A 144,179-nucleotide genomic window follows, 5' to 3' on the forward strand; every position below is an offset into this window, starting at 1 on the left:
TCCTTTTTCTGTTGGTTCACCCTCCAAGTGGCTGCAATGTCTGGTGCGTTGCGGTCGGTGCACTGCGCTGATCTGAAGCCAGGAGCCAGGTGCTTCCACCTGGTCTCCCATGCGGGTGCAGGGGCTCAAGGACCTGGGACATCCTCCACTGCCTTCCCGGGCCACAGCAGAGAGCTGGACTGGAAGAGGAGCAATCGGGACAGAATCCAGCACCCCAACTAGGAATAGAACCCGGGGTGCCGGTGCAGTGGGCGGAGGATTAGCCTAGTGTGCCGCGGTGCTGGCCTAATTATATGAATTTAAAGTTAGGAGATCAGGTGTTTGGTCTTGCAGTAAAGACGACCATATTCTATATAGGAGCATTTGGGTTCAATCCCTCTTTTGGCTCTTGAGTCCAACTTCCTGCTAATGCAGGAGGCAGAACTGATGGCTCAAGTAGTTGGTTTCCTGCCAATCACATGAGAGATCTGGATTCAGTTCTCAGCTTGTGACTTCAATCTGTCCCAGCACTGGCCACTGTCTGTTGCTGGCATTTGGGACGTGAACCAGCGGATGGGAGATCTCTCTGTCTTCCCACCCCCACCCCCTCTATTTTTCTCTCCATCTCTCTTTTTCTCTAAAATAATTTTTTAAATATAAAACTAAAGAATAAAATATCATTCATAAAGTGTTAATTATACCAGAAATTCTTCAGGAAAGAAACTGGAAGATGAAATTGTGTCAGCTCCTCCTATCACAGGAAAGATCTACGGAAGGAGAGCTTCGGCCATCAGCTTTCATAATACACTTAGATAGGTGACAGAATCATCTCCATGTTGAGACAGATGAAGTACGCTGTGGTGCCGTAAGTTTAATAACACCTCTGTTCCTTAGCATATGGATACTTGTGGGGTCATGATAAAATCACATATGTGTGTCGGTAAGTTTAGATGCCAGACATTAGATCATGACAATTCATCATAGGATAATTCCACTCCCTGAGGATGTACACTTATGAACTAGTGAATCTTGTCCAAGAATGCTATTCTTTAAAAAAAAAAAATAAATAAAGGGGGATTTATTTCTTTATTTGACAGAAAGAGAGAGAGTGTGTGGGAGAGATAATTTTCCATCTACCGGACTACTTCCCACATGGCCCCAACAGACAGGCCTGGGCCAGGCCAAAGCCAGAGGCCATGAGCTTCTTCTGGGTCCCCCACATTAATGGCAGGAGCTCAAGCACTTTGTTCATCCTCCGCTTTTCCTAAGCCATTATCAGGGAGCTGGATCAGAAGTGGAACATAGAGGATCCATATGGGGTGCCAGAGTCTCAGGAGGCTGCTTTACCGTTAGGCCACAATGCCAGTCCCCAACAGTTATTTATTCTCATTTGTTTTTTTCCAATGATTTTTTCAGTAAAATGTTCTTGACCTTAATTCTTTCCTTACATCTTTTAGCAGGTATATATCACTCCAACTACCGTGCTTTATTTCCTGAGTATTAGTCTCCTAGTAATTTATCTACTGTATCTCATGTCTGGTGGAAGTAGGTGGGGGCTCGGTGCCATCTTCCAAAGGTCAATATTTTTGTCCTTGGAAAAGACATTGTCCTGTCTCATTCACTGACATGTGTCACACATGGCCCTCCCAAGAGAGGTACTGTATTACTGTTCGGCTCATCTGGGGCTTTACCGCATTACAAAAATGTGCAGATCATAACATACAGAATCATCTGAGAAGAAATAAAATGCGGAGGCATCAGGAGCCTGTTGCTAAATAAGAATCTCTCCTTAAGTCCAGACTGGAGGGAAAGAAAAAGGGGACAGAGTGACAGAGGCTGACAGGCAACACTGACGACAGTCATGAATATGAAATCTGTATATTATTTTAAGACATTGTAATGGGGATTGTTATTAATAAAGCCAACTAATAAAAAAGATATGCTAGATTAAGAAATAATTAAAATGAAACACTTCAACAACAAATTTGAATTGCAAATTTGATCCATTTTAGATGATGTGTCAAGAGAGAAAATATACAGTTTAAATAACAATGAAAAGAATAAACTTGTTCAAAAGACACATTAATAAAAATCAAGAAAATAATGCACCATAATCCAGACTGACTAAAAATGTGATTTCCTCACCTTTGGCATGCAGTAATGTACAACTTAAGCAACTAGTCTTCCCATCAGTACTGATCGCTCCTGAACATTTAAAGAGACATACCTCTTTTTGCAGAAAGCCCTAAGAAGTCATGTCCAGTTACAGGGAAGTTGTCCATTTTAGTTGCTCATTATGTATCCAAAACATCTGTCTAGTGCCACTGAAGATAATGCTATCGATGGTATCTCCATCTTCTGCCTCCCATGCGGTCATCTGCAGATCACCCATTCACTCTCAGTAACCAGAGCGTGTGCAGCTCATGCCATCCAACCCTACTCCCATCCCCACTCTTAGTGACTTAAACTTGTCACGTGATAAGCCTTCCAAAACCATCATCTCTCCACTTCTTTACTTCCTCGCCTCTACCAACATCTGGAGAACCTCAATGTAATTCTTTGTTCCCTGAGAAACATTTTTACACCATCAGAAATCTATTTTCCTCAGAAATCCAGGTGGAAAGCATCCCATTCTTTTTATCCTAATTTCTTGTAGTTTCATCCTACTAAGCTGTAGACTTTATTTTTATGATCCATTCCTTTCTGTTTTCACTCTCCTTTGTTTGCTATCTTAGATTTGATAGTTTATCTTTATTATTGTATTTAAACACTTCCAACTTCTTTTCTTTACCTTTGCCATACTTGTCTGGCCAAGTCGCAACACCGGATGAATTCAAATGTGTATGTGTGTGTAACCATATATATATGATTATACACATAATATATATCATATGTATATATATATGTTATATATATAAAATCTTTACCTAGAATCTGCATAAATGACTTCAATTAGAAATAGCAATATACCCATTCTGAGAGTCCTCTCTTAAATTCATGAAGTCACGTTTCTAATAGGTAAGCAACATTGCCTAAAAAGTAACTCTTTGCGTACTCCATAAATATATATTTTTCTAGGATTTAACTATTTCAGAAATTTGTTGTCATCAAATCCCTTCTTATATGGTTCTTTTTTTAAATTCATTAAACTCCTTGTAGTGCTTTCCATTGTAATCTTTATTTTCTGACATTTCTGTCCGTTTTCAACTTCGTCATCTTTGTATCTACGATTCTCTCAAAAATACAACGATCATGCCCAGTGCTATCCACAGTTGGAGCCTTCTTATTTCCTGGCTCTCAATTCAAACATTATCTCCTCAGAAGCCCTTGTCTGATAAACCAAAGAACTCTACTACTCTCTATGTCTGTAGCCTGCTGATTCCTTCACAGCACCAGTCAGATATAATTACCTCCAGTTTGTCCTGTTTTCCTACTCCTCTACTTCTGGAAGTTAAATTCCTCAGATGCAAGACAATTGCTTCATTTGAATTCTGCTGAGTCCTCAGTGCCTAGTGTGAAGTCTGGGAAAGAGCATGCTCACAAAACATTTTTTCATTAAGAACTGAATGCATATTGTATTTTTATTACTTCCTATATATTGAGCTGGTGACAGTATATGGTTTCCAAAATCTCCTTTTGGATTCCAATTCCCTTTTTAATCCCTCAATGACAGGTTGTGAATTGTATCATGGTATTAGGCAGCTAGTAGAATCAGCGGGTCATTGGGCGTGTCTATTTGAGCTACTTCTGCCATTTGTTAGGAAAGAATTGCAGTTACTGGGCTAGTTTTGATGCTTTCAACAGGTGACTGCATCTTTGAGTATATTTCAGTTGCTCAAACACCACTACTCACCTCAATAGAAATATGATGTACACATAATACTGAGGATACACATCCGAAACCATTATAGCTCAAAAAAAAAAAAAAAAAGAAGTCAAAAAATTTTGTGAGTTGTATGTTAGTATCCATAGGAATTTCACACATTAAAAAATGTTAATAATAATCCTCAAAACTTGGTGTAAATTTATATCTCGGTCAAAATATTTTAGTTGCATAAATCCACTCTACTTTCTTCTTCATCTCTCATGTAAGATATGTAGTCAAAAAGTAAATAGTTTCACATTTAGGTCATACAAGTGTATGATATTTTCAAATATGTTTTTTAATTTTTTATGATGATAAGCTTACAATTGCAATTCATTTAGACTACTACAATTTGCATAAAATGATATTTGTGAGTACAATGTATTTTGCCACAATCCTTTGGTAGCCATAGATACTGACTAAATTTTCAGGTGGAATTTAAAGAACTATGATTGTGATAATATGAGGACATATCACTTGTTTATATTTTGCTGGGTAAGAACAGCACAGATATGAACTTGATCCATTATTTATTTCTCTCTTATTTCCAAAGGAGCCTTCTTTTTTTATTATAAACACTTTTATTTAGTAAATATAATTTTCCAAAGTACAGTTTATGGATTATAATGGCTTCCCCCCCCATAACTTCCTTCCCACACACACCCCTCCCATCTCCCGCTCCCTCTCTCATTCCATTCACATCAAGATTCATTTTCAATTATCTTTATATACAGAAGATCGATTTACTATATATTAAGTAAAGATTTCATCAGTTTGCACCACACAGAACATAAAGTACAAAATACTGTTTGAGTACTAGATATAGCATTAATTCACATTGGACAACACATTAAGGACAGAGATCCCACATGAGGAGTAAGTACACAGTGACTCCTATTGTTGACTTAACAATCTGACACTCTTGTTTATGGCGTCAGAAATCTTCCTAGGCTCTAGTCATGAGTTTCCAAGGCTATGGAAGCCTCTTGAGTTCGCTGACTTCGATCTTATTTAGACAAGGTCATAGTCAAAGTGGAAGTTTTTTCCTCCCTTCAGAGAAAGGTACCTCCTCCTTCCTCCTTTGATGGCCCATTCTTTCTACTGGGATCTCACTCACAGAGATCTTTCATTTAGGTGTTTGCTTGTTTGTTTGTTTGTTTTGCCAGAGTGTTTTGACTTTCCATACCTAAAATACTCTCATGGGATTCTTCTGATAGAGATCAATTGATTCATTCTCCCAGAGCAACTTCCTCCTGCTGATGACTTTGGAATCTCTAGTCTTGGGATTCAAACTTTTAGCCCCAAAAAGACTAAAATGGTTGCTTTCTCAACTAATTGCTTTATAAAAAACTATTAAAGTTTCAATTAAATAACAAAGCAAAGCATTATGGATATACCTCCTAATAAAATTATTTACCTTAGAGATTGCAAACTCAAATCTGTGCTTGGGCCAAACAAATTAAAACAATGAGGAAAAGTTCCAAAATAGGCAAAATTTTTATGGAAATCAGATGATACAGCTGCTACTCAATTTCAACTAGTTGTTACTGTCATAGTAAATAACTCTGACATTAACACATCCTAAGATATTTTGTAAAAGAAAGTTGAAGTACTGTTAAGTAATTGTGTGTTTGTTTAATTTCAATACACTATTTGATAAAAAAAATTCTGCAAGTCATACCCACCATTAGTTTGTCAGCTGATTATGTCAGTATCATTTGTTAGTGTCTAAATAATAAACTTTAAAAGATCATTTAAAATTTTATCTGATTCACAAAATTCAATTTACATAGAACTGCTCCGTGTAGTGATGTGCACACTGAAGCAATGTTTTGCATAGATAGTTAGCATGCACTGTGAGAACTACAGAAGCAGTTACATAAATGTACAGGACTTAAAAGAGACAGATTTATACACATAATGTTTAGCTTTCAGTAGTTTATACTACTGTTTCCTTTCTTGCTTTTATTATGATGGATTGAAAAGAGTATAAAAGCAAGGTGGGTTACACTAAGAAGAAGGAAAGGAAGTTGTTAAGTTGGGAAATATGAGAAAAAGAAAATCCTAAGGGAACGCGGACTAATCCAGACACAGAGAAAAATTCTAGAAAGAATAATGAGATCAAAACGCTAAATAAGAAATTCCCTAGAAATGGAGACACAGAAAATTGCCCAGTGGATGGCCACTATGTAAGAGGTGAGCAGTGTGGAAGGATATCTAGCCTGATGGTTATTCTCCACCTTCCAGAGAGTTCTCCCTATGCACTTTATCTGAGAAACACAGCCAAACAGCACACAGAGACAATCTTGCTGCGCAATAAAGAAGGACATCTGGGACTTCCCAAAACATGCGTGGGATAGTGTATCTGTTTACTTTAAACATTTCAGAAGTCTGTAAAGTAGGAAATAAAACAGGAAAAACTAGGAATATGGAACTAAAAGAGACAGGGGGTTATACAAAATTAAAATGTGGACTGTGAACAATTGTAGTGCCTATTACAAATTAGGGTGTATTTGACCATAAGTAGTTAAAATAGGTTTCTCAAAGGATATCCTATGGAGTGTAACTAACTGAAGAATATTTGACTAATGGTGCTTAAGGACTGTCTCTTGAGAGTGTTTGAGTATGCTTGGGTTTATATAGATATTTGAGTAAATGCAAATGGTAATGTTGTGATGTGGGTCAAGCAATGAAGAACAATTGAAAATGGCAATGCTGGGATTTTCATATTCTTCTAGTAATTATAATAGATTTGTAATTGAATCTTCTACCTATAGTCAAAATCACCCATGTAGTATAAGCTTATATTTTGTTTTTAAGAATTAAAAAAGGAGTAGCACAGGGACAATAAATACACATAAGGCAAAAATCTATCAATATTTTATGGTTATTCATGTAAGTAAAAATGAATAAATTTTTAAAAGTGTTTGTAAAACTAGACATTATGTCCAAAAAATGAAAGAACAGAAAATTTGTTTATTAATATGCTTCTTGCTTTTTTCTGATCATTTATTCATAGGTAAAAGACAAGCACTGTATTGTAAGATCATCAACAAGAACTTTGATCTGTGTGTTTGTATAGTTAATTTTATAACATACTAAGCCATGGTATTCAGCTTTGTGGTCAAACAGTCTGAATGTTGCTGTGAAGTCATTTTTAAAAGGAATATAACTTAGGGCCAGTGCTGTGACATAGAGGTAAAGCCTCTGGCTGTAGTGCCAGCATCCCATATGGGCACCGGTTTCAGTCCCAGCTGCTCCATTTCTGATCCAGCTCTCTGCTATGGCCTGGGAAAGGAGTAGAAAATGGCCCAAGTCCTTTGGTCGCTGCACCCACATGGGAGAACTGTAAGAAGCTCGTGGCTCCTGGCTTCAGATCAGTGCAGCTCCAGCAGTTGCAGCCATCTCTCTCTCTCTCTCTCTCTCTCTCTCTCTCTCTCTCTGTCTCTTTGTAACTCTGCCATTCAAATAAATAAATAAATCTTAAAAAAAAAAAAAGGAATATAACTTTTAAGTTGTAAAGCCAAGAGTAAATTAAATTAACTTCCATAAAGTGGTGGGGGCTAATTCAATTAGTTGAAGACCTTTCTGATAACAGAATGACCCCTATAAGGAAGAGAGAATTCTCTAGACTGTCTTCAGACTCAAACTGTCATATCTATTTTTCCATGGAGCTCCAGCATGCTAGCCTATCTTGCAGACTTAAACTCCATGTTCATGAGTAGACAGATTCAAAATTGCTGAGATCAGTTTTTCCTAACTTGATTAATAGATTCAGTGCAAGCCCAATCTAAACCTAACAAGTTAATTTGTGGAGAACAAGGAATGTGTTCAAAAGTTCATTTGAAGACGTGAAAGACCCACAATAGCCAATGTAATGCTGAAGGAGAAGAACAAAGTTTGGAACCACTTCAAGCCTTAATAATACTTAATTATACAGTGTATTATTGTTGAAAGAACAAACAGATCAATGAAATAGAATAGATAGCCGAGAGAGAGAAACCCACACAAATATATTCAATTGATCTCTGACAAAGGAGCAAAGGCAATATAATGGAGAAAAGATTGTCTTTTCAAAAGATGGTACTGTAATAACTGGATAGCATATGAAATATATATATTAATGTATATTAATCTAGACATAGACTTTATTCCTTTTTTAAAAAATTAACTCAAAATAAATCATAAGTCTAAGTATAAAACACAAAACAATAAAATATCTGGAAGATAACATACAAAAAATGTAGATGACCTTGGGATTGGATTTTTGAGAGTTGTTTATTTATTTATTTGAAAAGCAGAGAGAGAGAGAAAGAGAGGGGGAGAGGGAGATAATCTTCCATCCATTGGTTCACTCCCCAAATGGCTGCAATGGCTGGGGCTGGTTCAGGCTGAAGCCAGGAGCAAGGAACTTCTTTCAGGTCTCACACGTGGGTGCAGGGGCCCAAGGACCTGTGCCATCCTCTGCTGCCCTCCCAGGCACATTAGTAGGGAGTTGGATCGGATTGAATTTTAAACACAACACCAAAGGGACAACCAAGGGTCAGCACTGTGCCGCAACTGATTGAGGTGCTGCCTGGAATGCTGGCATCCCATCTTGGAGTGCTGGTTAGAGTCCCTGCTGCTCTACTTCTGATCTAGCTCCTAGTTGCCCAGGAAAGCAGCGGTAGCTGAGCCAAGCAAGTACTTGGGAGGCTGCCACTCATATGGGAGACTCAGATGGATGACCAAGCTCCCCACTATGGCCATTTAGGGAATGAATCATTAGATGGAAGATCTCTCTCTCTCTCTCTCTCTCTCTCTCTCTGTCAATCTCCCTCTCTCTCAAATAAAATAAAATAATACATATTGTTAAAAAAGTCACAGGCAATGAAATGAATAATTGCTAAGAACTTCATTAAAATTAAAACTTCTGTGACAGAAACTATCAAGAGAATGAGAAAATTTCCATAGACTAGAAGCGAATATTTTATAAGTCATATACCACATAGGGTTGTTATCCAAACTATACCAAGAATTCTCAATACTCAAGAGTAAGGAAATGAACTATTGACTTAAAAAATCTGAGCAAGACACCTGGACAGTTACCTCATCAAAGAAAATAAGCAGGTGAAAGACGCTCGATATCCTATGTCATTAAGGAAGTGAAATTAAAACAACAGTGAGATGCTACTACACACATACTAGAATGGCTGAGGTCCCAAACACTGTCACCAACAAATTCTAGAAAGGATATGGAGCAAATAAAACTTTTCATTCATTGCTGGTGGGAATGCAAAGTGCACACCACTTTAAAAAACAGTTTGGAGGTTTCCTATAAAACTGAACATACTCTTAACATGAAATTCACAAATCTGGTTTCTTGCTAAGTATCCAAAAACTGTTGAAAGCTTTATGTCCACTCCAAATCCTGTACAAAGATGTATACAGCAGCCTTATCTGTAATTACCAAAAATTGGAATCAACAAAGCTATCCCTTCAGTTAGTCAAAAGATAGATAAACTATCATATGTTCACACAATGGGATATTATTCAATGATAAAAAGAAATGAACTTCAGATCATGAAAAAACAAAGAGGAATCTTTTTGAAGCTGTGAAAATAATCATAAAGCATAATACCAAGTCAAAGAAGTCAACATGAAAAGCCTGTATACTGTATTATTCATTTACATAGCATTTTGGAAAAGGTAAACTATGGAAATGGTAAAAAGAACTGGAGAAGGGGCTGTGGGAAATAGCCATGAATAGATGGGGTACAGAGAATTTGGGGGGCAGTGGAATTACTTTGTGTGACACTATAATTGTGGATACATGACATTATTCATTTGTCAAAACCAGCAGAATGTATAGCATCAAGATGGAATCATAATATAAAACCATGAACTGAAATAATTAAATGTCAGTATAGGTTCATTGGTTATATAAAAAATAACTGTATCACTTGGATGAGTTGAAAATGAGGGAGGCTATGGGTGTGCGAAGAAGACAAGGTATATGCAAATTTTATTTTATGCTCACTTTTGCTGCAAATCTAGACTACTATAAAAATAATCCATTAAAAACATGATGGCTTGTTTAAATCTCCACTATGAGAATGCAAGATTCTATACATTTCTTGCCAACTGAATTTGAGGGGACAGCCTGCAATTAAAGCACAAATTTATATTATGTTAAATGATAAAACAGCATTTTAAAACCAGCTGCCATTACTTGCATTATTTATTCATAGAGTAATATGTAATTGCAGACTTGTGCTGAATAAAGACAAATCACTTTCGTTTATGGAAGAGCTTGCAATCTAAAGATAGAGTGGAAATTTAGGAACAACTTTATTTGCTCAAGATCATCAAAATCAGCATTGCAATGGAATGAGGTGATTCAAAAGATACGTTTTGGTGAAAAAGACTTCTTACCCAATAGTTAGAGCTCTTACAATTAATTACATATTGAAGAGAACTGCCTGTCTTCCCTTTGACCTACGTGTTGTTTTTCATGCGTATTTTTAATTGGCCAATTCTGATGGATGCATTTTTCATGAATCTAATAATACCAAAGAAAGTACATTATAAATTACACTCCAAACATTATTTTAATATGGGCTGTGAATTCCCTTGGTTCTCATTAAACCATCATCAATCATTCAGAATTGTTCACCTTAATACAAAAGTTTCTATACTTAAGTAATTCAACAGAAACAGCAGCACGACACAATTGGATAATTCAGGCTTTCTCTTTTAGACATTTAAATTTGGTTTATGTATTTCCATTAACAGTTCCTGAAGTGATTTTCTTGTGCTGTTGGGTTTGTTTTGGTCAGCTTGGCCCAGGTCAGTAGCTTCCCCTAATGTAATGGAAATAGTAATATGTGACCTAAACGAACTTTCCTCTTGAAGATTTTCTCGTGATTTCCCTTTAGAGAAGCCAATTCCAAACTGTGGAGCGAGTCAATGACCTGATCACACTGAACACTTACAAACCAACACTTTCCCTCCCACTGCCTGTTATACCAGCACCAAACAGCTGCATGGCTCCCCAGCTCTGTCTTATTCTTCTCTGAGGTCGCCCATACTCTTTCTTTAGCTTGCTTTGTTCTATGCTCCCTGTGTCTGGCTTATACTCCTTGACTTGGAAAACCCCAGCCTTAGTGAAGCCCCTACCAGAGCGCTCACCTTTTCAGCTCTTCAAGATCTAAACCCCCCTTTTGCTTCTGTCCTGGAGCCTATCCAGACTCCTGGTATATATTTAAAATGAATCTTCTAGTTCATGCTGCCATATTGCAAATTCTTTATTAGATACGTTGTCCTCTGAGCGAGTGAGCATCACGTCTGGCTAGAAGCTATTTTCTATTCATTTCTGTGTTCCCATTCCCTCGCATGTTGCCTGGCCCATACTAGTTGCTCAAACAATATTGAACGGATTTAATTTACTGAGGCATATTGCTCCATCAGTGTCAGAGTGATATCTTAACATTCAAAGTGTATTTGTTTACTGCTTAGAAACCCAACTCTAAAGGATTTAGCGTCATAACCACCCATCAGCCCTCTTCCCCTTTCCAGTTCCCTTTTAACTTAAATAAGAAGCTTCTGCTGGTGCAGAAGTCAGTGTAATAGAAATGCACTAATGCAAGCAGGATTTGACTAGACATCAATAAACTCGAAAGGCTCCCAGTGGGCCACTTGCAGTGTCAATATAGGCTCATAATTACTTGCTCCTTGGAGCATTTTAGACTCAACCCTTGGGTTCGCTCTGCTGCAAAGAAAAAGCTGCAAAGCTCAGAGGTTCTTAACTTCTTAAATCCTAGGCAAAGAAGAGCAAGCAACCGGCGAGGACCTCGGATTCTATTAGGCAAAGGCGTGGGCTGTTGTTGTCACGTTAAATCGTCATTGAAAACTCAGCCCTGCTGGCCGAGAACCGGTGGCGGCCTCGCCATCCCTGGCGCCGGGCCAAGAGTGAACCACTGGTCGAGCCTCCGTTCAACCGGAAAGAACAGGAACCCAGTCTGAGAGAGACTCTACAGGGCACGGGGGCCGTGACCGGCGCGTACCGATGGGGAAAATCCTGGCTTAAAGGCGTCGCGTCACACTAGGGGCCCTCCAGCCACGCAGCAAGGGGCAGAACCCGGGGGGTGCACCATCAGAGCTGCAGGGTCTCTCCAGGCTGGCCAAAGTGGGGTGCGGTCGCACTCAAAGACTCCGAAAGTGCTCCCGGCCACACAGCAAAGTAAGGGAGACAGCCAGGGTGAAAAGCACATGGATGGGACATTGAAAGAGAGACATTCCTGCCCTCTCTCCCTCCTCCTGGCGCTGTGCTGGGGCCCGGGGGTACTCGAGCTTAAAAGAGAAGCCCGTGACTGACTTCTATCAGAACCTGCATCTCCGCAGTGAAGTTTAACCGCGAGTGGAGTTCCCTTGACTTCTGCGTGAGGAGTTTCCAAATGGTAAGTAGAGGAATTCAAACACTCGCCAAGATCCCAACGGCACCTCTGTCTTCCCTGGTTTGGCGCTGGCTGTGGGGCCCGGCTGTCAGCCACCACGCACTCCGAGGGAGCGTTGATCTCATCCGCCTCGTGTGGTCCTGTACTTTCCGGACCAAGGCGAGCACGGAATCACGCGCTCGCTCCGTCGCCTGGCTCCCCGCCCCTTTGCGCTCCACCTGAGGGGTGGGCGTGGGTTGCGGGGGGACATTTACACTCCCACGTGTTCTGCACATCCTCTCTAAAGAAGTCACTCCCTGGCAACTCCCCAGGCGGACTCTCCCAGGGCTCCGTCCCAGGCATTCCTCCCGCGGGACTGGTTTCTAATCCGTGCCCAGTTGAGCCGCCCTCTCCGCGCGGATGCTCACAGTCTAGCCCAGCGCTCCCCGGATCCAGAGCGCCGAGGCTTTGCCGTCCCAGGAGAGCGCGTGTGCTTTTGTGCGTGTGTCTGTGTGGCTGTCCGGGGCGGGGGAGCTGTGTGTGTGTGCGTACGGGTGTGTGCGCCCGTGTGTCCGGGTGTGCGCGGGTGCGCGCGCGCGCAGGGCTCGGAGCTTCCTCTCCCGGCACAGCGCACCCAGCGCCCGCGACGCTACTCTCCTAGCAGCCGCCAGCAACGCGAGGCAACAGCAGCCTCCGCCCCCTCCGCCCTGTGATTGGTCGGTTCTGCTCATCATTTCCCTGCTAGCAAGAGGGAAGGGCCAGTGACGCCCCCAGCCCAGCTGCAGAAGCGGCCGCCACCTCCGATGCACAAGGTGTCTCTTCTGAAAAGCAACCTGAGCCCCAGGGAGGCGGCGCGGAGAGACCCGGGCAGGGCTGGCGCGCTCAGCGCGGGAGGGCGCCGCGCAGCGCTCCAGGACCCGGGCCGCTCGGCCTCCGAGGACCCGAGCGACCTGATCCCGGGATCCCGCTCCACGCTCCTCTCGCCTTTTACGGATCTCCCCCCGCACCCCACGACTCTCCCGCAAAACGGAGCCTGAATATCAGGAGAAACTGCGGGAGCTGGTGCACCCAGGACTTTCCCGGACACCCAAGATGCGCTCCATTAGGAAGAGGTGGACGATCTGCACGATAAGTCTGCTCTTGATCTTTTATAAGACAAAAGAAATAGCAAGAACTGAGGAGCACCAGGAGACGCAACTCGTTGGGTAAATGCAAAGCTTCATTTTAGGATATGACCAAAAAGAAAAAAAAAAAAAGTCAAGCGGGGAGTGAAATGGGGTGTAGACCGTAGAGCGATGGCTGGGGTCGCGTGTGTGTTCCTTTGAGCTTGCGTGTGCTTGGTGCCCTGCGTTAAATAACAAAAGGCTGCTGCCTAGGGGCTGTGCGTTCCCGGAGCGTGTTCAACTTGCCCTGTGCGGGGCGATGACACTTGTGCCTGCGCGGGGGCCCGCTCGCACGCGAAGGAGAAGTCGTTGCAGAAGTGTCAACAAAGACCGTGCGCCCTTGTCCTTGTAATCGGTGCCGTGTTCTCTGCACGGGCTCCGGATCGCTCTGGGTTAGGTAGGAGAGAAGGGCGGGTTTCCTAAAAGGCTCAAGTTGAAGCCCAGATGCAGGAAACGGGTCCTTTCTGTTTCTCTACTTTTAAAAATATTAATCATAACAACAATAAGCCTGGGTGTAGGTTTGCTTCTTGTCATCTGGTTTAGAAACTCCAGTAGCAGCCAGCATACTTCCTTGTTTGTTCTTGCATAGCTAAAACGCACGGTCCCAGTGTGTGAAAGAAACTGGGTTCTGTGGCTTCGCATGGACTGGTGTATTTCTGCGATTTCTTCAGTTGGTTGAGATGAGTTTAGAATCTTCCCCCGCCCCACTGGGTTCTCTAAATATCGCACTTCCTTCCTTCCTCCCCCCGGCCTCCGCGCCTGCCTTTGAAGTGCACTCAGGAGGTGGTGCCGTTTGGCATCGCTCTGGCACAGCTTGGAAGCCTTTTCTAAGGATGGGTACCTGGATGTCAACTCTGGGCAAACTCGCCTTTCGGAAGCCCTCCCGGGTCCGGGGGATGCCCGCCCGGGGCTCCTGTGTCTCTGACATGTATGAAAGCGGGAGAGGAGCCCCTGCCATTGTGTGTGTCGGGGCGAGTGGGTGTGCATGCGCGCGCGAGGGCGAGCGCGCGCGGCGCGGGACCCCCACACACGCGAACTCCTCAACTTGGCACACCCGGTTTCTGGTCCTGCTGTTCCTGCCTCCGTCTTAAGCCTGAAAGGGAGCCCGACGTGGGTCGGTCCATCCAGGAGGGACTGCCCTTCAGTGGAAACCTAGGACGGCTGTAGTAGTCAGGCAGAGAATGAGAACACGCGAATACGGAACGGGCTGAATGCTCGTTAGGCATCAGCTCTGCATGGTGTATTCGGGGGTGGGGGGACCCCAACTCTAGGAGGAGGTTTATGCAGGAGTAGGAGCTGTGGAGACCCAGTCCGGCCCAGTTGTCAGAAGAGCGTGGTTTGGGCGTGGATGTGAGCGTCCGCGGTGGACCTGGGCTTGCCAGGCAGACAAAGGGGTCTTGGGGAAGGTACTGAACGCGCGCGTGGGAGCTCCGGTGAGAGGCGGAGGCTGGGGCGTGAGGGTCGAGGCTCTTTGTTCCCTTCCGAGCTGCTGGGCTCCGAGGATGAAGACAAAGCGGCCGGGCTTCCCCAAGACTCTGAGGGTTCGGGCCCGGGGCTCGGGACCCTGGACAGCAGGAGTGGGCGGGACGAGTGGGGAGGTGGGGGGCGCCGGTGCTGCCGCGGGGTCCCCTTCCGTGGCTCCCTGACGCGTCCTCCGCGTGGGAAAGGTCAGAGCCGGGACAGGCTGTGTTTCACGGTCAGTTCTCCATGACCCTTCCTGGAGACCGCGGGCGGGTGGGCGCGGCCCCGGGCGCCGAGGAAGAGGAGGGGCGGGCAGGGGCGCGCCGCTGCGGGGCCAGCCCCCTGGAGGCCGTCGCCCGCACCCTTTTCTAGCCGAGCTGCGAGGTCTTCCTTCCCAGCTCATCTGAGAAGGCGTGGGGCAGGAGCTTGAGTTCACCGAACAGGAAGAGAGGTGCGCACCAGGCCTGTCCTCGCTTCCAGGAGAGCCAGGGCCAGGCTGGGAGAATGAGGGAGGGGACAGGGAAAGCCTTCGTAGCAGGAATCAGGCCCCCGCTTCGTTGCTTTTTTTTTTTTTTTTTTTAAATCACTTTCCCTGCTCAGCGGGCAAGCCAGCTGCTCCTGCTTAATTAAAGCCCGTAATTGGCAGTCCCGCGGGGGCGAGGCGGCGAGCTGGCCGCAGGCGTTGCTCTGGGACCTGAGCCCCAGAGCGTCCCGGGCTCCGTTGTCGCCACGGGGCTCCTCCTGAGCCCGCCGAGGTGGCGCTGCCGCGAGCCGTGCACACCCGGCGAGTGGCCCTGAGAGCTCTTTGCGTTTCCCCAGGATGAAACGTTCGTCTCGTGACCTCAGCCCACTATTTAATCGAGTCATCCCACTATTTAATCATCCCCTGGACTCCATCCCCCCCCCCCCCACCAGCCGCGTGACGAGGCTAGGTCGGAGATGAATTTAAGCTGACTGGAGGCTTGGCTTTGGGGCCCAGGCCAACACGGTGTTTAAAAGTGAGGTTAACAGAGGCAGCCTCTGGCCTTTGGGGGGCACTGCGTGCCTTGCGGGTGGGCAGCAGTTCGAATGAAGACCTTTCCTAGGCTAATCTACCATGCCCCCAGATTCATATTTAACTTTCCTGCTAGTTATTACAGTATAGACAGTGGGTTCCTTTATCAATTCGACCCATGCCCTCCCTTGTCTGGAGGTCCCTGCTAGAGTTAGTGTAGCTTTACGTTTCTTGGGGGTGGTCCTGAGCACTCTTCCCATCCACGTGGACAGTGCGCAAAGCGAGAGCCCCCGCAGGAAATTTCCCAGGGGGTATCGCATTCCTGTTTGTCCAGAGGAATATTAACAGCACGTTTTGTTTTACAACAAGGAGTTGCTCCAGAATCAGTGAAGAAATAATTATTGAGTACCTAAAGTAGATATTCCTTCCACAAAAACTATTAATTGCCTATGATGATGACTTAATGAACAGTTATTTCAAAGGGTATTCAGATAATTAAGTGATCCATTCTTGCCTTTTTATTTTTTAATGGATCTCACACTTGGCTTATGATTTATCTGGGTCTATATGCTCTTTGAGGCTTAACTGGAAATGTGTTTTAAGGTTTCCATAGACAAAATGTATGAATTATGCTCATTTAATGTAATGGAAGTTAAATAAAGTATAACATATATTTTAATGACGTGCAAATATTTGCTTTATTATCTCTTAAAATTTGCTACACATTTTTTTTTCCTGGTTATCCACAAATTAGATTTCAACTTACTTTTCTTACCATCTATAGATATCCTTTTTAATTTGACTTTATGTTGTCTTTTTAAATAATCCACAGTACAGATTCTCCACATAGGATAAAGTTGGCAGTGAAAATGAACATTCATACGTAGTGTATGACTGCTGCCAACAAAGTTAGGTCTGACTTATTCTATGGTAAAACACACCCCTGTAGATCAAGAATTCCGGAATTTGGCATTTAGTTCACGTTACATTTGCAGTTCTTCCAGAAGTTCTGAGCAGTGAGTTAAGGTTGAATTTTAGTTATTTGTCACTTAGGTAATGAAAAGATATGAAAGTCTCCTACTTTTGTTCAGGTTTAGATTGACAGTAGCTTCTTTCTTTCAAATAATTTGAATTCTTGTATAAAGGAGGAAGGTTGGGGCTGGCGCTGTGGTTTGGTAGGCAAAGCACTTGCCTGTGCACTGTCTTCCCCTATGGGTACTGATTCATGTCTCGGCTCCTCGTTTTCTGATCCAGCTCTCTGCTATGGCCTGGGAAAGCAGTAGAAGATGGCCCAAGTGGTTGGGCCCCTGCACCGGCATAGGAGACCCAAAAGAAGCTCCTGGGTCCTGGCCTTGGATCGGCCCAGATCCTGCCATTGTGGCCACTTGGGGAGTGAACCAGCAGATGGAAGACCTTTCTCTCTGTCTCTCCCTCTCTGTCTGTAACTCTACCCCTCAAATAAATAAATAAAACATCTTAAAAAACAAAGGGGGTAAGGTTAACATAGTCAAATTGAAACACATTCGTTTGAAAAGCAAGACCAAGAAGTTTCAGAGAAGTTCAATGTAGGACTGCAGATCAACCTTCAGGAAGTGAAATTAATGAATTCGTTATTCCTACAGAGCTAGTAGTATAAATTGTACCACAGCCTGGAAACTCCCATATCAAGGAGAAAAATATTTGTGGATACTAGGAGTATAATTAATATTTATTTTCTACCTCTGGTATCACATAGATGATCCACTTAGTGGATATTTTTACTTCCGTGTAATGAGGAATGCTTTATAGTATATTGCTTTATGTTGCTTTATGTTTATGTATGCTTTGTTATTTTCCCTCTAAAAACACTTAGTGAATTTCCTTGTAGCCAGCCCTGTGCAAGAAGTGTTTTTGTTGCAGCTGTTCAGAAGTCACAAGCTATCTGCAATGAGAAATCAGCAGGGGGTGGGAATATCCTTCATGCCTCGCATTCATGGGAAGGAAAAGTATTTCTAAGTCAGAATGCCACCAAGGCCACATACAAAAAAATCTCTGGGGACTCAGTGAACTCTATACAAGTAAATTTGTTCCACAGCCTCACATTACATTAAGCCTAGCCTTTTCCCACATGAATTCATGAATTCCATTGACTATCAGAATAGTAGTATGATGAGAAATAGGTACTTCCATTTCAAGTTCTCTTCAATGATAAAAGTCCGAAATTTGGCCCATCATTAGTTCAGTGCAACCAATTCAAAGAACAGAGTACCATGGTCATTATATATATATATATATATATATATATATATATATATATATAAACTAATTTAGGGGCTAGCATGACTAAGTGGGTTAAGCTGTGGGCCAAAGTGCAGGCATCCCATATGGGCACTGCTTTGAGTTCTGGCTGTTCCACTTTTGATCCAGCTCCCTGCGAAGGCGCCTGGGAAAGCAGTGGAAGAAGGCTTATGTCCTTGGGCCCCTGCACATGTGTGGGACACCCACATGAAGTTCCAGGCTCTTATCTTCAGCCTGTCCCACTTCAGGCCTTTGCAGACATTTATGAAGTGAACCAGTAAATGAAAGCTCTCTCTCTCTCTCTCTTTCTCTTACTCTGCCTATCAAATAAATAAATAAATCTTACAAAAACTAGTCAATTTTAAAGGACTTTTTAGAACTTCTTGGGAAGTGTCAAAGGATTCCCTGCAACTGTGTGCATCATAGCAAGTCACTCTATGTAAAATGTATGCGCATGTCAATAAAGGAAGCTTCCACAGATCTTAAAATATGCAAGTCATTGTATACTTTTACTTCTCCTCTGGAAGTTTATTGGTGGCAGAAATAATTTGTAATCACAGCAGTCTGAGGTTAGAAAGCAGTGATATTGACAAAGCAACTCCTAGTAGAGTGAAGGTTACAAAGATCCCTACATCCTCCCACAGATATAGGGATAGTTTGTGCCTGTACTCTTGAGAGCATATCTGCCATATATAACTACATGTAAATGAAAATGTGGATAAGTGCAGAAGTTAACCTTCAAGTTTTCAGTTCCATGTGGTTATTATCATCAGATGTATAGTATCAGAATTGACCTCTGGGCCACTGAGAGATCAAAAGGAATAGCCTGTGTTTCCTTACATCCTTAATGATCTTTATGAAATGATTATTATTAGCCATGCATAAGTATTCAAATGTATAATTTTTATCAGTAGGACAGTTCAAAATATTAATTTTATGAAGTTCTAAATTTCACAGGGAGCAGTTACATGTGATCCTTTGAGCTGCTTCAAATTTAAACTGCATATTTAAGAGACTGCAAACTGAAATACCAAACTATAAACCTCCAATTGCAGAATTTATTCAACAGCTGTTACACAAACCATGTTTCCATTGATAGTAGGAGAGGATTGCCCACATAATAAACACAGATTTAGACTTCTCAGTGGAGCACATAGTCATGTTACTTTTTAACTATGCTTTTAAGAGTTTATGATTTAAAACATGAGATGTAAAGAATGAGAAGGACATTCTGAGAGGGCTATGGCTTTTGTTGTTGTGTCCTAAGTGGCTTTTCTATTCTCTCAATCTGGGTTTATATTCATAAAATGCAAAGACAACTGTTTATTGAATCAGTTATTGGTTCATCTATAAACTGTTTCAGCAATCAATGTCCTAATGGCATAAATGATATCACAAGTATATCTCACCATCATCGTTATCACTTGCAACACTGCTACCGCCATTCCTCATGATACAAAGTTGATTGGAGTTGGTAGTTGATCATTTCTTATGCAGAGGAGAATACTAATTCTAATGCCTACTGAATGAATATTCTCCCTGCTACAATCTCTTTTCTCCCCACCAACAACTGTCAGGAAATTGTCTCATTGTTGCGATGTTTTGAGACCAACATTGTTTTTAAAATTAGCACTTGAATAGTGCTTTGCAGATTACTTTCCGGTGCAGACTCCTACTTCATCCTCAAGAATTCACTGGATGTTAGTTAGTGTGAATTCAATTTTCAAGGTAGAGTATGGCCATTGTGGACTTGAAGGAGAATATTCTTTGAGAAAGGCTAGCAAGCCATAGAATCATCAACACACCTAGATCACCTGAAACCCCAAAGTGATATTACTCCAAACAAAAGCTCTTTCTTTTGTGTATGTGTATTCCTTCTAAAAATTACATTAATCTTGGGAGTCAGTTATAGAGACACAGGATAATTGACCAGACATTTAACCTGCTTGTCTAAACAAGAGTTAGTGGGAGCTAATGGGGAACAAATATTTAATTAGAAGTTCTATTTTCCCTTATGTATCACAGAAGTTATTTCTTTATCAAAAAAGGAGTAGTAGAGATGTCTGCCTGATAAAGTAGTAGAGATGTCTGCCTGATTAAGTTGTTACTTAATCCTTGTAACACTTTTCATCATGCTTATATCTTTCCTTCTAACATGGAGAAAATTTGTCTATAATTTTCACTAGTAATGTAAATCAAATTATGTGTTCTGCTACATAGAAAAAACTCTTCTTACTTTCACAAAGCTGACATTTTTGTTTTGTTTCAGAGATGGAGAATTGTGTTTGAGCCGATCACTTGTCAATAGTTCTGATAAAATCATTCGAAAGTCTGGTTCGTCCATCTTCCAACACTCTGTAGAAGGTTGGAAAATCAATTCCTCTTTGGTTGTGGAGATAAGGTGAGTTTCTTTAATAAGTCATAACAAACTTTGCCTCATGTACCCAGATAAGTTGAGCTTGACAACTTGATTTATAGTTTAAATAGGAATGAATACTTTATTGAAGGAGCGAACCAGCTCTATTTGATATTGTTCACTGAAGAATATGAAAGTGTAAAAACTGAATGTTTGAATGTACTGTCTTCAAATTAATGGAAGGCAGTATCCATTAAAGTACTAATATTTAATATATTTTATTCAATTACCCAGGATAGACATGTATTTTGTATTTTATATTTTTTTCTATATTGTCTTCATTTGACTTCTCAAATAGATGAAAACAGAAGCTGTTCAACACTTATTTTGCTGACCGTTATATTTTTTAAAAATTTTTTTTGACAGGCAGAGTGGACAGTGAGAGAGAGAGACAGAGAGAAAGGTCTTCCTTTTGCCATTGGTTCACCCTCCAATGGCCGCTGTGGCTGGCGCGCTGCTGCCGGCGCACCACGCTGATCCGAAGGCAGGAGCCAGGTGCTTCTCCTGGTCTCCCATGGGGTGCAGAGCCCAAGCACTTGGGCCATCCTCCACTGCACTCCCGGGCCATAGCAGAGAGCTGGCCTGGAAGAGGGGCAACTGGGACAGAATCTGGCGCCCCTACCGGGACTAGAACCCGGTGTGCCGGCGCTGCTAGGCGGAGGATTAGCCTGTTGAGCCATGGCGCCGGCCTGACTGTTATAAATAATTTTGACTACACCTATGAATGAGCTTATATAAAATATAGTGGTAAAAATAAGACAATAAGTTTTATAAAATACTACATTATTTTTATAAGACTAGTTATCTTAACTGAAACAAATTCTCTTGAAATCAAATTCAATATCTACATATATCCATGATGTCATTTTCTTTTATTATAGTCCTGATATTAATAAGAAAAATAGGGTCATGATTCCCTAATTATAGAGAAAGCAAACAAATTATTTTTCTCTATGGTGTCATTGCATTACTGTGTTGACAGCTATGCTTAAGTCAGAATGTGTTAGCAGATCAGAACTCTATAAAAGTTCTAAATCAGAGCTCTAGTATTTGCAACATCCTAACTATTTCATGACTGAGTATTATTAACACATGGATTTTGTAAAGGTAGCTTAGTGATAAAGAGATTTTAGGAGCTGATCAGTTTGCCTGTGCATTCACTTCTTGAGTCATACCTACACATGATGCAAGTTATAAGCAACTTGAAGGAAGATTGTTACCCTCATCTTTAGAATATATGCAACAGTTCATAGTACACATTGCAGCAAAGACACTCACTGTGTATCGAAATTTACTTGAAAAAAAAAAACCTGGAAATTAGAAAGAGAAGAATGTTAAAGAAATGCAAGAATGGTTAGACTACAAAGGGCTGGAAGTAATTAGAGAGGGAAACAGGAATAAAACCATGGGGTATGTTTGGTAAATTTTAGGTTAGTATGAGTTTTGTGTATGAGGGGCCTTACAAAATTCATGGAAAGTGTGCATTGTGAAAATACTGTGCATAGATTTTAAAACATCGTAACATCAATATAAACTTATCTTTTAATTCCACTTTCCACGAACTTTTTGAAACCCTCTGTATTCACTGGCCTAGTACAAAAATGAGTAGATGTGGAGAGTGTGATGAGAGAGTTTGCAAATCGGTGCTTTCTGGATGGAATACGACCTGCAAGCAAGATTTATTTAATCTGGATAGCTTTTTAAAAAGCCAACATTGAAAATCAGGAGATTCATTATAAAGACACAGATTTTCAGACACTCTTGAGAAAGGGGCATATTTGGCAACTCTGGACCTGTGTTCTTCCTGAGAGCTGGGTGGTTGAAGCTGGAACTGCCCTGCTCTTTGCAGTTTGATGTGTCCACACCTGCAGCTTCTCTCTTTCATGAGACCTGCCTAGTGAATTCCTCTCAGAATCATCCCCACATCCCCACGTTTGAATTTAGGAATGCTGTGAGAGATGAGATAATCATGGGAAAGCAGTATGGGATGTGGGATGATACGCAATATAAACATAGATATAGTTTTGTTTAGAACACAGTAGGGAATCCTATTGTTTTGGAGATATATTTGAAAGAGAGAAATATAGGTAATTAAAATGGAAAGATCTTATCTCTGTGTAGGTCTGCAAAGAAAACTTTCAAATTAAGCGATTTAACAAGAAGGAAGCCATTAGCTTAGGCTATACAGATTAGATAATGGAAAGTAATGGAAGAAAGTAAAGTAAAATAAAAGTGGTTTAAATAATGTATCTAGCCATGATAAAATGTCATAAAAATGAATATCTAATAAATAAATTAAGTAATTGACACTCATTTAATTATTTTATCTGGCCAAGCCTTACCAATGTCTACATAAAAATATGAATACTATAGATGTGTGTGAGGCTGCAGATACACCATTTGCCATTACTGATTTTTAAGCTAAGAATGTTAAACATAAATTTATTATTATTATTTTACAAATTAATGAGGTTTACATTCATATTTTAGAGAATGATCTGTTTTCAATTATAACAACTGATCAAGCAAGTGACATATTAGTACCATATATTTCTATATAGTTTTCCTTAACAGATAAAGATATAAATAATAAAGAAAAAGCAAATATTGAATAATACATACAAAGTTGTCATTTCCCTGGAAGGAAAGCATAATTCATAAAACAATAACTGTAGAATATACAAATGGTTCATAAAAAATTATAATTGCCTATAGCAGCAATGACTAATGAGTGTTAATCAGTTTGACATTTTTCATTAAATAATTTAGAATAAGACAATGATTGTTGGCTAGCTTTTGCAAATATGTTTTTTAATGTTGTACTAGAAACTAATTATGTTATATTTTATATTATTACTTTTCTTTTTTCTTTCTCACCTTTATAGCATTTAAAAAGGCTATCACTCTGAGTCTGTGAGTGGGGGTGTGTATATTTTACATATGTTCCACTTTGAACAAATTGATTAAGACATTATAACTAATCAGTTTTGATTGCATTTGATGGAAGCTTACTTATAAATCTTTCTCATTTTAAAAGTTACTTTTGACTTTTAATGCTCATTTTATATTTCTAATAAAATTTCATTTATTTACATTAAAATGTGTAATAGTCACTGAATATACTTTTTTACTTAGATTTATATACAAAATTTTCTCTTATTCCCTGTGCTACTTTCATAAGCACATCAAGAGGTGTTTCATATATATTCAACAAATAACTATTTATCTGGGAATATATAAAAGAGATGATTCCATTGAAACTTGAAGATTCATGCATTCTACAGATCACTTCATAATTGAAGTAATTAGTTTGACTGAAAGAGTTACTTTTATTGGTAGTAGTTTGTTCTTTATTATTGTATGATAAGAAATAAAACATTTAATGAACTAGAATGTGAATAAATCTGGGAACATTGTACTAAGAGATTATTTGGTCAAAATACTTTTTTGCATATATAGGTCATTTTTTTCTATCTTTTTTTACCTTATCCTTTATGTGTTGGGTAGAAACCTAAAGAAGAAAAAGTGCCAAATGTGGATTTATAGAAGTATATTTGCTTAGCTGCTCCTCAGGAAAGCTTAATCACATCATAATTAATCAGAAAAAAATATTTTCAACTCTTAGTATGATGCTGTATCAACATTCAGAAATATTTAAGACTTGCTGTGCAACAAAACATAATTGAAGATCTGTAAATGCTTACTAGTCAAAAAGAATTTGCTATCACATCCAGAGATTTAATTTAGCCAAAGGCCCACATACAATTATTACGCCATCTTCTACTTTGATCAATAAGTGACCAATAGGACCAATACTGAGTCACAAAAAATGATAGTAGCAGTGAAGATTCAAACCCATCGTGTCTTACTGTGAAATCAGTCTTAATGTGAAAAAGCTTTCTTGGAAATTTATATTTTAATCCTAAATGCCACACCATTAAAAAGAATCTTTATGGAGTATGTGAGATGTTTATTGCTCTAAAATAACAAAATTCATCTGATACTACCAAATTCTGGGTAATATACCAAGGGCAGTCTGAGGTGTACATCAAGCTAAAAGCACCTCTCTGTAAGTATTTTGGGATAATTTAGCTTTTCTGTTCAGTTGTGATTGTTCAGGATTTTGTCTTTGATGCTAGAACAGCTTGCCTGTAATATCTGGGATCCTAAGTTCAGGAATCCTAAACAAGACAAAGGTTGAGTTCTTTTAGAGTTTTGAGGCCAGTTGCATTGTAGAAATAATCTTTTGAAGTAAAGAATTGTGTATTCTCCTTGCTTTTTGTAGACACAGGAAACACTAAGCAGTTATGTGTGTGTGTGTGTGTGTGTGTGAACTGTGTTGGTACAAACTGAATTGATTCAGAGATTTTTGGAGATGGAGGGGTCTGGAGTCATTGTCTATGCTTTGCAAAATCTTATTTCTGATATGTTTCCCAACCAAATTTTCATCTCCACCTGTGATGCATCCCAACTATAAGATTTGTCACGGCCGGCGCCGTGGCTCACTAGGCTAATCCTCTGACTGCGGTGCCGGTACTCTGGGTTCTAGTCCCTGTTGGGGCGCTGGTTCTGTCCGGTTGCTCCTCTTCCAGTCCAGCTCTCTGCTGTGGCCCGGGAAGGCAGTGGAGGATGGCCCAAGTGCTTGGGCCCTGCACCCACATGGGAGACTAAGAGGAAGCCCCTGGCTCCTGGCTTTGGATCGGTGCAGTGCGCTGGCCATTGGCAGCCATTTGGGGGGTGAACCAATGGAAGGAAGACCTTTCTGTCTTTCTCTCTCTCTCGCTGTCTAACTCTGCCTGTCAATGCAGTTAACAATGTCATTTAGATCAAATTTAAGCTTCTACAGAACATGTACTGTTGTTGACAGGAAACCTACAGTGAAGAGTGGCATCTGGTGATAGGTCAGCTATATTTAACATGTCACAAGTGAAAACACTACTTAGTAAATAAAAGCTCCAGAACACAGCAGCTGCTATTTCAGGTGATGGGTGATGCTGAAAGAGAAGTTCTAGTAGAAAATTCAGTTGAAAAGTTTCCATGTAGAATCTATTCCTGTCAGTTTAACAGTCGAAACCAACCTTTCAGTTTAAGACGGTGTTGCCTAACAAAACAAGTGTTTTATGACTAAGATTTTTAGTTTCACTGAAAGCGAAACATTTTCAGATTCTTCCAGCTATCTTCAACGTTAAGACAGTTGGTGAATTTATGTGTTTGCTTATGTAACAGTTTCAAAAGTTGCATTATTTTCACAATATGACAGTTAAAAGACTTATGAGGAATCTTTTTCGTTGTTGTTGTTCATTTAAGTCACACAGAAAGTACAAATCCCTGATTTGAATATCTAGTAATAACTTGACTACATGTTAGGAACACTCATACTGTGACAAGCCACCATTGAACATGAGCTTTGACACTTCATGCTTTTTTTTATAAAGCTCAAATGTTCAATTGGATTTTCTAAAACCTTTTTTGATTTCTGAAATAATTTTGCGTAACCTATTAAAATTAAATTTGTATCAATTATCTTCTAAGCAAAAGCAGATCTATTCTCTTCATGGACTTACTGTGTTGTTAAGCAAAAGGGTTTTTAATGCTTCAAATGACATTTTGCTAATTATATTTAAGTACTAGTTTTCTGTTTCCTTTCTGTAACCCCATATTTATAGTCTGAATGATGACAAGGCTTAGCAAATCCTTAAAACTTTTTATAGTTGATTACATCTATATTATTAAAAATGTCTTCAGCTAGTTAAGGAGAGAAAAATATAAATTTACTGTTTCCAAAAGTATTAAGCACTCAGGTTGCAGTATTATTCAATCATGGTGATTATTTCCAGTCTTTCTTACATCTTACACCAAGAATCTTATCACATGTAACTTTCTTTTGTTTTCTTTTTCTTTTTTTTTTTTTTTGACAAGCAGAGTGGACAGTGAAAGAGAGGAGAGAGAGAGAGACAGAAATAAAGGTCTTCCTTCCTTTGGTTCACCCCCCAGTGGCCACTGCGGCCCGTGCACCGCGCTGATCTGAAGCCAGGAGCCAGGTGCTTCTCCTGGTCTCCCATGTGGGTGCAGGGCTCAAGGACTTGGGCCATCCTCCACTGCACTCCTGGGCCATAGCAGAGAGCTGGCCTGGAACAGAATCCGGCGCCCCGACCGGGACTAGAACCCAGGGTGGTGGCGCCGCAGGCGGAGGATTAGCCTAGTGAGCTACAGTGGCGCTGGCACAGATAACTTTCCATGCAAAGATTTAAACTCTAACATAGAAATTAAAGTTTGGATCAATATGAGAAAAAGAACAAACATATTGGAGTCATTCAAGATTTCCTCTTTTTCCTCATTTTTTAAATCTAGGTATTTTTGATTTATTGGAAAGGTAGCAAGACAGAGACAGAGACAGAGAGAGAGAGGAAGAGAGTGAGAGAGAGAGAGAGAGAGAGTCTTTTATCCACTGGTTCACTTCCCAAAGCCTGTGCCTAAACCGGTTGGGCTGAAGCCAAAAACCTAAAACTTAATGATAGTTCCCTTTGGACGACAGAGATCCAAGAGCCTCTGCAATGCAGGCACTGCATTATGGGATGTAGGTGCAGGCACTGCATTATGGGATGTAGGTGTCTTAAGCGACATCTTACCCAGTGCACCAAATGCCTGGTACCCCTTCTCAGTGTTAAATAGAAAATTTTACACCAACAATTGTTCAGGGTTTTGTCTTAGAAACCGTTTACCTTTTTATATGTAGATTAGTTTACATGTGGTATTTTTTTTCTTGTTTTAAAATGCACTTCTACTACTTTGAAATTTCCTTTAAAAATAAACTACTGCTGAGCCTAGAAGACACATTATGATTTTTTATTCTCAATTATTTATCTTGTGAAACACTATTTTTTTCCAAGAATTAGACAAAATATCTTTCAAAACAGCTCAAATCTTGGATTCCCTTTTTATTCCCCTTGAAATGAATGAAATAAAAATTTTCGATGTTATTCTGGAATTTGAAAGACATATGTTAAAACGTTTTTTGCTGCTAAATTTTTCTAATGCAACAAAAACATTTCTGTGGAAAAGGCCCTCTTGCTGATGGTTGACAAACATATGAAGTCTTAACTACTTTGCCTTCCTGAAAGGTATTCTCCCTTTCGAATTTCCAGGCTACAGCGTTGTTTTTCAAAGTTGAGCTGTTAATCTACTCATTGGAAGTTGCAAACATGCTACTACTTGTGAGTGTACGTCTTCAAACACATCTATAGCAACCTGTTTAAATTAGGTTCAAAGGAAAAGGATAATACCATCTAGTCTGATGACTTAACCACATCCGCCAAGTCTTTGTTTAAGAAGCCAGCTTTGTCCTTTTTCACAGGAAATGAAAATTTTTTGTTGAACTACAGGTCTCAGGTATTACTTGAGTTTCCTCCGAGAAATAAATAATAATTAATGAATTTGCACAAATATTTCTGTGCATTATCTCTTTTGGTGCTAGTTGTTAACCTTTCTGAAGAACCGCTATATGCTGGACATAATGAAAAGCCTTCTTGACTTCTGCTATTTATAAACCCTTTATTTGCTGAGTTTATTTTATATAATCTGTACTTTGTCAAGATAAACTCTTACTACATTTGATGGTATTTGTACCAATTTTTGTGATTTCCTTTGTAGTGATTTTTTTTCTTAAATGATAATAATTTATCATTTTTAACCCCTGACTTGGCAAAAATATACAACAAAGCTTGACAAAACTGCATTTGTACCAATAATGATACACAGAAGCATATCTTTCTTATTTTTTCTTTTTTAATTTTAGCTTCCATATGTAAGGGAGAAGATGTGGTATTTGTCTTTCTATACAAATTCCACTCTTTATGAACCTGCTATTCAGAATACATTAAAAATAAATTCAATAAATACATAATTTTCCACTGAACTGACAAGTGTTGCTCTTGTGGATAAAATCTGCCGAAAGTTTTCAATCACTTGGTTTTCTAATTAGATCACACATTATGCTGGAGCCAATTAAAGCAAGCTCAAATAAAGCAAACAAAAGGAAAGACATGAGTTACTTTCCATCTCTCCTTCATATTTCTGTATGATAAGTGGGTTGTTAAACAAGTCTCTGGTCAAGTTATGAGAAGAGAACATGGTTTGTCTTAAGTAATAAAATTTTTGCAATTGTGATGTAGCTTCAATGAAAATAGCACTAGAGGAAAAATGTATCTTTCCTATCTCAAATGTTAGGATAATGAATTGTTTTGTCCAGTTTGAAAATACAGGCTTACGATGAGAGCACATAAGGAAATAGTAACCAACTTCTCACTCAGGTGTAGAGCTTTCTCATGTTACTTCTCCCTGGTATATGTTTGGTAGCCCAAGGATTAAAAAAAATGATTCCAGATTTTGGAAGGCTAGATTCATAATTTCTTTGGCACTAAAATTCTGTCAAATACATACTTGGCTGCAGGGCTATTTCCTTGTAGTTACTTTGAAGTATAAAAATAATCTCAGTCAAAGATTTCTTCTGAACAGAATTCTTAGGTCTTCTGACTTCCCTCTAATCACTTTGGCCTATCCTTCCCTTCTTTACATTCAGTGCCATCTACCTTTATGTGGAAAATCACTATCCCTCGTGGTTTTGGAATGGCTCTGATTTATGGTCACAACTCTTGCTAATTGGGTACAGAAGCATTTGTGAGGTCCCAGTCGGTAGACTTTCCCCTACAGTTTTGATTGCAGGTCACCCTTTCATCTCAGTTTGCAGCTTGGCTATTTCATGCTTGATTTCTCCTCTTTTAGTGCCTTGATAAAAGGAAAAGCAAACATATCCAGCATAGACTTCTTAAGCAATTCTCCAAGAGCAATAGATTTATTAGATGTAAGTCACAATGTCCAAATTATCATAGACAACAGCTTTATCAAGTGCATTGCTATATCACACTAAGGGTCACCAGCTTCCTGGTCAGCTTTGTCTGTTTTCTTACCTACCATCATCTAACTACTAAGTCTAAGTATGTTTATATAACATCTCGCATCTATTATTAATTTATATATTGGATGTGGGACAGGCTAAGCTTACAGAAAAGGAGAACTTACAATACTATGGCCAAACAATTGGTTGTTATTTTCTCTCTCATATAGTTGTGTATATGATACACTCATATCCCATTAGATTAAACTTAGTCTTATGACCAAAGCCAACTTTGCTTGAGTTTGAAAACTTGGAAATATTCTAGTTGAGCATCTGTGTGACCAAGTAGAAGTTAGAAGTTTCAAATACTGAAACAAAGAAGGGAACAAAGCACAAATCTCTGCCATACACAATTCAAGATTCTATTTATGCAAATTTTCCTCCAATACACATATCTCACACCCTGGATGCTTGAGCTTGGAAGACTGTTCATATGCATTTAATGGTATAGCTTTAGTTCTTTTCTTAAAAAAAAACATATAATTTGTGTAAATATCTATCTATGGGACAGTTATACTCTTTCAATAGAGATAACTATATAATTCAAAACAATTCCAATTATTCATCTTCCTGGTTCATGAGACAACATTAAGCAAAATAACTATAGACCTTTGACTGAAGGTAGTAGAATAGATAATGATGTAGATTCAGGTCATTGAAACTGTATTTGACAAACCAATTTTTCTATAGTATAGTTTGATAAACTAGTTTTTTTTTCACTCCATAAACAGGTGTATGTACTATATCTATTTTCCAAGTCATTGAGAAATTCTGCAAATGACTTTTAAATCTATTTTATTTCCTGTGGTGTCTGTTTAACTGACATTTTAAGGTTATGAGTTCACCAATTGCTATTTTATCATGTGACATTGTAAATGAAATCACCAATTCCTGAATATGCTGCCATTAATATAAAACTTTGCTTGTATTTCAAATATAGGAAGAACATTCTTCGTTTCTTAGATGCAGAGCGAGATGTCTCGGTGGTCAAGAGCAGTTTTAAGCCTGGTGATGTCATACATTATGTGCTCGACAGACGCCGGACACTAAATATTTCTCATGATCTGCATAGCCTCCTGCCTGAAGTTTCACCAATGAAAAATCGCAGGTTTAAGACCTGTGCAGTTGTTGGAAATTCTGGCATTCTACTAGATAGTGAGTGTGGAAAAGAGATTGACAGTCACAATTTTGTAATAAGGTGAGTGTTTGTCTGTTTTCAGAGGTTGTAAGTTCTTCACATATGTTTTACATAGGAATAGAAAACTGGCCAAAGTGCTTAAATTTAGTATTACCATTAGGTATTATTGAGATCTCAAACAAATATTTACTTACGATATCCTTTTCTTTGTAGTGTCCAAATTAACATTTACTCTGAAATAAAATTTAAAATTATTGTGTCATTGAAACGAAAGTAACTTTATTATAGGAAAAACTCACACCAGATTTGTCCAGAAAGCAAATGACAACTGTACAAAATTTAATACACAGGAAAAATATTTTTCTGAATATTTTATCATCACACTTATTGGTTTTGAGTGACTTCATTGGTTATAAAGATTATGAGTATTACTATGCAGTAATATAATAGATGTAAGTTAATTTTACTTTCTTATTGGTAGTAGCAGATTCTTAAAAAAGTTTATCTTTGAGATCCTGGACCAGATTGCCTTCATTATGCTTTCAATGTGGTATTTTTTATGTTAGTATATGTTAATGATTGAGTTTTCCCTCGTAAGAAAGTAGACCCTTTTGTTTTTAATTGTCTACCTCTCTTATTCTGAGACTAGAGACATTTGAGGAATGATGTATTTGGCTAACACATCAGCTGAGAAAAACTCAACAGTACAAATGGGTCATTGATCACATGATAGACATTAGCAGTTTTAAATTCACAATTCTTATATCTGTGCAGTTTTTTTGGCTTGCCTTAGTTCCTTAGAAAACTGCTGAATGGATGAACCATGTATATTGAAATATGAAATGGTATGTTTAAGGAGAAAAATATGTTAAGTTGACATTTTGACAAATACCAGAACTCCTTTGAAAATATAGTCTGTGAACATATTTGAGAAAAAAATCTTTTTGAAATAAAGCCTTGGAAATAAAGATAATACTGGCTGGCATTGTGGTCCAGTGAGTCAGACACCACTTGTGACTTCAGCACCCCGTATTTGGTGCTGATTCAAGTCCCTGCTACTCCAAGTCTGAAGCAGATTTCAGCTGATGCACCTTGAAAGTCGAAGGAAGATGGCCCAAGTACTTAGACCCTTGCCACCTAGGACCCAAACACAGTATCTGGCTCCTGGCTTCCTGCTGTAGTGGCCATTTGGAGAGTGAATCAGTGGACAGAAAATCTCTCTCTCTCTTTCTCATGACACTGTGCCTTTCAAATAAATAGATCTTGCAAAAAGATAACTAATTATTTATGCATTAATCATAAATAGGCAACTGCTTTATTCATACTAAAATAACAGCCATGAAAAAAATCCCACTCTTGGGGCCAGCACAGTGGCTCACTTGGTTAATCCTTTGCCTTGCAGTGCCAGTGTCCCATATGGGCGCCGGGTTCTAGTCCCAGTTGCTCCTTTTCCAGTCCAGCTCTCTGCTGAGGCTCGGGAGGGCAGTGGAGGGTGGCCCAGGTGCTTGGGCCCTGCACCTGCATGGGAGACCAGGAGAAAGCATCTGACTTCTGGCTTTGAATCGGTGTAGCACTGGCCGTGGCGGCCATTTGGGGAGTGAACCAACGGAAGGAAGACCTTTCGCTCTGTCTCTCTCTCACTGTCTGTAACTTTACCTGTCAAATAAATAAATAAAATCTTTAAAAAAAAATCCCATTCTTATAAGGTGGAAACAATACATAATAGCTAATATAACTGCAGATATTTTACCTTGCTATCTTTCCTTTTCTCTGTTGGGTGCAGAAAGGTTGACCTGAAACCAGAAGATTCTTTTAAAACATGAACTCTTAGAGAAAAACACTACCAGTCACATAGATCTTTTCAGAAAATTATATACAAAGAAAATATATTTGGTGAAGGAATTGAATTGGAAGTGTAAGAAATGAGCTTCAGACATTGTGTGAAGGTTGACTGTGAAGAAAATATAAGGATTCTAGAATTTCTGAAGTGACTATAAAACAAAAAAGAAATTGTTGCAATATAAAAAATTTACATTTTTATTTATTTAATTTATTTGAGAGCAGAGAAATAGAGAGAAAGAGTCTTTCATTTTTTGCTTTACTCCCGCCTGCAACAGACCAAAGCCATGGGCCAGAACTCCATCAGGACATTCTATATGGGTAGAAGGACCCAAGTACAAGAGCTATCACATGCTGCACCCCAGGGTGCATGCGCACTTCTAGTAATATGGAATCTAGAGCAAAGCTGGGACTTGAAATCAGATACTCAGATATGCAATGCAGATATCCCATATGTCATCTTAATTGCTCTGCCAACACTCACGAAAATGATTTTTCTGTGTGATTAATACTAGAGGAAAGCAAGATCCAAACATGACCAACTTCTTGTCCCTGTACCGCTTAGATAGGCATTGAAGCCCAGGTAAGCAGATAGATATGTCCCAACCTCCAACTCTGAAATGAAGGCTACCTTTACATGTGGGTAGTGAGGGTGGTCTCATGGCAGAAGTCCCCCAGCTTGACATCCATTCTTTGACACTACTCTCTGCTTCAGCTTTATGGCTCCAATTTATGTTGATTTCTCCTCATTATTTCAGTTCGCAAATTGCTGGCTTATCTCACATGGCATTTTGTCTCCACAAAGTGGATTCTATATTCTTTCTAATAATGAGTAATGGCCATGCTAACTTTACATGGCAGCCTTGAAAATCATGGCACACATGAAAATCATCTTCATTTTCATTTGTCCTGCCTGCAATTCCTGGAAACTATTTATCCTGAACTATAACTCATGCCCCTGAATCTGGCTTTGGGCAGCCTCTAATCCACCAGTGAATAAAATTCTGATTCCTTGAAGTCTTACTGTTCATGTTTCTTATTCTAAAATTAAAGACTATTTTCTCATTCACTGGCCAAGCAGGAGCAATAGGCCACCCAGTAGCATCACCCTTAAAGTTCTGCTATGGACTGTTTCACATTTAGAACACTACTAAGCTATTTTCTTGCTCCTACAGCAAAATACAAAGGATCTAGGGACTTTGTTTCCCTTCTTTCATTGCCTTAGGCAGCTAATGGGATGCTTTCTTTCTAGACTTAAAACCCTGTAGTCTACCTTATATAAATTAAACTCACTCCAATCTTGAAATATTCTTTGATCATTGCTATAGTAACCCTATTCCTACTGGATCTTTAATCTACCTTACTGCCAGGTGTCAGGTGAATTTGAAATGCCTATTGGTGGTTCCTGGGTCACTATTGTCTACCAACTCAATTCTGATATTCCAGCAATTGGAGCAATGCGGCTGCTCCAATTCATAAGTGGGAGACTCACTGAGTCTACAATTATATTTCAGCTTCACATTTTGTATGTACAGGGAGATCTTTACCTTCTTTCAGACATTATGAATGTATACTTCATGAGTGTGTGCATGTGTGTGTGTGTGTGTGTATATATATATATATATATATATATATAGAGAGAGAGAGAGAGAGAGAGAGAGAATCTTCCATCTGCTGGTTCACTCCCCAAATGATCCCAAAGGCCAGAGCTGGGCCAGTCTGAAGCCAGGAACCAGGAGCTTCTTCTAGGTCTCCCATGTGCGTACACAGGCCCAAGTACTTGGGCCATCATCCACTGCTTTCCCAGGCATATTAGCAGGAAGCTGGATTGGAAGTGGAGCAGGAAGGACTAGAACTGTTGCCCATATGGGATGCCAGAGTTGCAGGCGGTGGCAATACCCACCACACCACAATTCTGGCCCCAAAGTTTAATTTTTTTAAGAACTAAGTATTGGCCGATCCCAAAAGTTTGCACTTTGTATATGGACTCACCAAGAAGTATAAAAAAGCACAAACAGCCTAATGAAGACTTGAAAGTTATTATAGTAATAATTTTTATTTTCTTTTATACTGCTTTCCAAAATTGGAATTTGGAATGTTTTAAAATAAAATATGTGCTAGAGAGATATAGACCAGGATTTTCTGATTTTTTTAAAGAAAAAAATCCAATTTTTCCAAAAAATTTAGAGAGTACACTTTTCTTAAAATATATTTTTATCTATTTTGAAAGTCAGAGTTACAGAAATGGAGGGAGAGACACAAAGAGAAAGTGAGAAGTGAGATCTGCCATCTGCTGGTTCAACAGCCAGATGGCTGCAATGGCTAAGGCTGGGCCAGACAGAAGCCAGGAGCTAGGAACTTCATCTGGATCTCCCACATTGGTGTCAGGGGCTCACACACTTGGGCCATGCCCCACTGCTTTTCTAGGCCACTATTAAGGAGCTGGATCTGAAGTGGAGTAGCCAGGACACAAACAGGTACCCATATGGGATCTCAGATTTGCAGGTGAAGGCTTTACCTGCTGTATCACAACGTTGGCTCCAAAGAGCATCCACTATTTAAAAACAATCTGAACAGAACACAACCATGTTTGCTGTTTAATAGCTGGTTAGGGAATCCATTCTTTGAGTTTCACTTCACCGCTTTTAATATGGATTTGTAAGATTATCACTTAATGAAATCTGCAACATTCCATGTGTGTCATTATTGGAAGCTTTTATAAATACATATGAACTGAAAAATCTAATCTCTTAATGTCAGTAGCAAAGAAGAAGATATAGTCCCTTGGTTGCTATTCGATAGCTGATGGTTGTGATAAGGTTCAATTAGCACTTAACAGCCATCATTCCAAATGGAAAAAATGAGTAAAAGTTATTCATGTGAATAAAAACTTTGCCACTTCCAAATAAAGACTATTATTTCTTGCCAAGGGGTATGTAGCTCCATTTCCTTCATTTTATTAATTAGGACACTCCTAAAAGCATAACATCCTTCAAACTAGTGAGCCAAAAAATTCACTGCTGTGTCTGGCAATATTAATGATGAACCAAATTTTCCCAGTGCCCAAACTCATTGTGAGTTAGATCATTTTGAAAGGTTCATTAATAGACATGTAGATCTCTGAAATCAAGGAGCTATGTCAGGCATAATGAGGAGTCAGGAATAAAATAGAAACCAATGTCATCCATTTTTCCTTGAAGACAAAAGTAAGTTGATTTCACCTCAAAAATATTGAGTTGTTACTGTTGATAAGTGGGATGTTTTAAGAATGAAGCACATGATACAGAGATAAAATCCTGAGCTAGCAATAATTTTAATAATAGGAAATACTTCTCCAAAGTCCCCCAAGTATTCAACCTGTTTAAAAGTTTTTTTGTATTAACTTTCCCCATAGTATTATATTTGTTTTCTATTTTGAAGGACATATTGTGCTACCGCTTAACAATTTTATGCTAGTAACAATTCTTTAAAAAAATCAAAATTCTCATCTGATTTAGGAACATCAATGATTATAGACATGAGGTCTTCAGTGGCATGGTCTTGGATCAGACATCTATCATTCTTCACAACTCTTGTCCTTCTCGTTGATCATCATTTATGTGTCAAATACATTATCCTTCCAAGAATGTATAGACTTTTGTTACTACACATGTGTTTCCTCCACCATGGGAAGTTCAGAAAGATATGTGCCTTAAAATTCAGTCAAAACCTCATTCTTTCTTGAAAAAGATTACTATCCGTATCAAACTAGTTAAAATTATTACATAACTTTGGTCACATTTTTTGAATAGTTCCAATTTCTCATCTTCCTGGAGATGTATTGTGTGTGTATCTACATGGCTGTGGATATGATTGATTGGTCGGTTTTGCCTACAACCAGAGTTTCCAGTTCATTGATTTGTGTTGAGGGAGAGATCAGTTATGCCTGATCTACTTGACGTGGTTACTAGTTAGTGCACTGACCCTCAAGCACCACACACCCAGGTCTTCTGTTAAGCTGACCTCTAACTTTATGAAGCAAAGAATTAGTTTGAAATAAAATCTTTGTTCAGCATTAACGCTCCACCTGGACCTTTATTTTTATCTGAGAAAGCTTTGAAGAAATAAAATGTTCTCCTTAATGAGAATAGGAATCTCTTCCTCCAAACAGTTGTCCTGTTGGGGAAAGACTCAATGGCATATAAATGGTATTACTTTCCCTATAGTGCAGTTTTAGAAAATGTTACTTTTCATGTCTCACATAAAATATTTTAAGATAAGGCTGGGAAACATTCTCATGTGGACTTTTGCACATCCAGACACACACATTGTCATGTATTTCCTTCCCTATAGATGATACTATGTTGTATCCATGGCTGTTTGCTTCATTAATTAGTCTATTACCCTACACACTAGACTCATTGATATATTGTGCAAAAGGGGACGCGAACCAATATCATTACATGATGTTTAAAGTTAAACAAGATAAATGCAATAAAACATATGAAAGTATTACTTTGGGTCTCCAATGTCTAAATATTGAACTGATTTCCAAAATGTAGACTATATATATACCTAAATACAGTGGCAGAAAAGTAAACAAAAGACAGAATTATTTCTTATTAGAAATGTCTAAAACTAGGCCGGCGCTGTAGCTTAACAGGCTAATCCTCCGCCTTGCGGCGCCGGCACACCGGGTTTTAGTCCCGGTCGGGGCGCCAGATTCTATCCCGGTTGCTCCTCTTCCAGGCCAGCTCTCTGCTATGGCCCGGGAAGGCAGAGGAGGATGGCCCAAGGCCTTGGGCCCTGCACCCGCATGGGAAACCAGGAGAGGCGCCTGGCTCCTGGCTTTGGATCAGCGAGATGCGCCGGCCGCAGCGGCCATTGGGGCGTGAACCAACGGCAAAAAGGAAGACCTTTCTCTCTGTCTCTCTCTCTCACTATCCACTCTGCCTGTCAAAAAAAAATGTCTAAAACTATTATTTAAATAGTGTTGCAGCATTGTGATTGACATTTACTATAGGTGCCCCCAGAATACCCAGTACATGGTTCCTCAATTAGTAGTTACTGTTTCTGAAAACAAAGCTTGGCTCACGTGGAAATGCAAGTACAGTCAGTCATGACTCAAGTTGAAAAGATCTCACTTCTTGGGTTGCAAATCTTTCTGGTAAGGAAGGTTCATAAAGGATGAGAATGTTTTTGTGATGTCATATGGCACGCCAAGGGAGCACAATTTTGATTAATTTAAATACCATCACCCCCCTGCTTAAGAAGAAAATCGAATGAAGAGATATGGGAAGTCTTATTTCAATATGATTTCTTAGGTCTGTTTCTTCAACAATTGATAGGAATTTTGGATAATCAGGATGGGCTACCTAGAAACTGTCCAAAACCAATTTTCCTCTGTGAGTTTCCTCATCTGTGAGGGGAGGCACAGGGTATAATCTGTACAAAGGAATCATTTCTTGTCAGTATTCTCTTTTCTCTCCTGAGTATAACCTCTCCTTTTCTTCAAATGACGTCTATGTCTCTGGTCCTGTTACTTAGAGGCAGGTATAATTTTAATCCTATGTTTATTAAGAAATAAAAAAATCTCCAAATAATTAGCTAACTACTATACACTTTATATATCATCAGCAATGATGTGTACATACAGAAAGCAGGAAAAGAATATGCTATTTTAAAATTTTAAAATATTAAAAATATAGTTTTATACGAGTACTTACAGCATCAGTATATTTAGGGGAATCCAGAAATGACTGCATAAAATTTGCCTGCTTCACAAGTTTCATATTAACTAAGATTCTACCTACTGAAGCACATTAGTTTCATGTTAGGCTTATATTTATTTAAAAAGAAAATAAAAAGATATTGTATTCATTTAAAAAGAAAATTAAAAGATAAACACAATGTTATCAAATATGCAAGTAATTTCTTACATTATTATAATCATACAATAACCATTATGAATGCCAACCTTTGACCAGTCATAAGCAGTGTCTACTTACCATAAGTATTGTCTTCATTCTCCTTCTTAAAGGAGAACTGCCCTGTATGGGTCAGGGATAAACCTTGAACAAAGAACTTTTGAAAACACATGACGGATTTAAAATATTTGTCTACGGATAGCTCTATCATTTTAAATAATGCAGAAGGATTTATAAAATGTTTGCAAAAGAAAATAAGCTGTGCTTTCCAGAGCTGAGTGAAGTTCAGAATTGTACTTGAAGCCTTTGAGATATTCCAGGATAACTCTAGATTGCTTTCTCATCTTTAGATGTCACACACAATACATTTGAAGACGATACCAGTGATAATTTTTAATTATTAGTTTAGAAACACAAACTAACAGCTTCATGTACATCAACAAGAACACAGAAACTATTTTTATAATTTATAAAATCAGACCACTAAGAGATTCATTTGCCTTAACAATATTCCACTGAGTCTAAAAGATGGAAATTTCCACTATGCTGTGTTGTGAAGTAGTTAGAATTTTAGATTTTCTATACAATTTATGGTTCATCTGCATAACACAATTTCTAACCAAATTTAACCCTTTTTACTGCTACATAAAAAATACAAATGATAACACCATGATAACATAAATAAATTAACAAAAACTGGTAGAATTGAAGAAATTGTCAGAGTGAGCTATTTTCTCAATTTTATATTGAATGCTACAAATATGCAATGATACTTCAAAAAGTTCATGGAAAATTGAATTAAAGATAAGTTTATTTACTGCAACACATTTGTGAAATCCATGCAGTGTTTTTTGTATGACACAATTTGATTACTTCCTCTCCTCTGAACAAATACCCATTGATAAGAGATAGTTATAGATAACTAATTGATTGATAGTTAGATGGATGGATTGGTAGAAAAATAGATGAAAGAGAGAAAAGAGCAAAGAAGAAAAGAGAGGAAGAGCGAAGGAAGGAAGGAAAGAAAGGAGAGAGGAAAGAAAGGAAGGGAGGGAGGGAGAAAGGGACAGAGGGAGGCAAAGAACAGAGATTATCAAGGCTGTGCCATACACGAAAGCCATCACTCAGTATTGAGTCCCTGAGTCTAATCAGAGTTCATTGTAAGTTACACTGGGTGGAATTTTTAGCCTTCTATGTTTTGGCTTTCTAACTCTAGACAGATAATTGTATGCCCTCTTTCCTTCTACCTACACTGTTAGAATTTATCACGTCACAGAGACTGGAGTGATAGAATCACCCCTACAAAATCCTTAACAGTTTACTCCACCGTGTATGTTTGCTTATCTAATTACGTGCTGTGAAGTTTTACCAACTTAGAGTTTGAATGACAGCTTATATCATTTATAGATCACCGTAAGTAGAGGAAGATATGTTTTGCAAGCTACCTTCATGCAATTTGTTGAATTCTTTCTTAGGTTAGCTTCTCAGTTTGTGTAGTTATTATAAATGTTTACATCTTATATTAGAGTGTAATTACTTAGCAGTGAAAATAGTTCTGAATTTTTCAAAACAAACTTTAAATTGCTTTTAAATTTTTATGCAGTTATTTTTCAAGTTATTTGGATAATTTATTCTAATGCCTGTATCGTCTATATTCACAACTTTTACAAGTTTAACAATAATAGTTTTCAAATGGAAACAAAAATAGTCATATACTTTTTAATATTGTTACTGAGAGATAACAAGACAACAAATCCTCATTCTCAGGCCAGCGCCGTGGCTCAATAGGCTAATCCTCCGCCTGCGGCGCTGGCACCCCAGGTTCTAGTCCTGGCCGGGGCGCTGGATTCTGTCCCGGTTGCTCCTCTTGCAGTCCAGCTCTCTGCTGTGGCCCGGGAGTGCAGTGGAGGAAGGCCCAAGTCCCTGGGCCCTGCACCTGCATGGAAGACCAGGAGAAGCACCTGGCTCCTGGCTTCGGATCAGCGCGGTGCACTGATTTTGGGTGTGAACCAATGGCAAAGGAAGACCTTTCTCTCTATCTCTCTCTCACACTGTCCACTCTGCCTGTCAAAAAAATAAAACCTCATTCTCTATCATCTGTTCTCTTCTTCCTTACATTTTGGGGAAAAGTAATGATGAAGTCCTCCCTTCTCTGGGCTTCTGGAGTACTGTAGGAAAAGTAGCATTTCACTGATAGTTTTCTACAATATGGAAATATTTTCTGGCCCAGAAAAAAGCAAGTCTGGTTCTGCATTGGACTGTGTTTGACATTATGTCGTGGACTCTAATGAAGGAGTAATTAATAACTGTAACTGTTAACTGATATTCTTGGGCCATCAAATGCCACTGATCACCTTGCTTAACCAGCCTAGAAACAGCAAGTCTGTTGTGAGTGGTTCAGGAGTTCTTAACTAAATGCTACAAAATACTTTAATTTGTCAATTCTGGATAATTAGGTGGATGTTCTAATTTAATTGTATTTATTTACTCTTTTCTTTCTACTTCCCTTTTTTTTTCCCTTCTGTCTTTGTATCTTTCCTCTAGCCCAAAGTCCTTTTTTCTCTTTACTCCTTTTTTCATTTATTAGCCAGCATCTTCAGACCATGCACCTCAGAGTTAGAGAGGGACACGCGCACACACACACACACAAACAGAGAGAGAGAGAGAGAGAGAGAGAGAGAGAGAGAGAAAGAAAGAGAGAATTCTTCCATTTGCTGCTTCACTCCCCACTCCCCAGATGGCCACAATGGCCAGGGCAGGGCCAGTCTGAAGCCAGGAGCCAGGAGCTTCATCCGTGTCTCCCATGTGTGTGGCAGGGCCCGAACATTTGGGCCATCTTCTGTTGTTTTTTCCGGGCCATTATCAGGGAGCTGGATCTTAAGTGGAGCAGCGGGGAAGCAAACCCCTGCCCATGTGTGATGCCAGAGTTGCAGGCAGTGGCTTTACCTGCTACTCCACAACCCTGGCGTTCCCTGTGATTCTTATGTGCAAATATTTTGGAGGTGTTCCTGCCTAGACAATGTGTTCAGGCAAGCAGGAGTTCTCCACCGATCTGAGTTATTTAGCTTGTGTCTTTAGGGCACAGCAACAAGATGGTTACATTGAGGTGTATAGCATTTATTTATTAACTAAGCTACTTAGATAATTAATGTAGAATTAAAAAAAAACTGGTTCACATTCACATATTTATTATTTTAGATTTTATACAATATTGAATTCCAAAATTAATAAACCAAAGGGGTCACATATAAAGAAAATTATTTAAACTCTTAGAAAATACTACAGAAGTGTGAGGAGTAGAATGATGAAATATTCTGGAGACTGGAAACTAGAAAATGTGAGTTTCTAACAATTAGTAGTGTTATCCTATCCACTAAGGTTAATGATACCAGGCCTATCCTTCCCAGAGTATTTTTCTAACTTAACAGATGGGAATATATAATCAATAGATATATAGTCAATAACATCATATCTGTAAAGTTAAATTAACAATGACTGATACTGAAGTACATCTTGCTCACATTAATTGCTCTAGGTAAACATTATGTTTAGCACAGTGTTTCCTAAGATCCATGGGTAAAAGGGACTAAAAATGCAAATTCTCATTGTCTAGTGTAAACAAAAAGACAAACTTTTCCCAAGTTTATCAAATATGTATAATATGAACACAGATTAACTGTATCTGACACTAACACATTAGTCAATGTGATATGCAAACATATAGAAACACTGTTCAAACACAAGATCTCCAAAGTCTGAGCTGTTGAAATTAGATATAAATGTAGTGAAGATACATACATCCTTGGCAAACCAAAGTAATATGATAAAGATATATTACTTTATGATGATGATTCTTCCTAAGAGAAGGGATGATATATTTCAAAAAAGAAAAAGATGGAAGAATTGACTTCCCTTGACTGGTACAATAAGTTTTTTATAACTCAATCAATTTGGGGGTCTCCATTGGCAGATAATTTATGACAAACTTTACATCACATCATACTTTTTTTTAAAAGATTTGTTTTTTTCATTTACTTGAGAGGCAGAGTTACAGAGAGAGGGACAAAGAGAAGGAGAGGTCGTGCATCCACTGATGCACTCCCAAATGTTCGCAACAGCTGGAACTGGACTGATCTGAAGCCAGGGGACAGGAACTTCATTTTGGTCTCCCACAGGGGCTCAAGCACCCAGGCCATCTTCCACTGTTTTCCTAGGCCATCAGCAGGGAGCTGGATTGGAAGTGGAGCAGCCGGGACTTGAACTGGGGCCCACATGGGATGCTGCCACTGCAGGCGGATACTTAACCAGCAGGCCACAGTAGAAGATACACTGAACTTAGATGATGAAGGGCCATCATCTAGGGAGGTGTGTGTTATGCTGTATTTGTCCAAATGGGCCCTTAGACATGGCTGATGTGCTGGTTTATTTGATTATCCTTCTTTGGATTTTGTGGTAGTTCTTGTTATAAACAAAAGAGGAATACACTAAGAGATAAAAACATGAGCATATTCACAAATGGAAGACTATGATAATGACTAAATACAAGATACAAAAGAGCAGAAGCTCTCAATAAGGAAGATAATCATACAGGCAACAATGATGACAGTCGAGCCATAGAAGAGAGTGGAATGTATGATTCATCTTTTTATTTTCTTTTTCCTTTATTTATTTATTTATTTTGAAATATTTTTTCATTTATTTGAAAGTCAGTTACAGAGAAAGAGGGAGAGACAGAGAAAGAGAGATATCTTCCATCTGCTGCTTCACTCCCCAGGGGGCCACAATGACCAGGACTGAGCCAGGCCAAAGTCAGGAGCCAGGAGCTTCATCCAGGTCTCCTAAGTGGACAGTAGAGGCTCAAACATCTCAGCCAACATCTGCTGCTCTTCCCAGGCCATCCGCAAGGAGCTGGACTGGCAGTGGAGCAGCTGGGACGTGTACCAGTGCCTATATCCAATGCCAGAGTCAGAGGTGGAGGCCTAACCCACTTTACCACTAGGCTGGCCCCAATATGAATCATCTTAATGAAAAATACTGTAGAGATCATTGTGCCCTGACATGAAATGAGCTTTATAATACACATGGCTGATCAAGTTTCTCCACAGGTTTTCAAAATGTGGCATTGGTTATTGGTTTATAATATTCATTATTTTTCAACTACCAAATCTTCTATAAGTGGAAATAAGTCCAAAGAATGAACTCTGAGTGGAATAACTTTTCAGTACCTATTGTTTCAAGTTATACATGTCACAGCTCCAACCTTTCTTGTAATTTTCTTTCATTACTTCATTTGCTAATTTACAAGAAAATGGGGAAAAATTTAAAAGAGCAAGTCTCTACCTTTTAGGTTGTCACAGACTGGTGAAATAGCTAAACCAATGGGCTAACAATGTTTTATTTTGAGGTACTCAGACCTAAACACTGGTGATGTGGCAGAGACATAAGCTGGACAGTTACGAATGATTTCCTGAGAGAGCAAGCACTTGAGTTGTGAGGACTGAGAACATAAATATAAAAATGAGAGTCAAGAAAGTTCCATCTGGAGCAGTGATGTGCAAAGGGACCTGGACAAGGGACTAAGTGATTCCTCTAGATTCATGGGAATGAGCAATTAGTTTCCACATAGTGGGCCAGAAGCAGGCTTAGATCAATGGAAACAAGTAAGGCTGGAGAGAGAGAGAAGCCAAGAGACAGGTAATCCAAGGTATCCCGGGGTCCATTGTGCCTAACCAAGAAGGCTGAACCTAATTTTCCAAGTAGTCTGGGGAACAATTAAGTAAAGGAATGACATGATCAAATTAGCATTTCAAGATTTTGAGGTAACATGTGAATTGGGATAGGGGTGTAAAAAGGTCAAATATCCCTTATCTGAAGTGTTTGGTGCCAGAAATGTTTTTGATTCTGAATGTTTTTGTATCTTAGAAAATGTCCATGTAAATAATGAAATATCTTGGGAATGTGGCACAAATCTAAACATGAAACGTACACATAATTGGAGATAACCTTTTTTTTTTTTTTTTTTTGGACAGGCAGACTGGATAGTGAGAGAGAGAGAGAGACAGAGAGAAAGGTCTTCCTTTGCCGTTGGTTCACCCTCCAATGGCCGGTGCGGCTGGCGCGCTGCGGCTGGTGCACCGCACTGATCTGAAGCCAGGAGCCAGGCGCTTATCCTGGTCTCCCATGGGGTGCAGGGCCTAAGCACTTGGGCCATCCTCCACTGCACTCCCGGGCCATAGCAGAGAACTGGCCTGGAAGAGGGGCAACCGGGACAGAATCCGGCACCCCGACCGGGACTAGAACCTGGTGTGCCCCCGCCGCAGGCAGAGGATTAGCCTGTTGAGCCATGGCGCCGGCCTAGAGATAATCTTATATAATGTTTTAAAGGTTTTTGAGTTTTGAATTCATATCATTACATGAGATCAGGTGTGAGGTTCTTCCACTTGTGGCATCATGTCACGGCTCAACATGTTTTACATCTTGGAGCATTTCAGTTTTAGATTGTGGGATTGGAGATACCCGATCTGTAATATTGAAAACAGTCTGAGTGTGGAGATGGTGAGCAGTAAGATAACATAGTGACAGCTGGGGTGGCAGTGGAAAGCAAGTGAACATCTAGAGGATAGCAATGATACGAATTTTACAATAAATGGAACGTGCAAATGGTAGTTAACGTGAATATGCCACTTTCTAACATGTGTATTGTAGGAGGACAGAAAATGAATATGGAGGAATACAAACTGATTCTCATCAGTTTCTCTTAGGTTAACTGAATACATTTTTCTACAGAACAGGGGCTTTAATTGTCACAAGCAAATTGTGGAAGCAAGACAGCATCCCTGTCTTCCACTCAAAACCCAGTATTTTCTTTGAGTTTTTCAGCTGGAAATAACATTGTTCCACATTTGGGAGGGTTTTAGGTGTACTCATGTATTTACTCTGAAAAATGAAGATCTCTTTAGTCTGAAAAATGAAAATTTCACAACTATGATACACTTCAAATGTTGACAGCTTCATGAAACACGGAAGTGCGAATGCTGTCTGATGTTGAAAAAGGTATAAGACATTCTTCCCAGTATATGTTAGGAAAACACTTTAAAATAATTAGAGGAAGTCACAATAAGAAACCCACCAAGCTCAACTTTATCATGTTAATCTCCAATATGGTCTATGGGCCATAATGTGGAAATCCTTTATTTCACTTATTGTGCATCCAAATACATGGCAAAATATTCTGAAGACAGATGAACTCTTCTGTCAAAGAAGGTAACAACTGAATCAGCTGACATAAACATTTGAATAATGTTTTCAAGCCCTACTTCCCTCATTTAATATACATGCAATCTTAAGTGATTTAATAGCTTCTCTAAGCCCCAGTTTCTTCACATGAAATATGAGGAAAATAATCCTTATCTTCTATTTTATTTGTTTATAGAAACAGAATGAGAATTTTATGTATAAAAGTGTTTATTACATACACAGCACAAATTAGTTATTTAATGAATATAAATCTTCCTTGTGATGATTCAGGATGAATTTATTTGTGGTATATTCATGCTGTGACTTTTATGCAGTGAAAATGTAAATATTTACAATGAAATGGCCACTGTTGCTATGCAGGATGTACTCTCCCATGAAGTGCAGTTGAAATAATAGTCACTTGAGAATTAAGAAACCTGGATCCTACTACTGGTATTGCAGTTAAATATAGTGTGACTTTGAACGAATAATACAAGCCAGTTTGGGTTTCAGCTTCCTGATCCCCGTCTGCCAAATGAGGCAGTTGAACCAGAGGACCTTGTAAATTCCTTCCTGGCTTTGAACGCTGGGACTCTATTTTCTTAAGATTCAGTAGATGCCTTTGGAATTGTTCCTGTCAGCTTCCATTGTTGTTTGAATTTTTCTCCTTCTGGTTGCCATATTTTATGAATAAATTTCCTCCCCATGAGTAAACCCATGGAAATAATATTTTTACAGCCTCGAACCCGGATTTTTGTTTCCTTTTGTCCACTGTTGCTTTTCCTTCTGATGAATGTAAACAACTGTTAGCACTTAAAAGCAGAATAGAAATATTGCTGCTTTGCCAAAGAAAAACAAAACCCAAATTAATGATTCACGCAATGATTGTAAATGTATTGAAAAGTCACAGGATGTACAAAAGATAGAATGAAAAATCAGTAAATACAAGTACTTTTAAAAGAAAGAGAAGTTGTGTTGTATGATCATCATTTAGTATAGTTTTAGAGAAAAGACCCTGACATTTTTCTGGGAAACAGGACATTGTATTTCTCATATCTACTTCACTGGCAGCCACCCAAATCCTTGCAACTACAGAATACAATCTTTAAAAATTTTTGGATGTATAGCATTTACTGGAAACTTTAAAAATGTACACTAACAGTCAGTATGATATCAAATGCTAATAGTAATTTTATTATCTTGTAGAGGGAGACTCATAAGTGCTTTTTTATGTTTGAGAGTTAACCTACCTTTTCTTATTTGGTAGAGTGCTTTTCAGTGTTATTGTGTGAATGTGTACTTGTGTGTGTATGTTGTTCCCCATCATGTGACTACTGATAACCATTTTTAAATTGGGAATAAAAATTTAATTTAAACAGTTATTTTAAAAATCCAGAATATACAAAGGAAGGGTGATGTTATTCTTGGAATTGGGAGAATTAGGCTTGCATTCCAGCTCTAAAATTACCAACTATGGTATATCCTGGTTTTAGTGTCCCTCAAAATCCATCCAATCTCAGGATGGCATGGTTGGCTGGCAAATCCAAAGTGGAGCAGCCAGGACTCAAACCAGTGCCCATATAGAATGCCGGCACTGCAGACGGCGGCTTTACCAGCTACACCACAATGCCCGCCCCAAATTTCATTTCTAAAACAGATAACTGAGGGAGTGGAGTGGCCTTTTTTGTAAGAAACTGGTTAGAACAATTTTTTTCACTGTTTTTTAATAAAGATGCGTAGTAAGAGAAACATGTTATACCATGATCAGTAATTCTTCTACGGATTGCTTCCTGTGTTGTTACTACATACGCATGCACAAACATGGAAGCCTGTCCCATATATTCATAATCTTAGGAACAAGGAACACTGTTCTTGTTTGTTATAATTCACACTCTGTCCTTTTTCATCCTTTCAATTTTGCTGGTAAATAACCTTCAAAATTAATCATGGTCCACTGGATTATTATTGTGGCTAATTGAAAAGTAATTGAGAATTTGGTGAAATAATAATTCAGAGAGACATATTGGTAGGAGCCTCAGATCAGAAAATATCAGTGAGAATTGGGAAGTGGGAATAATTATCTGGGAGAATTTTTTTTTTAGAGTAATTTTCAAGGCTTAGTAATGAGTCTGATATGGAGGATAAGAAAGTTAGGGCATCAAGGCCTTTGAGCCAAGTCAGTGTGTGACTCAAAACAGAACTTGAGAACTGTCCATTTAGAATAAATATGATGGAATGAATATGATGTTGCCATGACCTATTTTGTGATATCAGAAATCCAAAGCATTTATTTTTATAGACTCATATGATAGTTTTCTGAGTGGCTGATTGGTATCAGAATGCTTAAATCTTGTAGGCATAATACCAACTGTCTTTATAGGACTCAGTATTTAATAAATCATATGTGCTAACTTAGAAAGCATTTTTAAACCTTGGATTGCATTTTCAAAAAAAAGAGAAAAAAGATATATTTTTATGAATGACAGAACAAATAGTTTTTTAAAATTTTCTTGAATAAGAAAATGAAATGTCAAGGTAATGTTGCTGTGAGAAGTTTGATGGTCTGATCATTAAAAGTCAGAGAACAGAAACACATCTTTTCTAGAATCCCTGCAGTGACCCCATTGTACATAGTTTATTAACACCATGAATTGCAAAGGAAAAAATTATGATTTTTCTGCCTTAGTTTTCCAGCATGGGCTATTAAAGCATCAACCGCAATATTTCATGAAAGCTCTTTGCTTCTTTATAATGCACGACGTGATTTTTAGGGATATAAATACATGCTGAATCAGATTTTCCTTCTGTAATGCAGTTGTAACTGCTGAGCAACCGCAGGGCAATAGCGTCATTCTATTCCATGAGGAGCATGACAAGAGTGCACCATAATCCATCTGAGAATTCTTCTGTGGCTCCTCACTTCTTTGTCTTAAACGTCTCAATCATACATTTTTACCCAAGATAATAAATAGGGAATTTCTCAACAACTGCTGAAATTTTCTCTTCCACTCCTTTAGAAAAATAAAAATAATCCCTCCTTTTAATTACAGAGGAACGCTTTAGAGGGTATACTTGATTTTAATTCTATATGCTATTTTGAGAAACATGATAATGATTCAAATAAATATTATTCTTAGGATTCATTTTTCTGAAAAAAGAAAAGCACATGGTAGTTCTTAATGGTCTGTGAGAAATGGTGAAAATAACAGGTTATTTTTAAATCACTTTGATAATTCATGTAGCATGTCAACAAATTTATAAATTTTCATCATTTTTATGAAATTCAGGACATGTGAATAATCGTATGTGATATATTTTTATATCTATTTTATATCTATATTATTTTATATCTAAAGTACTGATTTATCCAGCCTGAGTGTTGAGAATGTTTGATGGTAGAATCAGGACTTGAACTGCTTGATTCTGAATCCCTCTTGTAACAAATAGAAACTAAATGACCTTGGGCCAATCACCCATCCTCTGTGTATGCGCCTGTGCTTACTTATCCACAAAGTACATATAATGAATCATAGTCCTTACTCACTGTGTTGATATGATGGTTAAATTATGATATTCATACAGGTGGGTGTGTGAGTGTGTATGTGTGAGAGAGAGAGAGAGAAGAGGGAGAAGGGAACACTCAGCTTTTGGTATCCATGGGAGTTCCAGGACCCCTCTACTTGCAGATGGTGTAGTATTTGCGTATAACCTGTGCTCCCTGTTCCACATACTTTAAAATACCCCTGAAGTACTTATAATATCTGTACAATTTAAATGCTGTGTAAAGAGTTGTTACACAGCCGGTGCCGCGGCTCACTAGGCTAATCCTCTGCCTGCGGTGCCAGTACTCCAGGTTCTAGACCTGGTTGGGGTGCCGGTTCTGTCCCGGTTGCTCCTCTTCCAGTCCAGCTCTCTGCTGTGGCCCAGGAAGGCAGTGGAGGATGGCCCAAGTGACTGGCCCATGCACCCTGCATGGGAGACCAGGAGGAAGCACCTGGCTCCTGGTTTCAGATAGGCGTAGCTCCAGCTGTGGCGGCCATTTGGGGGGTGAGCCAACGGAAGGAAGACCTTTCTCTCTGTCTCTTTCTCTCTCACTAACTCGGCCTGTCCAAAAAAAAAAAAGTTGTTACGCTAGATTGTTGATGGAATTGTGGCAAGAAAAATAGTCCAGATACAATACAGATGAATTTTTTTCTTCAAATGTTTCCTACTTTTGATTGGTTGAATCCATAGATTGATCTCTCTCTCTCTCTCTCAAATAATATGTGTGTATGTGTGTTTACATATATGTATGTACATACATATACGTGTGTATATATGTATGCATATACTATATACTTAAAATTTATAAAAGTGCCTGACATTTTAAAAGTCCATTATAATTACTAGAAAATAAGAACAAAGCTATCCCTTTTGTAATATTTTGTTGAGGAAAACATATTGTACATTCATTCTGTTTACTTGCCTCAATACTTTTCATATACCCTTTGAAAGTTAAATAAATAGCTGATCAAACCATAATATGGTTAACATTAATTATTTCCATTAATTTTTGTGGCTTTTATTTACCTAATTCCTAGAGAATGTTCACCTTTAAACTGGAAGGTGCTGGAGACAAAGAAAATTTAAATATGGTCTAAGTAACTTGTAAACTAACATCACCATGCAATCAACATATAGTGTGATAAATTCAATAAAGACCAGCAGACACTGTTTTAGCATTATCTTAAGGAAAATAAGAAGGTACCTGATAAAACCAAAGTTAGAATGATATAATGCAGGATTTAGTACTTCGATCATGTCTAAGGATGCTCAAGCTTAAAGGAGCAAACTTGTGCTTTCTAAAGGTGACTGGGTATCTTGGAGTACCAGATTTTAAATTGCATTCATTCAAAGCCTGGTGAACCAGGGCTCTCATCAGCAGCAAATATGGATTATTGCTTAGAGGAATATAAGATTAGAGATTGCAAAACCATTTAAATTATAATTATGGCAAAAATCTAGGCAAGCTATAATTAAATTTGGACAGTAGCAATAAGAGTAAGTAAGAAGGATCATATTTGGGTGGTAAAAGGCATGTGTGAGGCAGAATTTTATGACCAAAATGATACAGAGAATATCAGAGAGGGAGAAATGTTAAAAGTTTCTCAGAGTTTCTGTTTTGGAGACACAACGTTTGAAAAAAAAAAAAAGAAACAAGAAGTTTACAGAAGAGAAAAGAGAACCTACACTTTCTGCTTACGTGGGGACAATGACCAAGAAATTCAGGAACTCACTGGGGCTCAGATAAGAGGGCAGAGTTGAAGTTGAGAAGCTGCTGTATCCATACTAACAGGAGGCATGGGAGAACTTGAGCTCCCCAAGAGGCAAGGTGTGGATAGGGGAGAAGATGGTTGCTACCAAGACTCTTAAAACTGTAAGCAATTACAAATTTTTCATGATGAGTAATTAGTTGAGCACCTGTTACCTTTTTGAAATCATTGAGTATCTACTGACTGTTCTTGTTATCTTAGGAGATCCCATAAACACATAGAAAGGGGCTCTGTTGTCTACTGTGAAAGCAAAATTGGAGCAAATATTTTCATTCTTCTGCTCCTGGTAGCAAGGGAGTGGGATTCTGGCTCCAAGTTAGCCTAACTAGATGTTTCTCATCATGGTCTTACGCAGCAAGAGGCACAATCAAGGAGATTGGAGTTAATGAAAGAATAGCAATGCCCTGATAGTGAGGAATATCTTAGGAATCAATGACAGGTTAACAGACTGTTTGGAGTTATTATCTTTTTAGTGAATCACCCTTCTAAGTTGCACAATCACCCTAAGTTTCAGAGGGTTTCTGACTTTAGGGTACAAACATCCAGATGAGGTAATGGTAGAAACAGAATAAACTCACATCACTGAAATTTAAGAAGAGAGTTCAAATGCCATGTAAAATCAGATTAAATAAGGATGATTTTAGTAATTGGTTGCTTAATGGAATAAAACTCTGACAATATAATATGTAACTATTATAAAATTTGCTGACATTGCTGCTTAATAATTTCAGCAAATGAAATACATTTATTCACCCAAAATAATCACTGAACACCTACTATAAGACTGCCAGGCAATAGGAATATTGTAGTGAACCAGAGAAATCAGCTCCCAGCACGAGGAGGACCTATATTCTGTTATTGTTTCAGATTTTGCTACTGCTATTTTTGACTGTATTGCCAAGCACCTGGTAGCAAATAGTTAAAATGAGACCTGCTGTACTGGTTGGTTCATGCAGCCATTTTTGATAATCCCTGGCTCTTAGAACTTATTTTCGTAAGATTTATTTATTTATTTGAAAGGCAGTTATAGAGAGAGAATGAGAATCTTCCATCAGCTTATTCACTGCCCAAAATGGTCGTAATGACCAGGGCTGGACCAGGCAGGAGCCAGGAGCCTGGTACTTCATCCAGGTCTAACATATGGGTGCACAGGCCCCCAAATTGGGCCATCTCCCACTGCTTTCCCAGGCACAATAGCAAGGAGCTGGATCAGAAGTCCAGCATCCAGGATTTGAACTAAAGTCCATCTGGGATGCTGGTGTTGCAGGCAGAGTCTTAACTCACTGTGCCATAGTGTCAGACCCATAGATCTTATTTCTTTTTACATTTAACTGACACATAAAAATTGTACACGTTTAACAGATATCATGTGATGTTTCAATATATTATATAATGCATATGTTATACAATGTCTGATCTGAATAAACATATCTATCTCTTCACACATTTAACAATTTTTAAAAAAGATTTATTTATTTAGTTGAAAGGCAGAGTTATATAGAGAGAAGGATAGACGGAGAGAGAGAGAAAGAGGTTTTTTGATCTGCTAGTTCATTCCCCAAATGGCCATAACAGCCAGGGATTGGCCAGGGCTGGGCTAGGCCAAAGCCAAGAGCCAAGAACTTCTGGGACTCCCACATGAGTGGCAGGGGCCCAAGGACTTTCCCACTCACCTTAGCTGGGATCTGGATTAGAAGTGGTGTATCTGATATTCTAGTCGGTGCCCAAATGGAATGCTAGCACTGCAGGCAGTGATTTTACCCACTATGCCACAGTGCTGGTCCCTTAACAGTCCTTCATGGTGAAACCATTCAAAATCCCTTCTTCATCTTAGAGAAATGAACAATACATTAGCCTTAACACATATTTTTTAACGGAGAAAATTCTATAGAAATAATTGTCTGTGTGCTGTCTTATTTTTCTCCCACTGACTACCGTTCTTCTGTTCTCTTCATGATTCTCTTTCTCTTATGATTAGTCGCACCACTTAAAATAAAATAGCTCCAGGGAGAAAGCTGATAAAGACTAAGACTGAGCTTTTTGATTATCAGTACCCTTCCTGTTTTCCCTTTTAGAAAGAGTGGTCTTGGAATAGCAATAATTCAAGATCTCACTTAATCGATTTCTTTATATCTGAGGATATATTATATTATATTTAAATTCAGTCCACTCACAGTTTCTTCATTTTTCCATGAAGTTTTTGAAAGACGTGTGCAGATTTCAAAAAATTTCGCACCAAAATGAACTTAACATTTCAAATCTGATTTTCCACAAATGTTTGAAATATCCTCGTATTTGCTTTGAAGGTTTGTCAGGAGCACACACACACCTGGGAGTGGCCCTCCTCATGCTGAGATGATCATTCCCCCAACTTCCAAGACCCCCAGGAGGAGGGGTGAGGAAAGATGCCCCTCAACCTAAGCCTCCCAGACTTTCAGAACAGGTGGGGGAACCAATGACATGACAGCAGTCACAGCCTATCAACTTCACATGCAACTGAACTTGTGACCAATTTCTCTCTATTTATTTTTCAACATGATTCTTCCTTTCCATTCTCAGGAATTAAGTGAGATGCAATGTCTAGCAGCATGGGCTTAAACTCTCCGTCCAATACACACGTGCTGTGTAATCTTGGACAATTCACATTCAACTCATTTTCCTCACAGTTGATAATAATGTCTGTGCCATGACCTTATTGTGAGAATTATACATAGTGTTACATGTCAAGTAAACAGAGTGGCCCAGGACACATAATAAGGGCTCAATAAAACTTCATTTTTCTTCTTGTAGTCATAATAAACAATTTCATAACCTTCTGTTTCAGTTATTATTTTATGAAGTTCTCACTAGATGATCTGTTTCCTGTATAACTAGGTCATATGAGGGTACCTCAGAAAGCTTGTGAAAAGAATATAGTTAAAAGATACATTTATTTTGATGCAATAATATTTTAAAATCTGTGCATAATTTCTTCTTAATATGTGTGTAACATGAAATTTTTGAAAGCCCTTCATTTTTTTCTTTCTAAATAAAATTTACTTTGTGAACTTGCAAATTATTCACTCTGCCTATGGAGTTAAAGCTGTCTTGTGCACTAATCATGATATTTGCAATCTGCACCCACTAGACACTCAAGCCACTATATCTAGGAAGTAAAAACTATATTCCAATCAAAATGGCTAGACTAGATGTGTTATAAATAAAGTTTGGGCTTTCTCACCTGTAGTTCAGACAGCTCTATCTATTGAAAGTACTGTTTAATTTGCCTGCATCCATTTTAAAAATTTGCAATCATAGATGATTGTAAAATGAAAGAGCAACATTTCTATCAGTGTTAGCTTCATTCACAGAAAGAAAATTGAATCTTAGAAATATTTTTATTTATCAGTAATACCTCAATGAAGAAAAAGAAAAAAAATAAAATAAGGAGAAAGAATTAGAGTCTCAGAGAACTTAAGTTAATTGCCTGTGATCACACAGATTAGGATGGAAACTCCAGCACCAACCTGGCTATACCAAAGAGATAAGTGGGGACAGGAATGGAGCTAAATTCCATTGTTCCTTAAAATTTAAACCAAAGTTAGATGCATACTTGATGTACAATTAACATTTTTACTTGATTTAAACTCAATATGTTCAGTCACTGACATACTTCTTCCTTCCTCTTTTCTTCCCTAAAATCTAAGTCATTTCATAATATCTTGTGCAATGATAGCAAAATTTGACAAATAATTCCATTTTTGCTTTGAATAGAGTATAAGATTGGCATGGCATACTGTATTTCTTAATATTCAACTCTTTCCTTTTCTACAATGAGTTTGATTATTTTTCATTCTGTGATTTTCCTAGAAATTATATGACACTCTTCTTCCCACCCTTGCTAGTAATGTAAACAAATCTGGGTTTGCAAAAAATTTCCACTTCTGTTTCATCATTATTTTCATGATATGTGTCATTTGTATTTACTTCTGTCATGTTGAGGATTTTACAAGTTGTTCTTTTAGCAGCAAATATAAATGGGATGTGCATGTATTTGTGTGTGCAATTTTTTATATACATCCACTGTACTGAAAATGCAACTTTTCAGCATGGTTTTTCATCTTTATTTTTAATAATTCACTACATAGTGGCAAAGCATGGAAATCAACTCCCAAACTATATTTTTCATTTCATAGAACCTCTTCAATTAGTTGTCTAATACTTTTGGTAACATTTTCAGAATATTTCTTTTCAATGGATATTAGATATAGATATTAGGTTTATACTTTAGATATTTAAAACCATGTTGTTTAATAAATGTCCAGGATGGAGGAATAACCTGGCTGAATAGTCATGTATAATGTATGTGCAATAATATGCTTAAATCCTGGTAGTCTAAGACTAAATTCTAAGGATAAGTGATGAAGCAATCATTTGTCTGCAGGAAGTGTGGTGTGTGGGATGACTACATAGACACTTCTCTAATTCTGAAAGAAATTTTATGCATAAAGAGCGTCAGCTAAACCTCGGGTCCTAGATTAATTCTAAACCAGCTCATTTGCTTATTTTATAAACTGTGTGCCCTTTGGCTTTTTACTCAATCACTTTGATGTTACTTCCTCCTCTACAAGTAGAGATAATACTACTCCCTGCTTAGGCAGAAATGGTTGATTTCAAGTCTATTTGGCTCCCATTACCTTATTCTCAAGAAAGTGGGAAAGACTTACAGGGTTCATATTCCAGTTTCCCTGACAGGTTTAAGAGGCTGACCACAAAGAGGTGAGCACAAACTCATGTTTAAAAAAAAAAAAAAAAAAAAAAAAAGTGACAAAAACTTCACTCTCCGCTTTCCAAGCTGGGAAGGACACGGGCAGAGAGAACTCACAAGCTTCCTCTAGGGGCAGCAAAAACAAGGGTCCATCGCAGCCATGAATCCTGGCTGCCTTAGTAATGATATTCATGGCTGAGGGATTTCAGGGCTAGTACTGCCAAAGAAAGGCACAGTCGGATTGACCAAAGGAGAAAGAAAAGATGAAAACTACGTGTCTGGGTTATGTCTGAATATTAATCAAATGTAAGATGGGGCGAAAAAAGAAATTAGTCAGTAATTCACTGAGGATTGTTTCCTTCTCATGTAATCTATGTTATAATAACCTCCAATTATCAGAACAGACTCTATTTTACCTCATTTGCTGCCTCCAATATCTACTTATGTAGCCAGCACAAATGCATAAAATATACCATGGAATTAGTTTAAATATGACTGAATTAATAAACATTATCTTATTTATATTATAATGATTCTGTTAAGATTATATCTAAGGCAGATGATATAATAAAATCATAAAAAAATAAGAGCTAGAGAAAGTGTTCTGAGTATATAGTATATAGTGTTTTCAGAATGAACTCTAAATGTCAGTTCAGCAAATGAAAGGAAGACTTCCTAGTTGCTTACACTGCTGAGCTATAATTTAAGGAAAATGAAGAGAATATTGAAAAAAAGAAAACCAAAAGATTTCTCACTGGGGAATTCTGTGATCGTGAGTTGTTTGTTACATGAAATAAGCATTACTTCCCTTATGAATTTTTAAATAAGTACTTCTATAGCCTTGGAATAAGTGAACATACTTTCATTTCTGAGTATAAGAAATGTAAAAAGCCATCACATGTAATATGAGATCCAAAGAAAACATAGATATCTAGCATGTAGGAGGAGCTAGCTGAATTCCTGCAAGTATTTAATCAGTAATGGAGAATCTGAACAAGTACACTGAGAACCAAATAATTGACAGTAAATAGGGAGTTTGGCTAACATGTCTGATCCTGTGTATCTGTTTTCATGTTTTTGATACACCAAAAATATTTAGAGGGCAAGTATTTCATTCAGTGGCTAGGAAACCATTTGAGACACCTACATCCCATATGTCAGAGTGCCTGGACTCAAATCTTGGTTATGGTCCCTACTCCAGCTTCTTTCTAATATGCAAGCTGACTGACAGTAGGTAACATTTCAAAGAGTTGAGTCTCTGCACCCATGTAGGAGACCTAAATGGAGTTCCCAGCTCCTGGTATCAGTCTGGCATAGCCCTGGTTATTCTAGGCATTTGAGGATCAAATAAGTGATGGAAGATCTCTTCCACTGTCTGCCTATGTGTATGTGTATGTGTGTGTGCATGCATGTTTCTCCCTTTCAAATAAATGAATGAATAATCAAAAACCATTTGAATAAACAAGAAATTTAATTTGGCCACAGAAAGTAGAGTTTAAGTCTATTAAATGTTCATATACACTCAGCAGTTTTGACTCACAAAAATCCATCATTTAAGAAATGGCCATTCTTATATTTTATGTGATTAAGAATAACATGAGTAATCATGTAACCCTTCATAAAGGCTTGAGACACATTCTGGCTACTTTTGAATATTATAACCTTTAAGAAGATTTTCAAAAAGAGAGATGAAAATAGTGTGATTGCAAATACATTCATAATCTTGCTCAGTCAGCAGAATTGCTGCTGGTAATACTTTGAAGTTCCCAAGCCCACTAAATTGCTGGAGCACAGCACAGCTGGTTGGTTATTTTGGCTTCTTAATGCAGCTGATTATATCATTAAATATCTGACTCAACAACACAGTAATTTACTGGCCACATGTAGACATGGTATAACTCTTTCTTTCCAATGGAGTATACATATACCCTCCCAGGAAAATGACGAAACTGCACTCTTAGATCCTGCATAGGTTATATTTTATGATGTGTCTTTCTGTCTTGTTATTTTCAGTAGCCCATCATTTGCCATCCTTTGCAAAGGTCCCTTCTATCTATCTTAGATCTTCCTTCTATCTATCCTTAGATCTTCCAAACTCTGCATGTGGACTAACTACTCTTTGTTTACAGCATGCTCATTTAGCATCCATTCATTGCATCAAATATCTAGGTTTGTCTTCTAAATCAACACCAATCTCCCAAAATATTGTTAGCTTGTTTTTCCTGCTTCCAAAGTGGAATGTACCTGTCTTTCTAGTCTCAGCTCTAATGAATGGATATCTTACAACCTCTTAATAAGGGACGCAGAAAGTCATGTTTCAGAATCACATTTACTCAATTATAACAGTGATTTGGGCCATCTTCCACTGCATTCCCAGACTATAGCAGAGAACTGGATTGGAAGTGGAGCTGCCAGGACTCAAACTGGCACCCATATGGGATGCTAACACTGCAGGTGGCAGCTTTAACTGCTACACCACAGCACAGGCCCCTGGTTTTATTATTAATCACCTTACCATAATGGAAAAGAATAAAATCTAACTTCAATTAGTGGCACATCATTGGTAGATTATTGGTGGAAATAATAACATACTCTATCATAAAATATAGTGAAATAATTCAATATACATATATTGAAAATATAATATTTTTAATCTATAATTTCTAAGTAATATCATGTGTTAATATTTGTGATTTTTTTTCTGTCCCGGTAGCTCATCCTATAGAATTTGCTTAACTATGTGCAAAGAAAGAGTGTTGTTGTAGCTAAATGCTATCAGAGATCTAATAAACAATAAGATTAGTAAGTAGGAATAAAAAACAATGAACAACCCAGCATTTCTAATAGGAAAATATTTCTTTACTTTTTAATTAAAACTTAAATTTAACTTGTTTGAGAATTAATGTGGTAAAAAGCATAAAGAAAGGAAATGTTAGAAACTTTTATAAGGCAACTACAGTGCAATAATATGGGAACATAAAATCTTTATTTTTTTTTCTTCTCTTGGGAATCTGGAAGAAAAGGGGAAAAGTTCTGTATGTGTTTATGTTATTCTCATGAATGTGTAGATGAAATTTTTTCCAGTTAGCGATTGTTTATTAAAAATGCTTGCTTATTAAAAATAATCTTGGAAGGTGAGCATTGTGTTCTAGCAGGTTATGTCACTGCCTGGGATGCCCATGTTCCGTATCAGAGTGTCTGGTTTGATTCTTTTCTCCACTTCCAATTCAGTTTCCTGCTAATGCATTCTAGGAGGCAGTAGTTGAAGGCTCAAGTACTTGGGTCCCCACCACCCAAGTGGGAGATCTGAATGGAATTCCTGGTTCCTGACTTTACACTGGCCCAGATCTGGCTGTTGTAGGCATTTAGGGAGTCAAATAGCAAATGGAAGATTTTTTACTCCCTCTCACTCTTGCGTTCTTCTGTTGCTCTGCCTTTCAAACTAATAACAATAAGCAAATATTTTTAAAAGTACAACTTTTCATTTTTCAACTAAATTGCCTGTTTTAAAACATAAAATAAATGTGCTTTTTAAGCAAAATAAAGCAAAGCAATTTTTAAGCCAACTATCCAAAAATTTATGTGACAGAATCAAAGAAGCATCACAGATTGGTTAAAGAGAAATTCAAGGTCCAAAGCTTTCTTAAAATACAAAAATGGAATCAGGGCATGTGAATAAAATCAGATGCAGGCTCTTCTCAAGGTCTGGTGGCTCAAGGGGAGAGAACAGACCAAAGAATTCTGTCCTTTCCCTGCAAACTTCCCTTGGTGATGCATATACTCTAGCATTTTAGGTTTACCTAGCAAATACTACAGCATTTTAGCGTTAGGTATTTTGAGATATTTTGGTTCTACGAAGAGTCTGAAGGACTTTCTGCATTACTTAAAATCTCCAAATGCATAATAAATGTTATCTCTTTCTTAATATTTTTATTATCAAGATCTTTAGAAGGCAACTTTGAATTAATTCAAAGAAAATACTATACAAAATTGTACTTTCCTTCTTGTGTTAGATAACAGATAAGTCAACTTCATGGATTTATGTTATTGAAATGCTTGACAAGTGGTGCAGATCTGTGTGTTACTTACTCATACAGCTGCACATGGTTTAGATTGCTTGGCTTTAGCATCTGGGTGAATTTACTATGGTGAATTCATTTGTTCATATTATTATTCACATTATTAAGTCATATCATGGTTCTGCGAATATCAAAGCAAAGTATATCCTTAGACAAAAATTGAACTAAAGTTAAGTGGCAACTGGAATCCTATGCTGCGAGTGTACAATCTAACCCAAAGCAATATTATTTGCTGTATGGTGACCTATTGGAAAATGTACTTTTACCAAGATTATCTTTCTTTTTCAACTGCTGAAAAAAAAGTAATAAAACATAGCAGTTCCTCATTCTTCTTTTCATGCATACCATTTTATGAGTGAATGTTTCATATTTATTTTTCATTTGTCCATTAATTTTTTCCTCTTCAGGTGTAATCTAGCTCCTGTGGTGGAGTTTGCTGCAGATGTGGGAACTAAATCAGATTTTATTACCATGAATCCATCAGTTGTACAAAGAGCATTTGGAGGCTTTCGGAATGAGAGTGACAGAGAAAAATTTGTGCATAGACTTTCCATGCTGAATGACAGTGTCCTTTGGATTCCTGCTTTCATGGTCAAAGGAGGAGAGAAGCACGTGGAGTGGGTTAATGCATTAATCCTTAAGAATAAACTGAAAGTGCGAACTGCCTATCCATCATTGAGACTTATTCATGCTGTCAGAGGGTAAGTGACTGGAAAAGACCAGTCTGTCTTTGGCACAATAGAATACATAACTAAACATTTTCCTTAGCCTGGAAGGAGCCTCCATTAAAATCTCCAAATGGTTACATGCTTCCATTATTTTGTTATTGCTACTCCATTCACAAGGTTGAGTTTTGTTTATGTACCATATTATTTTAACTCATGCTCTCCATAGGAAAAAGCAAGTTGTTGAACTTAGCAATTACTTGCATCTGATCATGAAAAAAACTACTGATTTTTATAATATTCTGTGCTAAAGAAAATTAGAATTCATAGTAAAATTGATGAGTTTTGGTTAAGAAAACTCCAACAGAAGTGCTAAATGGCTAGTGGGCAATATTGTGGAAGCATAAATGTTAGATGTATTTAAGGAGCAATTAAGTCCCATCTGTAGCTAAGAAACTTACAAGTAAGAGAGAGGGCTGGCTGAGATAATATGCCTTAATGCTACCTCCCTCAAAGTCACAGATGCTGTTTTTATGAATTAACATTTCTCTTTTATTACTACAAGCTCAGGGGGAAAAAATGTTAAGAAGTAAACTCTCAAAAGTGGCAAATGACCAAAAGGCAACATTCAGTCATGTACACACGATGTGTAGATTAGTTAACCAACAGATAAGCAGTTATGTGTGTATATTGAATGCAGACTGAGTGACAAATACTGTAGTATGAAAACGAGGAAGAGTTCACTGCTGCTACCTTTAGGCTACGTGTAAGCTCTGTGGTGGAAACAGAGGCATACACAATTCACTAGTGGCATACAAGAGCATATTGTCAGGAGTATATAATTTGTCCCTCAGACTCACAAATAGGGCAAATGGATTTAACATTTAAACTGGATTTTAGAGGCAGCACAGCAATTACCAAGAAAGAAAAGAAAGAGGAGAGAGAGAAATGAAAGGTTGGGTGGAGGGAGGGAACCCAATACAAGGAAATGTTATTGCATCACTACAGGGAGTTCAGGCAGGAAATGTTTAAGGAAACAGTAAATGTAAGGGATAATGGAGTCCATGTGGAGTTTTGGAATTAAGTTGAAAATGTACTTTGAGATATGGTAGAGAAGGGAAATGACTTTATCTTGTATGAAGCATAATCAGATGTCCAGATTTTGAAGGGTAAATCTTGTGATGGGAGACTTTTCTGACAGACAAAGTGGTAGATGCACAAAGGTCAATTCATATTTTGATTAATTTACCCAGAAGATGATAAAGATGTAGGACAGAAGCAGTGAACATACTAAAGAAGGGCAGGTTCAGGGCACACATTAAATATATTGGGTACCAGTTCTAAAAGGAAAAGGTTTCAAGTCCAGGGTTAAGATCAGCTTATTTCATAAACTGGGTAGTGGGTTGAGATTTCGTTGTCAAGATACTTTTTTCAAAGGGGTTATCATTTCCTGTTTAAATCTCTGGAGAGTTTCTTGTATTATATTATTCTGCAACAGTTAAATTCTATTCTTTCAATGCTCATTCTCCAGGTGTCTGACAGAAAGCTTTGATAAAATAAGATAAAACACATACATTTGGAGGATAAGTAAATAACCTAGTTTTTTTTTTTTTAAGTTAAAAGTATTCCTGGTAATTGTAATTTGATTCTGAGGAAGGGACACATTCTGAACAAGGTGACTTTACAAGCCACTGTATTAAGTTACACCATTTTCTTTCACAAAGCAATGCTCAGTAGCATCTGATTCCTACACAAACTTCAATGATATCACTTTCTTTATCTTAAACACACATTACAACACACACACATGCTACAGTGAAAACTGATTAAGATTCACAAACTGAAGTAAGGACTCTCCAACTATGGAAAACTACTGAGAATTTTTAAGATTTCTCTGAATTAGGAATTTTGTTCCCTAGATTCTAGCTTGTATTTCTCAAGTCAATGTCAGAATCAAATCATGAGTTAAGAGATATAGTTGAAATAGCACATTTCCCATAAATTAGAATCTAGGTAGAATTATATGTGATTAGGAACAGGAACTTTATACAGGCTTTTATGTATTTTTAAACGTAAGAATTGAAGATGCTTAGTCATTTATCAATATTTCTTTTTATGTCTTAATCACATTTCTTCCATAACTATCACAGATATAAACTACTCCTCTCATTCCTAAGAATTTTCTGAAGCCTAACAAGGCCAACCTGCTGACCACTGGTGAATGCTGATGAGCTTTCTTCTGCTTCCTGAACTGTAGCTGTTTTGGACCAAACTCATTTTGAGTTCTCCAGAAATAACCCACTTGACCACTTTCCTGTTCACACATCTATTTATCCCCTTTTAAAATGTCAACGGATTGAGTTCAAAACTATAGCCAAGGAAGACAGAGTAGCTCCAGAATGACTGGTCACCATTCCACTCAGATGGGAGTATGTACATGTGATGTGTTTGGAAAGTTATTTCATTTATGGAGTTATTGAAACTAGTACATTAATGCATGCAGTATAGCATTTCGACATGATGTGTGTCCTCTACAAAGCTCCTGGAACTCTGAAAGAAAATCAGGAAGTGTAAACACTAATGAAACAAAGATTTATGTGAAATGAAAGCAAGGGCAAACTCCCCAAAGACATGTTCTTTAAATGTATGCTTTACGTCTGCTTTGATTTACCTCTCTGAAACCCTGTGGTTATAGAGTTCAGCAAAATTGTTTAGAGAATTTCCCATCCTCTATTGATTACTGGAGTTTGTGGACTTTCATGAAAGGTTAGAGGGCCCAGGACACACATTTTAAGGTGGACATAATCACAATGTTAAAATTTAAAGATGTTTCCAAGTACTGTAACTACAAATAGAAAATTTAAGTGATTTATAAATCAAGGTTTCAGAACACAAGGAGGATAAGGTCATTTAGAAAGTTTTCATTTGGTCAGACTCCATCATTTAAGATCTTTCAAGTCTAAAAATTATGAAGCCTTACTAACTTTAAACACCCAGTTAATTTTAGGGTTTCTTAATGCTCCAAAAATTAAATCATCAGTTCGAAAATTCAGACATTTCTTAGATTATGTTTTAATGGATGATCATTCTTCAGTAGCCATATTAAGCCAAGCAGGAGGGGAAAATGCATAGCTAGATTTATAATTTAAAAGCAATCTTGCAAAATACTTAAAGAGTAATATAATGGGGACAAATAAAATATACAAGTTTAAGAGAATGCATTCAACTGAGGTAGGATTCCATCCTTTTTATTGGTATTTCTTCAGAAGCTTCTCAAGGTCAACATTTTAAAATCATTTTTGCTATTTTTTTTGTCAAAAATGAAACATATACAATTTTGTAAATGAAGAGAGGATTTTGAAACTTTGGAATTACTTAAAAATGATACAAAATAATGGTTATTTATATTATAACAAAATTGTCAATGTACACTTAAATACACTTAAGGAAAAAATCTGTTTTATGTAAAATATAGTTTTATGAAATATTTTAAATTATTATCCAAAACATATCTCAAAATATTCATATATTTAGAATTAGGGTAGATGATATTTTTAGAAGTATTTTGATTTACAATTAACCATATGATTTCTTTTCTTTTTTTGTGGGATAATCTTAACATGATTAGAAAGAAAAATCATGCATTGCACATAATGGATCCTCCATTTCACTATCAAAATTCCATTGGTGATTTCTTATGATTTCCTCTAGGAAATAGATTACATAGAGCAATATAGATAAGTATATTTTAAAATTATGTTTCTATTTATACATTTAAATATGAAATTATATTAATACTGTACTACTAGACTCAAATATTCTATTCTACACTTGTTATTTTTTCATCAACACTTATTATAAGTCACTCTTTTTTTGTTTAAATTTTTATTTGACAGGTAGAGTTAGACAGTGAAAGAGAGAGAGTCAGAGAGAAAGGTCTTCCTTTTTTCCTTTGGTTCACCCCTCAATGGCCGCTACTGCCGGCGCGCTGCACTGATCTGAAGCCAGGACCCAGGTGCTTCTCGTGATCTCCCATGCAGGTGCAGGGCCCAAGGACTTGGGCCATCCTCCACTGCACTCCCAGGCCATAGCATAGAGCTGGCCTGGAAGAGGAGTAACCGGGACAGAATCAGGCGCCCCGATCAGGACAAGAACCCAGTGTGCCGGTGCCACAGGCAGAGGATTAGCCTATTGAGCCACGGCGCCGGCCGAGTCATTCTTTTTTAATCAGAAAGTATACCCACTGCATACTTTTCTATCATTTATTTAATCAATTTTGTCTGATGGATATTTTTTAAGTTTTTGAATGTAGTATGATTTTATTTTGTAATTAACATATTTTAAATGCCAAATAAAATGATAATTGGAGGAGAAGAAGTGAATGTACAATTCTGGTTTTATTAAATTTATTTTATATACTAATAGCATTGTTCTATGACTTGAATAAGGATATGGATTCTGAATTAATGCAGATGATAAATTTCCATAGTCATGGATTGTTGGTTTTAAGAGGGTGGAAGCTTGACCTAATAATTATAGTGTTTAGGAATTAGTCCTAGTGGAAGGTCCTTACGTTGCTGAGGGTGTGTCATCAAAAGGTAGTTTTTGTGAAAGGGTTGGTTGTAAAACCCTGAGTTGGGCACCATCGCTCTCTCTGCTACTTGACTGATTATGAGGTCTTCCTGCCTACATTGAGCCTGTCTGATCTTGAACTATGAACTTTGAAAACCTTGATCAGAAATAAACCTCCTCTCTCCCCAGGTAACTTGTCTTATGTACTTAGTTATATTTATTTATATAGTTTAAAATATAAAACTAGTATATTCTTACTATAGTTATTCTAAATAAATAAGGATAGTCAACATCCTCAAGAATATCTTCTAAGAATATCCTCCTAAATAAGCTCATTTAACTTTTGATCATCATCAGAATTGAAATAGAGTACTAAAATAATTATTCTTCAGTTATTTCTCTTGAAATTTGAATATTCTTCATATGGTTCAAGATTATAATTAAGTTAACCTACTTCCAGGTAAATATTTCTTTTTGATGGTAAAAGATATATATATATATATATATATATATATATATATATATATGTAAAAAAGGAAGACCTTTCTCTCTGTCTCTCTCTCACTGTCCACTCTGCCTGTCAAAAAAAAAAAAGATATATATATATGTACACAAAAAATGAACATACTCATCCATTCCTATATATATATAGGTAAATATTCTATAATTAGTTAGTATATTGATTCATATGCATGTTATTGAGTTTGTTCTTTTTTATACTGCTGCAGTTGTGAAACTTTTAAAATATATACTTCTCTGTCATTAAAAGTAAATTTGGGAAGCCTATTCCTTGAGTAGAGTTTAATTGATTTGTGCATATACATAAAATGGTATACAAATGTATATAAACCCATATATGAGAGACTTCAAAAGATTTGTGGAAAATGGAATTAAAAGGTAAAAATTTTAAAACTTAATTTTATTCCTTAACATCAGCTCCATTAAGGTGAAGACACTTTTGTAAACAATGATACCAGACATTTAATCCATCCTTAAAAATCAGGGTTCTTGGAGATTTAACCATGTTGATGTAGGTTTTTTTAATACTGCTAATTGAAGAAAATGAGTGCCACTTAAACAGTTTTTAAGATTCTGAAGTAGACACATCAGGACTTTAAGGTTGCTGCCTAGTCTGACAAAATTGTCCTTTGTGTGATGAGAGGAGTGAGCATTGTTATGGTGTAGAAAGACTCTCTGGGCAAGCTTTCCTGGGCATTGTTCTTCCTACAGATCTGACTAACTTTCTCAAAATACTGCAGATAAACCAATATTGTCAGTCTTTGGCCTTCCAAAAAGTCCTTGAACTTTCCAAAACACTGTTGACTTGATCTTTACTCTTGATGCATGCCCTTTATCTTTGAGTGGATCGTTTCTACCACTCGGTCGCTACAGCTTTACTTGTGCTTGGTCTTCAGGATCCTACTGTGAAACCTGTATTCATCTCCTGTTAACGATTCATTCTTGCCCTAACTTGTTAAAAATGTCCATTGAGATCTCTGCTCTTGTCTACAGTTGATTCAGGCATAACATTTCTGACAACCTATCATGCAACACATTTGGTCAGCTTTGCTTTTTTAGCCATAGTCTTTTAAAATTAATTAAATGACTTTATGTATTTGAGATACAGAAGACAGAGAAACAGAGAGATTGACAGAGATAAAGATAACTCCCATTGGCTGGTTCATTCTTCTGGTGCCTACAACAGGTAGGACTGGGCTGGACCTAATGCAAGAGATAGAAAATCAGTCCAGGTCTCCCATGTGGGAGGCAATGACCCAACTACTTGACCCATCACTTCTTGCCTCCCAAGATGTGCATTGACAGTAAGCTGTAGTTCAAACACAGCTGCCCCTCAATGTTATTAAGTTGAACCAGTAAAGACATCTTTGGTGGTGGCTATTATTTCTGCTATTTATTCAATTAGAGCAAAACAAGGTTAAGTTTGTTTTTCACCAATTGATGCCAGTGGTCTGTCACTACAGGCTTCATCTTCAAAATTGTCCCACACCTTCTTTTTAAAAAATATTTATTCACTTATTTGAAAGGCAGAGTTACACAAGTGTTCTCAATGGCCCCAGCTGGGCCGATTAGCAGACAGGAGCCAGGAGCTTCCTCTGGGTCACCCATATGGGTGCAAAGACCCAGCACTTGATCCATCCTCCACTGCTTTCCCAGGCACATTACCTGAAAGTGGAATTGGAAGTGGAACAGCGGAGAATCGAATCAGTGCCCATATGGGATGCTGGCATTATAGGTGGTAGCTTTATCCACCATGCCACAGTGCTGTCCAGAATTTTTGCAATGCCATTGATATTTTGTTTAGACATGGAATTCTTCAACTACATGTTAATTATTGTAATGGACAATGCCAATGTAGGAGGCAGAAGTCAAACAAAGTGACATGTCTAACTAACCTCTCATCTGGGTAGTTGTCACTCTGCTGCAAACTAATTGATCTGGTAAATTCTGTTATTAAGAGAAAAAAAAGCACACATCAGTTACTTTGTTAGTATGTATGGTTTTCGATGATTCATATAAATAAGCAGATCAGAATTTCACACATCTTCTGGCATCAACTTTTTGTAGAATTAACATAAAAATACAATTTCTCAGATTCCAGTTCCTGCACTTACCTTTCTTATGTGAAAATCTGCTCTAAATCTGCAGGAAGATAAAGGTCTATATGATATTAATGTGATCCTTTGAAGGCAAACTTCATGTGAATGTCACCGGCTTTTGAAAGTGTTTGAATTCAGAGCAGTTTCCTAATAGAGTACCTAGTAAAAGTATGGGCTGAAATACCTCATCAATAAACCTCAGGAAATTGAGTTTGTCACAGTATTTCAATGGATTGTTTTAGATTATTGAATCAACTCAAAGTCACTTATTGGAAAAGCAATTTTAAAAACAAATTTGAAAATGGAAATATTCAATCCAAGTGAAGATTACTGACTTGTTTTAAATTTAGTTTTATGCTAAAAACATTTCCATATGGCTTCTATTTTGACCTATGAGCAACACAGCTGTAATATTTTTTTATAAAGCATGTGTCCTAGTTAATGATTTGGAAAACTACACACTGTCTAGTAGGTATTTTAAATCAAAGGAGATTTTCATCATAGAATTTGACTGAGGGACTCTGACATGCACACTTCATGCATTGCACGTGTACCTTACGTGTTGATCCTGTTACTCTTCAATCACTACTATTTTCCAGCAGTTTGCATTGTTCATAATGTATTGTGGATAGGAAAGTATAAATGGCTCATATCTGAGAACACATTTTCAAGTGTATGTGGAAAACAGCTTCCAGGCTTCCCTGGGCCAGTTTTCCAATTCTTGGTTGTCTCCCACTGAGACTAAAAAGCTTTGCAAAATATCTAGACTTTCTTTTGGATGAGTAGAGAAGGCTTCATAGCACCTCTGTGACAACAGCACACAATGGTTTTCCTCCTTGGCATGCATTTTCCTCTCTCCTGCATATAGGTCATTTGTACTCTTCCTTCAAGTCCCAATTTAAAGGTGAATTCCAATTGGACAAAATTCCTCATTTTTCGTCTCTCACTGAGATCCACCTGGATTCTCTTCTTTGTTTTATCTCCACAAGGGATATATGTCTCTGTTAGAACAGTTACAAAAATCCCTCATCTGTGAATTTAGATTGTAAATTTCATGAGAACAAAGATTGGTTTCCCCATATATCTAATTTCTGCATAAGAAGCATGTATTACCTGTAAGTATTAAGAAATATATGTATGTGTTTAGACATATATATTTATTTTTGTTTTTGTTTTTGACAGGCAGAGTTAGACAGTGAGAGAGAGAGAGAGACAGAGAGACAGAGAGAAAGGTCTTCCTTCCATTGGTTCACCCCCCCAAATGGCTGCCACGGCCGGTGCAAAGCCAGGAGCCAGGTACTTCCTCCTGGTCTCCCATGCGGGTGCAGGGCCCAAGGACTTGGGCCACCCTCCACTGCCCTCCCAGGCCACAGCAGACAGCTGGACTGGAAGAGGAGCAACCGGGACAGAATCTGGCACCCTGACCAGGACTAGAACCCAGTGTGCTGGCGCCATAGGCAGAGGATTAGCCTAGTAAGGCAGTGCTGGCTTAGACATATATTTTTAAAATATTAATTTGTCATGGTGCTTTCTAGAGGAAAAGTGGTTATTAAACACTTTATCCAGGTAAATAAATTGATTTTTATAATTTTCAAATTCTAAGATTGAAATATAATAAGAGCAATGGTTTATACTATTGTATTAAAGATTTATAGGGAAAACTTATGAATGTTTTTCAGAGGTTAAATTCATTACTGGCTTATGTTTGTTCTATTTCCTTTCTACTTTCGAGCTCTAATTTTCTAAAAAGTGGTAGTAAGCACGAAAGTCTCAGAAATACCCACGTTTCACTGACCTTTCGGGAAGAAAGAGGAACATTGATCAGTATGAAAACCAGTTTGCAAAAACTATTACAAGCTAAGTCCAACTTACTGTATAATTAGTGCATTTGGAAATTTCTTATATATATTAATCAGTTATAAACTTAGAGACAAATTTATCTAATAAATTTTTATGTTGCCTAGTTTACTGAGAAAGGTTATTTAATTAAGTATTTCATAAACCTTCGAAGTTTCTTATATCCTTGGAACATAATTTAGATGGAATTTAGCTAGCCAGTAATCCTCTAGATTAGATGTCCTCATGCAACTGAACATAGTCAATCAGAAAACACTAACTCGTAAGGTGGTTGATAACATGGTAACAGACTCACCCATTTCCAAGTCATGGATATAAATATGTGTAATGCCAGCTCAATATACTAGCCATAAATAAGAGAATGACTTGGTGGTCTACTACTAGAGTTGCCATTTGACAAACTAGTTATGATAGGATCATTATCAATTTCAAAGGGCTGGGTGCTGCATATCAGGACTCCTGTCGACAAGAGATCAACAGAAGAACCATCTTTCCATTTTCTTCTCTTTTCTAAAACCTTACCCTCAGATCACTTGAAAATCCAGCTATGGAAGTATATTCTGCAGAATAAGTTTAAAGACTGCTTTTTCAACTATTTTTAATTTCTTAAAATTAACTTTAGTTCTGTAGTTACATAAAGCCCAGAGTTACAAAACAGGTTGGCTAGTCCTACGATGGATGCTCAGTTTCTTGCAGGTTTCAGTTTGAGTTACACACCTGTGTTTGACTTCTCAGAGATCAGCCACTTACATTTTCATATTTCATGGAAGAAATAAGTCAAGAAAATGATTCAAAGAGACAAAGAAGAAACACAATGCTAGAGTCCCATTCAAGACCAGTATTAGTGGCAGGAAAGGAAACCACATTACAGTGGTTTGGTCTGAAGCTTCTGCCTACCTGTCCTAATCAGTGTGCACCCCGAAAGCCAAGGCCATTCTCTGTTCCCCCCTAATATGCTGCATGGAGTTTCATGTTTGTGTATTAATAAGAGAATGCACTTTCCCATCAAGATAGGGCATTTGTGGTTCATTACGTTTTTCTGAAGACTATCTTTAAACATAACTCATGATTGTTGATAATATGTGGGATATTCGTTCGATAGTTTTTGTTTGTTTGTTTGTTTGTTTTTTTGACAGGCAGAGTGGATAGTGAGAGAGAGAGAGAGAGAGAAAGGTCTTCCTTTTTGCTGTTGGTTCACCCCTCAATGGCCGCTGCGGCCGGCGTATCTCGCTGATCCGAAGCCAGGAGCCAGGTGCTTCTCCTGGTCTCCCATGCGGGTGCAGGGCCCAAGCACTTGGGCCATCCTCCACTGCCTTCCGGGGCCATAGCAGAGAGCTGGCCTGGAAGAGGGGCAACCGGAATAGAATCCGGCGCCCCAACCGGGACTAGAACCCGGTGTGCCGGCGCCGCAAGGCGGAGGATTAGCCTGGTAAGCCACGGCGCCGGCCTCGATAGTTTTTTTGAGATCCAAACAAATCACATTACATGAGGCATAAATTCTTCTTCTTCTTCTTCTTCTTCTTTTTTAAATTTATTTTTATTATTATTATTATTTATTTTTTTTTTTTGCAGATCAGTGTTCATTGTCACAATCGTGTCCTCTAAATTACCTTATGCTGGGGTTGTTCCTTAAGGGACAAAAAGGAACATAAAATCCTAAAATATTTCCTTGAATCTTAAGAAAGGATATTTGCCATCATCTCTTTGGATCCCTGGCCTTCTACTATACCACTGTTGTTATATGTAGGCAAATTAAGGATTCACTCACATGGTAGAATTTTGTACTTGCATGAAGGATTCCCTATCCCTCAAAAGATCTTACATCAATATAGCTTGAAAGACTTTTAGTCTCAATGAGAGATCACCACATAAAACACAAATATCTGGGAAAGATAACAAAATAACTTATATATTCGGTCGGGGGCAAATAACTAATAGTTCATTTTTACCTTAGGGCAAATAAGTAGTTGAGATGAAAGGAAATTAATCATAAAGTCTCGAAATATAGTTTGGGGATCTGGAGAGAAAGAAGTGAAAAGTATTTAGAGGAGTAACCATACCAATGACTTCTGTTGCTCATGTTAATCCATACTTTATCCAGCTGGGTGGTGGTTACCACTGGAGCTAAGCTCAGGACCAAAAACTTGTAGGTGACAAATCACTGTTCTTCATTGGGTAAATGCTTACTGCTTTTTGTTTTCATGAGTTTCATCACAAGACCTCATTCCTTCAGCAAAGATTCTGTTTAGCTTCTTCCCCTGAATAAGTTTTTCTCCTGAATATAACAACAGCCATCACCTTAGGAACCCAACTGCAAACTTCAGTTCTACTCTGGTTCCACTTTTATTGTACAGTCCATTGTCCAGTGATCAAGTAGATGGCCAAGTGGAGTAGGATGCAGACAGCAATTGGACTGGCAACTGTTGCCTTTTTAGTAATTCCTTACCAAGGATACAGTGGTTTGTTTCAGATGGTATACATTTTCAACACTGAATTGTTTTCAGGTTGAAGTATAGTTTACATTGTTTATGTTATTAAATAATTACTCATTCACAGCTTGCTTTTTTATATCACTTCAGAGATAGTGAAATCAATAAAATAACTCTTTTTGTGTTCTATAAAAAATAAAAAATATGGGCTGGCGCCGTGGCTTAACAGGCTAATCCTCCGCCTTGCGGCGCCGGCACACCGGGTTCTAGTCCCGTTGGGGCACCGGATTCTATCCCGGTTGCCCCTCTTCCAGGCCAGCTTTCTGCTATGGCCCGGGAAGACAGTGGAGGATGGCCCAAGTCCTTGGGCCCTGCACCCGTATTGGAGACCGGGAGAAGCACCTGGCTCCTGGCTTCATATCAGCACAATGCGCCAGCTGCAGCGGCCATTGGAGGGTGAACCAACAGCAAAAAGGAAGACCTTTCTCTCTGTCTCTCTCTCACTATCCACTTTGCCTGTCAAAAATAAATAAATAAATAAATAAATAAATAAAAAATATGATACTGTAGTAATTATGAATTCTGAGGTTCATGGCTTGGATGGAGTCTGTTGGCCTTTATTAAAATTGCAGCACAATTTTTCAAAATTAATTAAGCTGTAACAACAAAAAATTGGCTTCAGAAATAGGGCTTTCTTGTTTTATATACTCAATGATACTTGCACCAATTACAAACTTGGATGAAATTATATAGTTAAAACAATAATGTGACAGCTAGATACATCTTAACATAATCTAAAATTCCACTAATTCTGTTACTCTCACTATTTTTGATAATTTGTTGTAATAGAAACTAACTTCTTTTCCTTTTCTCTGGAAGATCTTTGAGTGAAATTGTTACATGCAGCTAAAATTCTGATTTATATTTTATTTTATTGATGATCTCACTTCTCTCAGTAGAGTTCAGTTAGCTTTCTTTGGAAACTATTTTATAGTAGTAAACGTAACATTCACAATATCATAACTTGAACTTATACCAAAATATCTTTCTTGAAGTGCCTAAGAAGGTGCTACTGTCATAAATGTTTGACAGCACTTATTTTTAAATACTAAGAGTCAGTGAAACAGTGTTGGTGACTCTTTATTGAAATTCGCATTTCCTTTCATTTCAAAATGGTCAGCAATTTGACAAAAACATAAAAAGAATCTAATACTTTGTGGAACCCTGTGTGCTATAGTCAAATAACCCATCAGAAGGTCTCCATTAATAAAGTCACTACTTGGAGGAATCAGTTCTGCTAACACTTTGTATTTTACTCAGCTGGAAGAGATTTTCTCCTTTTACATTTTTCCCAGGAACAGATGCCTGCTGCAGAATTGCTGTCAGTTTCAAAATTAGCAAACTGATAATTTTACGGGAAATAACTAACAGAATATGTTCATATAAACATTTTGGTAATGTACAAACTATGGCATTTTTATCAGACTGGATAAAAAATGAGATAGATTTGTTTCATATAAAAACTTTTTCTTACAGCAGCAAAATACTTGAAATCACTTAATTCCACACTCTTGGCAAACATGACTGATTATGTTCCTGCTATATTGCATTAATTCTCTCAACAAATATTTATAGAGTGCTATTGTATGCCAGGTGCTGGGCTAGGCCTGAAACTGAAATGAAATTAACAAAAGTATGGCTTTCTCAATTGACAGAATTCCAAGTTTTACAGCCCAGACATTTCCATAAGGAGGAGATAAGGTAATTTGGGAATGCTAGACCAAAGGTTTGGCAAGTGCTTGGAATACATGCAAGTGGAACATGAGCTGTCACTGATTAGAAATTCACAGAAGAGTTTTGTTTCTGAGTTAAAGGTCAGCTACAGAGCAAAAATGTGCAGGAATACAGGTCCACAAGTAGTGTCAGAACTGTCCACTTCTCTTCTTCTGCACTTAGTGCTCTTCTGCTGATATAGCCAAACAATGCTAATATTTTTTTGGTTGAATTTACAAGATAGTATTACTTAAAATCGCAATTTACAAAACCTTCAGGACCCAAACCGTAATTGTCTGCACTAAAATTTATTCTAGAAAGGAATGGAAAGTGATAAGAATAAAAGATGATGAAAGTATTGAAATAATATTGTTTAGAAATAATTCAAGATGACAAACGAAATTGTGTCCCCAATAGATTCATCATTCTTTCTCTCTGTACCATGATATTTAGGAAATTTAAAATTTCTCTCTTTTTTTCATTTAACTATTTGGGAGAAGGAAATGGGTTCTTACTGTGTTGAGGTGATAATGAGGAGGCAAATTGTGATTGAAAATAGATTAGATGGGGGTCAGGGGAAAGGGTACTTACTGGAGAATGGAACCAACAGAAATGATTTAAAAAGAAGACAAACTAGACAATCTCTCTTTAATTGTCTCATTCTTTAGGGTCTGTGTAATAAGGAAGCATGAGATAAATATATACAGTTTTAGTTACCCAAGGGAGAAGCATGGGTGAAGAGCAAACAGACCAAGTAGAAAAGAAACTCTAAACAGAGAGATATGTAATTAATAAATAAATAATGATTCTGCCTGGTAGCCAGCAGGTGATGGTGGCACCCAGCTTCCTCTCCAGCAGCCCTGTGTTAGGAAATGACTTCACATGGTCCAGTCACTGTGACTCATGATGAAATGAACTGCTTGGGGGGATTTTTCAGCCTGAAGGCTCTGAACCTTTTAATACTTAGATTTGATTGGGGGATTTTCTAATGATGATGATATGAGGGAACATTTTCATAGCTTGTTCTTTATTCCACTCTAGCATCACATAGGGAACTATTTTCATGATCTCTTCGAAAATCCCCAAACTATTACCCTGAAGGAAACTCTAAAATCACCACGAAGCACATATTTCATGATTTCTTTACAATAACACTGTAATTCTTCATAAAATTAGTTGATATATTTTAAAAGGTTGAAAAAAGATGAGGGGAGGCCGGCGCCGTAGCTTAACAGGCTAATCCTCCGCCTTGCAGCGCCAGCACACCGGGTTCTAGTCCCGGTTGGGGCGCTGGATTCTATCCCGGTTGCCCCTCTTCCAGGCCAGCTCTCTGCTATGGCCTCGGAAGGCAGTGGAGGATGGCCCAAGTCCTTGGGCCCTGCACCCGCATGGGAGACCAGGTGAAGCACCTGGCTCCTGGCTTCGGAATCAGCACGATGCGCTGGCAGTAGCGGCCATTGGAGGGTGAACCAACGGCAAAAGGAAGACCTTTCTCTCTCTCTGTCTCTCTCTCTCTCTCTCTCACTATGCACTCTGCCTGTAAAAAAAAAAAAAGAAAAAAAAAGAAAAAAAAAAAAGATGAGGGGAAATTGGTAACTGCTTGGAGACGTCCAAGCACATTTGAAAAGCATAAGAGATTCTCATTTCAGGCATTGGAAAATTTTGCTTTGCTTTGTTGGTAACACAAGATAGGAAATGATATGATACGAGATACAATATGACCAAAAGTTGGATCAGGAATACTTTTTAGAATATTATAGGCATATTCAAAATACTGAAATGATATGTTTATAAGACATTATAGTGGTCCTTTGACATAGTCTAGTACAATTCCTTTTTTATACAGGATTCTGTTGATGATAGGGTTAGGCAATTCAAGATTAGACAATCAGTGATGTAATCAGAATGGCTGATTGTAGGAACATCTGTCTTTCCCCAAGTCTCTCTATGGAACAGCATGGCAGTATTTCTGCCACTTTATTAATCCATTTGAAGTATTTTTTTAATATAATAAAACCTATTCATTATATACCTTTGTATTATTTACAAAGCAATATTGAGAGAGTGAATGTATTCCTATTTAAATAAATTAGAAATCTGAGCTGTTTCTGTCTTGTATTTCCCAGATAGAGACAAAAAGATTATTTTTTTTAGACAGCAAAAAAAAAAAAAAAAAGGAAACATCCAAATAAATTAGCTGCCCATCAAGCTAAGAATTTATATTCCAAAATTCAGACCCAAGTTTAAAAATAATCTCAAATAGAATTCCAGAGGCAATTTTTTTTCCCACATTGAAAGAGCTCAATTTCTATAGCTGGGTTCTGAAGCATTTCATTAAATGTAAGTTCATTTATCTACTTAGGTTTCAGCTGACATCTGCAGAGCAAAATCAAGATCTTTTCTGGAAAAGTGATTGATGGTGCACCATATTATTTGTTAAGCTCAAACCAGTTACATTTGGAATATTTTATTTGAAATAAAATAAGGAAACTGAAAATAGGTATTTGGTGAGAGGAAAAGTGAGAGTCCTACCATAAGTAATTATCAATTCTTGTACATTTCTAAGTTGGTGAAAGAGTGTAAGAATTTTAAAGTCTTGTTTTCAGAACTAGCTTTGGTAATATGACCTAATTAATATTTCCCGGAAGTGTAATGCAGATGGCATAAGGTTAGAAACAGAATTCCACCATTTTATAATTAGGGGACTATTAAAACTTTTGCTTTCTATTGTACATATTTAATGTTCTATTCAGAACAGATGTGCTTGAGAATATACCTAAGGACACTTCCAGAAAATGTATTCTAAATATCTACAATGGTGATTGCTTACAGCTGAGTTTGAAGTTCTAAAAGGTATGCATTCATTTTAATTGTGGATGAAATGTAATTGTGTTCCTTAAAAAGAGAGAGAAGGGTCGGCAGTGTGGTCTAGTGGGTAAAGCTGCCACCTGCAGTGCCAGTATCCCATACAGGCACCAGTTTGAGTCCTGGCTGTTCCACTTCTGATCCAGCTCCCTGCTAATGGCCTGGAAAAGGCAGCAAAGATATCCCAAGGGCCTGGGCCCTTGCACCCATGTGGGAGACCTGGAAGAAGCTCTTGGCTTCTGGCTTCAGCATGGCCCAGTCCCAGAAGATAGAAAATCTCTCTCTTTGTCTCTCCTTCTCTCTCTGTAGCCCTGACTTTGAAATCAATCAATCAGTCTCTTTTTCAAAAAGGTCAGAGAATGAAATTTGTTTATTTGAGAGAGAGAGAGAGAGAGAGAGAGAGAGAGAGACAAAGTTCTTTCATCTACTGGTTCACTCCCCAGTTGCCCACAACAGCCAGAGCTAGACAAGACCATGATCCAGGAACTTCAACTGGGTCTCCCACATAAGGGGCAGAAATCCAGATACCTGCCATCATCTACTGCCTCCCAAGTACACAATCAGGAAGTTGGATCAGAAGCATGGAATAGCCAAGACTGGAATCAGTAGCTCCAGTATGGGAATTTGGCACCGCAAATAGCAGTTTAACCCTTTATGCCCCAACAGGAGCCTCTAGAATTGAATAGGCAAACACTTGTTGTACTATGACTTTTAATTTAACACTAATATTGATATATCTTTTCAAGTTTTAATCTAGTTTACAAATATAACCAGTTGCTAGTGTTTGGACTAGAATGACAAAGTATAATTTATATATTATTTCCAGTCAAGACAGTTTTTTAATGTTATCAGTCAGCATCTGTTTGGCACCTACCTATCTGGAAATGTGTATGTAAAAAAATGTTGATCTTCATTAAGATCCTGGAGTTCTTTCAGAAACCCCCTTCTGCCACTGCTGTTCCTGTTTCTGACTGCAGAGTGAGCGTAGCAAGCTATTGACTGCGAGTATGCTTCCAGTCTACTGACCTATTTAACAGAAAAAAGAGATCTTCCATCTGTTAATTCACTCCCCAAATGGCTACAATGGCCAGGGCTGGGCCAGACCAAAGTCAGGAGACAGGAGCTTCTTTCTCGATCTCCCATGTGGGTGCAGGGCTTAAACACTTGGGCTATCTTCCACTGCTTCCCCAGCTCAGGTACCACACACTGAAGCTTAACTAACCACGCCATGGCACCAGCCCCCATCTCTTCCATTTTTACAACCAGCCTGATGTACTCATCCTGGTCTTGGGCTTGATCAAGTTCTATAACGATTAGTTTCATTGCTGTGCTTTGGGGAATAAGTTAGAATAGTATATGTTATTGGTTATGATGCTCTTAGAAGTGAAGACTGCATAGTATCTAGGCAAGCCCTCATTTAAAAATGATAGCAGTAAGACATTATTGAGCAGGTTAAGTGACTTACCAAGACTGCATACACCAGGAAGTCATTGTGGCATAATAGGTCAAGCCACCTCCTGCAACACTGGCATGCCATATGGGCTCTGGTTTGAGTCCCAGATGCTCCTCTTCTGATCCAGCTCCCTGATAATGCACCTGGGAAAGCAGTGGAAGTTGGCGCAGGTGTTTGTGCCTGCCACCCACATGGGGGACCTGGAAGAAGCTCCTGGCTCTTGGCTTCAGATCAACCCATTGTTGGCCTTTATGATCCTTTGAGGAGCGAACTAACAGGTGGAAGATATCTCTCTCTCTCTCTCTCTCTCTCTCTCTCTCTGTCTCTCTCTCTCTCTCTCTCTATATATATATATATATATCTTCCTCTCTCTCTAATTATGCCATTCAAATAAATAAAATAAATCTTAAAAAAAACCATGTATACTATAACTTGATTTCAACCATATATCATATAAAACCAGTTTGAGAAATCAAGTGTGAAATAATCTCAGAAAATTAGGGAGCAGTTTTATAATGGAGGTTTCTTTCAGACTGAATGGGCTAGTAAATGCTCAACAGCTAGTTCTTTGGGAAAACAAACCTTGAATTACAGCATTTGCTAATTTTCATACTGGAAATACCCCCCACATATGCAATTTCAAGGTAACATGAGATACGGATCAGCTTGCAAAATTCCTGAGAATTCAGTGTGATTCTGGTATTAAAGGCCGACTCCTGCAGAACAAAAGAGATATATGAGTCGAGAAATTTTGTGCATACTAGGTGAAGAAAAATTGAACCCATTATCGCACAGCCTTATTTAAAAAATCCTTTATGTCACACTGGCAACTCTATCACAAATATCTATCTCATTTCTCAGAGTATTTATTATCTCTGTCATAGTTTAGACTGTCTTATGCAGATACACTGGCAACAGTAATACCTATAAAAGCAAAATCAATATCTTTTATATAATGCATCTCTTCTTGTTTATTATTCTAATCAAATATAAGCATGCATAATGGTTATTTTATACAATTATGCCTAAAGTGGAGTCTATAAATGTTACTGACTCAAGAAAAAGTACTTAAATTTTTCACCCTATTACTGAGTCTGGCCTGACTCAATGCTTTGCAAATCTTACCAAATGGACGTTTACTTTGAGCCTATTATTTACTGAGATTTTCACGTATTTTCTAAAATGTAAAAACTTCGAATCTTAATAATAGTTTGATGTGACACAATTCATGTATTCTAATTTCATTTTTATAAATGTTTGAAAGCATTTTGACAAGATTTTGTTTTTCTCTTTTATTCTGGAAAGTCTGTAGTTATAACATTGACTCCAACAAGTAAAATGTATGTTTACTTACATAATTGGAATTCTTAAGTACTAATTGGAATTTCTTAAGTACTTAATCTGAAAACAAGGTGATATTAGTAAAAATGCACCTCATCTTAGAAAGTTAAACTATATTATGATTTCGTCAGTTATATCTAAGTATTTAGGTAGAAACTAATTTGTTGTAAAAGATTTATATGAAAACAGAACTGTTTTAATTCATAAAGATAGTAACATATTGGAACAAATATTATATACACATGTTTATATGTATACATTTGTGTATGTATGTTTATATGTGTGCTTGTACTAAAGAGCACTTTAAAAAGTCTGTGGAAAATGAAATTAAAATATGTTTATTTCAGGGCAAATTTTTTTTTAAATTTCTCCATTCAAAGGTTTTCTAAAAATTCGTGGAGGAGTGAGCATTTGATCTAACAGTTAATATGCCAGTTAACATTGCCTGTGTTTGACACTGCAATTGGAGTGCCTGGATTTGATGCCCATCTCTGGCGAGGTAGTGGTGATGGCTGAAGTAGTTACTTCCCTGCCACCTAAGCCACCTAAGTGGAAGACCTGGCTGAAGCCAAGAGCTTGTAGCTGCACGGGAGTCTTGCAACATCTCTCGATGCTTTTCCCAGGCCATTAGCAGGGAGCTGGAACAGAAATGGAGCTACTGGTACCCATATGGATTGCCAGTGTTGCAGACGGTGGCTTTACCCACTATGCCCCAATGCTGGCTCCTATTCTGAGATCTTGTAGGCTAAGGATTGAAATATCACTCCTTATTCATTCAATAATAAAAAGAAACTCACTACCAAAGACAGTAAGAACCAAACCAGTTGCGCAGTACTTAAGATCATTCATAGCTGGATGTTAGTCTAACAGTTTAAATCTTTTTTTTTTTTTTTTTTTTGACAGGCAGACAGTGCCGTTGGTTCACCCTCCAATGGCCGCTGCGGCCGGCACATCGCGGCGTGCTGCGGCCGGCGCACCGCGCTGATCCAAAGTCAGGAGCCAGGTGCTTCTCCTGGTCTCCCATGGGGTGCAGGGCCCAAGCACTTGGGCCATCCTCCACTGCTCTTCTGGGCCATAGCAGAGAGCTGGACAGGAAGAGGAGTGACCGGGACAGAATCCGGCGCCCCGACCAGGACTAGAACCCGGTGTGCCAGCACTGCAGGCGGAGGATTAGCCTAGTGAGCTGTGGTGCCGGCCAGCAGTTTAAATCTTACAGTTGAAGAGAATGCTTTTGTCAAGGAAGCAAATTTTGTGGTGCTCTACTGGCAGTATAAAATAGTGGATGTTTCACCTAAATGCTTTTAAATTAATTCTCTGGTTGAATGTGGCCCCACGGCAACCATTGAGTCTAAAATATCTCACCCCTCTGGAAGGAGGAAGACTTGCCCAAGGCCACATAATTATTAAATGTTATAGATAAAGAATTTGCATCATCCAATAACTGTTCCATCTGGATGAAAGAAGCCATACACAATAAAACAGGCAAACGTAACGTTTGAATTCCACAAAGCAAAGAAAGATAGCATTTACTGATAAATGGTCAAACACTAGTAAAAGGTTGCTTGTGTTTATTTAATTTACTTTATATGAAAAGATTGGTAAAACAGGAAAAATGTGTGTGTGTGTGTCTGTGTGTGTCTGTTGGGAGAATTGCTTGAAGCAGTTGTTAAACCAATCCCCTGTTGTTTATAGTTCTTCACCTATAATATAAAATAAACTGTCCTTTTTCCCAATGGCTTAGAGAGGGTTATGACTTTGGAGTGGGCAGTATATGAAAAAAGGAAAGGACATGAGCGAAAAGTAAAACAGTCTGTGCTCTCCTATTCTAGAATTGTGCTGAAGACAGAATTTGCAGTAGAAATTGTTGCAGGATATTGAAACATAAATTGATTTTATTATTTTGTTGTATGTTTTTCCACAAGTTTGAATAGATAGAGAATGTGGCGTGGAAAATAAAACTGCAGCAACCTATCATCTATCTATCCATCCATCCATCTATCTGTCATTTGCCTAATTATAGATCATCTATCTACATAGCTCAATTTTTCTTTCTTTGTAACTCAAATCAACACTGAAGCATCTATGCCCCTATTGATAATTCAGATTCACCAAGTCAAAGTCAGAAGTAAGAATAAGATTGGTTTATTCTCAGGTATCAGTGTGTGTATATATGTGTGTGTGCACTTTAGCAAATAATGAGAAAATTCCCTAAACCCTCTTTAGAACTCCTGTGGGTAAAGTCAATAGTGATAATAGGTGACATGGGAGTATTTGTAACTGGAAATTGGAAAATAAGTCTCCATGGTATCCCTTTTTAATGCCAGCACAAAACATAATAATTATCTATGATTGATTTCATTCTTTTCTAAGTTTCAGTGTTTTAGGTCAAATCTAAGTAAAATTTGAATCTGGAAAAGATTAAATGAATGACTTCTAATTTTTTTCTAGTTATGTATAGTTCAAATCAATTGCTAAATTATCATTTTTTATTTCTAAAAATCATTTGTCCATCTTGGAGTTAAGGATTGATGAGTTCAATTTGACGATTTGCAAAATTCAACACAGATTTTAACATTTGCTGTAGAAAATTTGGTTAGTTAATTCCAGGTTATACTTAGCAAGGAGTACCACATTATTTGAGAAAGCATTTACTTATTCTTTTCTTCATTAGCTTTGAGAAGGTGTCTATTTCTGTGTGTTTTCATTAGTTAGTGCAACATATCCTATGACTAATCTCAAAATAGTGCCTTTCAGAAAGCTATAAAATGCAATATTGAGCACTCAATCACATATTATTTTTTACTTTAAATTTTAAATTAATGTAATTCATGTTACAATGGCAGAGGTCTTGGACAGCGTTTGTGGCACACCAGAATAAGCTGCCACCTGCAAAGCAGTCATCCCATATGAACTCCCATTTGAATCTCCACTTCTTTTTTTTTTAAATGTTTCTTTTGAAACTTTTTTAAATTTTTTTTTAAATTTTTATTTTTTTGACAGGCAGAGTGGATAGTGAGAGAGACAGACAGAGAAAGATCTTCCTTTTTGCCATTGGTTCACCCTCCAATGGCCACTGCGGCCAGCACATAGTGCTGATCCAAAGCCAGGAGCTAGGCACTTCTCCTGGTCTCCCATGCGGGTGCAGGGCCCAAGGACTTGGGCCATCCTCCACTGCCTTCCGGGGCCATAGCAGAGAGCTGGCCTGGAAGAGGGGCAACCGGGATAGAATCCGGCGCCCCAACCGGGACTAGAACCCGGTGTGCCGGCGCCGTAAGGCGGAGGATTAGCCTGTTAAGCCACGGCACCGGCCTGAATCTCCACTTCTGATCCAGCTCCCAGCTTAAGTGCCAGGGAAGGCAGCGAGGGTGGTCCAAGGACTTGGACTCCTGACACTCATGTGGGAGACTCAGGTGTGGCCATTTAAGGAGTGACCCAGTGGATGGAAGATCACTCTCTCTGTCTTTCCTGCTCTCTGTAACTCTGCCTTTCAAATAAATAAATAAATTTTTATAAAACAAATCAGAAGTGACAGAAAACCAGCTTAGCCAGGATTGAGGAGCACAGAATCCACAGCCAGGTTGCTTATTAAATTCCCTCTTCCAGAGTTTACCAGCTTCTTACTTTTGTCCAGTTACTCTCTTCTCCCTTTAGTTTCCTCATATGTAAGTAGGGTTATGAGAAGTACCTGCATCACAGAGCTGCTGAGATCATCTGAGTTAAATGTGAAGCACTTAGAACAATATCTGAAATATTGCCAATTTTAAACTCAGCTTAGCTCTAATTAATGCATCATTGAAACATAGATTGTCCTTTGGGTAATAAAAGTCCATTTTTCTCTCAAGGCATTCTCCTTTTTCCAGGCAGGCTGCCCTAAACATACTTGTGCTGTTTTACTCAAATTCATGGCAGCTAAGGAAGTATGTTGAAATAAGAGTGGTAGTTAAAAAAAGTTAGGAGAGCCAGTGATCACACCTACCTCTAACCTTGATTTCAGAAGGTACTATACTCCAGATATCTGAGTTGATCTTTTTCCCCACTTCGATTTCTCTCTCATTTTGAGTCTAACTCTACTGATATTTATATTTCCATTCTGCTGAATATTAATAATGGATGAACATATCTAATGCAAACCCTCATGGAGAAATACATTCATTCCAAACTTGACAGATGAAGTGGCTCTTCATTAGTTATTGCTAAAGCCCTATTATCCTTTACCACATTACTTCTGAATTACTAATTGACAACCATAGTACCCGTGACTTTTTTTCCATTTTAAAATCCATCTGAAGCTTTTTACGGTAGTGACATGTATTACATTTGATGATAAATTTATTATGAATGAATGGGAATTAGTAGAGAAGATTATTTCAGTTGCAGGTAGCATCAATATTGTGTGAAGTTAATTGTCCAGTGTTTATCCTTACAGCATTGTACACTTTTCAGTTACAAGTGGTCACATTCGTTTTGCTTCAAAGAAAGAAATTAAAGCAGTAAAATTTTTTCATTCAGTCTTCTACTTTTTTACCTACATTTCTATGAGCACAGCATAATGTGGCTGCCTTTTAAAAAATGGCTACTTTTTTCAAAATAAATAGAGAACTATGCTTGACCATCACTAAGTGTGTACATCACCCAGGTATGAACAGTTCTAACTCCCTGTATGGCAACACAAGGAGAAAAGTTTCTTTGTATGATTAATGAAATACCATTTGATAACAGGTGTGAAGCTATAATCCCCTTAGAATTTGTGTACTTTGTACACTCTAGAAAAGGCTGAATGACTTTCACGCCTGGGACATAAAAATGCTACAGCTGCAAAAGCTAGAATAGACATTGATAAACTTCTCAGCCCTAGTTTCTTCTTTGTTGTCATTTCACCTTTGTTTTATGGCTTTGAAAGTAAAGTCCAAGAAGGATTGGTCAATTTGATCAGAAGTAAGGATTTGTGAATGAGAGAAAACAATAAAGAGAAGAAAGTGCATTAAAATAGTCAGAAACTCAAAACTATCAAATGGAGTCCCAGAATGAGACTTTCTTTTCTTTTTTAAAATCGTGTTTTAGATTTATTTATTTATTTGAAATACAGAGTTACAGAGAGGCAGAAGCAGAGAGAGAGAGAGAGAGAGAGAGAGAGAGAGAGAGAATCTTCCATCTGTTGATTCACTTTCCAAATGGCCACAACGGCTGGAGCTGAAACTATTGGAAGCCAGGAGCCAGGAGCCATCTCTTCTTCCCAGTCTCTTATTGGATGCCCAAGTTCTTGGACTAGCTTCTGCTGCTTTCCCAGGCTCATTAGTAGGGAGCTGGATGGAAAATGAAGCAGCTGGGACTGGAACTAGCACCCATATGGGATACTGGCAAAGCAGACAGCAGATTTACCTGCTATGTCAAAGCATTGGCCCCCGGAATAAGACTTTCTAACAATTAGGTTTTAATGTCCCCATTAAATACCAAATTACAAGCATTGTCACAAATAGGAACATTTGTATTAATGTGACATGGGTAACTATGAGGTCACTGTATTTAATATTAAAATGACATTTTAAAAAACATCAATTCCTGATAATTGTACACTCTCTTTGTGTCCCACAAAGTAAAAACTAGTGCTTTTGTCACTACAATCTTACATGTCTTATCATTCTTCTGTTTATCTATAATATAATTATATTAAAAATAGACTTTAGTATTATATAAACATATAATAGGTATATGTGCATGTGTGTGTATATGTGTGTGTGTTTGTGTATTTAGATTGGATTTTGTATCAGAAAAACTTTGATCCTTATTATATTAGTTCTTACTTAAGATTTCTTGATATCTTTCATGTTCTTTTGGTTTCATCTATTCATTCAACCAGTGTTTGTCGAGCATATTCTATGTGTCAGGTAGTCTGTCATACCTGGCTTTTATAGATACAGTTCCTACTGCGCTTGGAGAATTATCAGTGCCAGAAAAAGACAGTACAGTAGGAAACGGCAAGGTGGGGGAGACATATGTGCTTGGGGAGGCTTCCTTCCTGCAGAACTGAATCAGGGCACTGATTAGAAGAAAAAGGCCTGTTGGAGAAATTGACATGTCCAGGCAGAGGAAATGACATGTAAAACCAGATGCTTCTTTACTATCGTCGTGTTGTGTAGCATTAGCTGACACCCATACAACACTTAATACGTGGCAATCATTATGACAAGTGATGTTCACACTGTATTAACAACTCTGTGAGCTAGGTCTGGTATTACTCCTACTTTCCACATGAAGAAACTGAGGGATGAATTAGTAAGTTGCCCAAGTATACATAGCTTGTGAAATGCAGAGCCAAGATCCACGACAGTCATCTGTACTCTTCCTCTCAATTCCATTGTGCCTTTTGCAATAGCAAGCCACTAAACGAAAAAAAAGAAAAAGAGAAAACTATACTAGATATCCATCTTACATCCCACTAAAATCAGTGTAATTATTTTGGGGGTACTTTATAATAGGTGAAATAATACAAATTGCCAAGAAGTCTGTATTTCACTTATCAGGAATTAGATGTCAGCAACAAGACCAGGGAATCACTTTACTTCAACAAAGTCTCACTGTCTTTCTCTATAGATGATGTTCTGTGCTAGGTACCAAGGATTGTAAGGCCACGCGTTTTAATATCTGCCTTTATGGAGTTTGCAGTTATACCTGCGAAGGTGATACATTAACCTATGAAAATACAAAACTTCTGGCAAATACAACCAAGCAGACACCTGCATGTGATAAGAGAGACTGATTTACCTTGAATTCATAACATAGTGTGTAACACCTGCTTAAAGATGGACTGAATGGATTTGTGCTCTGAAGGGAAGCATAACTATCAGGATCAATTGTGAGGTATTGTGTAAGGGGAGGCATTGGGGGCTCTGAGTAATGGATTGCAATGTAGTAGAGTAGTAGGATAGATGCAATTTGACACATAGAGGGAAAGATGAGTAAAAAGTACTTGAGTAGGAAAGTTAGAGCATTGAGTGTTAACAGTAGAGAATCTACTAGTGTGGTGTAGGTCTTGAAAACCTTAAACGATATAATAAAAGCTTTATTCTTTTGAAAGCAGAGAATCAGCAGAGGTTTTTGAGCAAGAAGTGACAATATCTGTGTTGTGCTTATATAAAATTGGTGTTTTGTTGGGTAACTGAACTGCAGCCTATAACAATATTTTAGAGGATAGTTTGTTGATCTTTGTACAAATTAATTGTGGTCTAAGGCAGAGCAATAAAAGCAAGAAGAGAAGGAAGAGAGAAGATGTGGACGTTAGGTAGGGGTGTATGACGCTTTTAGACTGTTGCAATATATTTTAGTGCACTAACCCACATTACCTGGAAGAGAGTCAAACTCTGAAAATAAGAACAATTTCCTTCTTTTCATTGCTGGGATCTCGAATCATTCTTTTTATTATTACAGTTTCTGTTGTCCAAAGCACGTTTGAAAATGAAACATCTGTGATACTGAAATATCTTCAATATTTTTAAGGAGCAGAAACCTTCCCTCAGCCGTATGTCCCAGATGTACCGTGTCACATTTTAGTTACAATTGAAACAACCGTGATGCCCCAGCAGAGTTGCAAAAGAAAAACTAGTCCACGTGGAGTAAATTAAAAACCAAAACCAAAATAAACAAACAAGAAAACAAATCTAAAGTGTGAATTGATTTGTGTTAAAGCTTCTAGTTTAAGTCTAAATGAATATAACACATTTAACTTATCCAAGTGTGAAGTCTCTGTTACGGATAGCAGCATATATTCAGACAGATTTTTTTAAAGATTTATTTCATGTATTTGAAAGACAGACTTGCAGAGAGAGGTGGAGCCCAAGGGAGAAAGAGAAGTCTTCCATCCACTGGTTCACTTCCCAAATGACTGCGACGGCCAGAGCTGTGCCTATCCAAAGCCAGGAAAAAGGAGCTTCTTCCAGATCTCTCATGCAGGTGCAGGAGCCAAGGAATTGGGCCATCTTCTACTGCTTTCTCAGGCCATAGCAGAGAGCTGGATTGGAAGCGGAGCAGTGGAATTCAAACCAGTGCGCATATAGGATGCCAGCACTGCAGGCCAGGGCTTTACCCTGCAGAGTCACAGTGCCGGCCCCAGACAGGTTTTAAAAATTGCCTTTAATTACAGTAGATTCTCTTTAGAATTCATTTATAAATTCATTCTAATTATTTTCTAGAGACAATGTTTATTATAAAGTATGATTTTAGGTTCTGGGAATGTTCTCAAATATTTTTAATTTTGTATATATTTCCATCATGAACTAACCCCTATGTCACCCACCTATCCATTCCCCATACCCAAGCTCCCAAACAATTATCTAAAAGTTAGAACAAAAGTCACAAAAGGAATTTTCTTTAAATAGAATGGATTTGAGGGACTCACCACACATATGATTGCTACTGGCCCATCTAGGAATACTTTAGCTAAGAACTGGCTTCCAACTCCAATGGAATTTAAAGAGTAGAGCATGGATGGCAGAGAGTGAAGGAAGAATGTACATGATGAAGCAGGATGGAGGTAGGAAGACCTGCTGGAGAAGAACTGTGTGTCTACACAGGAAGGACAATGACAAAAATATCTCAGTGTATTGAACACTTGTCTTGTCACTTAGCCAACACAATAAACAGGTTTTAGAAGTTTCTATTTTAGGATGAGAAGAATAAATTCAAAAAATAGTAAACATTCATACAAAACTTTAGGAAGGAAGTTGTGGAATTGAAAAATGCTTTATTTCGTGAGGTATAATGCTATGTGTGTTTTAAAAAAATTATTTATTTGAAAGGCAGAGTTATAGAGAAAGGGAGAGAAGGAGCAACAGAGAGAGATCTTCCATCTGCAACAGCAAAGGCTGGGCCAGGCTGAAACCAAGAGCCAGGAACTCCTTCCAGGTATCCCACATGGGTGCAGGAACCCAAGCACTTGGGCCACCTTCTGCTGGATTCTCAGGCACATTAGCAAAGAGCTGGATTAGAAGTGGAGCAGCCTGGGGCTGGTGCAGTGGCTCACTTGGCTAATCCTCCTCCTGTGGTGCCGGCATCCCATATGGGCGCCAGGTTCTAGTCCCGGTTGTTCCTCTTCTAGTCCAGCTTTCTGCTGTGGCCCGGGAGGGCAGTGGAGGATGGCCCAAGTGCTTGGGCCCTATACCCGCATGGGAAACCAGGAAAAAGCACCTAGCTCCTGGCTTCGGATCGGCGTAGTGCCTGCCGTAGCGGCCATTTGGGGAGTGAACCAACGGAAGGAAGACCTTTCTCTCTCTCTCTCTCTCTCTCTCTCTCTCTCTCTCTCTCACTGTTTATAACTCTACCTGTCAAATAATAAATAAATAAATACATTTAAAAAAAAAAAAAGAAGTGGAGCAGCCTAACTGGTGTCCCAACATGATGCTGGCACTGCTGTGCCACAGAGTCGGCCCCTATAAAGCCATTTGTACTGTTAAATTTTGGAGCTTTCTTGATCTAGGACCTCCAAAGCAGTCTATACCATCCATTCCTGACCTTATAAACAGCTCATGGAACCCTTGGTTATGGGGTAGATAGTGTACATTGCACTGGGGTAGGGACTCTGTCTTTGTATAAGATTACTCACTACCAACAGGGTCTGGTGAATAGCAGACCCTCAAAGTTAAGTGACTGTTGGACAGGAGCAATAAATTAAAGAAGAAATCATTACAAAATCAATCTATGTAGACAAATGTATGGTATAATTAATAACCCATGGTAAACCACCAATTTGAATTTCAAGTAATTCTGTTAAAGTTGTCACTGGACACTTAATACAAGTCCTACATGTATGCACAGTGGGATTTAATTTGAGAAACAAATCCAAATGTTATGAATGAATGCAAGGTTCATACTCTATTTTGGTAAATTTTATTAGAGCATTATATATAGCTATAACCAAGCAAATATATAAGATATAATGTTTATATTTGAAATCACCTACAACTGTAGTTATATAGACATAATTGTTTAATCCTCTGTAGACATGATTTGTTTGTATCTTTTAAAATTATTTTAGTTACACTTACAGATATATTTCATGCATGCCAATACACTTAAATTCACACATAGATACAAATATACACAAGTAAATTTCAGCTATTCAAATGGATATCTTTGACTAAATAATACCAACAGTTTCTCTGTCAGTCTTGATATCATGTCCTTGGATGCTTGCCTAAACTCACAGGCCTGTTATAAGACATTACCTATAGAGATATTATAAGACATAAAACAGAAATTTTGAGGGTTTGAATGAATATCCAGAATTTAGAAGAACAAATACTTGTTTTTTTTTTAAATTATTTGCTGCATATACAGCATTTATTACTTAGAAATGGATTGATCTTCCAAAATGGGAAGCCAAAATAAGAAATTATTGGCTGTCTGTTTCAATAATAAATAGTATAGTGCTAAGTAGGTACCAGGCATTTTTTGAAGCATTTTTCAGACTTTGCTTAGATTCCATAACAATCCTATAATTAAATATCATCCCCATTATACTGAAGATGCAATGTAATGCAATAAAGTTCAGTATCCTGTACAAGGGTAACCTCACACAGTGTTGGTAGCACTGAGCTTTGAATTGCAATAGTCAGACTCCAGAGAGTGTGTACATAACTACTGCACAAGAGTATGTCTTGATAAGTGCTACTGCTTTTCATTTGTTTGCCTCTTGGAACAAGTCTTCCTAAATACTAATAATTTTATAAATGATAGTTAAACTTTGAGACTGGACTACAGAAAAATTTTCTCTGCAGCATTCACATTTGTGGCCAAAGACTGAAAAAATGGAGTGATTGCAGGCTTAGAAATGCAGCATAAATAATACAGAGTTTATATTTCTTTATGGTGTTTAATTGTGCTTCAGAAAGAACAGTTTTCCCAGAGGAGAATATGTTGCTAAGTAGAAATGTGGTAATCATAAAGAATATTCTGGGCAGTCAAATGTTTTAGTGGTTAGATACAAGTAATTTATTGTGTCTTTCTGTTCAACTTACAACTCTCCTTTCTGCTAATATACATGTATCACTGCCAATACCATTTGCTCTTCTACTTTTTCTTTGCTCCTCTAAAATACAGTAAAGGGAAAGGAAGAAAAGTTCCATTAAGTGGAAAAGATTCATCAAAACAAAATGAATCAGAGTGTATATGTGTGTGCTTGTGCTTATATTTGAAAAAAATGTGTGTGCGTGCTTATATTTGAAAAAATAATTGAGTTTACATTTGTAACCCATGAGAGGGGGAAAAAAGAAGAGAGATGAAGATGAAGCCTAAAGATAATTTTTTGAAATGAAAGAGACCTTGCAAGGGAAGAAGGCTTGGCTCATAGGGCTCTGCAGGGACCCCCCCCCCCCCGCAACTTCACATGTTCCCTGGGCTTTCTTAGGCAGTGATCCCAAAAAGTCAGAACATGCCCATGGGGTAAGAGAGGGCATGGGCACACACTGATGCTTCCATATGAAGAATACTCACAGTTCAAAGGCACAGATGTGGTGGCTTGGGATACTCCTATAGCTACAAATGCCTAGGTCCGTACTCTATTGATAGGTCGCTGGTGTTGGGCTCAAAAATGAGAGGTCATAAAAATTAATGGAAAACATATAATATGAAAAAATGTATACACGAATTTCAAGCTCTTTTGTGCTAATGCCAACTTATTTTTTAATTCCATTTTTCTATAAACCTTTTGAAGTGTATTGTATTGTCTTGTATTGTCTGCCTCAGAATTCCCAGTGATTTCCAATTTGGTTGTTTTCCAGATTGGCTGTCTGTAATAATTAACCTAGTGGAAATTCTCCATCTCCTAACTGTTAAGAACATTTGATAGGAAACTGGACCTTTGAAAGAACTGAATACTTGCTCAGATAGGGAGCAGTATTTTACCTCTTTTGACTTGATCCAATGACTGTAGTCCAACAATTTTCCACATCCTCTGCAACCTGTGCAAATCAGTTCTTTTCTAAAATTTTGAACCTTTCTGCCTGGCGTTTCAACAAAGAAAGTTCCGTTTTCATCAAGGAAAGTGGCCCTAGGTGTCTCTGGAGACTTACAAGTGAGAAAATTGAGGGTACAATCTAGGCTTTTGGTACAAGAGTTCTTTTCGTGAAGATGTGCTTAGAAATCTTAAACTTTACCTATGTTTCCACCTCACATAAAAATGATGGATTCCATTGAGAGCTGCTTTTGGAGAGGTTTTCAAAGGACCCTTACTTCTTGTGGCCACAGTGAGGGAAGAGTGGAGGTTGGAGCCTGCAAAAGTGCACTGAAGACTGCTCTTAGGTGCTCTGGGCGAATGTGCTGAAAAGCTGTCTGCCTGGCACAAAGGAGCTCTGGGAAAAGCTGAGGGCAATCCTCCTCCTGTCAGCATGAATCACCCACAGATCTGCAGGATGTTGCAAGGTAGTCTGTTTATGCTGGTCCTGTCAGGGAATAAACCCCAGAGGTGAAAACTAGCTCTCCTCATCCCCACTCCTTGCCATTGGAGAAGCAAGGGCTCTTCTAGAACGGGTAATTTGCTTTCTTGTGAAAGGGAGTACACTCACATTTACATAGTTGCAACCACAGGACTGCTTTGGTGAGATGTCTCAAGTGTTTCATCCTGGCTTAGGCATATACATCTGTATGTATATAGATAAATCAGTGTGGATACAGATTTCAAGATGAATCTTGACTGACTTAACCAGAGTTCTTATTTTTTGTCCACTGTGTACATGGTGCCAATGCTGCTCAGGTCATCAGGGCAATGTGCTACAGGAAAGTTCAGAACATCTGTGATGCTAAATGGCACTCTGCACTGTGCTGGTGGAGCTGCAGCGTCTGCCATCATGAATGCCACTGCTATTTAGAGAGGCACTACAGTAACAAAGGTGCAACCTGGACTTCCTAGAGTTGCCTGTGGCCACACGTGCAGCTTGTCACTGAAGCTAGGGAAGGCTGATTAAATACAGGGCCAACCCACTGTGAGAAAACTCTCTGGCATCCCAGCTGCCACTCAGAATTGAAATCCAGGATATGACCTGTCAAGATGAGCCACTTCAGCATATTGTGGCAATGCAGCTGTCACTGAGATACACAAGTCTCCAGAGAAAACCGTGCAAACTGTTTCCATGGTGGAATGAATACAAATGTACAGCTCCAGTCACATAGAAATGTGATTTTTTTCCAGCAGGATGGTATATGTTAGATATGCAGATGAGTAGAAGTGACTCCAGGACCTCGTCTCATCTCCTGATTGTTGAGCATTTTCAGGAGACAACTGTCTCCTTATCTATATTTGAGAAACACAGAGAACATTTGAAAGCCATACAGACTCAACAGAGGGATTTGCTATCTGCTTTTCTCAATGAAAAAAAAATTATATATCCTCCAAAGTATTTTAATAAATTATATGAAAAAGAGAGGTTATCAAAACCTGAATTTAAAAGAATTATTCTATGTTTCTACCTTTGACATTGATTTTTTTCAACATTATTATTAATTATCAATACTGACACAAATTCCATAATAGAACTTAAAAAGTTTTAACTTGTAAAACTAACTTTAAGAGAAGCCCAATGATTGAGATTTGTGATTGTATAATCATTTTCTTAATAAGAAATTAAATAACACATTCCTCAGATGTGCCCAAATGAGTGGCAATGAAGCAGTATGGTAGCAAATTTATTTTATTTTAACTTTATAATATAAAGTTTTGCAAAGTAGAAAGGAGGTTCATATACCAAATTCACGATTTAATTTAGTATTTAAAAAAAAAACAGATTTATTTAATTGAAAGAGAGAGAGGGAGAGACAGAGAGAGATCTTCCATCCACTGGTTCACTCCCTAAATGATCACAATAGTCTGTTCTGGGTCAGTCTGGAACCAGGAGCTAGGAACTCCATTTGGTCTCCATCACGGGTGGCAGGAAACCAAATAGTTAGGCCATCTTTCACTGCCTTTCCAGGCACATTATCAGAAAGCTGGATCAGAAGCAAAGCAACAGGAACAGGCGCACCAATAAGGGATGCTGGCATCACAAGTTGCTTCTTGAACCACTGCACCACAGTATTCTACTCTGAATTTAGTATATTGTTGATAAAACTGGGGTTCTAATAAATCTGAAATCAAAGATGACTGCTCTTACAGTTTTATCTGGAATGTTACATACCTGCATTGACAGCAAACAGACTTCCTCTAGAAACATAAATGAAAATAAGAAACACCTGATTTAACCAGCGCTAAAATGTAAAAGCAAGTTGATATCACAAATTACTATTTTATTTTAAGTAAATATCACCAACTGTGTATTCTTCCATTTACTTATGTATTTATACATTCATTCATTTACTTGGAAGGGAGGAACGGAGGGAGGGAGGGAAAGAAGGAGGAAGAGAAATAGAGGGAGAGAGAAAGAGAGAGACAGAGAGATCTTCTATTTATTGATTCACTCCCAAAATGCTCACATAAGGCAAAGATGGAATGAGCTAGTGCCAAAAACCAGGATCTCAATCTGGGCTTCCCATGTGAGCAACTGGGACTCAACTACATGGACCATCACCACTGATTTCCAGGGTATGCCTTAGCAGGAAGTTGGAATTAAAGTGGATCTGTGACCTGAACCCAGGTTCTCCAATTAGGGATGTGACTGTCTTAACTACTATAGCAAATGCCTACCTCTTCTGACATTTATATAACTATGACATACCTGTGGAACATGTGTTTCTATATATATATATCTGCATAGTAAGCTAGAGATACATATTTATATATGTTATTGGAGTTGATTTACATATTATTTTATGTATTGCATATGTAAATGTAATTTACAACACATAGTTATATCTGGAATTAAAACATAAGTTTATTTCAGTGCAAAAAATTTTTGAAATACATTCATAATTTATTCATAATGCATTTCCTGCAAACTTCACAAAGACCCTTTGTATATGAATTTCAAATATTTTCACATAAAATAAGCTATATTTTAATTTACTTTTCTACTAACTTTTTGATGCATTCTCATATACTACCTAACATATTTAAAAGAAGTTTATTTTATTAATAAGAATGAAATATCTTGTCACCTAATGACAACTATATTTTGTTCACTTGCTTATCTCACAAACTCTTGATTCCAATTACTCATTAATTTATTTATCAAGTAATTTCATGGTTGCTGTATTAAACTACTCAGTAGATAAGAGATTATAGTTTTCATGCATATAAATTTAGATTTTGTATGTCCGAAATACCTGAAAGTTATCCCTGAACTATGAAATAACCTTGAGACTGCCACACATCTCATTTCTTTATTGCACTGTGACAGATTTTTTTTCCCCCTGAACACCTATCATATTCCCCAGATGGCTTAGCCATCATTAGCAGAAGATTATGAATAATGTTTTAGGTTGAACAGATGTAAGCAATTTGTAATTTTTCCCCTTTCTGAACCAGCTTTGTTTTGATGAATCAACTGGAAATTGAAACTTACATAGAACTTCTGTTTGCAAAGGAATAATGTTTTCCCACAGTGGAATATGTGGTTAGTTCTTAAATACAGACAAGAGACAAGGAATAGGGACAACGTTTGGGGTGGACAACAATAAAAAAAAAACAGGATAGTGTTGCTTAGCATTCTGGTGTACTTTTAATTTCTTTAGTCTATAGAACCCTATTGAAAGAGGGGTATTGTTCCAAACCAATCATGAGGTCGTGTATGTTTGTGTGTGGTAAGAACACTCTTCAAAAGAACCAGAACTCTGGAAACAGATAGCAAACTACTCTCCTGGCAAGGAAGTGTTTAATAGTTGATTCATATTTCATACAATTATACAAAATACAGTTGTATTTTTCACACAGATACAGTTGACTCAAACTGATTCTTACTGGCAAGACAGTTTTAAGGAAAGCTCTATAAATTACAATTTTACTAAATAGTCTTTTTTAAAAATATGATAAGAAATATCTACCTATGATGGATGTTAATTCTATAGCCAGAAAATGTATGTTTATTTATACATTGCTATACCATTTGTAATCAATATATTTTCTTTGCAAAGAGGTCATTTATTGTCAAATCCACTCACTGTCCTTCAGTGTATGTCTGATCTGATAATTTTCCAATAAAAAGAGTAACCTTAGTGAGTATTCTCAGATTTCTTAAAATTAATGTGTGTGACACCTATCTCACTGGCAACTGGTGTGGAATAGATCACTCCAAATTCTTGAGTACTTGAGATACTGAGAACTTCATATGTTACAGAAAGAATCCAATAACCAAAATGTGAACTGTCAAAGACAGCTGTTTGTACACTTATTTTTGTGCTCATTGCATCATTTCAATATCACCGATTTAGAAAGTTTAATATTAACATTACAAAATATAATTAGGTAGAAATCATGGACCAGCCTCTTATTTTAACAGTTCCCCAATTTGCAAACTATAAAACCAAATGCTCTTAAGCAATATGATTTGAACCTAGTAAAAAACAGCTATATTTATTATGCTTCTTCTACTTTTACTTCTCCAGAAATCTGTTTCTCCTTCCTTATGAACAATCTTTGATTCTAATAACTGATTAAAGGTCTTATTTGCCTGTAGGCACCTACTTGATGAACACAATAGGTGTATATTCTCATTTAACTGAGGAACTAACTGGAATATCTTATATTGGTTCCTTTATTCCCTTAGATTCTATAATTTAATTTTGCTTAGAAATAGAAAATAGTCCCTGAATTCTTTAGTGTGCTTTGATACACAGTTGTTAGCCCTAAAGTGAAAAGGAATTTTCATGCCTTTTACAACATGAAAGACTCTGCTCACAAAGTCCCCATCAGTTTTAAGGATGGGCAGCCTTTAGTGTTGAATTTCCCTTACCTGCCTCATTTCAAAGGTTGACCACTAAAATAGCAAGGTAGACATTTTGGAGGTGTTTTGTTATGTAAGCCACATCATTAGAGATTCAACGTGAGATTCTTCAATATTTTGAAATTCTCTTTTTCCAATATGCCAATGTAATATATTCTTCAGTAGTCTATAGTCTTTGCCAGAAGCTTTCTAGGGAATCTTTTCCCTAGATCCATCTCTTGCCTTCTGCACTATACACATACCTCATGCATTATGGAATTTATACATGCAGCTTGAGCCAGCATACAAAACAATGTTACGTTAATGTACTAACAGAGAGAAACAGATGGTCAAGGACACTGTACATAAGCTTTGTAAACCAGCTCCCACAGATTGTCTGTCTTCAGATTTTTTTCCCCCCAAGTAGAACCAATCATCAAGCAACTGATTGGAGATGTTTTAGTATGGAAATAGTCTTCTTGAAAAATACAACAACAAAAAATCCATTTAAATCTCATTTTCATTTTAAAGAAAGTTATGTTTCATCCTATTTAATTTTATTGTTAGGAAGTCTGGGCTAATTATCTCTATCAACTTATATTCTTATTCAAAGGGTTTGAAAAAAAATTTGTGACTCTGATTTCTGAATTCCTATTATATCACTGTAGCTAAGGGAACACAAATTGTAGGAAATAAATGATTTTCTTAGTGTTTCCAAATTTATGTGGATTTCATGATTGCTATGTTAAGTTGAATGTATGGTTCACATTCTAGACAGATGTGTCATGATCGTTTTCCCTTTGCCTTTTAAAATTTATCAAGTGCAGAAGAAGCAAGTGTTGGACTTTTTGCTTCTTTTTTGTTGTGTTTTGTTTTGCTAGCTGATCTTTCAACCCTAGTTGTATAAAGCAGGTAATAATTAATTAAATTCTTTATGCAAAAAGAAGAGATAAGCTAAGCTGACCTTGAATTCAGTAGTCAAGCTGAGTGTTCATGTACGAAGGTGCAGTGACTGGAATTCTTATTTTATGTTGCATCTATACGCTATATTGAATTTCATCTGGACATAGATTCATAAGTGACAGTGAACTGTTGCTTGTATGACATCATTGAATTCTTTCAGCATTCTGGAAAGATATTTTAGCCCAGATTTAGAGATCAGAAACCTGAAACACAGACATGAGAAGAACCACTTTTCAAAGCAGACGCGGAGCTCACACTGAGAGCTGGCTCAATTCTGTGGCCTAAAGGTTTTCATTCTATCAAAGCTGTTCAGTTGCTCAACAAATCAGGAATAGTTTCATTCTTACTTTTGAGTTATTTGTTTCCAATTCTTATTTTTAAGGAATGCTGCAAAAAGAAATGGTTCACGTAACTAATGTATATAACATGTATTTATATATATATGCACAATATATAGATATGTATATACATTGCATACACGTACATGTATATGTAATTCTCATTTTAGAATTTATTGTTTACTTTCTTTAGGGCTATGATTTCCTATTTTTGACTTTCAAATTTGGGGCACCATTTAATAACATTAAAATAATGTTTAACACAGAAGTTGATCTCCTTACCAATGTTACGCATTAATGCCTGTACACTTTAAGTGTACAGATAAATTGTTTTCAGTTCATTGACCTACTTGTGTAACTCTCCTACAAGTTTTTGGACATTTTTCTTCATCCAAAGTGAAACCCCATATCCATTTACATTCATTCTCAGTTTCCCCTGGGCCCTTTCCTATAGCTGTTGGCCAACAGTAATTAACTTTCTGTAGCTTCCATGATGGTTTACAACCCTGAACGACGTTTTTGTTTGTTTGTTTTTTTTCTCTTCTTATTAATTGTTGAACTCATTATTTAGTGTAGGGTTCATCTTATTAGGAGAGGAAGGAGGAAGAAGGGTGGTAGTGTAGGCTGGAGGGAGAGTAAGGTTGGACGTATCCTAAATCTGTATACATGAAATACATGAAATTTGTATACCTTAAATCAATTTTTTTTTAAAAAGATTATTAGCCTATTCCAAATTTCACATAAATGGAATTAGGTAATCTGTGCTTTTCTTGATAATTGCTTTCTTCCACTTACCATAATGTTTTCAAGGTTCATCTTATACTAGTGTGGATTAGTATACATTTTAGTTATCATTTGCTATCTCATTGTACGGAGAATACATTTTATTTATCCATTTATCAGTTGATGAAACCATGGGTTGTTTTCTCTGTTTGGCTATGAAGAGTAATGTTGCCATAATATTTGTGTAAAGGTTTTGTGCTGATATATAAATATATTTCTCCATTCTCTTCAATGTTATGGGAGGGAAATAAGCAGTGACTTGGACTTCACAGTGGGAGATGAGGAACTTGCTGGCATACCAAGGGTGGTCAGATGTGCAATAGGCTGAGTTAGCCATCTTTCTGCTAAAACTAGACTCAGTAAGTATGGATGTGGAAGGTCATTATGATAGCCTAGTTCTGATAGATGCCTCACTCAAGTTTTGTATTCCTACTGTATTCCTACAAGTACAATTGCTGTATAGTATGGTATCTCTGTGTTTAGCTTTTTGCAGAACAGCAAGATTGTTTTCCATTTTACTTTCTCACCACAATCCCACGGTACGTGCATCAACACTCGCTATTTGATTTTCTTTACTATAACCATTCTAGTTTGTGTGAAATCATATCTCATCATGGTTTTTGACCAGCATTTTCCTGATTGCTAATGATGTTGAGCATCTCTTCACGTGAAAATTATCCATTTTTTTGTCTTGTCTGAAAATATATCCAAGAAGTCTTTGCTTAAGGTCACATTTTTTTTTTTTTTGGCCAGGCAGTTAGACAGTGAGAGAAAGAGACAGAGAGAGAGTTATAGACAGTGAGAGAGAGACAGAGAGAAAGGTCTTACTTCCTTTGGTTCACTCCCCAAATGGCCGCTACAGCCAGCGCTGCGCTGATCCGAAGCCAGGAGCTGGGTATTTCCTCCCCGTCTTCCATGTGGGTGCAAGGACCCAAGCACTTGGGCCATCCTCCGCTGCCCTGCCAGGCCATAGCAGAGAACTAGACTGGAAGAGGAACAACCGGGACTAGTACCCAGCACCCCAACTGGGACTAGAACCCGGGGTACCGGCACCACCGGCGGAGGATTAACCAAGTGAGCCACGGCGTCAGTCTAAGGTCACAATTTTTTACTACTGTATTTTCTTCTAACAGTTTTAGAGCTTTAGCTCTTACATTTAGACATATGCTACAATTTCAATTTCAATTTTATATATGCTGTAATGAAATAGTTCTATTTTGTTCTTTAATACATTTTAAATGAGTATTAGAAGTATCATAATAAGGGAAACTTTCAAGGTGTTTGGTTCTCCAATGGCCTAATATTATAGTAATATTTTCAGTTGCTCATTGCAGAGAATAGTATATTTGATAATGTAATTGGCTTTTTAATCATATTGCTGGTGGTCTTATTTCTTGGAAGGAATAAGAATTTTATTTTTTTTAAATTTTTCTCTGTAATAATAATCTCCCATTGAGCAACCATTTTATAAATGTGGCTTATTGATCAACTGATTCTACCCAGACATACATTGAAAGTATTCATAATGAGACTAAAAAGAAAGAAAAATTAATATTGATTCTATTGAGTGTCTTCTCACCAAATACAGATGGAGATACAGAGGAGGCAGGAAACCAGGTTTGTTAATATCTAACACTATGAAAAATATTGCATCTGACCTTGTAGTCCTTTAAAGTTTCAAAAGTAAAAATTAAAATTATTCCCTTAAAAAAATCATGAGGAGTGGAATTGTAGCAGCAGTGTTTCTAGTGCAAGCTCAGCTTGGGAATTCAGATCCCACAGCCTGCTTTCCACTGCAAAGGTCTTTTTTTTTTTTAAAATATATTTATTTTATTTATTTGAAAGGCAGAAAGGCAGAGTTACAGAGAGAGGTAGAGATAGAGAGAGAGAGGTCTTCCATCGGCTGGTTCACTCCCCAGATGGCCTCAATAGCGCCTATCCAAAGCCAGGAGCCAGGAATGTCCTCTGGGGCTCCCACGTGGGTGCAGGGGCCCAAGGACTTGGGCCATCTTCCACTGCTTTCCCAGGCCATAGCAGAGAGCTGGATCAGAAGAGGAGCAGCCAGGACTAGAACCAGCGCCCATATTGGATGCAGGTGCTTCAGGCCAGGGCTTTAACCCACTGCGCCACAGCTCTGGCCCGGCTCCTTCTTGATTTATATGTGTTGGAAAGCCCTTTACTGAGTGATAAAGTTATGTCCAGAACAAGGCAATTGTCTAGATGAGCAATCCATTTAGCATCTGACCCTGTATGACAGGAATAAAAATGGAGAGTAATGATCTAAATTTGACTCACCTCCCCAAATGCTGTTAGTTTGGAAAAGCTTTAATGTGCCACTTAGAACATGCCTATGGGTTTCTTAATTTTATTCTTTTTCTAGGCTTAGAGGAAAAATCTGGTCTCTAATGTTTGGTTTGTAAAATTTGCTAGCAAAAATTTACATTATGGAATTCAATATAGATCAACCTAGTTGGCCCTTATGCTTTTTAAAATAGATTTTAGCACAATTCCTATGGGGGACCTTGATGTAATCTGACTTATTGATGTAAACTGAGCATTTCCGTTTGGAATGCTCCAAATCAAGCTAAAATGAGATCACCAGACCACTAAAAGAGTTGTTTGTACTTGGTTGTCATAGTAAACTATACTTTTGTTGGGATTATTTGCTTAGGGAGGCTGGAGATCATAGAAGTATTAAGGTACCTCAAAAAAAAAAAAAAAAAGAAGTATTAAGGTACCTCAAAAATTCATGGAGAATATGCATTATGAAAAAAGAATGCCTTGTCAGTGGAGGATGGACCAAGTGCTGTCTAAGCTACAATTAAGTTTTCTGATTGAGAGGCAAATAGAACCTGATAGAAGGGGCTTGATAATAATCTGGTGGGCTTTAGGCCTTGTAAATTCAGAGGCCCAGACCTATCTATCTCTTCACATGGGGTATATCCTAAGGGAGGTGTGAACCTCCTAGGGGAAGGCACTCTGTTGACTTTCATTACTTGGCTGGCCTGGGAGGAGAGCTGGCCAGGTAAAGGCAGGGGGCATCTCTAACAAGAAATTTACAGTTCTGCCTGCAATGTTGCTGACCCTACTTGACCATCCCCTCAGCTGCAGTGGTCACTTTGGAAGTTGGGCTGAGTGAAGGGCTTTTCAGCTTAGAGCCAATAAGATCTGTGGCTCTGACCTGGGCATCCTTCGATTCCAGGGCAGGTCCATTTCCAGTGATCCAACTCTTGGCAGAGCTGCCAGGGCTCTTCACAAGCTGACTTCTGCTGAAGCCCAGGCTTACCACATTGAAAGCCACTGCAGTGGACTGGCCTGTTGGGTCTCCTTGAGGGCAGATCACTGTACAGATCAGCCATTAATAGGCCTGCCACCCATTGCTTCTGATGCCTAGCTTTCTTTTCCTCCTGGTTTGTGTTAAAGCAGACCAGAGGATGCAAGTCAAGGGAGTGCCCATGTCCCATCTCTAATCTTCGGTGGCCTGAACTACAAGTCTATAGTCACAGGCATGTTCTGTAGTAGTTTTTCTAAGGTAGACAATGCCCATGAGGAAAATTATATTCTCACTTTAAAACTTTCTTTCCCTTTGGTCTGAAAGGGAGGTTTTTTCTACTTACTGTATACTTCACTGATGGCGAAGTGAATCTAGCTATGAGATTATTATTTGAGTTCTTATTTTGGCTATGCTATTGCAGAAAAATGTTAGCCATCTCTTTTATAAGGTCTAAAGATTAAATTGTGCATCCTACAGATTCCTTCATAATAGAATTAGTTTCCTACCTTGAAGAGAATAGAGAAATGAAAGAACAAGTTGGGCTTAGAATAGAGAAATGAGGGAGCAAGTCCTAGATCACTTGCTGACAATAGCAATATCACATGAATACTTAGCAAACCGTTTCAACCATTAGATAACAACTTAAGAAAACATTTACCAGAAGGTCCAATGCCTTCTATAAATTTTAAGAATCATGTATTTGAAAACACCTCTTAAATATCTAACATGGTGTAGTTTGTTTAGCCAGTAAACTTAAGCACAACCATCTAAAATGTTTTTAGTTTCTTTCTACCAACAAGTCTAAAACATATGATACACAGATTCAGGTCCCACAAATTAAAATGTATCTTTGATTGATTTTAGCAGCTTAAATTTATGGACAATCTTATCTATAAGCCATTTAATATAAAACTCTTAATAAATTTCCCCATGTGGACATACAATATGTACACACATATAATTTAGCATAATAGACCAATATAGCAATTTTAGTAATAGCTTTTAAAATCTTTAACTCTTTTTGTAGACTGCCAATTGATTTGAATTGCTTTTTGTTTTTAGTAACCTCAGTTAACCATACTTTCTCTCAGTTGGTACTGTTAATACATTATTGGCTTCATCTGTTTACAGAGCCATCCCAAAGTACTGAATACAATAAAAGTGGCTGGAAAAAGTCCATAGGAACCTATAGGAGGACAGCTAAACACAGAACCAACAACGCTTTAGTTTTATGAGCAGCACATCATATATAACTGTGGATGACAAAAGACTTTAAGTCGCCATGTTTAAAATTATAAACTCATCAACCAACAAGAGGCACTTGCTTACTTCACAGTATTTTTGAAAGCACCTGTAGGATTTTACAAGTATTTAACCCTTTAAGCCTCTGGGGCTTTCTCATTAAGATAACTATCATGTCTAGTAACACAAGATCATTAGACTTTTTAATTCTCAAACATTTGTATTAATAGCATTTTCCATTATAGAAACTTAAAGTCTGGTACCACATCACATCTTGACAGTCCTTCTAATATACTCCAAATAGACTGATTAGTTGGTGTCTCTATAAGATGAGAGACATAGGTCCTTCGATTTTTTCAATTGGGCCCAAACTGGAAAAACCAAAGTCCAGGATTTACTGGAAATTTTAGAGACCAGATTGTTTGAAACTTTGATTTTTTGAATGCCTGTCAAGAATGCCAAGAAGGCTCAAAATCCAAAATATCTGGTTGAAATAAGATTTCTTAAAATCATGACATAACATAGACCAAATTTGATCTTGTTACAAGGTGATTATTCAAATCTTTGAAAAAAGCACATATTTAAATAACCCATAGCTCTTAATAAAAATTCAGCTGTTTTTGAACAATTAGAATTTAACAGACATCAAGAGAACATAATAGATTACTTTAACACATTGCTTTAACAGAGCATCAGTTTAATTCTATGTCAAAGAGAAATTGAGCTTCCTGTGATCTTTTGCTGTGAGGTTTCCTTCCTTTACCTTCTTTCATATTGGTGACCATGTGTCTGTGTTTCTGTGTGTAACACATCTTTAAGCATCTTTTGCAGGGCAGGATGAGTGGCAACAAATTCTTTCAGTTTCTGTTTGCTATGAAAAGTCTTAATTTCACCTTCATTCACAAATGAGAGCTTTGCAGGATATAGTATTCTGGGCTGGCAGTTTTTCTCTCTTAGTACCTGGGCTATGTCTTGCCATTCCCTTCTAGCTTGTAGGGTTTCTGATGAGAAGTCTGCTGTGAGTCTAATTGGAGATCCTCTAAGAGTGATCTGACGTTTCTCTCTTGCACATTTTAGAATCTTTTCTTTATGTTTCACTGTGGTGAGTTTGATTACAACATGTCGTGGTGAGGATCTCTTTTGGTCATGTTTATTAGGGGTTCTATAAGCTTCCTGTACTAAGATGCCTCTGTCCTTCTCCAAACCTGGGAAATTTTCTGCTAGTATCTCACTGAAAATGCCTTCTAATCCTTTCTCCCTCTCCATGCCTTCAGGAACTCCTAGAACCCGAATGTTGGGTTTTTTAATAGTATCCTGTAGATTCCCGACAATATTTTTTAGATTTCTAATTTCTTCTTCTTTTCTTTGGTTTGCCTGTTTCCTTTCCTGTTCTCTGTCTTCTAAGTCTGATAGTCTCTCTTCTGCTTCGCCCATTCTGTTTTTAAGGCTCTCTAATGTGTTTGTCATTTGATCTATTGAACTCTTCATTTCATTATGATTTCTAGTCACTATCAGAGTTTCTTGTTCCACTAGTTGTTTCATTTCATTTTGATTCCTCCTTAATATTTCACTTTCATGAGAGAGATTTTCTATCTTGTCCATGAAGGATTTCTGTAGTTCAAGAATTTGTTTTTGAGAACTTCTTAATGTTCTTATCAATTTTTTGATATCCGCTTCTTGCATTTCTTCGATCTCATCATCTTCATAATCTTGAATTGGGGTGTCTTTTTCATTTGGGGGCGTCATAGTGTCTTCCTTGTTCTTGTTAGCTTGGTTTTTGCGTTTGTTGTTTGGCATGTTGGAGATATTTGGTTTCTTCACTGTGGGGTTTTTTCTTGTTACACTATGGCTCTATATTAAGTGGACTGTCTGCTTTCAGTGGAGCCTTAGAGGCTTGAGATGAGTGTGGACTGAGAGCTGTGTTTGGTTCCTCAGGGTTGAGGGTGTGTCAAGGATGACACTCCCAGGTTAGGTGTGGTAAATCTCTCTTTCTTTTTTTGATTTAAAAGGGAAGTAATTCTGCACAGCTGAACGTAATTGGAGGTAGTTAGCAGGCAAATAATATACCCACAGGAGCCAGAGATCAGAAGCTCTTTCCCAAGGACCACACAGGGAATCTCTGCTGCCCTCAGTGTGGGCTCCAATTCTCCTGCAGTCTCCCACTGGGTTGCCAGTTAGATGCTAATCTCCTGTTATTTCACCCCTCCCCCCAGAGTCAGGTGTTTCTGCTAGGCTCAGGGCTGGTGCAGACCTGAGGTCGCCCTGCTCATGACGTATGTCCAAAATGGCGCCTGCTCTGTCTTGCTCGCCTTTGAGAGGTGAGCGGAGAGAGAGAAACTTGTGTCCGTATCAGTCACTTTTTTATTTTTTTTCTCTCTCTTCTAGTTAGCCTGGTGAACTTTTCCCCACGGAGTTTCAAGCCTCGTTCCCTCTAGCCTCCTCTTTCCGCTTGCTTGCTGGTATCTCGGGCTATGGAGGTTCGGCTCACCTCGCGTTCCAGCGCTGGTGTGTTGAGTCTGCCGCTGGTGTCCCGAACTTGGGCTCCCACGCTCTCCACGCAGGTCCACTGTGAATCACTAGTTCCGGAAGAGTTTCCTCTGCTGTTTCATCCCCTACTCTTCCTTGACCCTGCAGTATCTCCACTTATATTAAACTTTCTCTCCCCCCGGACTAAGTGTGCTCCCTGCCTATTCCGCCATCTTGCCGCCTCTCCCAGTTTATTTTTTTTCTTTTAGAACTCAATTGAGTTAAAAGATAAAGTACTAAAACTAGTGTTATGACATCAATTTCTTTTTTTGCTGGATATTTCCATTTATCAATTAAAGTTTTTAGGCATTATCTTTGAGAACTTTCTAAAGATGTTTTCTAAATAAAATTAAAATCCATTTCTTTTTGATGAATTTTTAAAAATTCTCCTTCAATATAGTCTGCCAGTGTATGCTGATTTGAATAATTTTTGTAGTTTTGTAGAGATCATTTTAGTTTTATTTGGGATTCTTGTATATTAAAGTCTAGAGAATAACATTTGGTTATATTTGTTTAATTTTTCTAATTTCAAGAAGATCCCATTTTCCTGTAACATTATTCTCTTCCTTCTGAATAATATTAAATAACAAGTCATTCTTAATTTTTTTTTTTTTACTTCTTATTGATTTAAAAGAAAGAGAGGTTGAGGTGTTCCATCTGCAGGTTCTGCCCCCAAATGCTCTCAATAGCTGGAATAAGCCAGGCAAAAGCCAGGACCTGAAAACCCAATTCAGGTGTTCTACATGGGTAGCAGGTGCTGCCTTCCTAGGATGTGAAAAGCACAAAACTGGACTAGGACCTGGAACCAGGACTCCATTCCAGTCATTCCAATACCAATGTATACAGGTGTCCAGAGCTGGTGTACCAAAAGCCCACCCAGAAGCCATCTTATTTTATTAGTTTTGTTTTTCAGGTTTTAAGTCACTGTATAATTTATGGATAACTGAAAATAAATTTATTATGAATTTGAAAGTGTAGGTTTTGTGACCTTTAGTTGTAGGTGTTGTAGGAATTGAAAAAGAAGCTCTGAGTTTTTCAATGGCTCTAGAAGGTGATTGATGAGAAATGCTGCATATTAAATCAACTAAGGTAGAGCAAAACAAGCAAAACAGAGGTGATTAAATCATGCTGTAGCTGGATGAACTATCATGCTTCTTAACTAGAATTCAGATTATTTGTTACCATTTACAAATACTGCATTAAGAATCTCATTTTATTGGTGACTCAAGTGAGACTGTGCTTAAATGGTTTGCTCAGCAACACATAGTCATCCAAAATTAAAGCAACACCAGACTCCAGCTTTTCCAATGCTTCCCCACCATTAAATATTGTCACTTGGGATTCAAGTCATGAATATGCTCCCTACTATTAACACCACTACTCTCTAAAATACCAGCAAGAATAAATTAAATAATCTGCATAAAATGACAACTGGGTCTCCAGCGATGTATGGAGAACCATAAGAGAAAAATCAAAGCATCATTGCTCTCTTTATATTTTCATTAGGTAACAATGATGAACCTTTATATTAATATGTGGTGAGGCTCCTTTTACAAAAATAGAAGTAGCATCTGCCACTCTATTTTCAAAAACTTATACCTGTTAATTTGCTCAGGAAAAAAAGTGTCTTTAATATTGACCTTCCTTGTTCAAAGATTGTGGGCCTATAGATTAGGAGGAATAATTTTTTTCTCTCTTTTCTTCAGGGAGTAGTGTACTGAAGCTAGCTGTCCTGATTTACCAGAACTGATTGTACCATCTCGTCCCAACTCCGTGTTCACTAATGTTAGGTTGGTAGATTAAAATCAGTAATAACTGAAATATTTACATAGCAGAAATTGACAAATGCTACAAATTAGAGGCATTTTAGCCTTTGTACCCAGTGTTTGCTGCTAAACTTTTACCAGCATGGGAGTGTATAGCACATTGTTTGAATAAAATTGGACTAATTAAAATATCTGCTGTTTTAAAAAGATTTATTTATTTATTTGAAAGGTAGAGATAAAGAGATAGATATCTTCCATCTCCTGGTTCACTCCCCAAATGGCAGCAATGGCCAAGACTGGGCCAGGCCTAAGCCAGGAGCCTAAAATGCCAACTGAGTCTCCCATGGGAGTGTGGGGGACCAAGCACTTGTGGCTTCTTCCAATGCTTTCCCAGAAGCATTAGCGGCGAGCTGCATTGGCAAGAGCTCAGATTGGTGCTCACATGAGATGCTGGTATTGCAGGCAGTGGTTTAACTATTTCTGCCACAACTCCAGCCCCTAGTTATAGTTATTCAGCCACAACTACACTTTTTATGAAGTAAGGATGTAAATATTTATTATGTCATGTATCATAAGAGTTTTTGAGAACTGTATAAAAATACTGTGAAACCATGATGTACAATATAATTATTAATATTACAATAATAAGTTTTGTGATCTCTAATGAAATATGATACATTTGATCAAACCAATATAAGTGGATATAGAACTTCTTAACAGTGTTTCTAAACTCAGCCTAAAAATGTACATGGCCACATAAAAAAGCAATAGGGTGAAGTAAGAGCTTAGAGCAAAGGCTAACTCCTATGACAAACATCAAATATTATACATATGTATCAAGTACAGTATAGAGATAACTGAGCCTCAAATAATATTGCCATTCTTCTTCCATGCCTCTGATGAATTAAGCTTACACATTTTGGAAAAAAACATTGTTTATATGTGTATATATATATATATATACAAAGGGCTTTTGTAGAAAAAAAAATTCTTATTTTCTTATCACCAACTCAACACTGAGCTCTGTGTACAAATGACACATAAGAGGAAAACATATTTACAGCTGGCCTCTTGAGGTCACAAATTTCTGCTTGCACTGTAATGACGCGGCAAAATACTTTCAGAAGCATTATTCAAATCTGCAGGGAAATTCTTGTCCCTTGATACCAGGTCACAGACTTTGGCATTTGCTATGTGGTTAAGTAAGCTGCGTATTGAAACTAGAACATCATCTTCTGACTTCAAATGCTTTTGAGAGTTTGCATGCCAAAAGTGGATCCCTTAGGGGGAAAAAAGACAAAAATACCTTCATGCATAAAATACATCATTGTTGATACCAGCTTCTTAATCACCAATATACCATGCAGATCTGTGTTCCCCTATACCACACTGAACTCAGTTGAAAATGGTCCCAAGGGGATTTTCTGTTCCAAGCGGAGTGAGAAGCTAAAGTTTGCAATTCCTTGTAAATTCAAATTGAAATAATTTACTGCCAGATAGTAATGAACTAAAATTCTAGTGATGTCATCCACAATCCCAGTTTAACACCCCCTGCTGCCCCATCAGCTTTCATAGGTTTATAGTGAGAGTTAAATGAAAAATGAAATGTAGACCCCTTACCAGCCCATCTAATCTACTGTAATTTCTCAATGAATTATCAGTTTTATTACTCTCTCAACAAATTGGCTTTTTACTTATTGATTTGTTCTTAATTTGCCAAATTCATAAATATGTCTCTCATCACTATTTTTTCACATCAGAAGTAGATTTAAGATCTGCCCCTCCTTTCCTATCTAACATAAGGATGAATTCATGTTGGATTTGATGATACCACAGTGCAGGAAGTTTCATTTTTCTTTAAAGAGTTTATCAACCATTTTTTTTTTAATGACAACAGAGATCTCATAATCTTAAAATATGAATTTTATTAAAATAATTTCAAACAAAATTAAACTTTATGTAGTTAATCAATTTTACATAGTATATACTTAGAACAGAAGGAAAGCACTAATTTTTTAAAAATGTATTTATTTTATATGAAATTCAGACTTACAACTAGAAAGAGGGAGAGTGAGTGAACTATCTGTGGCCAATCATCTACACAACAGCCGGAGCTGGGCTAGTCCAAAGCCAGGAGCTTCTTCCAGGTCTTCCATGTGGGTGCAGGGGCCCAAGCACTTGGGCTTTCTGCTGCTGCTTTCCCAGGTGCATTAGCAGGGAGCTGGATCAGGAATGGAGCTGCTAGCACTTGAACTGGTGGCAGCTTCACCCACTACACTGCAGTGCCCTCCCCAAGAAAGCACGCTTTTAACACTGGATGGAAAACAGCGGAGATGCTCCAAATTAGTGTGTCCCAAGTTGCACCAAGTAATGTTTTTGATGAGAAGTATAACATTGTAAATGGTCTCTCTTGTAGATTTCTGGAGGCAGAGAGTAGAGGTGGGAAAATGAAGATATCTCCCGCAAAGATGAATTGTAGAAAGCTAATTTTTTTATAACATCTCAAATTATGTCAACCCGTTAGATCTAGGAATCATATTATTTATCCTTGACAGAGTCTTCTTATAGAACCAAAGACAAAATTCAGTTGTGAGAGATATATAAGCGAAGATTCCTCTGAACAATGATGCAAAGGTGCATTGTGTATATGCTTCATTCCACATTCCAGATTTTACTTACAACTAAGCATTATAATTAGAAATGTTGACTCAGTGAGATTCCATCTTCTATGTTCAACTTCTGAAAAGTATCATGTTTGTTTTTTGTGAGACGAGTAGTACTTCAAGAAAGAAGAATTCTTATATCATTCTTAACTCTTAGACTTTCCATTTAAACATAAATACAAATTAATATTTCTCACTTGCCAATATGTTCAATGGGAAGTCTCATCAGCTGTTAAATGTAACATTTTTGGCTTTTCTTTCTAAAAATGCAGCTGCTTGAAATATCAGTTATTTTGGCTTTTCAGGTGATTATTGTCTGATTTTATTAGGAAATCAAATTCTAAATATTTTCTATTTGAAGTTAAGAAGTAATAATTAATACTTTCTCTGCTTTGCAATGCACTACAACCTGATAGAAGGTAAAGAAATAAGAATGGTGGGGAGGAAGCAGAGTAGGAGTAAAAGGGTTTCACACCCTGTTGTGAGGAGAGATGATTTAAAACCACAATAGAATTTTATAGAGAGAGGAAACCCCAAAGTCATCAAATCAAATATTTCTGTTTCTCAACTAAGGAAGCATATCCATTAAATTTAATGACATAACCACAACTGTCCAGCCAATGTGTATTTACAGTCGTTTCCAAGAGAGCATTGAAATTTGTGATTGGGGTTGAAGCATAGGTTATTTGAGGGCATGTTGAAGGAAAACCCCAATTGTGCTACTGTGTGGCAAGATTCATGTCATGTGTTCCACATTTACTATCTCTTTTAAATCATCACAACAATCCTCTGGGTTAATACTAACTGCAGTTCAAGGAACTGGAGCAACTTTCCCAAGAACTGCTAAGCGTTATGTCACAGATTCAAATCCGAGACTTCCGACCACAAATGCAGATTTCTACAGCACGTGGATCTGGTGGTGAGAGGCATTCCAAGTTTTAAGATAACAAGGAGGAAGACGACGTAAGACATCTTGTTTAACCAGAGCTTGCATGCTGGGAGTAGTAACATCTATGGGGACTATCATATTTATAAAAAGTTGTCAGTGTTCAATTTATACTTAAAATTTTGAGTGAATCTGCTTCCTACAGCAGGATAGAGCATTATAATATTAAACAAAAGAGAAACAGAAAAGGAGGGAGAGATAAAGGGATATCAGTACAAAATTTGGCCTAATTGATTAAAAAAATGTTCTATATGTCTGCGAATGTGATATATATTAAGACCAAATGAGTCAGAAAAGCAAAGGATGCAGCATGTTGTTAAAGTAATTATCATTGGGGCCAGTGCTGTGGCACCCTAAATGAAGCCTGACATCCTATATTGGCGCTGGATTGAGACCCGTTGCTCTACTTCCAATCCAGCTCTCTACTGTGGCCTGGGAAAGCAGTGGCAGATAGCCCAAGTCCTTGGACCCGAGACCCGGAGGAAGCTCCTGGCTCCTGGCTCCTGGCTTCGTCTCAGCACAACTCTGGCTCTTGTGGCCAATTGGGGAATGAACCATCAGATTGAAGACCTCTTTCTCTCTCTCTCTCTGCTGCTACTTCTCTCTGTGTGTAACTCTGACTTTCAAATAAATAAATAAATCTTTAATAAAAAATAATTATCACTCTGCAGCCAGATTACAGATAATACTTTTCTTTCTGATACATTTTTTCTTTTGATTTTCTATAGGAAGCCTGCATTGCCTTTACAATTCAAAAAATGAATTTATTTGAAAGAAACTACATACATAACAACCAAGATTATTTGATGAATTGAAAACATTACCAAATTTTAAATTTATATTTATAACATTTATAACAGATATGAATTTAAGATAAAAATTAGAACACATTGTACTGAATTAGTGTGAATTTTTCCTTATTTATTAATATACTGCTTTCATTTCAGTGTTACAATAGGGATATAAAACTAATATACTCTCTATTTTGATAAGCTTCATAGAAATTTATAGTTTTTAAATGTCAGGTAGATACTTTCAGGCCTGGGTTTTAAAATTGCACTGTCAGATTTGACTTCTAAAATTGATAAATGTCATCTAACTGATTATGCTAACAGAAGTAAAAAAGAATATCTGATCTTGTTCTCTTCACATATGGGATTTGTTTGTGATCAAACATTGAATTTCAGTAGTTTAGATTGGCCTGCATAATTTCAAGGATAGCATTAGAGTTGTAAGAAGAACTCATACTGATTGTAGTTGATCAACTTCTATGATTTTTAATTTCACAGAGTTTTGTGTGGCTTTAATTCTTTATTCTATAAGGTTTTCTCAGCTTATTTGTTGCATGTTGATGTCATTGATTAAAGGCCATTTTCTTATGATGTTCTTAAGAAATCAGTAGCATAAATGGCATTAATTTTGTGTTGTTTCTCTAAAAATATTACAGATTTCCAAAGTTTCTCCTTTATTTTCATAGGATAATTTTCCTATTTGCATTTTCAAAACACTCCCCCAACTTTAACATGATTTTTCTAGTTGTGGTTTCTCATGAGATTCAGTGTTCAAAAAAAGTTGATTTCTTGGCTATCTCTGACAATGTTTTGAACCACTTCAGGCAATAATTTTGCTTTCAGCATTTCTTTCTTACAGCAGTTACCAATTTGTACTGCATCCAAATGTTTTCCTATTTGTCTATAATTATATAGATTCCAGGAAATCTCTCCAGAAGTAGGAAATAGGAAATACCTATTGATTATAGAATCTTGGAGTTGCATACAGATATTATAGCATTATACTATTGCCTGCTAGATTTTTCCCTCTTAGAAAAAAATCAGCATAATTTGAAGCCTAACTTTCATGTTGCAAAATTATTCCCAATCACTGACATTGTTTTTTTTTGAAATAATCATTTTTTACAGAGTTGAATTTACTTCCTCTACTTCAAAAATTAATTTTTAAAAAATATTTATTTATTTATTTATTTATTTGAAAATCAGAACAACAAAGAGAGAAAAAGACAGAGAGAGGGAGAGAGAGAGATAGAGATAGAGAGAGAATCTTCCATTCACTGGTTTACTTGTCAGACAACAGCAATGGCCAGGGCTGGGTCAGGCTGAAGCCAGGATCCAGGAACTTCCTTCAGGTCTCCCATGTGGGTTCTGTGGACCCAAACATTTGGGCCATCTTCCCCTGCTTTTCCCAGGGCATTGGCAGGGATCTGGATTGGAAGTAGAGCAGCTGGACACAAACTGGCATCCATATGGGATGCCAGAGTCTCAAGATGGTGGCTTTACCCGCAACACCACAATGCTGCCCCCCAAATTTCTAAATAAATATAGTAAAAATATTTTTGAATTGTTTTCTCTTATGTGGAAGACAGAGACTGAAGGGGGATAGAGAGTGAGAGAGAGAATCTCCTGTCCCCAGATGTCCAAAATAACCAGGACTGGGCCAGGAGCTCAGAACTCAATCTTAGTCTTGTGTGTGGATTTCAGGAGCCAAGTGGTACAGGCATCATCTGCTGCATTCCAGGGTTAGCATCAGAAAGAAGCTGGAATAGGAAGCAGAACCCAGGTCTCCGGATTCCGGGTGACAGTGTCCCAAGCGGTGTCTTAACTACAGAGCCAAACACGGACCTCTAAGCACAAGTTTTAACTAACCAACTTCATCACTTTAAATTTGTAATCACACACAGATCACACTCAGAAAACTTTGGTATAATAACCCTTTCATGTTAAGAACACCTGCTCTCTCAGGGCACATTACAGTCTCAGAGCTTGCAGACTGAAGTGCAACCCTAGCCCTTGTGAGGAATTACTGCCTGCACTTTCTTCATGATGCAAACAATTTACAGGTGATGATTTTGCTCATCCAGCTACTCTTTGGGTTATGAGAAAATTATTAGATTTTCCTCTCTGAAAACCTGTAAGTCTTTCCTATGGAGAGCATAACCATCAAAGCCATTTTGGTAAGGAGAGATTTATTACTCATTTTACATAAACACAAAATGTGTAGCCTGTGGCCTTCCTGAATGAGAAGAGAAAAATGTAAATGTGTAAATGATTGTGATAAGGGCAGGAAAGAAGGATAAAACTGAGAATGCTAATGGCCAAATGTACCTTCTCTGTTTCTGATGTGTCTAGTGATGTTTGAGAGTATAAGATTTCTATAAGCAAATGAAGGAAAATCACATGTAACTATTCTTTTTGATTTATATTCTTCCTATGTATTTGTAAGGCAGAGAGACAAGGACAGAAACAGACATCTTTCATCTTGCTGCTTTACTCCCCAAATGCCTGCAATAGCAGGAGCTGGGCCAGGCTCAAAGAAGGAACTCAGAAGTCAATCCACATCGCCAACATGGTTGGCAGGGACTTGAGTATTGGAGCCATCACTACCGCCCCCTGAAGTGGGCATTCGCAGGAAGCTGGGGTCAGAAGCAGAGCTGAGTCTCACACTGTAGCACATTGATATGGGGCATGAATGTCCCAAGTGTCTTCAAATGCTAGGCCAGCCGTCAACTCTCTAAGTTTTACTTTGCATATTCAGTACTTAAGATATATTTGGTGTCCCTTGAAAGGCATTGTAAAATATGTCAGGAAAAAAGAAAAATAGGAAATATGTAAAATCAAAGCAACTGTATCAATCAATGCCTAGAATCTTAACAAAATCTTCCTCTTGACTTAGGAAAGCAGGGTGTACATTTCTATCAACAGCAGATAATTCTAAAAACAAAAATCAAGCCCAATAACTTACTAAATGCATCTTTTATAACTGAGCAAGGAAAGAACCATACTCTTCCTCTTTTAGTTATTTTCAGATGACGTTGACGTCTTAAGGACATGAATTTGCCAAGAAGTGGTGGAAAACCCCTTGGCTACAGATGGTGATTGACTTGTGGGTTTGCATGCTTTCAGGCCAAAGTTAGTCAACAGTGATGGATGTGAACATTTTGAAGCATTGTATTGCCTTTGTAAATGAATAGTATAAAATACTGATCAGCATTCAAATAATTTTACCTATTTAATTAAAAGTTAAACTGCACAATGGTGACCATTCGTCAATATTCTAGAGTTACAATTTGTGTTTTGTTGTGGTTAGCCTGCCTTTTTGTGAAAGATTTATTTACTTATTTATTTAAAAGGTAGAGTGACAGAGAAAGGGGAAGGGACAGAGAAAGAGAGTTTCTACCCACTGATTCACAATCCCAAATGTTCACCATCTCCAGGGCTGGGCCAGCCTGAAGACAGGATACAGGAACTCCATCCAGGTCTCCCACTTGGTGGCAGGAACTCACACTTGGGCCATCATCTGCTGCCCCCCGAGGCACATTAGCTTAGAAGTACAGAATAGTCAAATGTAGAATCAGGCACTCTGACAGGGAATGCAGTTGTCCGGGTGACAGCTTAACACTGTCACAATGCTTGCCCCAGTTGTGGTTATTTTTATGTGGGTTGAGGCAATATTTTCATTTGGTTTAATAAAATGTGACTTGGACATTTAGAATTGGACGTGTCAGTTGACATTATTCAGATGAAGTATTTCTTGAGATTTCTAGTCAAAATATCCAATATTTAAAAATTCTATAGTTGTAGTTTAAAATATTTCATCGGAGGATTTCTTAATATTAACTCAATCATCATGCCTTTTGCAGTCATATTTAACCCTTTCTGAGAAATACAACTCTGGACATTGTATATAAATGTTTTCTACTAATTCATTTTCAATGTGCTATTCCAGAATATTTACCTGTGTTCCAGGTTCTCTATTTACATAACTTCATGAACAAGCAAGTAAATAAAGGATAATGAAAGATACAGTAAAATCTTCAAAATGTCTAAATGCTTAAAACATTATTTCTCCAGTAATCCTTTTAAAGTATTATTCATAAAGATACCTTTTAAGTGTTCTGCACAGTGTCCTTGTTTTAGGTGCATTGAGATGCCTCTCTAAATTCTTCTAATTTTCATTGTGTTTCTTCCAGTTACTGGCTGACAAACAAAGTGCCCATCAAACGACCCAGCACAGGTCTCCTCATGTATACTCTTGCTACAAGATTCTGTGATGAAATTCACCTGTATGGATTCTGGCCATTCCCTAAGGATTTGAATGGAAAGCCTGTCAAATATCATTACTATGATGACTTAAAATATAGGTACTTTTCCAATGCAAGTCCTCACAGAATGCCATTAGAATTCAAAACATTGAATGTGCTACATAATAGAGGAGCTCTCAAACTGACGACAGGAAAGTGTGTAAAGCAATAAAGCACATTTAAAACAGAAGCAGACTGAGTATGCACTTCGTTTCTGAAGATGCTTTTGAAGATTTGAAAATAGGATCCAAAACAAGGCTGGGTTTCAGCATTCACCAGTAAACTGAATGGTTGATCAAGGACATTCACTGGAGAAATCCACTACCAGCTGACGAAATACCTGCAAAGTGCTCTAAAATTACATATTTTGACTTCAAGGGTCCTAGTAAGTGCCACTTCCACTAAGAATACAGTTTGAATGTATAATCAGTAGTGTTTACAAGATCCAACAATGCACTTGTCATTAGTTAACGATGCAAATACGTCATCACTGTCGGGCTGCCAATGCAACACCAAGCACATCAGAAGAGGAACCCAGGAACACAACTCAGCCTTGGGCAATGTCCCATCCTTGTCAGCAGAAACGAACACATAGACTGTTCGAGCCGTGAATTCCACAAGAGGAACAAGTAAATGCCTTCAGCCAGGACTCTGAGTCTGATCATGAATGTTGTGTTTTTATGTTTATGTTTTTGTTCGTCCTCCTCTGGAATCTCTTTTAGTTGGGGTATTGGGGTGCTTAGAAATCCTTTCTGTGATACAGAAATGAGATACATATGAACAGGAAGAGCAAACTTCAAGTCATTGTTTCTAAAGTTGTATTTTTAAAGAACGATCACATGGACTTTTTTGTTAATTTATTTTGCACAACTCAAAACCTCCAGATTATTTTCCAATGGGTAGAAGGTACCAGTTAAACTGCACAACTCAGTAGTAGTGAGCCACTATCAAGGAAAGATGTTCCATGCCATCTGAGATGGTAAAATTAACAGGAAAAAAATGAACTTTGGGTACCAAAGATTACACTCATGTTTCTACACAACAAACCATTCCCTTTCATGAAAATAGTATATCAACATGAATATGCGAATAATGTGAAAGTTGTCTCCAAATATTTTAAAATATCTAAGCTCAAATTTTATTTTTATTAAAAGGAAGACTTCCACTCCTTTCAAATCTCATAATAATTTTGGCAGCATTTTACCCATTAGAATAAATGATGGATGTAGATGAAATGGCTCTTCCAGTTCTTTGATAATCCTTTTTTTATTCAGAGAGAACGATTGCCATACTCTTGATATTATTGTTAAATTTCTTAGTGTGGAAATAACATGATTAATAGAATGTTGTTTTCATAGCAGAAGTGATTACTTTTAAGAGGTTTAACATGAAACTGTGTCAAGATTTTGCACTTAAATTCAAGTGATCAGTATTTTTCTGTAGTTGAAATTAGCCACGTTATCACGAGTGTGTTTTTAAACACATGAAATCTCTAGTAAAAGTGGCTTTAAAACAGTTTAATATGTTATAGAACTGACCAATAAACCAGTTTTCTCCTAAGTAGTATTATGCTGGTGGGCGATTCTGAAGGTAGCTTTTTCTGCAGAAAGCGGAAGCATTGTGTTCTCACTTCTACTTTGGCCTGGAACAACTTACATGACTTCTTGTTTCTTGGGGAAGGCAACGTGAGGAAACAAGAAGTAGCGTGGGGAATATGTATGCTCTGTTTCATAGGGAAGGTACTCTGAGAAATGAATAAGTACATGAAGAAAAATATATGTGATTATGAAAAAGATGTTTCACAAATATATAGTTCTCAATATTTAAATACCATAGGGTATTATTTAAAGAGTATGGTAGAACCTTGGGATACAGAAGATTATATTTTCTGAGAATCCATGTGTCTCTAAAACAGAAAAGTTGAATGCATATAGGGCATTGATAGTTAAAAATGAATAGAACATGAATATAATTTTATCAGTTGAAAACTCTTATCTATTGCAAATTTTTAAAGAATTAGATACATTTTAAATCTAAATTTAAAAGTCTGATTTGCTTAACAAATCAAAAGTAAGTATTAATTTGGACTATTTGCAGAGGTAAGTTGTCATAGTTACCTATAATTTGAATTTAATGGAAATTTCTAGAAGTCACAAGTCAGTTCTCACAGGTATGCCACCTTTTGGCACTCCTTTGCAGTATGTCTTAAAAACAGCAGCAAGGTCCCCTGCCAATTTTACTGCGCTTTCAACAAACACATTTAAGGCAATGTAAGGCCACAGCAAACACACCTCAGCCATTCACTGTTGTGTGCGTTGTTGTTTATCTCATAGAGACATTGAGTAGTGCCTTTTTAGCTTATTTGTATTGCTTTCTTTCTCTATGCTTTGTGTTCTCTAAATACATTGCCCAGTTCTGAAAATGGTCCGTCTAGCAAAAGGGCTTCAGTATCGGCTGAGACTACTTTTTTCATCTCAGGGAACTTTCAGTACTCAAGAATGAATTCGATGAGAGGTATTTAGTATTCAAAGAAGACAAACTGTACAAGATCATTTCATTCCCTGTTGTCTAACTGTCCATCTGCCCTCCCCCTTGGCTATCTGGTATGGCCTTCTCATAGAGCAAAACATCATCAAAGGCCAGCAACAAGATTAAGAAAAAGAGCTGAGACTTATCTAATAAGGGGGCATAAGGAATCATAGCAAAATCTATCTATAAGTACATACTTGAAATATCTGGGTTTGTTTAGTTTTGTTTGGGAAATGTCATCAGTACACAGCTTTACGTTTTTATTTCTCCTTCACAGTTTATACCTGCATCTGACAATGCTGAGGCAGCAGATTGTGAACTAGCCTTTCCCTTTAGACACCATGGTTCTTACTGCGCTGTGGACTTGAATAGGCCATGGAAACATTTCATCATTAGTATTCAGCCTGTTCTGTAGTTAATATTAAGTTGCTGAAATAAACAGTAAATCAGTAACAAATTTTCTGGGCAAATCTAATGATTCAGCCCACAGGACTGATGAAACTACTGTGGAAGTTTTTCTATCTGAACGAAGGTGCTGGGCATTCAACGGTCTTCATGTATTGTATATCATATGAATTGTACATCCATTGCTAATGGGAATTTCTCTCTATATATATGCTTACAGTAGCAATTTATTTAAATACTGCTAGGGTAGTGTACATACCAACTAGTTAACAAGCTACTACACAGGGAAAGGGTAAACAAAGTAATTTATTTCTAATTGAGCCAGTTAGTCATAATGCACATAACGTGGTATTTGGTTCATAAAAAGAGTTGTTTTCATGTGGTTATTGTAAGGAGTATCTACAATTGTGGAAGGATGTGGGGAGAGTTATATATAGTTAGTTGTTATCTCCATGAGTTTGTAAGCTTCCCCCATCAAGCATTATCAATATACCAATGTTTAAAAGAACTGAGTAAGGGTTATTGTTCATATCTGATGAAAGAAAATCCAAATAAAGCCCACCTAGAAATAGATACTTTATTATATATGTGCTATAGGTATAACTATATAGTACAAATAGACGTGTGTGATGCATATATACAATGTTATATATGTTTATCTGTGTGCATACACACTGAGTTGTAACATGTACACACTAGATTTGTGTTATGCTGATACCTTCAGGGTCTGCCCTGTGAACAGCCCTGGAAATAAATAAGACCACTTTAGAATAAGTTCTTTTGAGACTTCAGTTACTAACCTGCTTTAAGAAGGATCTACTTTATAACTGAATTCTATGTTGTTCATACCTAGAGTTATAATAAGGGTTAGTATGTCCGAGTCTTGAAAATAAAAGAAAAAGGAAAAAAAAATTCTTCAAGCTGGCAATGTGTTGGAATTACAATTTTCAGATTGTGGCCCCAGGCCTTGTGTTCCTCATTTAAGTAGCACTTTTTAAATAAATACTGTTTCATTGTGTAGGCAAAAGCACAAGTGTTTCAAATGTATATAGCGGGAGAAATGAGTTTACAGAGAGAGAGCGTTGCTGCACAGGATAATTGCTACTGAGTATTTCTTATGCCATTTGTGGAATTGAAAGATAAGGTTTATTCTGTCAGGTTCATTTTGTTCAACACTGTTACCCTATTGTTTGTGTATAGCAATCTGGTATTATTGCTTTATCATTTGTAAAATTGTAAAATAAATTAAGTCCTTTTTTTTTCAATTTTTTCCCTCATCTCTTTTATTCAACCCAGCAGCTTCACTTTATTTGTCAATATTAGGTAATCATTTGTTTTGTATTTGAAAGACACAAAGAGAAGAGAGAGCTCCTTCCACTGGTTCACTCTCCAAATGCCTACAACAGCTGGAGTGGGCCTGGGCCAGGTCAAAGCTGGGAGCCTGAAACTCAGTCTGAATCTCTTGTAAGAATAACAGGGATCCAACTGCTTGAGTCATCGCCTACTGCTTCACAGGGTGTGGTAACAGGAAGCTGCAATAGAGAGTGAAGTTAGGACTGGAACTCATACTGGATGCTTGTCTCGCCTTAACCACTTAAGTCAGCCATGTGCACCAGGTGATGTTTTCTAGCAAGGTTTTTTAAGCACTTTTTGTCTTCTCTTTAGCCCCTGCCATATTGTGGTCAGGCAAACTATTTTAAAGTGTATACATGGGAATATGAACAGTATCTGTTGCCCTGTGAACATCAGGGAATTTTAAACAAGGTTTTGTGTGTTACATTCTGCTGTGGTTGAGGGAATGCCCTGTTGCACCTGTCTCAGTCATTTACATTCAGTTCATACCCCACTGACCTCAGCTTCATAGCTAATGAGACCAATGTCTCCTTACCCGTGGCAAATTCTACGGCTGCCCTTCAGCTTGTGATTTCAACTTGCACTTGCTGCTGTTTGCAGTTTGTCTTCCAGGAGACAATCTTGGAAAACTGCACGCTCAAATCTTCCTAGGCTTTCTAATCTTACAAGTATCTATACTGTTTGCAGCGTCTATACTGTTTTCTTCAGAAATGTTTAACAGTAGTTTCAGGAGATCACCTTTAGCATTCTGCTGTTTTGAAACATTTGCTAGAGGCCAACGATGGACTGTTAACAATGGTTGCTGAATATAAGCGTTGTTTATATTTGCATAATTACCATTTTTACTTTAAAACATCCATTTACAGTGAGTTGTTCCTTTCTGGTCTTGGAATATAACCAGATCTCATCACACAAAACTCCACTTTTTGAGGTTATAGGAAAGTTTTCAGGATTTTGGTAGGAGTTTTGGTGATTTTGACTCTGCTTTCTCAAAAGCAATGTTAAAAGAATCATTTATTTTTACTGTCAAATGTTACTTTAAAATGCTTATTCTTTTCATATGTATTCAGCTGTGTTCTTGCTTGAAATTGTGGGTGGATTTGCTATCATCATCCCCTTTAGACTTACTACCTTATAACACAGGCCAGTCCTTCCCAAATTGTATTCTGAGAAAAATTGTTCAACAGGTTTTAAAAGGAGTGACAAATTCTCACATAAAACTCTCAGGGATCAACAAGGCACTCTACTATATTACAAAATCGCTGAAGACTGAAAATTAATTTTTCTAACAAGAAAATCCAAAAGTATTGTCTTATATTTTTAATATTTTTAATAAATGTCATGATATTATTTTTTACAAACCATTTCCAGAATTTTTTTCTTTTTAAAGATTTATTTATTTATTTGAGAGGTAAAGTGACAGAGAAAGAGGGAGAAACAGAGAAAACTATCTTTCAACCACTGGTTCACTCACCAAATGACTGCAACTGTCTGAGCTGGGTCTGGCTGAAGCTAGGAGACCAGAACTCCATATGGGTCTCCATGTGGGTGGCAGGGTCCTAAGTACTTGGGCCATCTTCTGCTGCTATCCCAGATGCATTAGCAAAATCTAGGTTGGAAGTAGAGCGATCAGGACTAAAACAGTCATTCTAATATGGGATGCCAGTGTCACAGGCAGTGTCATATCCCAGTGCTCCATGTCACTGGCTCCATTTTCCCAGAATTTAAAACTGGAAATCATTTCTAATTTTCTTTATAAAATAAATATCTATGACATGCTACACATTTAATTGCACTTTTAGTATAAGTAAATGTAAATTGCTTTATTTCCACCTTTTTTTATATTCAGCACTTCAATTTAAAGAACATCAATCCAAATTAATTAATTTTGATTTGATTCAGTGGTGTCTCTCCAAATTATGCTTATTGAAATTCATGTTTCCCTAAGTTTTTGAAGAAGCTTTATTAGCTCTGAGTGACTGAATAAAACTAATACAATTCACAAAAGCTTAAAGTGTAAAATACATTAAATATACATTCACAGTAACTGAAAAATTTAAATCTCACCCTTATTATTTAGCAAGATTCAATATTGTCCTAACTCTAAGCTAAACCCTGTTCTGAGAGCTTGACACATATCAACTACTTTAATCTTACAAATAAGCCTCAGAGATAGAGAATATAAATATCCTACTTTTACAGGTGAGATAAAGGGAAAGATTATGTGATGTACTTAGGGTCACATAGCTCAGAAATGAAAGAACCAAGTCAAAGAAGCAACACAAACCCATTGTCTTCAAGGTCTACCCACTTAACCATCATATTTGGATGTTGCCTTTTCCTAACTGACAGAAGTTCCCTGCAAAGTAAGCCTGCAAATAGATTACTGTTTAGTAAGCACAGATGAAAAGTAGAGGTAAGTAAATAGAAAAGAAAGAAAATACAGATTTTAGGTAAGTCTAATAGCTGATCCCTTCTCCCAAACTGCAAGGTTAATCATTTTTTTTTAAAGATTCTATTTATTTATTTGAAAGTCAGAGTTACACAGAGAGAGGAGAGGCAGAGAGAGAGAGAGAGAGAGAGAGAGAGAGGTCTTCCATCCAATGGTTCACTTCCCAACTGGCTGCAATGGGCGGAGCTGCATCGAACTGAAGCCAGGAGCTTCCTCCAGGTCTTCCATGCAGGTGCAGGGGCCCAAGGACTTGAGCCATCCTCTACTGCTTTCCCCGGCCATAGCAGAGAGCAGGATCCGAAGTGGAGCAGCCGGGTCTTGAACCGGTGCCCATATGGGATGCCGGGGCTTCAAGCCAGGGCGTTAACAACGTTGCCCCCACAAGGTTATTTCTGATAACAGAAACATTCATGTCTTCCAGATCAGAGGCTCTCCCCGTGGATGGCGTTCGATAAAAACTGCCAATTCTTGCTCCAAACTTTGCTTGTTATATTGTATTCTTGCAAACTCTATTCCCCTTATGTTAGACTCTTATTTTACATAGCATAAGATTCCTTACAGCTATTTTAAAGTCTAATTATGAGGTGCCTGCCTATCCAAATATTTTGATTGAATTTGGGTATTTCATTCATCTCCATTAGCAACTGCTTACAGAAATCTTTACAGAAAATTTCTACAAATGGCTATGCTGCTTCATTTGACAGAGTTTTTTTAAATTTTCTCTTTTCTTTTCTTTTTTCTTTTTTTCTTTTTTTATTATTAAACTTTTATTTAATGAATATAAATTTCCAAAGTACAGCTTATGGGTTACAATGGCTTCCCCCCTCCCAAAACTTCCCTCCCACCCACAACCCTCCCCTTTCCTGCTCCCTCTCCCCTTCCAATCACATCAAGATTCATTTTCAATTCTCTTTATATACAGAAGATCAGTTTAGTATATATTAGGTAAAGATTTCAACAGTTTGCCCCCATATAGCAACACAAAGTGAAAAAAAAATACTGTTGGAGTACTAGTTATAGCATTAAATAAGAGTGTACAGCACATTAAAGACAGAGATCCTACATAATATTTTTTTAAAAAAATTAATTAATTTTCTATGCCATTTCCAATTTAACACCAGGTTTTTTTTTTCAATTCCAATTATTCTTTTTTATTTTTTCACTAATTTCTGTCTCTTCTTGGGAAAGAGAGTAATCTGATTTCAAATTAAGGGGCATCTTGATGATTTCCCCTCTTATATACTTGCTTCATTGTGCATCGGCTTATTTCAGAAAAAAATAAGAATAAGAATCCCTGATATAAATTATTATTGGACTCATTCTCAGAAAACAAAATATTTCTGTGACTTAGTTGCTTAATGTTGGTAATGCCAGTAAGCAAATTACATGAAATAATTTATTTTCAGTATGTATTTATTTATTTAGTTGTTTTGTTTATAAGTTTCTGACTCAATCACTGAGGTAGAATTTCTCAAGTAAACATGAAATTGTAAGAGTCCATGCTGTGTTCTACCAAAACACACCGTAAATGACAATTTATATCTCTTCCTCTTGGGGAAAAACACGTTAACATAGTGAAAGAGAAAGGATGTTGCTATAAAGGAAAAAGAATTTCTGTGTTTAGAAAACCATAGCTAATTTTATAAATGACTTCTATTAGATATGATATTATTTGCTTAGAGAACATATCTCATATTCCACTTCAGAATATAACACACAGCACAAGAGAAAACAAATGAGAATCACTTGTAAAAGCTCATATTTGCTTTATTCAGTACTTTTACATAAACCAAATATTTTCTTAAAAATATTTACAAATATGAAAAATATTTAAGCTGATTCTCTAAACTTTTTGAAAAATCATGTTTAAACTGTCAAGAATGCCAAGACTACATTTTTAGGAGCAATGCCACAGCTTTGTTCCTTCTGGGCAACATACAAATAACCAGCTAGCTTTGAGAAGTTAGCTGCACAGGAAAATACAGTGGTGAAGTGCTAATCTGAACTTTCTGGAACAACCGGGAATATTACAATAAGTTCATTCTCTGCTGTCAGTCCAGCTCAGCTTCCTGAGAGGCAGCCTCCACACAACACGCAGATGGGCTGACTATGAGCACATCTGGCATTGCTGCCAAAGTGTAAACACACTCAGCTGGCAGCAGATGTTTTCCAGGAAAGATCGCTACCACTGGAGTTGCTCTGCTGTGGATTCTTTCAGTTGATCTCTGTGGTGGGGCCAAAGGTGATTCTGTTCAAATAGATCATTCGTCTCTCAGGTACAGAACAGTAACAGGGCAGGTGTAGCCTCATCTGTTTGAGATTCACCATGCTTATGTAAGTAGAAACATTAAAGACCCTCCTAATAGGCTAAGATTTTTCATTTATTAAAAAATGAGACTTTAATTTTCTTTAGAATTTTCTTCTCTATGGAACTTTTCAAAAGTCAAGTGTAAGGTTTAGTAGAAAAGAGATCAATATCCTTTCTGCCTTTTGCTAGTGTAATTCAAGTTCATGTTCTTTGTGATATTCTAATAATTGTCTGCATTTGTAGTTCTCTGCTCTGTCCTACTTTTTTTTTTTTTTTTTTTTTTTTTTTGGACAGACAGAGTTAGACAGTGAGAGAGAGAGAGACAGAGAGAAAGGTCTTCCTTCCGTTGGTTCATCCCCAAATGGCTGCTGCAGCCGGTGCAATGCGCTGATCTGAAGCCAGGAGCCAGGTGCTTCCTCCTGGTCTCCCATGCAGGTGCAGGGTCCAAGGACTTGGGCCATCCTTCACTGCCATCCCGGGCCACAGCAGAGAGCTGGACTGGAAGAGGAGCAACCGGGACAGAATTCAGTGCTCCAACCGGGACTAGAACCTGGGGTGCCGGCGCCACAGGCAGAGGATTAGCCGTGGCGCCAACTCTGTCCTACTTTCTATCAAAGTACTAATAATACATTTGTAGAATAATTTTATTTACTTCCAGACCCCATGATAGCATACTTTTGTTATGTGAGTGCACAAACTCCTTTAACATAGATATTAAATATCTATGTTAAAATATAAATGTTAAATGTATTTATACATTTGCAAAGCTTGATGGCATAAAATATAATACTTCATCTTATGAAATTGTTACATCTATTCAACATTTATAAAATAATGCTACTTCTTATTCACTCTATTACAATGAAGAATACCTTTGATAATGCTTATGAAAATTTGTATAGAAGAAATATATATGAAAATAAGTATAATTGGTGACAAGTTTTTTTTGTTTTTTGGTTTTTTTTTTGAGGTGCAAAGTGGACAGTGAGAGAGAGAGAGACAGAGAGAAAGGTCTTCCTTTTGCTGTTGGTTTACCATCCAGTGGCCGGCACGGCCGGCACACTGCGGCCAACATACCACCACGCTGATCCAAAGCCAGGAGCCAGGTGCTTATCCTGGTCTCCCATGGGGTGCAGAGCCCAAGCACTTGGGCCATCCTCCACTGCACTCCCTGGCCACAGCAGAGAGCTGGCCTGGAAGAGGAGAAACCGGGACAGAATCCGGCGCCCCGACCGGGACTAGAACCCAGTGTGCCGTTGCCGCAGGTGGAGGATTAACCTATTGAGTCGTGGCACCGGCCGATTGGTGACAAGTTTTACACTTACTGTGGGCCCAGAGAGCTGGGGGAACACAGAGAAGGCCCATGGACAGCAGCATCAATCTTAGCTTATAAAAACAGATCATCAGGAAAATGTATTTTGACCACTGGCTATTGAACTGAATGCTAAAGTGCATAATGAATTCAATTCATCAAGTATTTATCGACTGTTGATAATGTGCTCCTACCAGGAGCTAGCAATTTTTACATCTGTGCAGATTTATTTCTGTTGTTGGAATGACATGCAAGTGGGAACCCCGATTATCTATGAGTGTGCCAGTTGATTAGGCAGGACATGGGGCAGAAAAATTTCAAGCAAGATCTGAGACTGGTAAACAAGCAAGACATGTTTTGGATAAACTCTCCTGGTACATTCTGTGTAGCCTTGAAGTATTCTGAGTAGAGGACGTGGGCCCAGTTGGGCTCGGTTTATATCTAGGTGGCAAAATTGAGTGAAGCAATACGCCATTGACAAGACAAATGGTTATCTATGAACACAGAAGACCTAAATAATGCAAACCCTGCTGTGCTTGTATTCATTTTTTAGTATCCTAGACAGTGGGTTTGAAATAAATTAGGTATTTGGTATTGAAATACCTAATAATCCTTGCTTTAGAAATTATATAATCCTCCATTCTGATTATACTTCCTAAGATTCATTTTTTTTTTTCAAAAATATATATGAAAACCGGAGAGAGAGAGAGAGAGAGAGAGGGAGGGAGGGAGAGAATGAAAATGAGAGAGAAATCTTTCATTTACTGGTTCACTCTTCAAGTGACCTCAACAGCTAGGGCTGGGCCAGATCACAGTCAGGGACCTGGAAATGCACCCTGGTCTGCCACATGGCTAGCAGGGGCCTAAGCACTCGGACAACCTTCCACTGCAGAGAATTGGATGAGAAGTGGACCACTGACTCAAACCATATGGGATTCCAGTGTCTCAGAAACAATACACTGTGTCACAACAGTACCCCTACCCCCATATTGATTTTTAAATTGCTAGCTTAAATAAAACCAAAGCCCACTCTAAACCAAGTACTTACCACAAAAACCACATAACTATAGACCTTCTGATGTTACACATTGTGCAATATCCTCCACTTTCAAATATCACTGTCTTAATATTTACTTTGTGTTTTCTGATGGAAGAAATGCCTCATAAAAGAAAATCTCTCTTGCTTCCTTATAAATAATGATTTTTTTTCAAAATGTATTTTTTTATTTAATAAATGTGAATTTACAAAGTGTAACATTTGCATTATTGTGGCTCTCCCCCCCACCTCCCTCCCTCCCACGGCTCTCCCTTCTCCCACTCCCTCTCCTATCCCACCCTTCATCGAGTTTCATTTTCACTTATCTTTTTATACAGAAGATCAACTTAGTATATACTAAGCAAAGGTTTCAACAGACTGCACTCACACAACCGCACTAGGTATAGGGTATTGTTCGACTAGTAGTGTTGTCTTTAACTTTCATAGTAAAACACATTAAGGACAGAGAATCTACGTGGGGAGCGTGTGCTCAGTGACTCCCGTTGTTGATTTAACAATTGGCACTCTTATTTATGACGTCAGCAATCCCCCGAGGCTCTTGCCATTATCTGTCTAGGCTATGGAAGCCCCTTGAGTTCACTAACTCTGAACTTGTTTAGTCAAGGCCATATCATAATGGAGGTTCCTTCCTCCCTTCAGAGAAAGTCTCCTCCCTCCTTGATGGCCCATTCCTTCTGCTGGGGTCTTGTTCACCAGGATCTTTCATTTATGTTGTTTTTGCCCCCGTGTCTTGGCTTTCCATGCCTGTGAGACTCTCATGGGCCTTTTAGCCAGATCCAAATGCCCCAAGGGTTGATTCTGAGGCCTGAGTGCTGTTTGGGGCGTTTGCCATTCTATGAGTCTGCTGGGTGTCCTGCTTCCCCCACTGGATCAAGTAATGAATTTTTAATGATTCAGTTTAATCACATCAATAGATGTTTTCAAATGACCATGATTTTCACATTTGATTTTGCAACTCACCTGCCAAAAATGTTCAAGTAGTCAAATGTGAAACTTGTAATATTACTTCTAATTCAATGATCACTTCTCCTTTCTCTTTTGTAGTCTCCTTTTATGTCCTTCTCAGCTATGCTGTGTTTCTGGAAGATTTTTCACCAGTACTTTTATGCCCTCGCCTGTAGAAATCTTATGTATTCCAACGCTCCATAAACTTTGGCAGATGTATGGACACCCTGAGGATGATAATAAAATCAATGAATCTATTCATAGAAAAATGTACATACTTATGTCTTAGTCAAGGTTCCCCTTAAAATAGAACTCAAGGGAGTTTTAATGCAAATAGCTTATTTGGTAAATGTGTCTATGAAGAAGTGAGGAACTAGAGAAAGTATTACAGGAAAAGAATGGAAGCCTATAGAAAGATGTCTTCAAATTTACTGTTTCTGTGAACAGTGAGTGTTCAATTCCACTTGGGCTATCTGAATAACCTTATGAGAAGAGCCTCAGGATTCAAAGGATGAATGAAACAAGGAATTAGCAATCAGGCTCAACCTGCCCCCCCTCACCCCACACTGAGAATTTATTCTGGAATCATTAACGTTTTCAACTTCAGAGTCGCACTTGTTAATTCTAAACTAGTTTTCACAGGTGTCCCGCACCGTATGCTGGGAAAAGCACTCACATGACATCAGCAGAGGCAGTACAAACTTGACATGATGCACTGTCTGCACAATATGGTTTTCTCAGTCAGTGATGGGAGTCATAGTAGAGGCAGAGAAATGAGGTACTGTGTAAGGTGCTTCATGCAGCACTTCCTCTACATCAGCCACATAAACTTTTGCCATCCATTAATTCCAAGCCTTATCCAACTTCCCAAATTGTTAGGAGGTTGTCAACTTTACATAAGACTATGTAACAGGACAATTTTGTCAACTCTGCTCCCATCGTGCAGTTTATTGGTATGCATCATCTCCTTTTCTCACCCATTTGGAGTCTTCTCACTTTAGCTGAAGTGGTTTTCTAAGTAAAAGTGGCCCAACTGTTCATTCCAAAGAGTCTGAGAACTTATTTAACTTGTATGGATTCTGATTGCTGCAATTGTCCCCATAAACTTATTTCTGGGCACTGAAATACCAAGAGAAGCTCAATGAATTTTCCAGATCCCAGACATATGTACTCTTCCCTCCCTGGTTTTTATAGCATAAACTCTAATTCATTGTAATGATCAGTGTCAATTACACAATAAAATAACCCTTTCCTTGTCTTTTGACTCATTGTCAGGAGGGGCCTAGTTAATGAGGTAATAACTTTAACTTCAGATTCAGAGAGGTCTTTATTAGATTCTTCAGAAGCATTCTCCGTTATAAACCGAAGTTTCTAATCCAGCAGACTCTGCATTACAAATACAGGTAACACAAACTTCTGAAATGGTTGAACAAGAGTAATGGGAAGATGGACCAACACGTCTTTCATTACAATACCAGTTATGAGACTGGTATTGGTATGAGGGACATAACATGATATTGTTCATCATTTTAATGCATATAGCACATCTTAAAGGACAGTATCCCAAACCTATAAGGTTTTGATGAATAGTTAAGAAGACATTCTATTATCTTCAGCTAGCACTTTATGGTAATAAGGTATGTGATGAGATATGTGTTTTCCATGGTAATAATAATGCATCCATTGCTTCACCTTATTTGCTATGTAATTGCCCATTAGTCTGAGGAAATATTATACAGGATCCCATTGCAATGAACTAAGGATTTTATAAGACCCTGGATGGTCAGGTTGGGAGAAGTACTGCATCTAGGAAAGCAAATCTATATTCAGAATTACATTAATTCTGATAAATTTAAATTTCTGCCCCCTCCGGAATTAATGGAGTCCAGTAGAGTTTCACCTTGTCTCATTTCAACATGTCTCAAAATTGTCCAACTGGAGTTGGTTTCATGTTATTATTATCCTTAATAAGAGGGAGCCTGTTGAGCCCATGCCCAGTTGCATCTCTTTCACAATACACAACTTACTCACAAGTCATCATACAGATACCATGGTAGTTGAGAGACAGTTTGATATCAGCAGGACCTGAAATCTCATCCATATACTGGGTGAGATTCTTGTCTGTGAAGGAGGCTCTCTGAAAGACATTAAGTGAGAAACAATAACCTGAAAACTCTGTGTCCTCTCCCATATCCATCAATAGTTAATATTCAATATGTGCCATATGCACCCTTCCAGTCTGTGTCTATTTATGTCCACCAACAAAAATCAGTTTTCACTGTGATGCGGGGTGAATGACTAAGGTTACTACTCTTAATTACATTCACTGTAAGGACTTTCTGCTACCATTGTCCTATATAAACAAATCTGGGTTGGACTGAAGTATTGCAGCATGTGCAATACTAGGTCATCTGAGAATCAGACCTGAATCTTCCCCAACTATACTTGACCCTAAGGAACTCCTTAGAAGCTCATAGATATAAACTGAGTGATAACCAACGGTTCAATAGAAGTTGGCATTGGATGCTTGGTCACCTATTTATGTGTGAACCTTATATCAAATTAGCTCCTACTATGGTCTGAATATTTGTTTCCCTCCAGTAATCATATGTGACAACCTTAGCCCTCAAGGTAATGTTAGTAGGATATGTGTCTTTAGTAGATCACTACGTCTGGAGGGCATAGGTTTAATGGAGTTTGTTAACCCCTTATGAGGACATAGAGAAAAGAAGAGTATCCATGAATCAGGAAAAAAAAAAAAAAACAGGCCAGTGCCATGGCTCAACAGGCTAATCCTCCGCCTTGCGGCACTGGCACACTGGGTTCTAGTCCCGGTTGGGGCGCTGGATTCTGTCCCGGTTGCCCCTCTTCCAGGCCAGCTCTCTGCTATGGCCTGGGAAGGCAGTGGAGGATGGCCCAAATGCTTGGGCCCTGCACTCGCATGGGAGACCAGGAGAAGCACCTGGCTCCTGGCTTCGGATCAGCGCGATGCACCGGCTGCAGCGGCCATTGGAGGGTGAACCAACGGCAAAAAGGAAGACCTTTCTCTCTGTCTCTCTCTCTCTCACTATCCACTCTGCCTGTCAAAAAAATAAAATAAAATAAAATAAAATACAGTCAAAACATGTATCTATCTTACTCAATGCATATCATCCTACCTATCTGGGTATCTGGGGGTCAGATAATTGTAGAGTGAGCAACCAGTTCTAAGCTACTAGGGAAAGTACAAATAGCTAAAGAACAAATTAGCTATTGCAGCTGAGGTAGAGTGAATAAGATGAGAGTAGTGGGAGATGAAATTCAGGAAGTGACCATAGGTGCCGGAAGTTGGGCAACAATCTGGTAAAATCTGGCAGGTGATTAAAAAAGTTGACTTCACTAAGAGACCAACTTAAGGTGTTTTTTTGGTTTTTTGTGTGTATGTGTGTGTGGTTTTTTTTTTTTTTTTCTGCTCTAAGGTAAAAGATCAATATTTCTTTGTACTATTTAGAATAAATCATTTTGGGTTAAGGTGCAATCAGTGAGACCAGTTTATACATTTTGCAAATTTTCATTTCCAGTTTAGAGGTGATAGTGACTTGAACTTTACCAGTGACATTAACTCTGAGGAGATGTAGTCAGATTTCAGATGCACCCTTTTGGAAAGGTAGAGCCAAACATATTTGCTGATAAATTCATTTAAAATATGAATGAATGAGAGGAGTCAAGGATGACTTTGAATATTTTGTCTTCAGCAACTGGAAGAATGACAATTTAAAGGTGGCAGTTGGGTAGATGAGTGCAGAATTTGGGAGAAATCCCAAATGGAATAATCAGCATGTCTGTAGAGGACATATGATATGTTGCTCCAGTTTCCACCAAACAGGTTTCATTTATTACTCCTTCAGTATTTGCATCAACCAAAGAGAGCTCTTACCTAGTGTCATTCCAACAACCATATTCAGTGGCTGACTGAGGCTGGGGCATGAGGAGGCAAGCATTGTAGTCCCACAAGAGACAGCTATGGTGGACACTAGAGCTGTGGCCCCGGTCCCTTGTGTTGACCGAGGAGCTCTGTTAGAATTCAACCTCCCCCTCTGACCATTCTTCCCCACTCCAGTTCACAGGCGTTAGTCTCTAATAAATACCCTACATGTAAACTCCATCAGTGTACGCTTCAAGAGGATTCAAAGCTAGATGGTGGATGCTGGAGGTGGCAAAGAAGTCAAGCATAAAGATGCCACCTCCCAGGAAATGAGGAATTTATTTTTCACTCTTGGTAGGTGGAGCATGGACATCTGCTGGCATAAGTTGTTTTTAAATTGTTGCAACTCTCACACAGAAAAAATCAGATGCTATACTATACAAGTGCCTTTTAAGAGATAAAGGAAAAATAAATAGTAATTGTAAGGGTAACAAAGGAGCAGAATAACTGTCTCAAATGAGGGCGTTTGTAATGTCAATCTGATTGGGAACAAATGAGTTGGACACGTGGGTTGATGACTCCCAAAATATTGAATTCCTGAGTTTTCCTGAACCACATTTAAAGTGTCCAGTAGCAACACAGACCTAATGACTACTGGCTTGGACAGTGCAGCTCAAAACATTTCTTCTTTGATAAATTGTGAGAAGACTTTAACAAGCAACAATTAGGTTATGTCCACACAAGAAATAGCTCAGGGATACAGAACAAAAGGTCAAGCCTATTCTTGGCTCTCTCATTCATTTGCTGTGAAATCTTTGATTTTCACGTTATCTGTTTCTGCAGAGTAATAAATAACCCATACAGCTTGACACTTAGATATACTTATGATGTGAAAATTGATAGAAAATAATTTTAACTGTGAGAAAAATTCTATGATGTGCTGATGGTGCTAGATTGGAAATGACATAAAGAAATAAGTTTCTCATAATAAATAGAATAACATATATATTAACATAGATTGAAAACAAAATAGCACAGAGCACTTGATTTCACATAATCATTTTACTATAGTTTTATATTAGTAAACAACCTGTTGGTTGTTTTGCTTGGTTTTAAGCTCAGTAAAAAATTATATCACACTCAGTCACTTAACTGGTAGATTCTTCTCTAAGAACGCTGCATATGGATGGCTGTCTTGATGTCGATGTCTGTGGCACTACTTGATACAAGTTCATCACCGTTTTGTCTTCTCTTGTAGGAATGCAAGTTCTAAAATCCTTTCTGTTGGAATACTTAAATGTCAGAGCAGTTCTCATGCAGCAGCCTTTCCCCGGGTTTCTAGATGCAACGCCAGTGTCTCTGCATGCATCCAGGAGCACTGCACGTGCACACTTGTATTCCTCACTTCGGAAAGTTCCCATCATTGTACGTTGATTCTCCAGGCAACGTTTCCCTTCACCACAAACATTCAATTCTATCTGCTCCAGAGGAAACAGGGTATCTCCAGGAGAAGGTGCACTCAGTATGACAGGGACCCTGACTGTATTTAATGACAGCCATCACAGAGCTAAATGTAGCTTTCTGTTATTCTCCCTTCACCAAGCTTAAAGGAATCTCGATCTTTTTGTTTCTGATTACATGTTTCGATTCTTAAACTTCCAGGCAATAGGAAAAAAAAAAAAGATTTCTTTTCTTCACCCATCCCTAGGTTTATGGCTGCGACTTCTATAACAAAGACAGATTCGCAAGAGAAAGGCATACAGATTTATTCAATATAAATATTAAATGACACAGGACTTTCAGATCTCGAGACTCAAAGATGGAGGCCTATCTGTGACTTTGTATGCCTCGGTTTAATAAAGAAGGGACACTCATGGGGAAGTAGGATTAAGATTGGGCCAAGGGGTTGTGATCTCACAGTATAAACCTGCAAGAGCTTAGCAAGTCCCACTTGTTCAGATTCTTCTCTGACTGCATGATTGCAGAGATCAGCTTCCTCCTTTCAACTGGCTATAGAGAATGCACCTCAGGCTGGCGCCGTGGCTTAACAGGCTAATCCTCCACCTTGCGGCGCCAGCACACGGGGTTCTAGTCCCGGTTGGGGCACCGGACTCTATCCCGGTTGCCCCTCTTCCAGGCCAGCTCTCTGCTATGGCCCAGGAAGGCAGTGGAGGATGGCCCAAGTGCTTGGGCCCTGCACCCGCAAGGGAGACCAGGAGAAGCACCTGGCTCCTGGCTTCTGATCAGCGCGATGCGCCGGCTGCGGCGGCCATTGGGGGGTGAACCAACGGCAAAAAGGAAGACCTTCCTCTGTCTCTCTCTCTCACTATCCACTCTGCCTGTCCAAAAAAAAAAAAAAAAAGAGAGAGAGAGAATGTACCTCTTGAATAAGGGTCTTGTGATGTCATTCGGGGGCAGACGGGTTTTATATCCTGCTTCAGAAAAGAAGGGCAAAGGGAAGGTGAGAGTGGCTCTCCTGCTTCTCTTTTCACAAGTGCTAGGCAACCATGTTTTGGGGTAATACATGCTGAACTCCATGAGGACCAAACAGCATGCTCTGGCCATACTGAAATTGTTCAGTCTCCTAACAAAACCAGTGTCCATACTGACGCTTTTAGCTTAATTCTATTATTCTGAATTTTAAACTTTTACTATGAAAGACTTTCAAGTATTTTAGTAAAATAGGAAAAAAAGGGAACATTTTTAAGGAAGTCTAGGGATGAACACAATCTGCATGGCACAGATGAATTTAAAGTGGAACCTTGAACAGGCCAAAAATGAAGGAATTCTTCACCACTGTTTTCCAGAAATGTTTTGGGGGATTCTTCAAGTAGCAAAAAAGGATACTGAATTTTTTAAAGATTTATTCATTTATTTATTTGAAAGTCAGAGTTACACAGAGAGAGAAGGAAAGGCAGAGAGAGAGAGAGGAGAGAGAGAGAGAGAGAGAGAGAGAAGTCTTCTGTCCAATGGTTCACTCTCCAATTGGCCGCAATGGCCGGAGCTGGACTGATCAAAAGCCCGGAGCCAGGAGCTTCTTCCAGGTCTCCCATGTAGGTGCAGGGGCCCAAGGACTTGGGCCGTCTTCTACTGCATTCCCAGCCACAGCAGAGAGCTAGATGGGAAGTGGAGCAGCTGGGACGTGAACCAGCACCCATATGGGATGCAGACTCTGCAGGCAGCAGCTTTACCCAGTACACCACAGTGTCAGCCCAGAATGCTGATCATTAACATGAAAGCGTATGAAGGTGTAAGATCGACTGGCAAAGATAAATATATGAAGTCCGGAATGCTCGAGCACTGATACAGAGCTCTGGAAATCATACTGATCTCCAGTACAAAGTTTAGAAGTCAGAACAGTCAAAATAACTGTAGCTACAGTGGGTTGTTAAGAAATACATAATTTAGAAATATGTAAATTGTGACATCAAAATTATAATTTGCAAAGGGGGAAGGTAAAACCTAGAGTTTTGTATGTTACTGAAGTTAACTTATAATCAGAGTGAAATAGTCTATTGTAGTTATAAGATATTTTATATAAGTATTACAATAACCAAAAAACAAAAAAAAAAGATGTACAAGTAATATAGAAAATTAAACACAAATTTAGCACTATGGAAAATCAACAAATCACAATGATAAGCAAGAGAAGAAATAAACAAAGGATTTATAAAGGAACCAGAAAAGTAATTAACAATATCACAGTAGTAAATCCTTATCTATCAGTAATTACTTTAATTGTAAATGGATTAAATTCTTTAAATTTTTAATTTACTATTTATTTTCATTTATTCAAAAAGAGAGATAAAGGCAGAGACAGAGAGAAGTCCTCTATCTGCTGGTTCATTCCCCAAATGCCTGCAACAGCTTGGGCTGGGCCAGGCTGAAGCCAGGAGCCCAGAATTCACAGCAGGTCTCCCTCATGAGAAACAGGGGTCCAACTATTGAGCATCACCTGATCCTTTTCAGGATATCCATCATCGTTAAGATAGAATCAAGCAGAGCAAACCCAGGCACTCCCATATAGAATGCAAGAGTTCCAAACTGTGTCTTAAGCATCATTTCAAGAGAAAGAGAGAGAGAGACAGAGAGAGAGAGAGAGACAGAGAGAGAGAGAGAGAGAAAGGAAGGAAGGAAGGAAGGAAGGAAGGAAGGAAGGAAGGAAGGAAGGAAGGAAGGAAGGAAGGAAGGGAGAAATGGAGAAAGGAAGGGATGGATAGAGGGAGAAAGGGAGAAAGGGAGGGAAAGAGAGTGAGGGAGGGAAGAAGGGAAGTATATTACAGTCTTAGAATAATATCTCTAAAGTAAATTGTTTCTGTTCTCTTTGTATTAATATTTCATTAATATGAGAATTGTGTTATAGTATTTACCATGCATTTGCTATGACTCTGAAAATCTAACATATTAATAAATATATTAAAAATAAATAATAGAAAAATGGATGAAATGAATGCCTTAAAAATGGAAAACAAACAAAACAACCAAATTCCATAGGGTTAGCCTAACAGTTAAGATACCCATAGCCTACATGGGAGTACCTGGGTTTGATTCCCAGCTCATGGTAATTCCCAGTTTCCAGGTAAGGCAGACTCTGGAAAGCAGTGATCCTGGCTCAAGCAATTGACTTCTGCTATGCACATCACAGATCTGGATAGCGTCACTGGCTCCAAGCTTCAGCTCTACCCCACCCCTGGCTATTGTAGGTACTTGTGAAGTCCATCAGTGGATTGGAACTCTCTCTCTGCCTGTCTTTCCCTCTCTTTCAGTTTGTGCCTGTTTGCCTCCTGGATAAAATAATAGTCTTTCTAAAAAAGGAAAATGCAAGATCCACGTGACTACAAAAAATCACTTCATCCTCAGACACAGATATAGGACGAAGGTATGTGATGAAAGATGGTATTCCATGCGAATGGTAACCCCAATAGAACAGTGGTGGTACACTTACATCAGATAAAGTAGATTTCAAGCCAGACATTGATAAGAAATAGAGATCATTGTTTAACAATAAAGGGCTCAATACATCAAGAGGACAAGCACTGTTTCAGTGAACACAAATATATAAAGCAAATACTAATGAACATTAGGGAAGAAATAGACAGCAGTACAATAATAATAAGGGACTTCAATACTCTACTTTCTACAATGAACATATAAATTGCACAGAAAATACAGACATTTGGAATCACATTGCACTTTTTTTAAAGATTTTATTTATTTGAGAGGTAGAGTTACAGTGAGAGGGAGAGAGAGAGAGAAAGGTCTTCTTCCGTTGGTTCACTCCCCAGATGGCTGCAACAGCCAGACTGAGCCAATCCGAAGCCAGGAGCCAGGTGCTTCTTCCTGGTCTCCTATGTGGGTGCAGGGGCCCAAGGACTTGGGCCGTCTTCTACTGCTTTCCCAGGCCATAGCAGAGAGCTGGATCGGAAGAGGAACAGCCAGGTCTTGAACCGGTGCCTATATGGGTTGCTAGTGCCACAGGTGGAGGATTAACCTACTGCGCCATGGCACTTTAGAAAACACATATCTAACGGAGATCAAGAGTTTTGCATTCAGTGTGGTAGAACACACAAGGAACATTCTCCACAGTAGATTACATAATAGACAATAAGTGTTAAATTTAATAAGATAAAATTCATGTCAAGTATTATTTCTGATTACAATAGTATGAACTAGAAATAAGTAACAGGGGAAAATTTTGAAAATACACATATATGATAAAATTTAAAAACTCTTAAAGATTTATTTATTTATTTGAAGGGCAAAGTTATAGGAGGGAGAGGGAGAAAGATAGAAAGAAAGACAGAGGGGAGAAAGGGAGGGAGGGGGGAGGGAGGTAAGGAGGGAGGGGAGAAGGAAGGAAAGAAAAGAGGGAGAAGGAGGAAGTGATATAGTGAGGGAGGGAGGAAGGGAACTATCATTATATTCCTAGAATTGTATCTATGAACCACGTGGAATGTGTTCTCTTTATAAAACAGAAACTGAGAAAAAAAATCCTCTTGAATAATTAATAAGTTAAAGCAGAAACTGAAAGAAAAATTATCCTGAGATAAATGACAATGGCAATACAATATGCCAAAAGCTATGGGATGCAGCAAAAGCAATTGTAAAAGGAAAATTCATAGCAACAAATATCTACAATAAAAAAAATATTCTAATATTATGTCTCAATGAGTTAGAAAAAGAAAAAAAACACTAAAAAATTACAAGGAGAACATAAATAATAAATATTAGAACAGAAATACAACAAATACAAAATACAATACATAGGAAAGAGACTGTAAAACTAAGAGTTTGTTCTGAGACAAACATAAATAAAATTGATGGAAATTTAACTAGACTAATAAAAAGGCAAAAGATTCAAATATCTAAAGCTAGAAATGAAGTGAGGTCATTAGAAGAAATACCTCAGAAATAAAAATGATAATGAGGGACTATTATGAACAACTATATGTGGAAAAAATTAACCTAGCGAAAATAAATAAATTCATTGGAAAATACAACCTACCAGGAATACATCAGGAATAAATAGTAAGTCTGAATAGACCAACACCAAGCAACATGATTGAAGTAGTCATTTAAATACTCCCAACAGTAATGGATGGAATTGGAAGTCATTATTTTCAATGAAATAAATCAATCAGAGAAAAGAGGTACCACCTGATCTTTCTCATTCTTAGAATCTAAAAAGGAAGATTAACAGACACTAAGTTATATTTAAACAGAATTTAAGAAGTTCTTGCATTCTATTGCATTGTATAGTATCTGCAGATAATGATAACATAGTGTATATTCTCTTTGAAAAGTTCAAAAAAATGAAAAGCCTAGAAAAATGATTTTTGAATGTTTTTACCGAGAGAAATATTAAGTGTTTGAGGAGATAGATGTGTTCACCCTGACTGGTTATGATGCTATGTGTAAATATATCAAAATATAACATGGTACTGCATAAATATGTACAATTTTATGGATCAATTAAAAATTTCAAATATTTAAAAGTGGAAACCTCTCCACAAAGAAAAGTTCAGGATTAGATCTTACAGCTGAATCCTTCAAAGAAGGATTAGCATGGGTACTTCTTAAACTCTTTCAAAAGTAAAGCTAGAGGGAATGCTTCCAAATACGTTTTAACAGACCAGCCTCGTGTTGGTACTAAGCCAGAAAAATATACAAGAAAAGAAGACTAAAGGTCAATTACTCTGATGAGCTTTGCTGCAAAAATCTTCAATAAAATGCTAAAAGTTCAATTAAATAACATATGGAAAAGATTAACATCATTATGCACTGGCATCTATTCTTGACATAGAAGCTTGTTTAGCATATGAAAATCAATCAGTATGGTATATCACATCTGTAGGCTGAAAGGCAAAAATCATAATTGTGTCAATTGAAATTGAAACATTTGACAAAGTTTAACCTACTTTTTTTAAAGACTTATTTACTTGAAAGAGTTACAGAGTTACAAAGAGAGGTAGAGACAGAGAGAGAGGTCTTGCATCTGCTGGTTCACCCCCCAGATGTCTACAATGGCTGGAGCTGTGCCGATCTGAAGCCAGGAGCCAGGAGTGTCTTCCCGGCATCCCACTCTGGTGCAGGGGCCCAAGCACCTGGGGTGGGAAGTATGAACTTAAAACTGTATTTATGAAATCTCTGCCTTTTATAGAAATAAACAAAAAAATTTAAAAGCCAAACAGGTAAAATATATAGAGATTAAAACAGAGGTTATGTGAGTTAGGGTTGTGTCATAGAAACTATACTGATGTGGGTTAGAAGATACAAAGTAGCATATATTTATTTCGAAGAGGTCAAAACATGTACTGTAAAATATGAAGACTACAGCTAATAATAATGTATTGAGTTCAGGATTCCTACTTAATGAGCACTTTATAACTGCTCTTGCCCCAAGATGGGGATTGGGTGACTATGTGAAATGGTTATATTAATTTTTCCACTATAGTAACAATTTTACAGTATATATATATATGTGTATTTGTGTGTGTATGTGTGTATATTTTATCACTTTGTTGTATACCTCATGTGTGATGTGTTTGTCATCTTATATAATCTAAATATAAATAATAATAAATAATAAAGTACATATATATTTTAAAGAATATGTGTAGGAAACAACAAAAATTAAATCAAAGAAACGAACATTTCTGTTTCATGTTTCTGAGCAGCTTTATTTTCTTCGGAGAGTACTCAGTTTTAAGGAGGCTCCGCTGGGTTTGGAGGGAGGTTCTGCCTAAGTCTGACGTGAGGAAACACTTACATGTAGTAGGTTTAGTCAGCCATCCCTGGCCAGAAGCAAAGTTGTTCATTGAATCATTAATAAAGAAAGGCAGGAATGGGGACAGTGAGTGAGTAGATTTTACTGCACAAGGTAAAGTCCCAGGTAAACATAATCATATAGTAAATGTATTTCTTTCATGGTTTTTTAAAAATTTTTAAAAGATTTTATTTATTTGAGAGGTAGAGTTGCAAACAGTGAGAGGGAGAGAGAGAGAGAGAGGTCTTCCTTCCATTGGTTCACTCCCCAAATGGCTGCAACGGTCGGAGCTGTGCCAACCTGAAGCCTGGAGCCAGGAGCTTCCTTCTGGTCTCCCATGTGGGTGCAGAGGCCCAAGTACCCAGGCCATCTTCCACTGCTTTCCCAGGCCATAGCAGAGAGCTGGAACGGAAGAGGAGCAGCTGGGACTAGAACTGGCACCTGAATGGGATGCTGGTGCTGCAAGCGGAGGATCAACCCACTGTGCCTTGGTGCCAGCCCCTCTTTCATGAATTTATAAAAATGTTTCAAACAGTAAGCATCATACTATTTTGTTGAGACTTTCATTCAGAGGTATAGATAAAGAGAACTTAACTAAAACCAGTTCAGGTTTGCTTGGCCATTTGCATACAGAAGTCTTGAATAGCAAATACCAAACAGCTGGCCTATCTTCCTTTTAGATGGATGTTTAGATGTTTAGACATTCAGACGTTGTTCTTTTATTTCTTTTTTTAAAAATTTATTTATTTGAAATGCAGAGTTATAGAGATGAAGAGGCAAAGAGAGAAAGAAAGAGGGATGTCTTCCATCCGATGGGTTCACTCCACAAATGGCCACAACGGTCCAGCATCCATATGGGATGCCGGCACTACAGGTGGCGGCTTTACCCCCTACACCAGGCGCTGGCCCCTAAGCATCCTTTTACATGGACATTTAATTATTACCAGCTAGTCTGAGATACTTCTCTAGTTTAGGGAGTTAAGAAAGTACTGTGATATTATTTATGGTCTCCATCACATATGTTGGGGCAGTCATGTTTTTCTACCATCTATTGTTCTCAGAAAAATAATTAGTGGGGCCCCTGCACCCTGTGGTTGACCTACAAGAAGCACCTGGCTCCTGGCTTTGGATTGGAACAGCTCCAGGTGTTGTGGCCATCTGGGGAGTGAAACACCAGATGGAAGACCTCTCTTTCTCTCTCTGCCTCTACTTCTCTCTGTGTGTAACTCTGACTTTCAAATAAATAAATAAATCTTAAAAAAACAAAAGGAAAAGAAAAATGATTAGTTTTAGGAGCCATGTTGTTTGTGGGAAAAAAGTTAAAATGCCCCCATTTATTCCTAATTAAGATTAGGAGCATTCTTTATCATGTTGAGTCTACTTAGGCATAAAATTACAATCATTTTGACATTAAATTCTCATTACTGTATATCCCAAGTGTGATTGTTTTACAGATATGTGTGAAATGCTGACAGCAGTCTTTCCTTAGATGCCATTCCCTTGTCTACTATCTCTTTTTTACCCCTCATCTTTTACAATATCCACCCCCTTCTGTGTTAAAATTTTTGAAACTCATGCACAAAAAACCTGAAAACAAAAAGAAGCATACAATTACAATTTTCCCGTGAGTTTATGTGCAAGACAAGGGACAGTTGGGAAAGTCAGCCTCACATAGAGCAGATTCTGAGAACCCCTTACAGGTGTCTCAAGGCTTCTGTGAGGTCCAGGCATGGCATCTGAATTGCTGTGTGGCAAGGAGCCCAGGCCCCACTGCACAGCTACCCAGGCAGTCACTATGTCCCTGAGGTCAGTGATATAAACGTCCAACCTCCAAACTTCAGGTCACGTTCCCACCGAAGCTATCAGACGAGTGCTGCTGTTGGTCTCTTATGTATTTGGGGCCAACTGTCTGACAATGTCCTGAGAACTTGCTCCTTTCTCCCATGCACAATGCCCTGGACTTGTCTGCCCTTTCCTCTCTGCAAAAGCTAACCTGCACAGCCTCAGACAACGGAGCCCTAAAGAAGAGAGCAGGCTGAATTGTCTCTTTTAAGCGTCCCTAGCTGAAGGAAGTCACTCCACAATAATTATCGTCATAGCTCCCCCCAGGATTGTACTGCAAGGTCAGCTCTGTATAGGAGTCTTGTACTGTAGACAGAAAAAGATAAGAATATTTGACTTCAAACCTCCCAGCGATTTTCATTAAAAGATAAATCCACCTCAATCTATTTTGAGTCTGGATTTTTATAACACAATAATAAAAGGGGCACAAGACTTCATTTCATCAGCCGCATTTTTTCCTACTATTCGTTCTAGTCTATAAATGCATTTAGCAAGTCTAAAGGCAACAGGAAAGTGTGCAGCATATGGTAGCTTTGAAGCCTGGTGAAATACTGCTCAATCAGGTTAGGAAATTTAAGATCAGATTCACCAGAGAGAATTTCTCTGTTCATTTCTGAGAAGGCAGCAAAGGTGAAGGTACTTTTCCATCTGAGTCTCACGTGAAGCAGCAATATGATCTGGTCAGCAGTGTATGTATGCAAACACAATGAACAGCAGCATGTGCCCTACTATTTCAAAGCTATACTTCAGCGCACCCGAGTCTGAGAGATCCCAAATGGGTGATTTCAGTGATGAAAACCTGCCTTCCGCAGTGAAGTGCCTGAGAGTCCGTGACATGGCGGCGCTGAACGGATAGACTGATTCATGCCATGGGTCTTCTGATATACAGGGCTGGGTGAGAAAGGAAAGACAAGATTACTCCTGATGGAATCATCAACAGGCCAAACAGTTCCTGGGATAACAAATAAAACCTGGCAGCATTTGGGAATTCATTAATTGTTAACATTTTAAAAGACTTTAATATGTAGATAGTATGAGTTGTAATTAAAATCAACATGCACACCACAGTGCATGGTTGGCATAAGATGTCACTTGATTCACCCATACTCCAAATCAGAGGGCCTGGTTTGAGTCCCAGCTCCACTGTGGACTCCAGCTTCCTGCTAATGCACACCCTGAAAGGCAGCAGGTAAAGGCTGTATTGGTTGGGTCATTGACACCTATATGGGAGACTCAGATCAAGTTCTTAGCTCCTGACTTTGGCCTGACCCAACCCTGACTCTTCTGGGTGTTTGGAAAGTAAACTAGTGGATGGTAGATTTGACTCACTCTGTTTCTCTTTCAGATAAATAAAAGAAACATTTTGAAAAATACCAGTGTGCAATGAAGCACTGGATTCTAATGAAAGATTTGTTGTTATAATAAAGGTACCAATAACATTAAAAGATGAACAGCCTCAAGTGCAATGATTAATATTTTGTTTCACATCTAAGGGAGCTTTCTACCTTGTCATTTCTGTCTCACATATTTTAATTTCCATTTCCTTGCTATGAATTGCCAAATATTTCTTCTATCTTTTTTTCTAACCCTACTCCAGTGTCCAGAAAGACAAAGTTTTTTTTTCCCCTAGCATATTAGCAGGAATTTAAATTGGGAGCAAAGCCAGGACTGGAACCCAGCACTCAGATATGGGATATGGGCATGCTAAGTGGCTTACTGCTGCACCAAAACCCTACCCTGCTCCTTGCTTTTAACACCAGCAGCCCTCTGAGAAATTCAAAACTCCTTTATTTGCCTTGTAAAAACTCTCCATTATCTGGTGCCTCCAAATTTTCCATCTTAGTTTACACTCTCCTTCAGAAACCTATCCCTAAATTTGTGAGATTTAGTTCTTTGACAGAGCCAGCTCTCTCTCACCTCCATGATTTATTCTTTCTAGGCTCCCACCTCATCCCTTTAGTTTAATGCAGTCTGTTCATTATTCAAGTCAGTCTGAATATTCTTGAATTGTAACAGATTC

The 144,179-nt window shown here is 37.9% G+C and overlaps 1 protein-coding gene across 1 annotated transcript; it reads left to right on the plus strand.

Moving 5' to 3' along the window:
• The first annotated feature begins 13,169 nt into the window (after nt 1-13,169).
• Nucleotides 13,170-119,948, plus strand: ST8SIA4 (ST8 alpha-N-acetyl-neuraminide alpha-2,8-sialyltransferase 4). Its single transcript, XM_062212358.1, has 5 exons — nt 13,170-13,463; nt 20,423-20,554; nt 30,463-30,720; nt 60,187-60,480; nt 115,676-119,948. Exons 1-5 carry the CDS (start codon nt 13,351-13,353, stop codon nt 115,956-115,958), a joined length of 1,080 nt encoding a protein of 359 aa, XP_062068342.1. The 5' UTR covers nt 13,170-13,350; the 3' UTR covers nt 115,959-119,948.
• Nucleotides 119,949-144,179: the final 24,231 nt, after the last annotated feature.

This window comes from Lepus europaeus, chromosome 15, assembly GCF_033115175.1.
Source record: "Lepus europaeus isolate LE1 chromosome 15, mLepTim1.pri, whole genome shotgun sequence".
NCBI classification, from domain to species: Eukaryota; Metazoa; Chordata; class Mammalia; order Lagomorpha; family Leporidae; genus Lepus; species Lepus europaeus.

Bases quoted from the DNA above. Each gene is read 5' to 3' on its own strand.
- ST8SIA4 (XM_062212358.1), top strand. From the start codon at position 13,351: ATGCGCTCCATTAGGAAGAGGTGGACGATCTGCACGATAAGTCTGCTC. The intron at 20,555-30,462 runs GTGAGTTTCTTT...TTTCAAATATAG, and splicing joins TCTTTGGTTGTGGAGATAAG to GAAGAACATTCTTCGTTTCT. The intron at 60,481-115,675 runs GTAAGTGACTGG...TGTTTCTTCCAG, and splicing joins CTTATTCATGCTGTCAGAGG to TTACTGGCTGACAAACAAAG.